The sequence below is a fragment of the Balaenoptera ricei genome, chromosome 3 (assembly GCF_028023285.1).
Source record: "Balaenoptera ricei isolate mBalRic1 chromosome 3, mBalRic1.hap2, whole genome shotgun sequence".
Taxonomy (NCBI): Eukaryota; Metazoa; Chordata; class Mammalia; order Artiodactyla; family Balaenopteridae; genus Balaenoptera; species Balaenoptera ricei.
Window position 1 is genome coordinate 102,307,190 of NC_082641.1, and position 144,179 is coordinate 102,451,368.

General features: G+C 41.3%; 1 protein-coding gene across 1 annotated transcript; it reads left to right on the forward strand.

Moving 5' to 3' along the window:
- The first annotated feature begins 1,092 nt into the window (after positions 1-1,092).
- PRDM6 (PR/SET domain 6) lies at positions 1,093-98,816 on the forward strand. The gene is made up of 7 exons (XM_059919437.1): positions 1,093-1,848; positions 10,823-11,130; positions 67,486-67,613; positions 71,159-71,283; positions 82,344-82,686; positions 91,205-91,381; positions 98,065-98,816. The coding sequence occupies exons 1-7, from the start codon at positions 1,245-1,247 to the stop codon at positions 98,177-98,179; spliced, it is 1,800 nt and encodes a 599-aa protein (XP_059775420.1). The 5' UTR covers positions 1,093-1,244; the 3' UTR covers positions 98,180-98,816.
- Positions 98,817-144,179: the final 45,363 nt, after the last annotated feature.

A 144,179-nucleotide genomic window follows, 5' to 3' on the forward strand; every position in this document is an offset into this window, starting at 1 on the left:
GCCGCGCGCGCCCGCCCGGATGCGGACACCCGAGCGCGTGCCGAGATGCGTTCCGGTTTCCGCGTTTCCACTGCTTTCAGGACCAGGGCGGTGAGCCGGCACCTAGAAAAGACATATCATGGGCAGAAAGAGACAACAGGCGAACGGGAGACGTCACGCCAACAAAAAAGTGGGGGGTGGGAGGGCGGAGGAGGTTTTTGTGCAGGAGAGGCGCACGAGCTGTGTGTGGATACAGCCGAGTTAGAACTTCCTTCTCCCCTCTCCCCTCCCCTCCGTTCTTCTGGCCTGCCTCCCGCCTCCCCCCACCCCCACCCCCACCCCCATCGCGCGCTCTCTCTCTCCCTCCCCCTCTCTCTCTCTCTCTCTCACACACACACACACACACACACACACACACACACTCTTGTATTTTGTGCTGTCGTAAAACCCACGTGTCCAGCGGGGAGCCTGCCAGAGCGTGGAGCGGAGGAGCCGGGACGCGGCAGCGGCCGAGCGCAGCAGCCCGCCGCGGCTCCGGCGCCCGGGTCCGCCCGCACTCCCGCGTTCAGCGTAACTGTTCTCACGCCCACCGCAGGCCTCCACATCCCTGACTTGCGGCCCCGGAGGGTCCCGGGCGGGCGGATCTCTAGGGCTCTGATCCCGCGCTGCCCAGGGGCATGTAGCGTACCCAGGGCGCACACTCTCCCGCACGCTCACCGAGACACGCACGCACGCACCCGCCGGCGGCTCCGAGTTTTCAGGTAAGCGAGGCTTGGCTGTGGCTGAGGGTCTTGGACCCGGGGAATAGGAGGCTGGAGGTCCTGCGCTGGGGGCGGGGGGCGAGACTGTCCCGCCTCCTGGCGCCGGAGGCCAGCGCGGCTCAGGCGCTGCGCCACTCCAGTTCGGGTCGGCTCCGGGCGGGGGCAGAGGGTGGGGGCTGCGTCCTGCCGCCGAGTTCTGCTGGGAAGCGCCCTCTCTCCGGGCTTCAACAGTGCCGGCTGGGCGCTGGGCGCCTCGGGCTGGGAGGCAAGGCAGGGTGCACACAGCTCCCCCCGCGCGGCGCTGCGGCTTCAGAGTAAACTTTGCGTCCCAGCCGAATTGGGAGGAGGAAGCCTCCGAACCGGGTTGCCGCCGGCGGAGCCAAGGACTCAAACTCGCTCCAGGGTCTTGGCGGCGGTCCTCCCCGCCCCTCTCGCACCAGGCCCTGAGTCCGGCTCACGCGCGCCCTCCTCTTTGCCCTCTGCCCCCAGCTTGAAGCGTCGGACATGCTGAAGCCCGGAGACCCCGGCGGCTCGGCATTCCTCAAAGTGGACCCAGCTTATCTGCAGCACTGGCAGCAACTCTTCCCGCACGGCGGCGGCGGCCCGCTCAAGGGCGGCGGTGCCGCGGGTCCCCTGGGCGCACCGCAGCCCCTCCAGCCGCCGCCCCCCCCGGAGCGCACTGAGCCCCAGCCGGACAGCCTGCGCCCGCGGCCCGCCTCGCTCTCCTCCGCCTCCTCCACTCCGGCTTCCTCCTCCACCTCGGCCTCCTCTGCCTCCTCCTGCGCCGCTGCCGCCGCGGCGGCCGCCGCCGCCGCGCTGGCCGGTCTCTCGACACTGCCCGTGGCGCAGCTGCCAGTGTTCGCGCCTCTGGCCGCCGCCGCCGTCGCCTCGGAGCCGCTGCCCCCCAAGGACCTGTGCCTCGGCGCCGCCTCGGGCCCGGGGCCCTCCAAGTGCGGAGGCGGAGGAGGCGGCGGCGGCGGCGGCGTCGGGGATGTTCGGGGCGCCCCGCGCTTCCGCTGCAGCGCGGAGGAGCTGGACTATTACCTGTACGGCCAGCAGCGCATGGAGATCATCCCGCTCAACCAGCACACCAGCGACCCCAACAACCGTACGTAGCAGCAGCCCGCGTGCTCTCTTTCGGGGCGCTGGCTCCGTCGAGCGCGGGCGCCGGTCCGGGAGGCAGGTCAGATGAGGGGGACACCGGCTTGTGGGCTTTCCAGGCCGCGGGCCCGCACCTCTCAGACCACTGTAGCCAAAGTTTTCTGGGTTAGAGAAGGAAGGAGAACGGTTGGGACGGCCGGGTGACACCTCTGGGTTACCTCTTCCCCCTCCGCTCATTCCCTGCTTCCCAGCCCCGAATCTTGAAGACCCGAGTTGCTCGCGGACCGGGGAGTACAGACCACAGCCCTCCCGCGGCATACTGCGCCTCGCGCGGGGCGGGTACTTGCGGCGCGCGATGGGAGTGTCCGGGGACCGGCCCGGCCTGGCCTTAGAGGGGACAGGGCAGGGACTGTTAGCGGTCCCGGGGAGCGTGGATTCCAGAGCTGATTTCTCCTTCTCGCTATCTTACTTCTGGGGTTAACTGCGTCAGCTCATTTTCGGACCGCGGGGTTGTCGGGGGACCGGCCGGGAGCTGCAGGCTGGCCCGGCCTCGCTGGAGTAGGAGTTTTGGATGACACTGGGTCAGTCTCTCCCTGCAGGCAGGCATTATTCTTAGGTTTACCATTTATTTTAGAGAAGAAGGAAAAGAAAAAGAATGCCAGTTGCTTAGTGAGAAAACATTTCCGGCTTCAGGGCAGGGTCGTTCCCTGCGGATCCCGCATTCTCCGTGCACCCTTGACCCTGCAAACGTTTACAGTCCGTAGCCACGCATGTCGGCTTACGTACTGTTTTTAATGAGGGTAACAGTAATTTAGTATAAGAAGCTTGCTCTTCTTTTCCCGAAATAAATGACAAAATGCCTAAATTAACATCAGTTTTCTTCTAGCTTCCGTTCCTGTATTCACAATTTCAAACTCTTGATCCCAAGTGTAGTTCCATTTTCAGGTTTTGAACCAAAACTCTAAATGAAGATCAAGGATGTGTTATTTATTTTTTATATCCAATTCTTTTTGGTAATTTCAGAAGTTATGCTATGTTTACACTTAATGTGTTGAAATAAATGCTAAGTATACTTCCAGAGACCCCAGGAGAGAGCATTAAAGCAGGTCAAGAGTTAGGTTGAAAGCAATACGGGATTTGAAACCGCGCTCCGCTTCTTTCTTCGTCTCATTCCTTCATCTAGCTTCTGTATGAGGAAAGTTAATTGTAAATGTATATGATCATTCTATTTTAAACAAGTCCCTTCTTGCAGAATGTCTACTAATCCGTGAGCTTCTTAATTCGTTGTAAAAGCAAAATAACTACAGGTTGTAGTTATTTAAAGGACTCCCAAATTTATTACTTTGATTAAAAACACTGAGCATGACCCTAGTGATTGAGGTGTATTAATCTTTTCATAATGGTTGGAGATAATTGTTCTAATGGAGATAATTATTATTAATAAAAAGAGTAGTTGTATTTACTTTTTTCCTTTCTAGAGTCTGAGGGTAAAGTATTTGGTTTAAAATGAGGGTTTCAACTCAGATTTGCTCTGCAGTTAAGAAAATTCCTATATTTCAGAGTTCCAGAAAATTTTATAAAACTATGTTGTCTTAATGGATTTCAAAAAATACTTATCTCCTACTGAATTTCTTGATTGTGTTGTTTTCAAAGCAGTTCTTTAAAAATGTAAACTAAAAAAATAAGATATGCTTTCATAAAAGGTATTTCTTACCCCTAAGTGAAATATAGTCACTGTGGACTGAGAGTGCTTCAGCAGACTTGCAGTCTTTCTTCTGAATTAAATTAGTGCTGGAAAAGACACCAGCAGTGCACCCAAAAGCCCTGGCTGTGCGCTGAGCTAAATGTGTTGTTTACAGTGCAATCTTGAGGTTCAATACATTTTCACCAGAGAAAAACCTAGACTAATCAGAGAAAGAATTGGGACAGATTCCTAATTAATATTTGGCTATTGAACTAGTTTATCGTCTAGGTACCCTTTTTCCGTGGCTGGAGGAAATGAATTATGATTTATTCAAATTCTTCCTATTGTGTTAACCTTCTGATATCTCCTTTTGAGTCGACTGGACTGCTTCAGTGTGCAAAGTGCAGGGGCAAGGACAGGAGAGAAGGGAAGTCAGATTGTCCCATTAGAGTTACGCTTCACATTGCTCTCTAATTAAAGGGCAGCTGAGAAAGAAAATAGAAAGCTGAGGTGGCTCTCCATGTAATGCTGGGAGACTAGGTCTGCCATGCTTCCAGGAACTTCTCTGGGCAAGAGTAGGCACTCATTTGAAACCATGAGATGTGTTTTACAAAGATGAAGTGAGAAGCGATTGAGTTTAATCTAACTAGGGGATCAGAACAACTCAGAAATGCAAACAGTGCGAAACTGTTTTTTCCCTTGGCAGGGAAAGTTGATATATCACTTGAAAGATGGTGAATAACAGCTTCTCCCCATTCCCAGGTTGTAATGTGGGCCGGGGGTGGGGTGAGAGGCGGGCAGAAGGGAAGCACCTATTAATTTATCAGTCACAGATCTTCCTAGTTTTCCTTTTAGTCTATTGCCCTTTCCCTCTAAAAGAATTCTGTGAAGTGACCACTCAGCAGCGCTTCGTTTTATTGCTTTGTATTTAAAAACGTATTGAGTCGTATTCTCTTTTTCTTACAAGGCAAAGAGAGGGGGGCCTCCGTACTTCTCCTTTTAGAAGAGTAACTTTTTGCCTGAGATCAGCAACCCAGTAACACCTGTAATCAGTATCACCTTCACCTTGAAACTTTATTGCCACCTATGGCAAATGCCATAAGTGAAGGGTGTTGTAGCTCTCTTTCACACATAAAAAGATTTAAAACCAGCAGAAACTATACAAGCTGGCCCGGGTGAGCTCTTCCAGTGTATATCTAACTAACTCTGTGTATGAAGTTATTCTATGATTGAAGTACGCTTTCCACTGAGGCTCTCAATGCTTAGTTGCCTCTTCCTTTATCTCTGAAGTCAGGTGGAGCTTGTGTAATGTAAATGGGGGATGGGGACCTTTCTTCCTCCTGTATTACTGCCCTCATTTGCTGCCGGTTTGCCTGAAGCCATTGATTCCGTCAGGCTCCGTTGCCGTGGCCTCTTCTCGGGTTCCGGGAGTTGGTGCGTTGTTTGAGACCCTGTCACTACTCTTGGAAGGTATTGAGCAGCGGCCAAGAGGGGCGCCGGACGTTTGTGTTTGTTCGGAGACAGCCGGCCGAGCCAGTTAGCTTTTCATACCTTTTTTTTTTTTTTTGGTTAAGACATTCCTCCCTCGTACCTGGGAGAGAGCAGGGGACTAATCCTGCCTTGGGGTCTCTCTGCGGAGAATTGAGTCGGGGCAGTCCGCAACTTCCCCAGCTGCAGGTCTCTATCTCCTCCATATTTCGGGGAGGCCTGCTGCGCAGGGAACAGCACCGGCGTGTGCGCAGGTGTTGGAGTTGGGCCCGAGGCTCCCCTGTTGGTAGCGCCATCCTTTCCAAGGGTTTGAGGAGAGATACTGGGGCGAGAAGGAAATCTGGGGTTTGTTTGGTTGAGAGGTCAGGGAAAGAGAGAAAAGGAGGGCGAGTGCTTTCTGACCCTCCCTAATCTCTTCCCACCCAGTTGGAAAACGCAGGTCCTGTTTGGGAAGCTCCCGAGCCCAGTAACCCACCAGTGGGATTCTCCTGACGCCAAGGCACACTCGCTGCGCTACTCCCCGCTGTCAATGGCCAGCAAGCGACTGAGATTTCAGACCTGGTCCCCGGTGGGAGGGAGGCTCGGCCTCACTGTGTGTGCTTTTGTGTTGTCCTCTTTTTCTTCTTCTCTTTGCTCTCTTTTTGTGTGCACGCCCAGCCTCATCCCGTAACACACATAATTTAGCTATTTTACATCATTCGTTATCTAGCGCCCTGAAACTGAACATAGAGCCATATATTAGATTGAGGTTAGAAGAGGTGGCGACTGTTTATTTAAGGTGATAAAACGGTTCATCAGCAGTAATCTCCATCGATATGTGCCACCAGAAGATGAAGGATGAGGGGACAAGCCACAATTAATTGCCCTATAGTTTTGTCGGAGAGAGTGGAGCCAGCCCAGACCCGCTTCGATCTCCTCTCGCGTCTCCTATTCATCATCTCCGCAATGTATATGGCGGCCTCGCAGGGGCAGGGGCCGGCGAGGTTTATCTCGGCGCAATATTCTCTCACCCTCACACACTGGCGCTGCCATTTAATTTATTAATACAGTCATCAGGAGACAAATAAAACCCACATTTCCTCCCTCTTTCTTTCCCTCCCCCTTTTGTCTCTCCCTCTTGATCCCAGGGCCAAGCCGGCAGCCAGACAGAGCAGGGAAAGCCCAGCGCGTAGGCAATTCGTAGGGAAGCCTTAAACTCGCCTAGAGAGAGGCTCCCAGAAGGTTCCTGGGAGCTGGGCCGCCCCGCGGGGGCGAGACCACAATCGCTTCCCCTAGCGGGCCTGCCTCGCCTCTGGATCTGCTCCTAGACCCGCTCCCGGGAGCCTAGAAGACCCCTCCCGCTGGCAGGAAAGGGGCAAGGCCTTCAACATACAGCTTAAGTGCTGGGGGGCCTGGCGCCCACCCCGTGCACGGTCCACCGCCATCCCAGCCAGCCAGTGGCTTGGCGCGGGGAGGGCTAAGCAGGGAGTGCGGGCTGGAGGGGGACGTGGAACTGTGGCGCGAGAGACTCCCAGCCACAGCGCTCCGCCTGCCCTCGGCCCCGTCGGCCGGCGCCCTCGGCGACCCCAAGGCCCAGTGCCCCCACCACGAAGCACGCGGAGCTGCCAGCAGGCGGCACTCCCGGGGCCGTGTCGCCGTCACCGGGCGGCGATCGATGGGAGCCGGCCCCCACCGGGCTCGGCCTGCGGGACAGAGGGCCGCGACCTCGGCGGCGGTCGCTGAGAATTTATAGCCGGGCGGTTACCGCCGCCCAGGCGGGGAGACAGGCTTTTCAGCTGCTCCTCGGTTCCCTTCCCGGAGGACACGTGAGGGCAGGCGAAAGCGGCGGAGAGGCTTTGGGGGAGCGAAGGCCCAGCGCGTCAGGCGCGTCCCGAGGGTCCCCGCTCCGCCTGCGCCCACGCGCTCCTGCCCACCTCTCGAGAAGGCGAAAGAGCCCTGAGACGTTTTATATTTCACCTTTCCTAGAACGAGAAATGAGATACCAGAGAACTCTGGCTTGCTTTGCCCCTTTTACCTTAAAATAGATCCATTTTCAATTACACAAGTCGCACGTGCCCTTGTAAAAACATTCAAACAATACAGAAGGATAAGGAGGGAAGAGTGAAAGTCTGGTCTTCACTCCACTTGGCCTGTCCTTCTGAAGCCAGTGGGTGAACAAGTCTATAACTTGATGATACCTCCTTCTCTTACTTAGAGACCCATAAACAAGAGTATTAACAGATCTATTCAAGAGAGAGAAGAGACCATGATCTCTTACATTCCCTAATGCTAAAATGGTATTTTGAAGTATCTTGCTTGGGAAATATAATATCTTTCACAGATACAGACAACATTTTATGAATAATAATTATGAAGTTGTGAAAAAACTTACCCTGATTTTGAGAGAAAATAGGAACATTTATTTGCCTATTCTTTATGAGTACAAATAGACGTACTATGTATTGTTTGGCCTGGAATGCTGTATCATATATATAATACATATATATTTTTTATGTGTAGTTTAGGCATCTAGCCCACTTTTTTCCTCAAATCGTTTCATGTAGGTGTTAGTGGCTTGCTGTCTAGAAAACACTCTGCTAGAATGTTTGTCCACTTGGGCCACATTTGTCAACCCCAGCTAATCAGTTACTTGTTTTAGTCATCCTCAAGCTCCTTTGGGACTCCAAGACATAAGTCAGAAGCCACATGTTTTCAGTGGCGGAAGTTTTGTGTATTAAGAAACAGTAACATTAGGATATAACATGTATTTTGCCGTAGCCTTTCAGGTAGAGTATTTTGAAATAGCATGAAATGGTTTATAAATGAAGAAAACTTATACTGGATGGACAAATGATGGTGGGTTGGCCTTGCCTACCCTGCAGGTATTCTTCTACATATTGGGAGAGCCTCAGCTTGTCACTCTGCAGAATGCTACTATTAAGTATTTCAGCACTTCATGGAGACAAATGAAATTTAATACGTTGAAGAAGTACTTTAGAGGACTTCTTAGAGAAAGGACTAGCCATACTCTATCATGCATAACAAATAACAGGAGTGTGCTTGTTGTCTGTGTGGGTGGTGGCCGGAGTTGGCACCTTTCCTCCTTATTTTATTGCTGATGTAGTGGGTGTGATGTTACAGGTTGTGGAGATCTTGTAAGTTGACGGCATCTCTGGTATGGACTGTTAGGGAGGAAATACCAAATACTCTTTCTTCTCACCCTTTGTTTCACTGAGCCAACCAGAAAGGGAAAGTCTGTTAACTCCCTGGGGTGATTTATTTTTATTTTTATGGGCATATTGCCTTTGCTTATTGTCATTTGTTTTAAGCTATTTTTGCTAAGGTGCTGAAAGCCCATTTCTGAAGTTAGGCACTAAAATTCAAAATTATGGACATTATCTACTTACTTTTCAAATCATCCTCTTACGTTAACCTCCCCAAACCCAAGAGTGTGGGAAAAAGAGAGAAATCTCTTTAATTCAATCATGCTACAACAGTTTTGCAGCCCCAAAATAGTGACTTCAGTGAAATATTTCAATTATATTGATTGAGTTATGAGTTTGGATATAAAATTCTCCTAGTTTTCATTAATCTTAGATCTCTAGGTTTGGAGGCTTTTGGAGTCAGGCAGACTTGATTGTGAATCCTTCTCAGCCACTTTCTAGTTTCTGGTCCTTGGTCAAGTTACATTGCTCATGAAGCCTCAGTTGCCTCATCTGCAAAATGGGAATTGTGGTATTTAGATAATATGGTGGTTGTTTGGTTGAAGGTAGGTGTCTGGCACATAGTAGGCACTTGGTAATTGTGAGTTTTTATTGTCTTTTCCTTCTATCCCCCCTTTATCTTAAAGTTTTTGTTTTCACAGTCAGAAGCTTGAGAGGGTGTGTGAAGTGTCTGCATTCTGGAGGCGTTGACTTAGGGTAAGGGTGAGACTACCTCCCTCCATCTAGCTCTAGGGTCAAAAGCAGAGCCTGGCACAGTTTTGACATTAGTTTGTGTTGCTGAAAGAGGGGTCCTTTGTGTGATGGAGGTCTAGGAGGCATGGCCACTTCACTACCTGCAGAAACAGGTTGCTACTTTTCACTTGAGAGGTCTGGGGACACCCTCAAGAAGCTGAGGTCAAAGGTCCGCTCATTCCCTGGGCTCTTTTGGGGGAAGTGGAGGAGTAGCTGCTGGAGGGGAAGGCGCCGTAGGCTGCAGCCCTTCTTCAATGAAATAGGATACTCACCTAGTCAACCTTCAGTTCGCCGTGAAGCGAATGGCAAAATGGGATCGCACACCATGCTGGGTTGCGATTAGGTGTTCCTCGAAGGTTCCTCAGTGACTCACTTGTCACAAGTTCTTTGGGCATTTCAATTGTTCAAGCACGGATAGGGCACACCCAGGGCGATGCACCAGGACTGGCTGTGACCAAGGCTGGGCGTAGGTGCCCAGAGGGCGACCCGCCGCCTAGCGCTGGCGCATCCGCTGGTGCCCAGCTCTTGCCATCTCCGCCAGTCGGGGCTCGCCCGATATCAGGCCCAGTGCCACAGGGCTCTGTTGCGCAGGGGCGCCGTAGCTCCCCAGGGAAGCTGGGCCAGGGAGGCCGGTTTCGCCGGCGGGCGCCGAGGCCGCCTTCCAGAGGCAGGTCCGCCAGGCCAGGGCGCAGACACGGCGGCTCCGCCAGGCCCATTAATAACCCGGAGGGCGCTGCGATCCGACAGCATGGTCGCCGCAGGCCTGCTTCCCGCGGCTGCTTGACCTGTTCCTGCCCAGTTTGAGTCGAGGGACACTGGAGGTCCACGGCCGGCCGCCCAAGAGGGTGGGGGTCCCCTCGCGCGCCGGCTGCTCTGAGGAACATAGGAGAGAGTAGGCTTTACTACAGCTCTCACTTAATTTATAACGCAAAATAATCGCATTTAGCCTCGGGCTCAACCGTCTGGGCAGGATTTGGGGCCCTCTCCATTGAACCTTTATCCTCATCATTAAAGACCCATTATCTTGATCGTTAAATTTGCTGTTGGTGTTTTGGGGGGCGGGCTTCCGGGAAGAGCTTGCACGCACGCACAGGGCACCCCAAACCCGACAGAACAGCCCCCCACTTTCCCTACCCGTCCCCACCTGGCTGGAGTGCCCGGAGCGGGCGCTGCCGGGGCGCTCGAGAGACCCTAGCGCCAGTGCGCCCTCTGTGGCCGGGGCCTAGAACTGGGGCTCCGCGAGGCCAAGGCTGGCTCCGCCCACTCGCGTGGACGTTCTCGCGGGAGGGGAGCGTGGGTCGAGGAGTGGGGGTGGCGTGCAGCGCCGGACCGGTCGCCCACCTGCTCTGGTGATTTTGAAAGTCTCTTCTATAACTGTACAGAAAGGAAAACCAGACATACCCTGGCGACCAAGGTAGAATCTCTCCGAGATATCAGATTGGTCGAGAGACCGCCTTTTCTCTTGGTACAACGATAAATACACTTTGAAACACCGCTGAGAGAGAGAACCCGAGGGAACAGGGGAGAGGGTCAGAGGGAGCCGGAGGCAGAAGGGAAGAGGGAGAGAAAGGGGCAGAGGCCGGGGAGGAAAGCCGAGAGCCATCGGTTCCTTGGAGACCACAAAGCCGTCCGCACCCAACTAGGGAGGCTTTTGGAGGCGCCCGGGGCCTCGACCCTGTGCCAGGTGGATTTGGGTGCGACGAATTCCAAGGGAGCGCGTCGGGTCACCTCTCCCCCTGCTCCCAGTGGCCTCGGCGCCCTCCGGCGTCACCTCCCTCGCAGGTGGCTCACCCGGGCGGGGATGCTGTTGGCGCGGGGTTTACCCGGGGTTAACCCTCTCCCTTTCCTCCCTCCCTCTCGCGTGTCTCTGGCAGGTTGCGACATGTGCGCGGACAACCGCAACGGCGAGTGCCCCATGCACGGGCCGCTGCACTCGCTGCGCCGGCTCGTGGGTACCAGCAGCGCCGCGGCCGCCGCGCCCCCTCCGGAGCTGCCCGAGTGGCTTCGGGACCTGCCACGGGAGGTGTGTCTGTGCACCAGCACCGTGCCCGGCCTGGCCTACGGTATCTGCGCGGCGCAGAGGATCCAGCAGGGCACCTGGATTGGGCCCTTCCAGGGCGTGCTCCTGCCCCCGGAGAAGGTGCAGGCCGGCGCCGTGAGGAGCACGCAGCATCTCTGGGAGGTAAGTCGGCCGCCACCGAGAACCTTGCCACCCAGCTGGAGGTTTGGCCGGCAGAGAGCCTCCCTTGTTCCCCAGAGGGTAGTGGAGGCTCGATTTCTCTGGTCACGCAGATGCCTGGTATTTGCAGCACCTGCAGTGAAGAGGTGCAGAGCCAGGCCCCGCACTACAGCAACCCAGCCAGGAAGACAGGGCTTACAGGTTTCTGAAGATGAAATCACCATAACAAGCTTCCATTCTAGCTGTGATAGATTTGACTGTTGTCTCCCTTGGTCTTGAGAAAAAGAGAAAACACCTGAGGAGATAGAACAGAGGAGACTGGGCATTGGGATGTGAGCTAGGTGAATTTTGTGCCCTATTTTAAGCTCTTCCAACATGTTGTTTTTGCCCACTGGGCAAGAAAGAACATAAGCATCAACAGGAGGAAGGAGAGCCAGGTTCATTTTCTCAGATAAAAACAATTTGGTAAACGCTGAATGTGAGAGACTGTAACATCTTTCACAACTTTCACAGTGCCCAAAGTAAAGCAAAATCATACTGTGAATCAGATACCACAAATTATGCTTTTTCTGACAAAGTACAGTTATTCAGTCTTCAACAAGGTACTGTAGGAAAACTCTGAGCAGTTTGGTGTAACCCAATTGATAGTACTTCAATGGTACAATCTTACCTGATGCTATTACTTAAAAGTCAGCAACGTATTTGAAAACTATTAACCTGAGATTTGTCTCAAAGCTTCATGGTTGATTATTGAGGTCCATTCTGGAAGAGACAGACCCTTAATGTAGGTTTTCCCCACACCAGTTTTAGATACTCCCACCATGGAGAGTTATTTATGAAAATAAGGTGCCAGAAGTCTTACTCTTAAGCAATATGTACATCTGACTGAGGCCAGGCAATATAATGGAGTGGGATTTGCCAGAAGACAAACTTTTTTAAATGCCAGGGGCCAAGTTGGCATGGACCTTAAGGCTCCATTAATGGCTCATTTCTGCAACAGCTTGCCCCCCACTCTTGGCTCAGTAGCCTGCAAGATGATCATTTTCCACTGCAAGTTGCCTTATAGTCACTAACTAAACTCATGCGATTCAATAATCCACTCAGATTTTTGCTGAGCACCCACTCTGGCCAGCACTATGACTTGGTCTCCAGAACGCTTGTATGACTATTGGCAGTGGGGTACTAAGGCCTGTGTCTGCAGAGCTGCCTTTGATTAAAGGGGAGGAACTAAATCTATGAGCTCATAGCCAAGCAGCCCAAGATGACCACATGGTGGCCAATGGGCTGTGTACCCTACAGTTATCCACTGGTGCACTGCACTGTGCCCAGGCGCCCAGGTTCCATTTCACACCCAAACTATTGTGAAATTATTACTGGAAAACAATTATACATTTTTAATCTTTCAGAATAGAATTCTTGAATGAGGGAAAAAAGAGGCATATTTATGTTGCCAAATAGTGCTTTTTTTTTTAAACAGAAATTTTATATAGGGAAATGGGCCAGGAGAAAATGGTCAATACATTGAGTCAAGTTAGACTTCAGAGCTTTTGGATAGGAAAAACTGACATGTGGGAAATAAAGCATCTGGTTTTGAAATATTTTCTAGTTGGTTTTTGTTTTTGACTAATTAGTTGTTACCTCCACTGTGGTTTCAAGTTTATAAAACAATTCCATTCACTTTTCGTGTTCCAGTGATATTAGGAACTCTATACCATACAGTTAAAGATCTGCCAATACTTTTCTGAGGAAATCGTAAAGCAATTGCTTAGTGGTACAGATTTGTTCTATCTGAAAATGTTAAAACTGAGCACTATTACATTGCCTTCTGATGCCTTGGGTTTAGTGCCTGTTTATTTTTAGAGTGCCAGGGGACAAAGCCATAAATATGAAAAAAATCCCATAGCTTATTGTAGTTGTTGGTTTTTGTTTTCCTAAAAGGCTTTGAATGATTGGGATGTTGGCAGGAGACCACTATACAGATAGAATATGATGCTGTATATCAATACTGAAAACTATGGAGCCTTTTTTCTGCACCTTTATTTGTACTTGATGAAGTTAAAATTCTGTTGTAGCAAAGAGACTGGGGAATTTAATTAGTTTGTTGTTGTTGATGATACTTTGGTGGATATAAAGGGAGTTTTACCTGCTGTTTAGGGTATGTGAGTTGAGTGTGTTGGGGGGTGGTACATAGACTTGGTTCTGTGTTACAAAAAAAGACTTGCTGAGTTTATGCTTGAATGATCTGCTTCTAAAAAGGACATAATCTATTTATTTTTATCATCTGTAAGAATAGTTACAATAACATGCATTTAGGGGATTGAAGGGATATTAAAACTGAGGCCATGTAATATGTTTCAGACTCCTGGGAGATCATATAAATGTGACCAACCAGGGTCAGGTAACTTAGTGCCAATGTCCATGTGTAAGATAAAATACTTATTTAATAGGTTTCAGAGTTTTACTAGTATAATTATTTTTAAGATGTGAAGTGTAAGTTTATTTTTAATTTTTAAGCATTATGATTTATTATTTTTATAAAATGTGACTATTTGAATTGTTACATTTATAACGGAAAATTCTAAATGTTGGATTGTTCCTCAGATTTTAGTCTTTCCTTTCAAATCTAAATTTTATTGTGAAAAATTTTTAATTATTATATTTTTTATATTAGAAAGAATCAGTAATTGGAATACACTGTAGGTCTATAGGAAACTTTTGGCAATAATTGTTTAATGACTCATGTAATAATTATCCATTTTGAAAACATACTTTTAAAGATATCTTCCAGACTATCAGATCGACATAAAGCAGATCTTGAAAAAATTAAAAGCAATCGATCATGACTATTTCATTTAAAAAGTCAACTGGAATTGTTTCTCTTTCTCACATTTTTTTTCAAGTCACTTGCAGGTGAAGAAATGTCTTTATATTTAGAGTTCAATACTCAGGTCCTGATGGATCTTACCAAGGTTACTTATCTTTATTTCAGTACAATAAATGGATTGCTAATCCCGTCACTGTTTCCAAGTAGATGATGGATTTTTGTTTCAGTTTACAGTTCATTGTTTTTAGTAAGGTTGTACTTTATTATACACATGAAGGCTTATTACAGAAACAATCAGATTCACTTTAGTTACTCCTTTTGTTGAATCATTAAAAGCTCTTTTTTTTTCTTGTAGAAAAATCATTTTTAAATATTTAACATATCATTTACGGAGAGCTTGTTTGATTGGTTTGTAAGTGTGCTATCATCTTTTAGTTAATATTTTCTTTATGTAAAATCCTGGTTCATAAAAATACAATTTAAAGAAAGTTAAATATCATTCCACTACCTTCATTATGTTTTGACTCTTTTGGGTATTTGTAGTTTAAGGAGGTTAACAAGCTAAAAGCCAAATTATTAGTCCTTTTTTGGGCCAATTTCTTTTAGAATCAGAATTCTAATGTGTTTTACAAAAAAATAATAAGTTCAGATACTTTAAAACAGAAATATTACAGGATGGATTAAGCAATCACTTGCCTTGCTTATATACCTGTATTCCAGCAAGACTTGAATGCATGATATATTTCTAGCTATTTGGCCATAACGGGAAAGATCTTTCTGAATGTTTTGCAAAGAAAACATAGTCTTTCTCAGCAATTAGGTCTTATTGATGAGAGTGAGATAATTTTGTCCTAATGTGTTTTCTAATAAAGAAGTGAAAAGGCACATTTGATTCCAACATTTATGAAAACATTATCTCAATTATTAATGTGCCCCTTTTCCCTTGAGATAAATTAATCTAGTCGTACATGGTTTCCCCTTTCTGCTTAACATCAGAATTTAATACGACTGGACCTGAGGAATGTACACGGTGTATACTTTAAATTCTACTGGAAGAAAATACGGAAATTTAAAATTAAGTTACAGTTTAAGATAGCCTAGAATTACTCAAACCTTTCAACTCAAAGTCTGATTTGACAAGAAATTTTACCAACATTGACAAAATAAATTGCACTTTTTTTCACCCTAGAAAAGTTTTTCTGTTAATTGAAATAATGCAGTAACTTGTTAGGATTACAGTCAAGGTACTAATTTTACAGAATTTCTCTTTGCCTGAGTAAAATTTGAGTGTCTCATTTTCAATTGCACTACGTAGAAAGCGTCATTATTTTTCTTCAGAAAATCAAGGGGTATAACATAATGTGGTCCTTTTTGTGGTTTGATTTTGTGCCATAATATTTTAGATTTAATAAGAGTTTTACTTTGAAGCAAATGGTCTATTTTTCATCATTACTATTTAGCTTAGGTCAAAAGACATTAATGAAAACCAATTTTAAAAATATATTACATGCTGCTAAATGTTTATATTTCAAAGCCATCACAGGTAATTGGTGCTAGAAGGAAATGAATTGATTTCGTATTTTAAGTGTATTCTATATGTTTCCATAAGCGACCCAACTCCATCTATAGTACTGTACCCATTTGTATATATTTAGATGTTGAAAAAAATCACTTGAAAATAATAATTTTAAATTCAATAAAAATCATTTTTAAATTCAATTAAAATCACTTAAAAATTGTTCCAGTGATAGTGCTGTAATTGTATACTCCATATTTTGCTTTATAGACCTGGGCTCATTTTGGCCTTGTTCACCAAAACACCAGGGGACAGAATTATGTGGCTGTCACAGCTACATTGAAGTAAAAATTGTGTTTCTTAGCAATTTATCATTTAATATAGCAGAGTGCTTGTCATTTTAGTTTTGAATATATCGACTCCATGAAATCCAAATAATGTCTCCTTCAAAATAAACCATAGTCATGTTACTATTATGTTTTTAATTATGCAGAGTAACAGCTGGTGCATCTCTTTGGCTTTGCCTCATTTGATTTGAAGATACCTTTTATAGTGGTGCCCACTTGATCGAGTGTGAGCATTTTGTAGTTTTACATAAACTGTAAAACCATCTGCCGCCTCTTGAAATGGTTTCCAGAATTGTGTTAAAAATCAAAACTTAGTACTTAAAGTTGGCTTTGAAAAGGTCCATTTAAAGTCCTGGTCCTCTTGGTTTATGTACCAAATGCCACCCTTGGTTTTCTAAGTCCAAAAATGACTCTGCTTTAAAAAAAATTATAACAGCCATTTGGAAATTCTCGTTAGTGAAGTTTAATCCAAATATGCATGTGACACTACAGTATTTTAGTTGCAAATACTTTATAAAGAATGATGTGTTCTGTATCTGCAGGACTATTTTTCTCATTGGTCAGTTCAGTTTATCTATTGTTTACAGATTGCTTCTTTTGATAGCATTTGGTCCATGTGAAGAAAGTAATTCACAAGTATTTCTTGGTCCATAACTGCATATTTTCTTACATTGTATAATTTTTTTTCCTTTTTCCACACTGCCTTAAAAATAGGGTATGGAAATTAAAATCAGAATCGCAGAGGTTACTGGACAGATGAAATCTGCTGTCCCCAGTCACTGCGTGGCAGCAAGTGATCTGATGAAAATGTGATTTTGGTAACACTGGGTCAGAGAAACCTGCAGGGGAGCCTTTTAATTTCACTGTGTCAATTAAGGCAGTTTTAATTATTCAAGGAAATCTACTGTGTTACCCAGAAACCACTTGTAGTTGTCGTATAATATTATGAGTTTTAAACATTTTTGGTTGAATATGGAAAACTGCCTATTACTCAGCTGAGGAATCATGTCCACAGTATCAAAATCCTCTTTTCTCAGAGGGTGGATGTGATACATTGGTGTTTGGCTTTTCTAAAAAGTGCTGTGCGTGGGACCACTATGAGACTGCCTTGCTCTCCTTTTTTCTTTTTCTTTTTTAGAATCATATATACTCCACAATTTCATGAGTTCAGACATTCCTTGTGTATTTACACAAGAAATACAGACTCCCGTATAACTACTTAGCATAAAAGCCAGAGCAGCCAGAACAGTGTATACTTTTCCTTGTAAGCATTTGCCACCTCGCTCAGATAAGTTACAGAATTCCATTATCCAAATTGTTACACATGTGTGACAGAGGTTGACCTTTCGTCATGTCAATCCTTTTTGTGTAGGCCCCAGGCTCCAGCCTAATGGCTCAAACCCTGATTTACTCACTGTAATAAGGGCAGGAGGTCGAGCAATTGTCAGGCTGCCTGTTCGTACTCTTCTTGGAGCCTGGTTGAAGGCTGTTAACACAAAGCTTTTCAAAGTGAATTTACAACCAGCACCACTGACAGAGGCCAATCAGTGCACCATAAATGTCAGGTTAGTGAGATTGAGCAGTAAGTAAAGTACTGACAGCACACTATTGGCTGGAATCAATTGGCCAAGGTTTAACTGAGAAGAGCAATCTCTGTGTGGTGGGCTTAGGGAAAGAGCTAAGTGTGCAGTCTGGGTTTCCAGGTGGAGTCTGTAAATTTACCTGTAAGGGTTGGGATGCCACCCATTAGCTGTGGTGCATCCAGCATCATTGTGTCGATATGCTTCACGATCTGGGAGTTCAGAGCGGCAGAGCCTGCTGATTCTGAGTTGGGTGGTAAAAAATGCCCCTAGCATTAGAAAGGAGAGAGAGAGAAAAAAGCTATTAAAATATGGGGCTGTCGGAACTGGGAGACACATCCAGTGCGTTACAGTTCGGTGAAAGGTAATTTGTTTAAATTGCAAAACTGTTACAGGGCTTTCTACCAAGGCAGAGAGACAGATAAGCCTGTTCTTTTGCTCTTCCTGGGGCTCAGCAGGGTGAAACTTTCATGGAAGTCACTAATGAGTGATTATGGGTTGAGGGTCTGAATATCCATGAAATGTGGTTTCCCCACCAGACAAATGTTTTTATCATTTTGTGTAATGACAGCCTGGACAACAATTCATTTAACTCTGAAGGCATCAGCATTAAAATGGAAGAATCCATTAAAATGCTGTATGCAAGGATTTATAAATTAGGCAATTTCCTTGATTATTGCAGTCATTTACAAAATTGATTGTTCCAGTGTGGTACAGGCAGATTTCAGCAACGATCATTGACAACAAGCACATTCTGATATCTGTAGCTACTGGTCACTAAACCAGGTCAGTATTCCTCACCCCGCTTCTGTTCTTGGTCTCAAGGTCAGGCAGACTGATTTCAAAGAAGCTTATAATTATGAAGTTTCATTTGTCTTCAGAGGAGACTCACCTAGGCTGTGAGGGTAGGTGTGGGTTGCTCTTAAAGGTTGTAGCATTCTATTTACAATAGCCAGGACATGGAAGCAACCTAAGTGTCCATCGACAGATGAATGGATAAAGAAGATGTGGCACATATATACAATGGAATATTACTCAGCCATAAAAAGAAACAAAATTGAGTTATTTGTAGTGAGGTGGATGGACCTAGAGTCTGTCATACAGAGTGAAGTAAGTCAGAAAGAGAAAAACAAATACCGTATGCAAACATATATATATGGAATCTAAAAAAAAATAAAATAAAAAGGTCATGAAGAACCTAGGGGCAAGACAGGAATAAAGACGCAGACCTACTAGAGAATGGACTTGAGGACACGGGGAGGGGGAAGGGTAAGTGGGGACAAAGAGAGAGTGGTAGTGTATATATGGACATATATACACTACCAAATGTAAAAGAGATAGCTAGTGGGAAGCAGCCGCATAACACAGGGAGATCAGCTCACTGCTTTGTGACTACCTAGAAGGGTGGGATAGGGAGGGTGGGAGGGAGGGAGATGCAAGAGGGAAGAGATATGGGGATATATGGATATGTATAACTGATTCACTTTATTATAAAGCAGAAACTAACACACCATTGTAAAGCAATTATACTCCAATAAAAATGTTAAGAAAAAAAAAAAAGGTTGGAGCACTGTTTTTATATTTTAATCATACTTTGTGGGGAGGGTATTGATGATCCCGATATGCTTCAGATCAGTAGCACAGATTTTGAGATGTTTCCAACTTAAAAGGAAATAATTTTTGCAAATTGCATCTGTAAATATTTGTTTGATTGAAGATCTAAAAGTCAATAATGTGTTTTATTTGTTGGTCCTTAGAGTTCTAATTACCCAATAGATATATCAGAGAGTCACTGGATTTTAGGTCAATTAATTCTGGAAAGCCTAATAAAGACATTGTTACAAGTGTGAAATGCTCAAAATGGTGCAGATTTTCCTATATAAGAATGCACACAAGTTCACTTGGTGTTTAATCATTAACCACAAACCACAAAGTTGTCTTTATTTCTGAAATATCAGAGATGGGCATGCCAAATGTGTCTGCAGAGCTCTATCCAATGAAAGCTGGCCATGCAGTTTATGCTTAGTACAGAATAACTAACTTTAGACATTTGTTTTCAATCATCATTTTGTTTTTAATCATAATTTTCCCCTTTTGGAACTCTAACACAAACTGGGGCTTGTAAAACAATAACACTTTAGAAAATTGTTTAACACTGTTGGGAAGGCAAAAAATTTTCAGTTTGTCCTGATTTGAATATGTAATAATTTGATCTCAAGGTAGTTCTTTGTTTTAAATTGAATATATATTTTTTGGGAAGTCCTGTGGCTTGGGGGCACTTTGCACTTATTTGGCTACTGTTATTTTAATACTGTAAGTCAGAAGTTCATTTTCATTTTTGATTAGTTGTAAAATTCACTACTTAAAAATTGAGTAAAAAAGGCAGTGTTTCAGTTCAGTGTCTTGATATGATCTCTTCATTTTTATTTAAATTTTTTTTTACACAGTATTCTGGTTTCTGTTAAGACTTAAAAGCCGTGTGACTAGATCTGTCTCGGGGGAACTCTGAACGAAGCACTCAGTTTTATAGGTGTTTTTGCCAGTCCCCTTGTAAATTTATTTAATAAACCAACACCTACAGCATGCAATTGTGAAATAATGATATGGGATTAAGCCCATTTTATTAAAATGAACAGTGTTTTTCACTCTCTGTGATCATTTTAAATTAAACCTGCCTCAGATAATGAAGTGTCTGTAGAAACATTCGGTGTAATCTAATTCAGTAGAAAGTTCTTAAGTGCTTTTTATAATTGGAATCAAATTAAATGTAATCAAGTCATGTTTTCAGTATCTTGTAAAAAACCAGGGCCTCAAGTGTTGTTAGCACACTTGGGAATATTAATGTTTATCGCAAAAGCAACAGTACTAAATTCCTAGATATCCTTGCAAACTCCAAAATGGTAGATAACCCGTAAATAAATTCTAGGTTAGAATATAATGTTTTTAGAACCTGTTGTGTTTGTCCCACACTAATATTAAAATTTATTTTTGATATACAAAATGCACAAATAGTTCCTGGGAGAGAGAGTCCTGAAAAATATTGGTCTACTGAGGAAAACACTTAATTTCAATTTATTGCAATTAATTACAATTTAAAATGTGACCTGGATAATCTACAAAGTAGAAAATCTAATTGCTAAACTTTAAAATGGTAGAAATGAACTTTTCTATTAAAAATAATTCTTAACATAAGAAGTTTAAACTATATGAAAGTATAAACCAGTGGTAACCATTATTGACAATTTTTACAATGGTCTTTTGAGAGATGACTATGTAATGTAATATACCTTTGTTTGTATATGCATTGTATATACATTGAATCACATTTTAAAAGCAGCAACTAATGACACTGTTTTCATAGGATCTCCTGCAGATGTTTAAATTTGGCTCACCCATGAATAGATTTTGATTTTGTGTCTAGTCCCACCCTCCGCTTTCTGTATCTTTCCTGGTGGGAAATTTCATTAACAGTCTGCAGACCCTACTGATACTATAGAAGCATTTCTACTGATATTTTCATGCTTTATAGCACATCTTTAATAAGACCAGAGCCTTTCTGAGATCTATAGGGAGATTTTCATAGTCCTCAGGGAGGAAGGAAAAAATTTTTGTGTTTCTTTTTAATACATCAAGGTATTAACAAAAAAGAATCAAATCTCTTTGAAATGCTTTTCTAAGTAAGAAGACTCCTTGATTTATGTAGCTGTGTGTGAGACTTGGGGGAAACTACTTAATTTCTTTGTACCTCTTATTTCTCCATATGTAAAAGAGAGCCGTATTGTACTATTACACAAATTAGAGTGACCATATTTATGATGCTTGTTTAACAAAAGAGATTTTCCCTTTTTCGATTGGGGTTTTAATAATAATTTTTAACTCTGTAGTGGACTTGCATATAGTAATAAAGAATCTCATTATTTGTCTGTGGAAACAAAAGATTGTACATGGTAGCCCATGATACACAGTTTGGATTTAATTACTTACTATAAAATCAGGCTTAATAGTTAAATGCAAATTTATTTAGCGCTGCTTACAAGTAAGAAAGGATTATGTATTAAGGGGATACCATACAACATGGATGTACAAAAAATCATCGCTGGCTTTAATTTTTAAAAGAACATTTCTAATGGAGGGCAACAGGGTGACTACAAATATTAGACACATAAAGAACATTTCCTAGAGGTACATGATTTCAGTAAGTGAAATGGTCACTCATAATCCTCACAACAGAGAACTGACTTGCAATATGAACATGCAAGGGGAAGGACTTAGTAAAATCACCAAGCAGCCCTAAACCTGAAGGTCTTTTGACCATGGACCTTGAATCAGGAGCAATTCATTAGGTAGGTTTGACCCTGGATATTGAATTCTGAATAGAAAAACATCTCAATGCCCAGCATATCGTGACTTGTCAATAAATATTAAATGACAACAAATCAACATAGTGGCACTTTTGCCACTGTCCATAAAACTGTGTGTGCAGCTATGTGTGTACCAGTGAATACCTACATAATAGTACATTATACAACTTATGAATGTGTGTCAGTGTTGATCACATGCAAAGCAAGAATTCCAAGTGACAGAAAATTTTAAATGAAAAAATAAACATAATTACCAAAACTTGTCATAGAGAACAAAAATGAAACTGAAATTAATATTTTTCTAATACATATTTATTGAATAGTAACCATATCTCTTATGTTATCTGGAGTTTTTACTTTGATGATAATCTAATCAGGGGTGATAGTCAAAATATTTGACAACCAATCCAGCTTAGACCCTGCCTCATAAACCTGGATGCCTACAGTTGTGTCTGTGCTCCATGGGCTACATATCAGCTCCAAAGCTAGGATAGTTAGCAGAGGTTTAGCAAAGCCATTAAACAGATAGTCTGTAATGGGTATAAGTTTCAGTTTTGCAAGATGAAAAAGTTCTGGAGGTTGATTGTACAATATTGTGGATATTCTTAACACTACTAAACTATATGGTAACTTTTATGTGTATTTTACCACAATAAGAAAAGAATAATAACTATATTTTCAGTGATTTTTCTTCTAGCTCAGTGATTCTTAAACTCTCACATCCTGGAGACAAGAATCTCCAGGTGCAGGGAGCCCAGCAAAATTCAGTCTGGAGACCTGCCCCCAAAAGATTCTGATTCAGTCAGTGGTCCTGCATTGCGACCCAGGAATCAAGTTTCTGAACCAATGTCCCACGTGGTGCTAGAACTGCACTTTGAGAAACGAAGTGCCAAGCTCCACCTTTCTCGGCCTTACTCCTGAGGTTGTCAGCTTCCCTTCGTGCTTCTTCCCTTGTCTTGGCTGATCTTGAGCAAACCTGGCATATCTCTTCGGTTTCCCTTCTATATCTGGTCTCATCTGTTCCTATGTTAATTCTAGTCTCACCCTTTGCTTTCATTCCTGCTACACCTTGCTAATCTCTGGGCATTTCCAATCTCCTCCCTTACCACCCACACCCCAAGATAAGTAAATAGACAGATAAAAATAGATATAAATATTAAAGAACTACTAACAGATAGCAAAATGGACTTCCCTGACTTTCATATTTTCTGTCTTTCTGAAGTCCATCTGGCCAGGTATAAGGAAGCAGCCAAAAAGGCAGAAAGCTTTCCACTGCGTGTCAGCTGCAGTGTGTAATTAGCCCCGTAGCAATCAAGGTGTGCTTCAGGAGGAGGTGGCCCTCTGGAAGGCATTTGGTGGCGTTCACAGGGCCTGAGTTCCAGCCCTCACTGGGTGTGAGCTGTGTGACTGCAAGCAGACACCTTCACTCCCTCGGCTCTTACCAGCACTACATCTGACGGCACTGTCCTTTCCATGTCTCCTGCCAGCCCCTTCTGTGCAACCCTGTATCGTAGAGAGGCCATATACTCCTTGCATGATATTTGTGATTTGCAGTCTGTAAATTTTCCATATGCTAACTTTATCTGCAAATGTGCTGGTTGTTTTCTGTCTTCCTCTTCGGGTTCCCATTTCTGCCCGTTGAGGGAGGATGCAGCCTGTATTCTGATCACAGCGTACCGTACCTGCTCTTACTGTTTCAGTTGTTCCCTGCGAGAGGTGGCTCTCAGACTCCATTTCCCACACTGGGTCTGAAGTCCTCTATCCTGGCTTGTCTGTGGGACATCTCCATTTAGGTATCCTGACATTGTTTCAAATGGAGTTCACTAATGGCGGCCACCTCACACCTCCTCAAATAGGAATCCACTTATCCTTAACTTACCGTTCTCTCATTCTCCTTTTTGGCCTGTGAGCCTAACATTTTTGGCGTTACTGTAATGGCTTTTTAAAATATTTGTATTTCTGGCAACTAGCAGAGTATCTAGCACACAAAAAGCACTTAATAAACGCTGTTGATCTTTTTTTTTTTTTTTTAGAGTTGGAGTTGTTATATGAACAAATTTGAAAAAAAATAAATCTGAGGATCACTCAAGTAAAAGTTAATAGTGCATATAAATTATTTTGTAAAAAAAAAAATTATCAAAGTCCAAATATGAATCCTAAATTACATCCTTGCTTCTGGCCAGAAGTATCCATTACTGAAAGGCAAATATCCTCTGTTGCTAATAAAAAATAAAAGAAGATTTCTTTTTATTCTTGAAATTTGAGAACTCATTTGACATTACTAAAGATGTCTAAAGAAATCTTATCTGTGACACTTTTATAAACAAGGTATTAAAAATTGCAGTGGGACATCTTAGACACAAGCTGCAGTTGGTGCTAAGAGCCACTTTCAGAGCCTACTTCTGTAACAAGTAAGGAGGTAATAATCTGACACTGGAAACGCTGTTGATCTGACAGCAGTAATAACAACTAATACATTTAAGCTGAGACTTTGTGCCAGGCGTTCTGCTGAGAGCTTTATAGGAGTTATCTTAATCCACCCTCAGAATAACCCAATAAGGTAAAGACTACCACAGTATTTTTCAGATGAAGCAAGTTTTTGGGTGAAGGCAGAGAGAACTTAAGTAACTTGCCCAAGGTAGTAGGTAGTAAAGGTAGGATTTCCACTGAGTTGTGTGAGCTGCAGAGTTTTTGCTCTGAACCCATCTGTTGCTGTGCTGCCTGCCCTTTGCACTCTCAGACCTGAACTCCCATCATATGACAGGACTCCAGTCTCTGCCACAGACTTCTCTGTGCATCCAACCTGGTCTCTGGACCTGGCTGGGAACACTCCCTCCTTGGTGGGCACTGCTTTCGTTTCTCAGACACAGCCCAGCGAGCTTCACAGAGACCCCATAGCTCAGGCCCTTGAGATTAGTCCACCTCGTGTTCCAGGATCATGGGCTCCACATTCATCATCCCAGAAAATGTAAAGTCCCCAGCATTCAGAGAAGCACATTTATGGAGAAACTACTGTGCATGAGGTGTTGTGCGTGTCACAGAGGTGGGCAAGACCAACTCTGCCCTCAAGTACTGTAGAGTAGTAGGATTGCAAGTAATTCCGGTTGAAAACAGTGTCCAGAAGGTGCTTTTTGAGGTGCACAGAGGGAAGAGGTTCCTGCTGAGATCAGGGAAGGAGGAGGAATTTGACCCCGGGACATAGATAGTTAATACTCAGAGAGTCAGGGATTGGGAGGAAAGATGCTTCTAGGGGAAGCTCAGCCATCCCCTCATAGTCCTTAGAAGCCCAGCTTTCTCCCTCTGCTCCTTCATTCTAAGTGAACTGCTTCCTGTTCTTTGTCAATGTCTTGCTAATTTCCACTGCTGTGCTTTTGCCTAAGCTATTACTTCACCTAGAAGGTTTTTGCTTCTTATTCTGGTCAACCTATATCTTTTACTTTTTTAGAGTCATATCTTCCAAGAATTCATTGGGGGTTAATCCCAGGTCTCCACCGCCCTTTCCACATTCTCTTTCCTTCAACCCTGTCCTTGACAGTTGTTAAAGTTTTGCTCTTTGGCCTGATATTGCTTGCAGCCTCGGTTTGGTAAGCTCATTTTGGGGACGTACTTTGACCAAAAAATTGCTTGTTGTTTGTCTGTGATTCAGCTTTGACTGAGTGTCCTGTATTTTTATGTGTGAAATGTGCAGTCCTATTAAGGTGACAGTTGAGGAGAGACCTGATGAAAAAAGGAATGAACTGTCAGGGAGGCCAGTGTGCTGGTAGCCCAGTGAATTCAGAGGAGCTTGGTGGGAGAGAAGGTCAGAGGTATCTGGGATCAGGTAAATTAGACCATGGGAAAGACTGCATTTTATCCTGAGCGAAGTAGATCTTGAGAGAGGAGTAGCACAGGCCAACTTATGTTTTTTGGTTTTTTTAAAATTAATTAATTTATTTTTGGCTGCATTGGGTCTTCATTGCTGTGTGCAGGCTTTCTCTAGTTACGGTGAGCGGGGTCTACTCTGTTGTGGTGTGCAGGCTTCTCGTGGCAGCTTCTCTTGTTGCGGAGCGTGGGCTCTAGGTGTGCGGGCTTCAGTAGTTGCAGCATGTGGGCTCAATAGTTGTGGCTCGTGGCTCTAGAGCGCAGGCTCAGTAGTTGCAGTGCATGGCCTCAGCTGCTCCGCGGCATGTGGGATCTTCCCGGACCAGGGCTCGAACCCTGGTATTGGCAGGCGGATTCTTAACCACTGCGCCACCAGGGAAGCCCCAACCTCTGTTTTAAAGGGATCACTCTGGGGTGCTGTGTGGAGAACAAGTCTGTGGTGGGACAAGGGTGGATGCTGGTAGGAGGAACTCAGAGGACAGGATGTGACTGGAGAAAGAAATAGGAGTTGTGAGCATTTGGCTGTTATTTAAATCCATAGGACTACTTGAGGTCAGCTGGGCAGTGTGGGTAGGCAGAGCTTTGACTAGAGGAGAGCTACGATGTCTCTAGTTCTAGAAACCTCTGTGAATTGGATCTGCAGGTTGAATGTGGATGAAGGACCATGTAGTTAGGTATAGCTGTGGATGCCTCACCTCATTTCCCTCCTGCGCCAGTAATGGGAACTGTCCTCACTCTTGCCTCTGTGGTTGAATGGCAGTGAGGCAGTAATACAGCGACTTAGAATGATGCTGCCGCTCTGAAATGTGTTGGCATCTGTGAACCATGAAGCCATTATATGTCCTAGATGCGGTCTATACCAGGATCCTTCCCCAAAGAGAGGCTGCTTGATCTGACTCACCTACACGTTCTGTGGAAAATCTCATGCATGTCCTCTATTCGTAGTGAGTCATCCCCATGTTCTCTTGCATTTTTCACCATACTTCTTGCAAGGTCTTTATTTTATTTTTTTTTTACGATTATAAGTGCTAAACATATTTATGAAAGGGAATTTGGAAAATGCAGAAAAATATTTTTAAAAGAAAAGAAAAATGAGCTATAATTAATTTGGTGTCATTCTTATTGCAGTTAGTTTTTTTCATTTACTATACAGACAGAAACATGCTGTTTGCCTTTTATCATAAAATCAATAAGCATTTTTCCCCATTCTGAAAATTCTTTGAGTATATAGCCAGTGATGTTGATTGGCTATATACTCTTAATATGGTTGAATCCGGTTGTTGAGTACTTGTGTTGGCCCTCCCTCCCTCCCTCCTTCCCTACCTCCTTTCCTCCCTTCCTTCCTTCCACCCTCTCTCCTTACTTTGAAAATATTACTAATCATTTGATATTCTGAGTGTATTGGATCATGCTTGCCAAAATACCTGCAGGAAAAAACACACACAGAAAAACTCTGTTTATACTAACAAAAATAACATTAAGAACAACAGGAGACATTTGTCCTGCACTTTCTAATTTATTTGAGATTTCACAACCGGCTCACTGATTTTTGTTGCTGCTGCAGCCTCTCAAATGCAGGGAGTGCTCTGTCCTGCCTGGTACGAGTGAGATGGGGAAGCTGGGTCCTGGGGGCTGCCTGCTCTGCGCTTCAGAAGGCCTGGCGGGTGGAGCTGGCTCTTTTGACCCGACTGCTCCAGGGGAGCTTTCCATCTGTCCAAATGTTAGCCTGGAACTAAACGCCTCCATACAGTGATGAAATCCCTAACAAATGTAGTGACAACACTGAACATAAGGGCTTCATTTTTTTCAAATTGCTTGCATTTACCGTTAATTCAATTTGAATTATAAGTCACCTCCACGTGAATGACTCACGCACTCATTATTATGAGCTTTGTTTTTGAAAATGTACAAAACAGGAGAAGTTGGTTTGCAAAGTCTGCATTGCCAAGGTAGTATTGAACTGGTTTCCAACTGAGAAAATTGTTCTACGTCTTTGCACATCTTGTATTCCAGGCCTGGAGTTCTACAAGAAAACAGAAATATCTTTTATTTTTTAATTTAATTTAATTTTTTTAAACATCTTTATTGGAGTATAATTGCTTTACAATGCTGTGTTAGTTTCTGCTGTATAACAAAGTGAATCAGCTATATGCATACATGTATCCCCACATCCCCTCCAGAAATATCTTTTAAAAGCACACTTGGATCACTGTCCACAGTGGCTCTTGGAGGGGATAAATATGCAAATCAAACTTAACTGTGTAGCAAAATGAAAATTCTTTATTTCAGGACATTTCGTTTCAGGCCAGTTGAAACCCTTTTCCAAGTCCGGACCTTCTGGGATCTAGAGGGGTGGATAGATTAGGCCTTATAGGTTGTGACGAAAAGTGGGGAAATGGTTTCAAAAGCAAATCGCTTTCACACTGTATAAAAGACTGGAGAGAAACAGTAAGGATATATTCAGAAAACAGCCATATAAATAGGTAATTGCTGAAATATTTGGATAATTTTGAGAATAAATGCAGGCTAACATTTTTGGACAGTGAAATCAGCTTTTCATAATAACTCTGTCTCCCAGCCAGTAATTTCCTTGTTCTCCCTAATTTACTTCACTTTTCTGTAGCCGACAAATTCCTGTGTTCTGTACCTCAAATAAACCGACTTTCCAGCTACCAAGTTCTGTTGTGAGACTCTTGTGTTACCTCCTGCTTTTATGCACAAACTGGTTCCCGCCACCCCGCCAGGGAGCTCTGGAGCCCTGAAAGCTCTGGGCTTTCTGATGACTTTCCCCATGGGGCTTCCAAGGATGCCCGATATCCCAACAGTTCATTTAATTTTGGACCCAGGTCCAGAGTAATTCTAGAGTTATGCAACTTTTAACAGTCTTAGGGCTCCTAATAAGGGGTGTGGGTACTGGGAGAGGGCAGTGAACACACCCAGCAGTCTCTGCTAGGGGGCTTATGGCTAAGTGGTCACAGCCAAGGTTGGACTGCCCTAGAAGGCAGTGGGTCATTTGAGGTACGTTGGGTTTTTGGCTTTTTTTTTTTTTCCTGGCCAAGGAAGAGGAACGGTAGTGACTTCTGAAAACTGTTTAGTAGCCTGGCATGATGGAAATTTTCACGCTCTTAAGTTTGGATCGCAGCAAGTTTGTGTCTGGAAAGTTTAAAATGGCTGTTTTAGGAACACATTCTAAAGGACTAGGTAACCAGTAGGAAATAAGGTGGGTTTCATTTTGGTGTCTTATCACCTCTCCTGTTTGGCTAGAGTCACCGGTGGGTTTTGCTCAGATTTACCCCACTGGCATAAGATGTCTAATGATGGAAGTTCTATTTAAATCTTGCTGAAGTTACCAGAGCAGAGAGCATCACTCAAAGCAACTGTGGAGAGTGTCACATAGGAATGAATGTAAAATCCAAGTAGCAGTTGCTTTGCATGCATGATGACTAGCACGCTGAAAACTGGAGCAGAAGTTGTGGAGATGTGTGAAGTGTTAACAGAGGCAGTCCCAGATCTGGAAGAGTTCACACTGTGACCGAGGAGAGCCGCTCAACCAGTCAGTCTATATACTGGGGCTGGCCAAAAATGTTCGTTCGTTTTTTTCCGTTAAGATGGCTCTAGTAGCACTTAGTTGTCATTAACTTCATTCAAAACAATCTTGTTAGGTTGTGTTGTGACAGCTGTCATATCAGCGTGGAAGTAAAAAAAAAAACTTAACAAAATCGGTGAATTTTTGTGTAGCCATTTTAATATTGAAGATGGAAGGAAAAAAGCAACATTTTCGGCATATTATGCTTTATTATTTCAAGAAAGGTAAAAATGCAACTGAAACACAAAAGAAGATTTGTGCAGTATATGGAGAAAGTGTTGTGACTGATTGAACGTGTCAAAAGTGGTTTGCGAAGTTTTGTGCTGGAGACTTCTCGTTGGGCAATGCTCCACGGTTGGGTGGACCAGTTGAAGTTGATAGCAACCAAATCGAGACATTAATTGAGAACAATCAGCATTATACCACCCGGGAGATAACCGACATACTCCAAATATCCAAATCAAGAGTTGAAAATCATTTGCACCAGCTTGGTTATGTTCATCACTCTGATGTTTGGGTTCTACACAAGTTAAGCGGAAAAAAAACCTTCTTGATCGTATTTCTGCATGTGATTCTCTACTTAAACGTAATGAAAATGTTCCGTTTTTAAAACAAATTGTGACGGGCGATGAAAAGTGGATGCTGTACAATAATGTGGAACGGAAGAGATTGTGGGGCAGGTGAAATGAACCACCACCAACCACACCAAAGGCCAGTCTTCATCCAAAGAAGGTGATGTTGTGTATGTGGTGCAATTGGAAGGGAGTCCTCTATTATGAGCTCCTTCTGGAAAGCCGAATGATTAATTCCAACAAGTACTGCTCCCAATTAGACCAACTGAAAGCAGCACTCGACGAAAAGCGTCCGGAATTAGTCAACAGAAAACACATAATCTTCCATTAGGATAACGGAAGAGCACATGTTTCTTCGATGACCAGGCAGAAACTGTTATAGCTTGGCTATAACTGCTCCTCTCCATTCCTGCTACAGTGACCGGCAGCTTCTGCCTGTGATGCCTAGCCCTGCCCCCTCTTGGAATTAGAGGAATGCATCTGTTTGTGGGCTGGAGATTAGAGTTTCGGGTGGGGGACTACAAGGAAAGCTGTCTTTTTGGGTGGCCTCACAAGACATGCTTCAGACCCGAAGCTGATACTTCTAAACTTCCTTCTCTGATAATCTATAATTTTCTGTTTTTAGAACTACATTGTCAGCGATGTCAGAGAGACCCTTCTCAGATGATTCATCCATTTAAGACTAGCAGTAATATCTCTTGTTTGGAAATTAAGCAACAGAAAGGACTTCAAGGGGGCAAGCTAAATAAAGACATTTTAAATTAAAATATGTCTCTGCTTATACTACCAAGTTAAGTCAGGTCAGTTTTATTCCAGAGCTTTAAACAAGGTTGAAAATTTATATTTTAATTTATATTTTTAAATTTCTTTAATCTGAACATTTTAAGTTAAAAATTATTTTTACAGGTTTTTCCTTCATCATGTCTTCTACAGTGCCCAGTATACATTAGCTATTTTGTAAAGAGTTATTGCTTAGTTTTTAACATCTTTCATTTTTTCAAGGTGTTTATTTATTCTCATTTTACCTTGTTCCAAAAAGATTTAAAATGCCTCTTAGAAAGTCTACATTTAGAGACTGATAAATATTTTAGGGATATGAAAATGGAAAATAGCAACAAATGTGCATAGCTTAAAAATATTCTAGGTATTGTTTTGGTGCTAGAATGTGTTATATCCAAATAGTGTTGTCTTGACATGGTTACCTGATTTACTCCCCCTCCAAGTGTTCTGTTGTTTATTTGCTTGTAGAATGGGTATGATGTTACCATCATCTGGAGGCAACAGAGCAACACATGCAGAGTTGGGCAGGCTGAAATCTGTCTGTGGGGTGTAGCTGACTGTAGCTGTGCAATGCTGTGTTTCTTTATTAAATTTTTTTTTTTTTTTTGCTTATAAAACAAGGAATTGATGTTTATTATCAAAAATTTAAAAAAAAATTAAATTCTCATAGCCCACCACCTGGCAACAAACTCTAAATTTTATTTTATTTTATTTTATTTTATTTTATTTTATTTTATTTTATTTTATTTTACAAACTCTAAATTTTAAATGTATTTTTAAAGAAAGATATATATATGTGTGTGTGTATTATGTTGAAAAAAATTTTACTTAAAATTATTGCCTAAGTGTGTTGGAGTATAATTAATATTCTTGTAATCACTTTATTTAATATATTGTCCAGCAAATGGATAAGTCAGAATTAGCTTAACTCTTTCCTTATTGTTAGATATTTAGCATCTGTGTTGTTTACAGGCTTTCATTATTTTTATGAACATATTTAGACATGTTACTTACCATGCTTTTGACCTCTGTATATTGGGAATTATTTCTCTCTTACAGGGTTATTGATAATAATGAATAAGGTAATATATGACAAATAGTAGGTTCTTATTAAATATGGGCCCCCATTTTCTTTACCTTTGGCCTGAATAGGGCTGTCTTAAGATCTGTGAGTTGATGTTTATAAACATTAACTTACTGATATTTTGAAAATGATAATTACAAAAATGTAAAATTCCTAACTTTATACAAGAGAGAGTTCTGAAAAGTTGCTTTAGGTTCAGTTTTGCAAACTGAATATTTTTAAATCACTAGGGCAGTGGTTCCCAAGCCACTGGGAAGCTTTTTCCCTAACTTTCTATAGAAATTTAAAATCTACCCAAGGGAAGGGAGAGCTAGTATAAGTCCTCTTGTACCCAGCATCTGTTTTGAATAATTTTTCTTTCCATTCTCTTCCTTCTGTTCTATCCTGGCTTTTTTTTTTTTTTTTTTTTTTTTTTTTGCTTGTTTTAATTTTGTTTTGTATTTTTTGTTATTGTTCGAATATTTTAAAGTAAATCCCAGGCACCATAGCATCTTACCTACAGATACTTTCTCTAAAAGATACAGATTTTAAAAACCCACATAACCATAATACCATTATCACACTCAGCAATATTAACAGTAATTTCTTAATATTATCTAATTTGCATATTCCATAATTTCCTCCCAAGTATTGTTTTTACAGTTGGTTTGTTTGAATAACGATTCAAACAAGATCGTCACATTGCACTTTGTTGAAATTTCTCTTAGGTCTCTTTTAATCTATAACTGTTGAATAGTTGTGGAGCTTTTTTTTTTTTTTTTTTTTTTTTTTTCTTTTATGAGAATTCTTGAGTCTTCCCCTCTAACCTACTGAATCAGAATCATCAGGGAGGTAGTCTGACGGTCTGCATTTTGTAGAAGCTGTAGCAGTGATTCTGATGGAGAAACAGCTTAGAGAATCTCTGTATCGAGGAGCATAGTTAAGACACCTTTGGAGTGAATTTGTTAGTAGACGAGTAAACTTTTTGAAATATTAAAATAATTACCCCCTAATTCCCCGCTTTATTTATTTTATAAATGTGAACCCTTTATTTATTGGATTTTCCCAAAATGAGAATTACTTCCTGTATGGGTGATGATTGAGGTGATTTATGTTTTCTTTTCACAATAACTTCTTTTTCTCTTGATGATTGTTCCTTCTGATAGGTGTTTTTACTGTTTCCTGTTAAGAAATCAGTACTAAAATTTCTCAGTCTATTTGCATCATATATGTAGTTGTCTATCTTTGCAAAAATTTTTTTAAATGAGAATATGTAGGGAAATAAGAAAATAAAAATTATCTATACTCTCTGTTTAGAGGTAATCACTGATAGTATTTTCACTGTATTTCATTCTAGTCTTTTCCTATGACAGTCAACTTTTTAAAAAACAAGGTTTTAAGTTCTATTATGAGCATTTTGGTAACTTTCTAACATGATATATTGTAAATGTTTTTTTCGGTGACTAAACATTCTTTACTATAAATTTAATGGCTGCTTAGTATTCCAGCATATGGGTGTGGTCTAATGTTGGGTATTTGTCTTGTTAATTTTTTTCCGTGGTATGGATAATACTCTAATAGAATCATTATAGATTTTTTTACGTATGTATGATTGTTTTCCTGGTTTAACTTTTTATATTTCTAAGCTAAAATGTTTTTACACTTTAAAGGCTTTTAATCTTGCCTTATTTGCCTTCGGAAGGGTTGTATCAGTTTACATTCTGAGTGGATGAGAAACTATTTGTTTCCCTGACCCCATATCTACATTGTGCTCTTCTTCTATTATAAACCACTTATTGGTCATTCCCTCTTTCATATTAGTGGTTTTTAATATAGGACCTCACTTACACTCAGTTATGCTTTCTGAAGCACATGATACCTGATGATTCAGTATTTGATCCTTTTGACTCTTGGAGTATTAGGAAACACACTTCGGGGGTCAGGGATTCCACCTGTGGTCAGTTCAAAACCCTCAGCTCTCATTACAGGGATAAAGGATGGTAGAATCATGTAGCTGCTATTGAGTTTTTTTTTGTGTAGTTTGATCATTTTAAATATTGCATTGTGGCATAGATAATGAAATATCCTTGTTCTAGAGGTAGCTGCATTTTGTGGATAAGCAAAATGAATCCAAAATAAATGAACTTTTTCAATTATCTCTAGTAACCTTAGAGACCAAATTTGCAGACAAAATATTTTACGATTGGTTGTATAGTTTCCATTTTTATTACCCTTCATTCCTTTTGACATTTATTCTGATGCCATAATAGGCATATGTTCTGTCTCTCCTCCCATGCAAACTCTGATACCACTCTGATACAGTTTGAAACTTTAGCCCTGGGTGACATAGACCCTTAATGTACCTGATTTCTTATCTAGCTTTTCTGGCTCCCCTTCAGTCCAGTCTCTTGTGTCAGATGGGAGCTCTAGGGGCTGTCATTACAGGGTGACTGAAAAAGGAATACCATGGAAAGACAGCTAAGGTTTGGATGGGGAAAGGGAGACCTGGGGTCTTTGAATATTTTTTAAAAACTGTTGAAAACCATGGTTTGGAGTAGATGACAGTCCTTAAACAAAGCTCATCAGAGTGGAATGAGCAAAGTCAGGGAAGACAGGATCCCTTGTAAATTTCAACTTGGCCCAGGGTGGGCCAACTTTGGAGCCTGACCAGACAGGCTGAGCTGCTGTTACTTTTGTGTTGAAGGCAAGTTGGTTGTGCATCTCTGTTGTGTGCGGCAACTGTCCTGAGCAACCACACCAAAATACTTTGCATTTGTGACTTTTTATGCAGCACAACAGGAAGAGTCAATCTGGTGATTTTCTGAATAATTATCTTAGTCTAGATGGCTAGCGGGATAACTTAGACTCCAATGGAAATGATTTTATCTTAAATTGTCTAGTGTAGCCACTCACATTGGTACAATGAATGTTGCCCAATTTTAGCTTACTTTTGTGCTGTTTATACACACTTCATATGGTGCTTTGTTTTAAAAGACCTCAGAGTATTTTTATGGAAGTATTTACAGGAACTTTGGTTCTCAAGGGCTAAGGCAAAAATATTATTACTTCATTGGTAAATGTTTTTATCCAAATCTGCTTTTTAAGACAATAGCCTAATAGAGCTGGCATTAAATGGAATGATTCTGGTCTTTCACAGATACAGTGTCTAATTCAGAAACTCTGCTGTTTTTGGCAATCACACTGCCTTGATTTAGGTGGGACAGGGATCAGGGAATAAAATGACTCCACCCAGGAGCAAAGTGGCCAAGTTTGACAGCAGTGAAAACTAAGACATTGCCACATCCGGAATATTTATGGTTAAGACCAGGGAAGTCTGGAAAGTTAGACAACTCTGTCATTTATTAATTTATTAGCCTTTGCATCATGCTTTACTTTAGAAGACTCATCTATGGCCTCTGAAAGGATATGTCTTCTACCTCTGTATTTTTTCTCTTCATATAAAATAAAGATACTCTACTTAGAGTTTTCTAAAAAACTAAAATAAAGGGAAAAACCATCCATGCTTTCGCATCCAGATCTGTGAAAAAACTGCTTTCTCTCTAGTCACATATTGTGTACCCCAAAGATTTGATGCTAGGACCTCATCATTACAGATATTTCCCTGGAGACGTATAGTGTGGGCAACTTATAAAACATTTTTTTTTGAACCTTGTGTTGCGTTTTCCTGAAAACTCTCCCAGTAGTACCCTGCTCAGTGCACATAAACACACATACACACACACACATACACACCCCCAGGGACTCTTCAGCTGTGGGTGCCTTTCGTGCTGCTAACCCAGCTAGACTTGTAGTACATTTTAAGTCTGGTGACTCACAGTCTATTTGGGTTTTTTTTTTTTTGCCTCATTTAAATTGCGGTGTCATAAATCACTCCATTTTTTAAAAATCATTTGAGTAGCAGACACCCCAAAGCATTAAAATTAAACAATGTTAATGGGGATTTACTTTGGCTGCTATTGTTTTAATATGACAAATGGCCATGCATCAAGCTGCGTAGCACAGTTTATTTATGCAGACATAATTGGGCCTTTGAAATGAAATATGCAGTGAGCCATTTGCCAGAAATTCAAAGTCGACTTGACATGGTCCCTCCTCCAATCTTACTCCTCCTGTGTGCTTGATAAGTTTACAGCAGAATGTAAGCTAGATGAATACTCTTGGGTGGGGGACATTGTAATTAGGCTTAGGAAAGAAACTACCTGATATTCAAAATGGAACACTTCCTCCTGCATTTCTTCGGTGTTTTTTGGTGACTTGTAGTGGGAGAGACTTGAAAGTTAGAAAAAAAAATATTTTTGGTTTCAGATGTCTGAAAAAGAGGCCATTTCCCAAAGTGTTCTCATTGAAGAGTTTCGTGGTCTGAAGGACACTGAGCCCTAACATGCAGGCTTTTGGAGAGAAACCATAGAATGTCCTTTCTCAGAGATCATGGAGAACAGTGTACACGCTCTCATTTCCAAGTTCTTGTCAAGCCCGTATAGGGTCCTGTCCTTCTCTCTCTACGTTCATTCTGTTGTGCTTATGTGAATGGAGGGAGGGATAGAGATATAGTCGTTCATTTATGGCTTTACAGATGTTACTTTAAGGTTGTAATTACTTACTTTTTAACAGTTAGGAAATAGGGACGAAGTTGGCACAGCAGACAAGTTCTGGGAATGAGGAACCAACCTGTCAGGAATTCTCCCCAGTTCATTTCAGCTTCTCACTCTTGTTCATGCCTAACTAGGCCCAATCCCTCATTAATCTGAGAGGGTATTGGGTCGTATCAATAAAGGCAAAGAGAAGGGAGTAGGAGTCCATGAGTTATGTCACATTCGTGACAATCACTATATCTCATGCTTGGAATGAAATGTCAAAGGACACCTCCTTTGTCCTTAGGTGACTGCTTTGAAGTCTGAAAGAAGGGATTGTTTTTTTTTGTTTTTTTTAACATCTTTATTGGAGTATAATTGCTTTACAACGGTGTGTTAGTTTCTGCTCTATAACAAAGCGAATCAGCCATACATATACGTATATCCTCATTTCTCCTCCCTCTTGCATCTCCCTCCCACCATCCCTATCCCACCCCTCTAGGTGGTCACAAAGCACCAGGTGATCTCCCTGTGCTATGCAGCTGCTTCCTACTAGCTATCTATTTTACATTTGGTAGTGTATATATGTCGGTGTTACTCTCTCCCTTCATCCCAGCTTACCCTTCCCCCTCCCCGTGTCCTCAAGTCCATTCTCTACCTCTGCGTCTTTATTCCTGTCCTGCCCCTAGGTTCTTCAGAACCTTTTTTTTTTAGATTCCATATATATGTGATAGCATACGGTATTTGTTTTCTCTTTCTGACTTACTTCACTCTGTGTGACAGACTCTAGGTCCAGCAGGGATTGTTGACTATAATTGATGATGATTTTCGTAGTGAAGTTTCGAATGTAGCTTCTCTGTAGTGGATCTCTGTAGATCTGAGACCCCTGGCAGTGACCAGTGAACTAGTTCTGTTTGGGAAGAGCATTTTCTCTGGACTTAGCTAATTAGTTATGGAAATGGTCTCATACCAGCCACCACCATACCTGGGTTCTGAAACATTCTCAGAACCGGTCCAGTTCTTTTTAAGACATTACTGATTTCTTAGATTCTGTTTTAACCAAGTTTTGTTTGTTTAAGCAAGATATATTTCCTAGACAACAGGTCATATATATTCCTACATTTTCTTAGAATGTAGGAAATAAGATTAATTTTAAGGAGACTATTCCTTGCCAATGACAGGAATATCCAAAGGTTTTACACAAAAGAAATCTTCCAGATACTCACCTGATCCTAGTCTCCAAAGATTTTTTTTTATCATAATCATAATTATTAATAAGACTTTTTGTCTTATAATGTGATACAAAGTGGTTTCTTCTGTTGGTGTAAGGAAAGTTGATAAATGTTTTTGTTGTTTTGGTACAAATGACTTAGCAGTAAATTTAACTGAAAAGCCAGACTCCCAAAACTTAGACAAAGACCGCACCCCACTCCCAACACTTACTTCCTTTTACTCCTATTAATCAGAAGCACTGGGAAAATCTGATAGTTGAGGTGGAAGGGGAAAAAAATCAAGAGGTTGGGAAAAAGTTCTCATTTCTAATCCTTAGAATTGTAAGTTTGAGGGTAAAAGATGTGGTCTCTGTATGCAGCACCACTGAGAGAAGTAAATGGAGAAGTGACTACATATTTGGGGTTGAAAAAAATGAAAACACTGTTAGTAATGAGTCTTAACCCTTTTCAAGGTTTGTTAACTTTTAAATCCATGCCTTGGCAAGATCTGTGGATGAAACTAAAGCAAAGGATTTTGAGCCTAAAACAGAACTTTTAGAGGAATGATATTCTAAGGGATTTCTGGGATAATATGTTAGTATTTTGAAGTCATTTAAGATTATATGGAATTCAGGACTTAGTATATGGATTATTATTAACAAACAACATCTCCAAAATCTAAGCATAGTAAGAAACTCCTGGGGTGTTCATTAAGCTTTAGTTCTACCCTGAATATACTGATTCAAAGTGTCTGAAAAACACTTTGCATTGTAAACAAGCACAACACCATTTGAGGACGTTAAGTAAAGGTTGTTGTGTGATCTTCCCAAGCATCTTCCTTCCTTCCAGTGCTGTATGAAGAATGAGCCTTTATGTGAAAGGAGCTACGTGGGGTGATGTAACGAATAAGGCCTTGGTAATCATGCAGGTTGTTCAAACCCTGACCCCACTTCATGTGATTTGGGACAAGTCACTTTTAACTTTTCTTAGCCTCAGGTTTCTCATTTGTCAAATGAGGAATACCAGTCTTATCTAACTTTGATAAGAATTAAATACAACTAAGTTATATAAATGAAGCATGCTGCTTGTGACATAGTCAGTTCTCAGTAAATGTTTCCTTCCCTTCGCTGCATTTTCAAAAAACATCTAGAGTATGAAGTTCTGCTCCATTTAACATCTAAGCCAGAGAGAATCAGCAAATCTACTATGTCAGACCTAAGCAATTCCTGTTTATAAAAATAGCGTCTGAAAGGGCTGGCACCCTTTCTTCCTCCCTCCCTCCCTCCCTCCTTCCCTCCCTCCTTCCCTCCCTCCTTCCCTCTTTCCTTCCTCCCTCCCTTTCTCCCTCCCTCCTTCCTTCCTTCCCTTCTCTCTTTATCTTTTTCTCAACAGCGGTTAGCCCTGAAACACATCTTGAAGAATCAGGAAATCTTCAACCGTGGGGAATAACTAATTTCTTAATACATGCAACAATGCACGTATATTTTTGGATTAGGATCAGACACAGAGGATCTCTTTTGTAATGACTTTATTTAAATACTCTCATTTATTTAGGGTTTTTTTTTTTTGCATGATAAAGTCCATGTGTTCCATTAAAGTGTTTCCAGTATTAAGGGATTAAAAATCGCATTTGAGCCAAATGATAGTCAATAAGCAGTTATGAATTCTCTCAAGAGATGGTCTGAGAAGTTAATACAGCTGCAATTCCACTTATATTCTTGACAGCGCACAGTATTCCAGGCTACTACATTCTGTTCATTATGTTAAAAGTTATCATTATTAATATTAACAGCGTTTACCATGTGCCAGGCATTGTTCTGTGCACTTTGCACACGTTATCCATCTTAATCCTTGAATCATCCCTCTGAGGGTGGTTTAATTATGCCCATTTTATACATCAAGAGCTGAGGTCTTGGGAAGCTATATCTATCATAACATCATGGTGCATTGTAGTCATAAAGTTTAATATCTGTATTTCTCAGTAGACTGAATAAAAGCAACTTGAAGTCAAAGGTCATGTCTGACTCAAGTGTCCAGCTGACTCTTGAACATCGCGGGGTGTTAGGGGTGCCAACCCTCTGCCCAGTTGAAAATCCACATATAACTTCCATTCGCTCCTCTGTATCTGTGGTTCCTCCCCATTGCGGTTCTGCACAGAGATTTCAACCAACCTCAGATCTGTGGTACTATAGTATTTACTATCGAACAAATTTGTGTATAATGGGGACCTGCTCAATTCAAACCGATGTTGTTCAAGGGTCGACTGTATATTTTCAGTTTTGATAAATATTTGGTGGATGAACAATGATGATAAGAGTTATCATTTTGAGTGCTTACTCTGTGCCAAGATGTTTTGCATCTAGAATGATCTAGGTTTGTGTCTCAGCTTAGCCCTCTAATAGGAGTGTGTCCTTGGGTAGGTTGCTTAGCCTTTCTGTGCCTTAGGTGCATCAGAGGCAAACTGGGCATAATAATAGTATCTTTTCTGTAATGCAGCTTGAGGAGTGAATGAGTTAACATATAAAGCTTTTAGTGCCTGGGACAGAGCAAGCAGCCTGTAAATATTAACTATCATTATTATTTCCAACCCGGGCATGTCTCATTCCAAAGTATGTGCTCTTTTTATAAAAACACCTATATTTCTTTTTAAAAAATTATTTACATATCTTTAAATAAAAATCGTGTATATGTAAGGTGACAGCTTGAGGATTTTGAGATATATATATATATATATATAATATAGATATAGTGAAATGATTACATAGTCAAGCTAATTAATAAATCATCTCCTCACATAGTTACTGTTTTTTGGTATGTGGTCGTGCACTTGAAATCTATATTTTAGCATATTTCTACTGTTCAGTATGGTGTTATTAAGTATAGTTATCATGCCTGTACATTAGCTTTCTTGCTGTTACACTTAGAAATGTTCATGTAGAGAGATCCAGACTTCCTTTGTCTATTACTCAAGCTAAATTCCTACATTGTGGTCTTTTCAGCACTGAGAAGCCCATCTGTTAACACACAGGATACATAAATGTGGAGAAACACCTCAGGCCTTTCAAAATTAGAATTATTGCTGGCTCAACCTTCACATAGCGGGATAAACACATTCCTCTGTCCAAGTAACAACGAGTTATGCGGGGTTTTTTGTTTCCTCTTCCTAACTTATCAAAGAGAAGTTTCCAAATCCTGGATGTTCTGTAAGTACTTTCTAATGGGTTTCCTTGTTTAGTTTTCCACAAGAGCAGGTATAACATCCCCATATCTCTGGTGGAGCACTCTTAAAGTGTGTTGACATTTCAGGAAGCTTTGAATGTTTCTAAATGCATCGGTGTTTTGGGCTGAGTGGTTGGCCCAGACCCAGAGAAATGTGCCTACACAGGATAGTTTCCAAGATGATTTCTAACATGGTAGAATTTTGGTTGTACACACATATGTATTATACAGGTTGATATCTCTTCCAGACCGCTGCCTTTCTCTTATCGTCGTTATTTTAGAGGTTTTAATTATTTATTAAACATTTACTCTCTCAGATGTGTTAGGTTTTGTTAATTTTTTTCTATTTTTTCCAGCATGTAGATACTATATCTTTACAATTGAACTTTGATAAACTCCTACATATTATCTTTGGCAAATAGTATCTAGAAGGCTATTTTCTGACGAACAGGACATATTGTCCATCCAATTCTCCAAGCCCTGGAAATGTACAGTATCTCCTAGTGAAGGGCCTTGTAAGGAGAAAGGACACATTGATATTGATAACACATTTTAAGTTTTGGAAAGAAGATACAAAGTCAGCGACACCTAGTGTGAGATGGCTATAAATATGGAAGTAAAAAGAGAAGAATGACTTGATTGCAGAAATGGTGTTAATTACCTTTGTTATAATCTCCTTTTCCATTTAAAACAAAGTATTCTTATTATCATAGGTTATGCATTTTTCCAAACTGAGGAGAGAGTAGGAATCTCATATAAATTCTTCCTGTTCAAACATGTATGTTCCTCCTGTAACTGAGAGAAATAACCACCTTTGATAGTACTGGTAGTTTTCTCCTTTTGAAGTGGAATCAGAGTCAAAGCTTCCATCATAGAAAAGGACAAAAAAAAAGAAAAATGTTCTGGTAGCTTATTACACCTTCTTAAAAAGAAAAAAAAAAAGACAAAAGAACAAAACACAACCAAAATATCTTTTTTCATTAAAAGTCATAATTAGCATTGCAGATACAAGCCAGAACTTCAGCGCTGTCACATAGGGTGAACCTTTTGATAAATTGAATCTTGATATTTACAGAATCTATTAAAACACAACCAATAGTATGTTTGTTTATATGTTGACAAGATGATATACACCCTGAAGGTCAAGGGTGATGTGAACTGTTATGGTGTTCTTGTCAAAGTAGCTAAGAAAGGGGGGCTATTTAAAGAGTTTTGATGGAATAATGGCTTCACCAGAAGTGTGACAGCAAATACAAGGATCATCTTGAAGAAGATCAATTGATTTGAAACAAAAATCTGTGATGTTTATCAATCAAAAAAATAAAATGGAAAGTTTCTCTTCCTTCTGTAGCATGTTAAAAAATTGGCAGCTCAAATGGAAAAACAAATAGTGAAATTAAACAGAAAAGCATTGATTTAACTTCTTGGGTGGTTTATCAAATGCCACACTGAACTTTTCATTCTGTCTTGTCATTTATTAATTACCCTCTTTTAATCAAACCAGTTAAGGATCACTTTATAAACTTTTGGGTTACTTCTGTATAAATAGTTCCAGCAACGGAGTCACTTTGTCTTTTTACAAAGAGCTTTCTCTAATTGTCAGCCAAGTTGTAGTTCTTTTTGCCTTGTAAAAAACTCAGAATGTATCTGAAAAATAAATGTGAGGTTTACATAATATTTTCCTAGCATGATTTTACCACTGCATTTGGGTTCCTTGTTTTCTTTTTCTTAACAGTTGTAATGGCTTTAATTATTGGAAACGTTAACTCTAAAATGTAACACCAAAAAGAATGCAGATGCATTCAAAATCAGTAAGTTTTTAAAGAGATCTTATTTTGGTACTTCAAATGAGCATCTAGAAGAAACATAGTAAAAAATGTACATGTTAATTTCAAAGTAATAGATTAAGCTTACTTTAATGAAGAGGGTTGGTACAGTCTGTTAACAAAATATGAATTGGTATAAGGAAATAGATTTAGATGTTCGATCCCCTCCATCTATTTAGAAAGCTTTTTAATTTTTATGTATTTTAAATTATTGTAGCACACAGAAAGCTAATTTATGGGCATAGTTTAATTCATTTTTGGAAGGACCTGAACTTGTTCATGTGTTTGTCATAAAATGGAGTCATTAAATGAAATTAAGACGGAATAACTGTAAACAGACATATAAAAATTATTAACCTCACATCTCCACCAATCATTTTTAGTTAAGATTTCTGCTAAACAGTCTATGTGGTTTAGCTTGCAGGAATTAGTTCTTTGAGTACATTTCAATAGACTGGTTCATCTCCAGTTACTGCTCAGCACGCAGAGATGTGTAATAGAACGTTAGAGAAGATGTCAGTGTTTTAAGAAACTGATCACATTGCAGTGCAGGAACGTTTAACCTGCAGTGGTTGACACATTCAGCCTCTGCAGGATATGAGGACACCCAGATCGTACCAAATAAATGCATAAAAAGAGGCAAAATATTCTTTAAGAAAAGCTCATGGATCCCTGTTCTCCTTAAGTAATTAGAAACTTTTGCTGAAAATCAATCTCTATGGCTGTCTTGATTTAAAAGATCATGGTCATCCCAGAATTAGCAATTATTGGATGGTTTACACAGGCTGGAAACTATAGTGAGGTAAAATGTATGAGAGTGTTTTGAGAACAATAAAGTTCTACACAAATGCACCGTGATGTCGGATAAACTTGGATGAAACTATAAGCATTGAAAACGTTTTACTCATCCTAACAGAGGGAGGGTTAGAAGTCAGCAGTTCAGATAAAAGTGTTCGTGGAACATCTTTAAGGCAATGTAGGATTGTGAAACTCACCACACTGAAAAAGCTAAGGCCATTCCCCCAAACAAAACACAACAAACCAGAACGCCATCCCTGGCTCCAAGAGTGAATGCAGGAGTTTCTCCACTGATGTGGCTCGACTCTGTGTTCATGTCTGGAGGCTGCATTTCAGCTTTGTATTAAAGACCTGTGGATTTAATAAAACTTGAGGGTGTGTCCTTGAATGGTCACTATAGATAAGATATTGGTAATGCAACATTACCCCAAATCACCCTCATCTTCCTAGCCCAGAGCCCCAGGAACTATATCTAAGCCACTAAACTATTACTAAAGCTGATTAATTACCCCTGACTGCTTTGAAATAAGACAAATGATTTAAGAATTAAAGTTTCTGTAGCCTATTATCAAACTCATTAAGTCATCTCAAACTGCTGGATTTTGGATGAATTTCTGAATTCCTTAGAATCTATTCATGCACCATCACCCCCCAACACATACACACACACACACACACACACACACACACACACACACACATATTTATCCATGTTACACAAATATTAAAATAACCAGACCAATCTATTTGGACAGCAGAGTACAACATAATTATTTAAGAATTTCATTAGTTTGTTTTGTTAACTGTCACATTGCCCTGGGATATTTTTTTCAATTTTTTATTACTTTTTCACTCTCACTAAGTGAAGGAAAGTATTAAAATTATATTTGCAGATGGCCTAAGATCTTACAATAAAAATGAAACTTTCTTGTTAGGCCAAGTCTCGCTGTTCTGCTGACATTCATGGGTTTTCAGAGGTCTCTGTGACTTGAGAGCGACCAGGTTTCTTATGAGAACTTTCGGGGAAGAGTTAAATTATAAGGCTGTATTTTAAGCCTCATCATACTACGAAGTCAGACCTTTATCTCCTTTTGGAAATCGTTCCATTTACCTTTTAGGGCTGTGATCATATGACTGCAACTCTGAATGTATTCTGTGGCATGTTGCATGGTGTAATGGTGAACTATGTAGGCCTAAGACGAGCCACACCACTTCTATTTTATTTCTGCTCTAATTGTTTTAATGTGTTTATAGGGTTCGTGTTGGCCAAGAATGGCAGTGAGATATATGACGTTATTCGCCCAATACAGTAGACTGTTTCACAAAGTAGATACCTAAGAGGCCAAAGTGTTTCCAATCGTTATTATTTTCTGCTCTTTTGTAGAAAGAATGAACATGTAAAAAGAAAAAAAAAACCTAATTACAAATTATTTAATTAGCCAGTAAATCTAAGAGACTGCAAGTACATTTTAGGCCACAATTTTTCTTTTTAATATGAATCCTTTTGCGGGGGAGGGGCAGGGAGTTGCTGGGTATGGATTATTGGGGTTTTTTACTTTTCAGTTGATTGTAGTGCTATTAAAAGGTTTAATATTACTGATGTCATTTAAGCTAAATTTAGTCTAAAGAATATATGTTGCAGTGTATATCTTTTCAGTTTCCTTTTCATTTTCCAGCTGTCATTCACTCTCCATATTACTTTTTGGTTCTCTCTCTGCCTCTCCTACTGCTCTCCTCACGTCCTCAGAGTTCTGTCAGCACAGTGTGCATGGGAACCTAAAAGTCCACACTGCCGGCAGGCTTCTGGGGCTCCAGTTCCCAGCTACATCACCTCCTACCTAACCCTATAATCTTGTGCAAGTTCCTTCTCTTCATGCCTCAGTTTCCTATCTGTGAAATAGGCTAAAGAATGGTTGTGAGGATTAAGTGAGATAATATATGGTGTATCCATGGCACCACCCCTGAAACAAGGTAAGCACTAGGTAGATGTTTGCTGTCGTTTCCCAATATGCTCATTTCCAAGCCACTTGCAAATTTGTGTGCAAGGTAAGATGAGGATGAAGGAGCACTAAATTGGGAGTCAAGAAACCCGAGGTCTGGATCTGGTTCTGCTCTGGCTTTCTGTGTGCGGTGATGGTGCAGATCATTCTAGGAGTCCTGGGATCATCACATTTTAGAATTTAGAAGAGACTTAAGGTTACCCTGACATTACTTATGGCCAAGCAAACCAGGAGATCCACAGAGCCTGTAATTACTCCCTGCGTGCCACATATAACTAGGGCAGAGCTGGCCTTGGAAGCCAATGCAGTGTTCTTATTTCTGAAGTCAGTGTTTGCCAAAGTGTGTATGTTGTTGTAGTTAAAATAATTTTAGGTAGTATACAGAAAAATGTTTTTCACTACTACCGTATTAGTGGTATTAAAGTAGTATTAAACTTACTACAGGATTAGTAGTATTAAAGTAGTAGCATTAGTAGTATACAGCAAACCCACAATTTTATAAATAGTGTTGATTACGTCAAGGCTAAGTTATGTGAACAAATTGAATTAAAGTCATTTAAAAAAGGGCATCAAGTAGGTAATGGTATAGATAGTGTAAAGATAAAGCAAAAATCATTAATGCCGACGCTGAGGTATGGGAAATCCTGCTATTCCAGTTTCACCCCTGTCCCTTCAGATACTGACAGAGGCCAGAACTATGTGACAGCCCACACAGTTTTCTATGATTTAAGATCTTTTTTCTATTCATGATTATATGCCCAAAGAGACTTCTTTGGCCCGAGGAGTATTTCCTGTTCTAGTAACTTAAAAAACGGATAAATGGATATTGGTTAACCGTATGACATCCTGTTCTAGAATCCTAAGTGCAAAGGGAAGCAGTAGTTGTTGGCACTGGCACCGAGCTGAGGGAAGTGTGAGATGCACTTTAGAGGGAAAAGGCAGATATGAAAACCCAAATGTCAGGAATGGTTCTGATAGTGGGTTATCTTATCACACACAGATGCATATTTACTCATTCACGTTCCACAAAGATTGTGAAGCGCCCATATCTTCCCTTCGCTGTAGCTGTATGTGCACACACAGGTAAACCCTCTTTCACACAGTAGCTATATTTTTGAAATGTTATAAATACTTTGAATTTGCTTTATTTGGGTTATCCCTTAGGGCTCTGCAGAAGTCGAATATTCTAAGGAAAACTAGTAAAGCTTTTTGTCAAACAAAATCACCCCTTTATCTCGTATAAATTTGGATATTTATATATCACATTTTTTTTTAAAGCAAAGCAGACATAATTAGAATGTTCAAGATTTGAGCATATTAGGTAACAAATACTTGGTTTTGTTTCAGTTATTTGTGCTGTTTGTTGATTGTTTTTGAAGACATGGAGGGAAACCCTTGGAAATGTCAGCTGGGTTCATGGAGGGGAGTGACAGGGCTCTCACCCACCCTTGTTTTTTTTTTTTTTAACTTTTTATTTGATATTGGAGTACAGTTGATTAACAATGTTGTGATAGTTCAGGTGATGTTATACATATATATCTATTCTTTTTCAAATTCTTTTCCCGTTGAGGTTGTTACAATATTGAGCAGAGTTCCCTGTGCTATACAGTAGGTCCTTGTTGGTTATCTATTTTAAATATAGCAGTGTGTCTGTGTCAATCCCAAACTCCCTAACTATCCCTCTCCCCCTGGTAACCATAAGTTCGTTCTCGAAGTCTGTGAGTCTGTTTGTGTTTTATAAATAAGTTCATTTGTATAATTTTTTTTTAAGATTCTGCATATAAGCCATCTCATACGATATTTCTTTCTCAGTCTGACTTACTTTACTCGGTATGACAATCTCTAGCTCCATCCATGTTGCTTCAACCACCCTTGTTAAGCACCATTTCTCTATCTCTCCCTCCAGGAAAGTGCACTAGGTCATTTTTTAAATGAATGAAATTCTAATATTAAATTGGCTGTTCTTTGACAAATAAGAAAAAGGAGAAGTTGCTTATTATCCCTCCAACTAGGGAGCTAGCCTGGCTCAAATCAACTTTAAAGTATAACTTGGAATCTTGGTAGATTCTGAAAGCCGGTTCTTTTTTAGGTGGTTTGTGAACTAATCTCCTCATATGGATGATTCAGAAGCACAGCTGGTCATTTACAGGTAATATTTAGTGAAAGTTAGGTCTTGCTGTTGTGTTAAAGTTAGCACCCATTTTTTGGGTAATTTCTTTTGTGTGTAGTTTGGGATAGTGCGCTTGAGAGAGAGGAGGATACAGGACAGTGTGGGCCACAGGGTCTTTGCCGTTCTTGAAGGGATCTTTGGAGAGTCATTTCCTTACTGGTATATGCTGAGCCCATCCTTGAGGTCACAGTCTTCCCTTTGTGTGTGCAGGCTGTGCTGGACCCTGGTGCCTTATTTCTGTAAAGTCACTGCACCTACTGTTTTGATTCCATTGACTGATCCAACCAATGCTTAAAATGTGGGAATTTGGGGACTTTGGGTTTATTACAGAGGTGGAGTTGAATTGAAAGAGGGCAGAACCTCTTGCTCATTGAGTTGAACTAAATAGGGGAGGGAGGAGTACGAAGGTTGGGCTGACTGACGGGGGAGGATGACCAGGAACAGGGAAGGATGGGTGGCAAAAAGGATGCTGCAGGAATGGCCTCTATTTGATGCAAATGTTTTTGTAATTTGTTTGTAAAAAGATGTTGACATAATTGTACAATTTATTTCAAACCGTAGTAAGCCCTGCATTTGATTTTTTTAAAAAAAAGAGCTGTGTATTTGATAGTCACATTTTGTATCAAACCATTCAAAAAATACTCTAAGCACAACTGCAAGGTCATAGATTTCCTAAGTGACATCATAATTTCAGATCATAATTATATCATAATTACCATGCTTATGAAAAAAATGGGTTAAGTTCTAAGATATAAGAACATCTTTAATCTGAAATTATCCGTGCTTGGCCAGATCAGCTTGCCTGTATTTTCGTTCACAAAACATTTGGTCTCAATTGTAGATTTCTTTCTTTAAAAAAAAAAAAGGTCAGAAAAAGTTCAAAATGACATGATGAAATATATATTTGTTTGGAAAAATGATCTGGTTATTGCCATGGCAGCTATATTAAATTTTTAGGGTTATGTGATATAGTTCTTATATTAATACCATCTTTGAAATTTATTTATATGATGTAACAGCTCCAATGGTCACATTACATCCTTGAAAGCAAAAATGTACAAACTAGTCAAGATTTATGCAGCTTCTTAGCAGGACAAAATTATTCAACTTAAAGGAAAAATGTATATTTGTTGGATTTTAATTATGCCATTTAGAATTTGACATGTACTTAATTTATGACAAAAGAAATGTAAAGACGGTTATAGGAAAAAAAATCAATTAAATAATGACTTGGTAAGACTATATAATTTAACATATCTTGGTAAGACTATATTATTTTGCTTTCTAATGAAAGCAGAGGTCTGAGAAATGGGTGTTATGAATGAGAGAATCTTTATATTCAGTCTTCCCTCTGGTGCGTGAAATTGTTATACATATTTACTCTTGTTGCTGGTTTGTAAATGGTTTACTGATCAAGAGAAGGTAAGTTGTTAATTCTTAAATAAATTATAGGTATTACTGTTTTTAACTTTTTTTATTGACCTATTATTTCATCAGTCATGTCCTCCCATTTAAACTGAACCTCAGGTTCTAAGGTAAAAAAATTTTTTAAATGAGGTCAGTTATTTTTTAGGGTTAATTATGGTAGTTGTTGCAAGGGTGATTATAGAAACTAAATATTTCTATTGAGATAGAGAAAAATACAATTTTTTAAAAAATTAATTTTTATTGGAGTATAGTTGTTTTACAATGTTGTATCAGTTTCTACCATACAACAAAGTGAATCAGCTATATGTACAAATATATCCCCTCTTTTTTGGATTTCCTTCCCATTTAGTTCACCACAGAAAAATATAAATTCTGTGAAGCTTCTTGTGATTATACCTCCTTGGTCTTATAACCCAGTTTTGAGTAATTATATCCCAAGCTCAGAATTGTTCTGTAAAATAAATATATCACATTCTAATTCTTTTGAGGACATAGAAGTAGTATTATTTTCCCCCTCTAAACTATTATTTTAACCTAAAAAGAAATACGATGTGTTACAATAAAATGAGATAAAACTGAAATGACGTGGAAATTTATTTTCAAGTTGGAATGTGCCTCAGTTAATATTTTAAACATTGAGTACCGTGGCATTTATGTTTTTAATTAAAAATAATTGTATAGAGTTTTTTTCAGAATTTGTTATTATTTGGCTCTCTTAGTATTTAAGATAATGGAGAAAAATACAGAAAAATTTTTAATTTTTCTAGTAATTCTTTTTTGTAGCTGTGTGTCCGCCACTATTCTCAGCCTTTGTTATGTGCCTTATTTTTCTCATTCCTAGCACAGCCTATTATTCTCTTTTTACACATGAAAAAATGAACTTGGAAATATTAAGCAATTTGCTCAAAGTTACCCACAACTCAAAGTCACACAGCTGAGATTTGATTCCTATTCTGCCCAATTCCATTGAACACACAACACCCAAGGGATGAAAATTCTCTGTCATTTTCTTCTGTACTTAGTTTTTCAGAAATATTGAATTAAAGGGAAATTTGTTTTGGAAAGGAAAACTCAAACCCACCAGTAAAAAGCAATGATAATTGGTGCTATTTATTGAGCACTTACTATGTGTCAGGCACTTATATGGATCATCTCATTTCATCCTAACCAAACCCTTTTGAAGTTGCACTAACATCTTCCTCATCTTACAAATGAGATAAGTGTTTTGCCCAAGATGACACAGCTCCTAATTGCTGAATCCAAGATTCAGACCCAGGCTGTCTGATTCTATTCCATGACTGTGTCTACTTTTCACTGAAATCTGAATGTATCCATTACATATTTGCATAATTGAATTCACTTTCAATTACATGGAATTTAAAAATATATAACTGTTGAAGAGTTTATTTTTGACTTAGATATACTCTACAGCTTGGAAGGTATGAATTATAATTAAATTGGCACAGATCTAATGAAAAAGTATGTGACTTAAGGTTGTTATTCTCCCCCCCCTTATTGGACATCAAAATATTTTTATATGTACTCGAAATGGTTGTTATAGCTTTTATCCTTCCGAGTTCCAGCAACCAAGTACTTATATTTAAGACATATTCACATAGTCATCAATTCATAGGATCATGGAAGTTGAGCTGGAGGATCCCAAGAATCATCTAATTTAACATCCATACTTCACATTGGAGGACTTGAAAAGTCAGGTTAAGTGACTTATCTACATCACAAAGTTAGTACTGGCCAGGTCAGAATTAGAACCCAGGATTCCTATTTTGTAGCTCATCTACCAATGAATTAATTAGGAAATATAAAGGCATAAGGCCGAAGAAGGTAAATAATGCCTTAATTTAGAAAAACTTTACAGTTTACAAAGCAAGCAGTTCTATTGGGTGGGCTGATTTAGTGTGACTATATACTTTCTTTTTAGTAGGAAAAAATGGTGGCATCAAAGGGTTTGATCAAAGTTGAAAGGGAATGCTTTGGAGTATTAATAACCATTGACTCACTAAATCCAGAATGCTTAACGTCCACCGAGCTGAAACACTGAGCCACCCAGTGTAATCTGGCCCACTCACATGATCTTTAAGCTAAAAATAAGTCTTATGAAATAAACCAACCAAAGGTTTACTATTCCAGTTTACTTTTCTAATGGTCATGAAAATGTGGTCAGAGTTTTAGACAAAACCAGTACAACAAAACACAATTGTAATCAAATACAAAATGATCCAGTAAAGGGATCACGGAAAGCTCAGAGTCCCTAGCTTCAGAGAAGAGGAAATGAGAATGAGATCAGATAATTCAGAGACCCAAAGAAGCTTATCAGTCCTTAAAGAGAACCTCACCAAAAGTACATAAAACACTTCAAGGATTCTAGCTCATCCACAGATGGTCTCATTTCCATTTCTTCATTCAGTACTTTCTCCTATCTGAATGTGTAGAATCTGGCAGTAGTTTCATGTGTGTGTGTGTGTGTGTGTGTGTGTGTGTGTGTGTGTAAACACACCCCCTTTGGGAATCCACTAAATCTACAGAACTTCTTCCCAGAAGATTACCCATATGCACATATGTCATTTTCTTGAGATTCAAGGTATTTGTAGCCTTGCCTGAAACCTCGCTATGGACCCTGGTGTGAGAGATCTCTTTCCATTCTTTCCTTTCAGCCCACAGATGCTTCCTGTGGAAAGAAAGGAATCCTAAGTCTTGTCTAAAAGTTAGGAAGCATGCATGTTCTAACAATGTGATAACTAGGTGTTGGTTTTCTTTGGGTGTTGACATTAGTCACACCTCCGCTAGCCAGAGATTTGCATACCTTGTGCCTCAGACGTTCAGGTTTACTACTTTTCTTGGTTGGATTTCTGGGGAATCATGCCTTGAGGACTTGACTGCGGATCCAGGAACACAGGACTGTCTCTCTGTGGGAAAATACCATGTCGGCTACACACTGGCCAGCCCTCTGGCCTGACTGTGTAAAAGGAGCTTTATTAACAAGCCCTAACCAGGGCTGTTTAGAGACCTGGGCAACTTCCAGTTTTTGAGGTCCTTGATATATGGAAAAATGAAAAAATGCCGAAACAGGGTTACAAAAACAGTGGTATACTTTAAATGTTTATCTTTAACAACTTAATGCTTTTAATACCAGAAACATATAATTGCGCTATTCATAAGTTAATTACAGGATTCATAAAAATGTTAATTTATGGTTTACTTCAGGCAGTGTGGTCTGGTCAAAGGACCCAAGTTCAGAGTTTGCAAAGGCTGCCTTCTTTTAATCCTGTCAGTCTGTCTCCTGATTGTAGGTATAACCTCATTTGGAAATGACTTCAAAGGTCTAAATTTGAGGCTCTTTATGTAAGTGAGGCTGAGTGGCACTGCCGGCACCCCCTGGAGAGGATCTGCAGAAAATGCTTCTGCAGGAGGAGCTGGGGTTGCCCAGAGTCCCTGACCTTCTCCTCCAGGCCCCCAGCACTTCCAAAGATACCTGTGTCCTTGACCTGGAGCTGTAGCAGTACAGTCAGTGGCCTCACCCTGCACCTCTACTGAGGACCAAAACGGACCATCTATCTGTGCAATAGAAGGGTCCCAGGGATGGTCATTTGTCCTCCCCAGGATGACTTCAGCCCTTATTATGGTACTTCAAATTCCTTTCAAAAGGCAGACCCCCTTTCAAGCCTCACTTGAAGATAAAGCTCTAAATGCAAAAATTCTTTCCAGGAGCAGCATGTTGACCTACACTCAAAACTAGGTGTAAGTCTCAGTTACTGGGAGCCTGATGAGGGCAAGCACTGGGCCCAGAAGAGAGGGCTGGAAGGATGATGGAAGGTAGAAAATGAGCCACCTAAAGAGAAGACTAGAGATAGTAACAGTGACCACAGCAGGGGGCAGATTTGGTGGGGGGGTGGGGGGATGAGAGGGGACAACTGCAGAGAGGCAGGTATGTGCCAGGCTCTGGCCTTGCCATTGACTGAAGTCTCCATCCAGCTGCTTTGCAGTGACCTCTGCTCTGCAGAGACAATTGAACATTTTTAAAGGAACTTAAATGTTCTTACCAAAAAAAAAAAAAAAAAAGATAAGTCTGTGAAGTGATGGATGTGTTAAGTAACTAGAAGGGGAGGAAATCCTTTTACCGTGTATATCAAATTATCACCATGTACACTTTAAATGTCTTACAATTTTATTTGTCAGTTATACTTCAGTAAAACTGAAATTTAAAAAAGAAACAAAGAACTAGGGGGAAAATAATAAAAGTACTGTTAATTTTAATTAGTAAGGAAAAGTACACTTTTTCGGCAATATTGCATTCCTTAAAATTTTCCCAGTTGGATATTCAATTCTGCCTTAGATGTGTTGGCCTGCCCAGAGGGCAGAGAGACATGGTCCAGCCTTTAGTGCTTGGGTACCTAGAAGGCACCTTATCCTATCACTTGTATCCTTCTGACTCTCCATTCATTCATCTATCTACCCAGCCACCCATCCACCCATCCACCCACCCTCCCATCCACCCACCCACCCATCCACCCTCCCACCCATCCACCCTCCCATCCACCCACTCATCCACCCATCCACCCATCCACCCATCCACCCATCCACCCATCCACCCTCCCATCCACCCATCCAGCCATCCACTCATCCACCCATCCACCCACTAAACCAACTAACCAACAGACATTTATTGAACACCAAGCACTACAGTATGCTGAGCTCTCTGTTAACCGTTAGGGAAACTATAGCAAACAAGACATTTTATCTTTGCCCTCATTGAGGTTATAGTCTGGCAGATTTTAATTAAATGTTTGTTTAATGCTGCCTTCACAGTCTACAATTTGTTTAGATAGTTAGCTTTAACTCTTTAAGTCCCGATGTCCTTTTTACAGAATTGTAATGGATTACCCTTCCTACACCTAGGAACCCCATTCTAGACAAATGTTCAAAGATTGGATGGGAAAATCTACAGATGGTCATGCCAGAATAAATGTCTTCTGATTTGTTTAAGTGTGTATCTCTCCTATTGAACTGTAAATTGCTTGAGGGTAGGGACCGGGTCTTAAGTTTTTAATGCCCTGCACTAAGCACGGTGGCTGGCATATAGTAGCTGCTTTCTAAATGTTTGTTGAAAGAATGCTGTCTGGGAAGTCAGAAGTCTCCATTCAAGGCTCACCATTACTGCCATGACCTTCTGTCTTTGCTGCCTCGTCTCCTGGATCTTGATGGGGAGGAGATCTATGGCAAACCAATGTGATCATTCAGTCCTCTGCACAACTGTGCAAACCTTCCTTCAAGAAGAATGGTTCTGAGAAGCCAAATTTCAACCCTCTCCCATGTTTCTTGCTCCAGGACAAACTTGGAATTTCACTTGGTTTTGCCTGTAAGCAGTTATCTTGGAGGACAGCAAGCTCAGGGGGCTCTCCCTTGAGACCACCTGGTTTAGGCCTGCTTTAGCCTCCACGCTCTCACTTTCTTGAGCACCCTGAATCTAGGATTTATTTTGTTTCTTCCATTCTCCTGTGATCCAAGGCATGATGGTGTAAATTGGGAATTGAGGGCATGCTTGGTACTGTCCCAACTTGATGTAAGGAATGTCTCCTAAATTATTTAAGATCTGAAAATATGTTTTCTACGCTCGACAGATGGTCACTTTCCCCTTAATAAAGCGTGTCTGACAATCACACTTTATTGGTGTGGTTAGGAAAAGAATGTCGTAGACTTGAGAAAACATAATAATTTAGAGAGTGACACATTGCAGTGAAGAAATAAAGCTGTAGACTACTTTGAAAAGAAGTAAAACCATAGGAAACCATGATTTCATTGGAACAAACGTTCTGTGTCTTCAGAAAGTTCTTACTAAAAAAAGGAGGGTGACTTCTAGGGCATGGTGTGTGTGTGTCTACACATACATGGAAGTAGCCTCGCTCTGATTTTTTAGGGACATTCTCTTTGCAAACATTCCCCACTTAGTACCTTGTAAGTTTTTTAATATTATCACTAACATAGCAGTTTGCACCTAGGCTTTGGTCCAAGCTGCTTCTTGGAAATTATAGCTACCATGCTGAAGTATAAAATCACTAATCATTTTCATCAAGGTCTAAAGGTCTGTATAGTATCATACCCCGTGGAATTTATAAACCAGTAATTTCTACTACAGTAAGGGTTAAATAGTACCCCATGAGATACAGTGCATGAACCATATGGAGAATTCAAGTGCTTACCACAATGCACTCACTTTACTGTGTTCTTTCGTAGCTTTCAAGTGTGGAACTATTTGGTACACTATCATAGATAATGTGCAAATCCCAGCAGTTCACACTGGTAATATTTCTAGGATTATTTTAACAAAATAAGGGTCCCCTTTCCTATTTGGTAGAAAACTAAGGCTTTGTTTTTCCAACTGTAGGAGTATGTTCATTCAAATTTCCCTGTGGTTTAATTTTCCAAAATTGATGCTTTCTCACAAGGAGCACGTTGTTGTTTAATTTTTTCAAAACCCACCTCTCACTGATTTGAGAAAGGATGGAGCGTAGCTGTGCGTGTTCACTAGTCAGAGTCTGAGATCAGTCATAAGGCGGGATTCTCTGATGCTCAGTGCTGAGATCTGGTTCCACAGATCCCTTTCCACCTCAGCCAAAGTGAAAATGAGAGAAGATCAAGAAGGGCCAGAATGGGAGGGTGGCTGGAAGCTGTGGTATTTCGCTCGTTCATCTCAGTAGATAGAGGAAAACGTGGTAATACTGTGAGCTGCCCTTTGTTTATAATACATACAGTTCGTGGCAGCAGTCTTTATAAGCCCCAGTGGCATTTAACAAATATGAGAAGATACAGGCTTTCTTGATTACTTAGATCTGAATGTTTATTCAAGCTTTCATGAGAGTTTTTCTTCATTTACACAGAGCTCTCTCCACTGAACAAATGTCCATTTTTAAGTGTGGACCCAGTACATATGATACAAGTTTTCACAGGATTCAAATTCATTTCATTTGGTCAGGACTTCTTGCTGGTTACTTTAATTAAAACTGGATTTTTAAAAAAAAGAGTAAAAGCAGTCTTTGAATGGGTGGCTTACATCAAAGATTTTACAGTTTGTGAAAGACATTAGTGCTGATACAAAAAAAAAAAAGGAAAGAAATGAAAGATAAATTGCTGCATGAAAATATTTCCAAGGCTGTTCTTAGCAATATAGGATTAGTGGTATTTTCCTTTTCAGTGTAGATGTTGTATGGATACTGGAGACAGTTGTGCACTGTGGGTATTACTGCTGTGACAGAGGAGAGGGGAAAAGATAAGTTTGCAACCGAGCCTGCAGATGGCACCAAGCCAGTGCCCTGAAAAATGGCAAATGTGTCACAGCTCACAGCTGGATGCAGAAATATTTCTCTTTAATTTGGATGGATAAAACTTTTTTCACAGCAGGGCACTCTCAAAAGAGGACAACATCAAAGAGGGTGGGTCTCCCCAGTCAGGCATCAGCGGGCTCCAGGATGGAGCAAAATGAATGAACTGTCAGGACTTTTTCAGCATATATGCTTCTGCCAAGTGAAAAGTTAAAGGTTCAGTGGCTTGTTCGGATCACAGACAAAGTCCTGATAATGCAGGCCTGATCCCCAAAGTCTTCCCTCTGATCAACAGACAGAGGATGTCTGAAGAAGAATCTGGATTGATGGATGGCAGGCTTTGTATGGATGACCACCGCCATCCTCGGAGATAAAGGGATTCACCAAATGCTCAGAGGCTCTCGAGAGCTCCCGATCTCCATGCTGGAATCCTCAGTCACCCACTCTCCTCTGCCAGCCTGCAGCCTCACAGCTGCTACCCCACAGTGTGACCAAAACACCCATCTCATCTCTTCCCACGCCTGGCTCTCTGAGGCAGGCTTCACGGATACCACCACCGGTGTTTTACGGTTTATTGACACTTTTCAACTGTTTTTCTGATTACCATATTTCAGTCTTGACTTATGTGTTAGTATTATCTGCAAAGTCAACATAAACCTCTAATGATTTTCTAATATTTCTGGAACTTGATGAATGTGAATTGACAAAGTACAGTATATAGCTTTATATCAGCATTACTGAAAATACGGCAACGGTGTATATAACCATTACTCATTTCTTGACCTTTGAAGCCTCAACTCAAAACCTTGGCATTCCAGATATTCCAAAATACTCCAAACCAAAATGAGAGGGAAGAGTTTTCTTATGAAAAATAACAACAAAATAAGTTAATTCTAATGGAGGGAGAAATTTTTGAAATGAAAAAACATGTATAGTATTATATATTTGAGAAAAAAGTGGAAAAACTGAACACAAATAAATCTGGCCACACTAACGAGTATTTGCTTTAATGAAGGAACTTTCATTTTAGAATATGCATCTTCATCCACAGACTTATGCTTTGGCTGTTCTTTTGGTGGTCCTGGTCATTATGACACATTGCCAGTGGAAGGAGAGTGGGTTTTACAGAGTGGGGGAGTGGTGTCTTTGTCCATTGCATGGTTGCTTTGTGTAAATTTGACTAAGAGGTTAAGTAATTCTCACTAAATTGACATTTGCTCTGAAAATAGGAATTTGATAATGACATTATTAATCATTATGGACATTTTCATGGCCCTCAGTCCTTCCTTTGAAGAGTTTCAGGTGCTTTTAATGAAAAAGCTCGGCTAGTTCTCTCTGATAAGACAAATGGGATGTGATTAAAAACAACAGTCACATGGTGGCCCATGATTCAGGAGGGTTTCATCCTTGTCACACTCACAGACCCACTATATGACTGTGGGCAAGTCATTTCACCTTTCTCAGCCCAAAGTTTCTGATCTGTAAAATGGAATAAATGTTCCAGCCTACCTTCTAGGTCAGTTGTAAGGATCAATTAAGCTTGGGAAAGTATTTTATAAACTAAAATCCCGCTCAGATGTGTATGACCTGGTTATTAGCTCCTGTTCTTTCTTTGTGTTAAGGTGGAGGCAGATGCTTCACTCATTTTTTTTTTTTTTTTTTTTTGGTGGAGCCACACAGCTTGCAGGATCTTAGTTCCCTGACCAGGGATCAGACCCGTACCCTCGGCAGTGAAAACACAGAGTCCTAACCACCGGACCGCCAGGGAGTTCCTGCTTAACTCATTTCTCAAGTATTGTTTTGTGGTCTCTCTTCTCAAGGTTTGACTTAGCTTGAGTTGAAAGTCTACAAGAAAAGCTTTTAGGAGACCACAGTGGTGTGGTTCTTGCTGTCTTCCTCTCTAGATTGGGAAGCAGTGCTCCCTGTCGACCTGATGCTCAAGGCTGCCGTCCACACATGTCCCCTGCTCCTCACCCAGGTGCATTTGACTGCACAGACAGCTCACCTACCTTGACCATGTTCAGTGCTCATGTAGACATGAGGCACTGTGAGTTGGAGCCTCCTCTGGCCAGAAATGTCAGTGTCTTCAGAGGTCAAGCAGTCCTACATGGTAGGGGATGTTCAGTAAGAGGGCTGAAGCCACAGTTAATTAAAATGCTTGTAACAACCTGTTAGTTACAGAGATACTCCAGGAATGCTCTTTAAAGGTGTGGTGGGTGCCTGTGTCTTTTGGGTTACATGTTTGTAACACTGTGTTAACTTTAAGAAATGGAAAATGTAGAACTGAAGAAATGCTTCCTTACTGTTTTCTAGATAGTATTCACATTCATCCAGCATTTTTTATATTTTGTTTTCTTTTTGGATAGACTCATTGGGGGTGCAAAAACATAAACTAGAACGACTGGTTTATTCCTATACCCCCTTTATGTTATTCCCAATTTTTCCTTCTCTCTCTTTGAACAAAAGTTGATTTCCTGGTATGTACAAAGCTTTGTGTAAGGTACCGATGGTTAAAATCTTAAAATATTTAAAATGCATTCCTGCCCTCAATGAGCTTGTAATGTTCCGGACTTGTAATCTTAGCAGTAATGAGTTTGCAAATGCCACATGTATTATCTTGTGGTCAGTGTCCACGAGCAGGTTAGTAGATGAAGTCCAGGCTGACATTTCCCATCTAATTATAGTGATGGCCTAAGGATAGCTAATGCTTTTTGGACTCTTACCGTGTGCCCAGCGCTGATGTAAGTCCTTTACATATACTAGCTCGTTTGATTTTCATATCAGCCCTTTGACTGGGACTGTCATTAACACCCTTTTTTTCAAAGAAGGTCTCAGCTTCCTCAGGAGGTTAAGTAACTGCCCAAAGTCACTTGGCCATCCGAGGCGAAGCTATGATTGTAACTCACACACGTTGGAGCTGACACCCACACGCGTGCTCTTAACCTCTGCCCTCTACCCTCTCCAGTTCCTCCTGACTGGGGTGGCTCCTATTGCATGTTTTCATTGGTAATACTTTAGAAATTCTCCTCTAACAACCATACGATTAAAAGTAAAATATTTTATTGAGCAACAAAGGCATTGTGTTTTTTAACTTTTCAGTCCAAACAGTCAAGAATTATTCTTTTGTGTAACCAGTTGTATAACAAAATATTGCACCTCTATCTTCTGATACAAAGGAATCTCACAGTAAAACATTTTTATCCATCTTGCCAAACAGTATAGTTTTCAATTCAGTTTCTCAAATGACTAATACACTTGATTATTGAAGCCCTTGTTTTCTGAATTTTACAGAAAGATGGGGTTGTCTAAAGGTAGTGTGTAGAGAATAGGTGGAGGAGATCTGAGAAACCCTCTTTGTATCTGTTCTTCCCTGGATCTTCCATGTGCTGTGAAGGGACTTAAAACAGTGCTGGGTTCTCAGGTCTAAACTGGAAAACTCCCCAAGACCTCTTCTTGACCCATTTCTGTGGTAATTGTTTATTACATTTTAATCATCATATGAAAACCACCTTTGCATTTCATAGAATTGAAAGAAGTTAGGTTCAAAAAGGATGCAATATTTTCTTTAAAAAGCCCTGGTTGTTAGCGCTTAGAATGAAGTTTTAATTGCATTTAGTGGCGATTTCTTCTCAAGCTTTGAATAAAATCTGAGATCTTTAAGAAGCTATAGAATTATTGTGAGGATTCATTTCAGTTCACTTCAGCATGTTTTGAGTTCCGCCAACGTGTTAGGCCTTGTGTTAGATGTTTGGACATAAAATATGCACCCTCACCTCAAATTTTGGGGGAAAACTGAAGGAGACTGGTGTTTCAGCACATGACCAAATGCTGCTGCTTGGGCCTAGGCACGGGGACATGGCACGGTGTGGAATCGTAGGAGAGGGGGCCTGAGATGTCTCCCTGCTCTCTGAAAATTGGCTAATACTATCAAATAAAACCTTTGGACGTTTTCTATTTCCTTTTTTCCATGCCAAAATTCAGAGACCCCAGTTCTGGGAGGAGCAGATTAATGTTTAAGTTATAATTCAAGTTCCTTTTGTTTAAGGTCCGTGGCTCTCTTTAGAGTATCTGTAGGATTAAATGAGGTGTGAGGAGGCCTCATTCTGCCATTGACTAGAGTCTCAGTTTGTCTAAGTCACTCACTTTTGGAGACCCCTTTTCCTTATGTATATAGTCGTCCCTTGGTATCTGTAGGGGATCAGTTCCAGGACCCACCACGGATACCCCATTCTGTGGATGCTCAAGTCCCCTATATCGGGGGTCCCCAACCCCTGGGCCACAGACCGGTACTGGTCTGTGGCCTGTTAGGAACCGGGCCGCGCAGCAGGAAGTGAGTGGTGGGTGAGCGAGCGAGCGAGCTTCATCCGTATTTACAGCTGCACCCCATCGCTCGCATTACCGCCTGAGCTCCGCCTCCTGTCAGATCAGTGGTGGCGTTAGATTCTCAGAGGAGCACGAACCCTACTGTGAACTGCGCATGCGAGGGATCTAGGTTGCACGCTCCTTAAGAGAATCTAATGCCTGATGATCTGAGGTAGAGCTGAGGCTGGGCGCTGGGGAGCAGCTGCAAATACAGATTATCATTAGCAGAGAGGTTTGACTGCACAGAGACCATAATAAATCAATTGCTTGCAGACTCATATCAAAACTCTATCAGTGAGTGGCAAGTGAAAACAAACTCAGGGCTCCCACTGATTCTGCATGTGAGTGAGTAGTTATGGTGAGTTGTATAATTATTTCATTATATATTACAGTGTAATAATAATAGAAACAAAGTGCACAATTCATGTAATGCGCTTGAATCATCCCGAAACCATTCCCACCCCCTATCCCGGTCCGTGGAAAAATTGTCTTCTATGAAACTGGTCACGGTGCCAAAAAGGTTGGGGACCGCTGCCCTGTATAAGCCAGCATGGTGCATTCGGCCCTCTGCCCTTGTGTCTGTGTGCCCTCCGCGATTGGCTGAATACGCGGATGCGGAACTTGCACGAGAACCAAGGGCTGACTGCAAACTGATCAGGTTAGAACAGGCCATCTCTGAGATTTCTTCCAAATCTCATTTCCCTGGCCTCTAAACTTAGCCAAGGTACTCAGCTGTCTAGCAGAGTTGGTGACTGAAGCCTATCTAGTGGAGGAAGTGCTCTGCCTGTGATTTTTCAAACAGGGTCCCCGCTTCACTGTGGGCCCTTGGTGATGTCCCAGTGACTGCGGCAGACAGCAAAGGTGAGGTTCGCTGAGCTGGTGGGGTGCTTCCTGGTGGACTTGCTTTTTATCTGTTCTTATAGTAGACCACAGCAACTTTTATCTGTTTTTATAGTGTAATTACATTTATGACCTCTTTGACTTAAAACGGACCCCTTGCTTAAAAAGATTATTGAAAGCCTCTTCTGGTAAAAATAAAAGAAATGAACTCTCTTCTCTGCACTCCCACTCCCTGGAAAACTACAGCACAGATGCTTGGATCTTGGTCAGATGATGACTTCTGGGCAGCACCCAAGGGATCAATGTTTGCAGTGTTTCCAGGCTATCAGTTCAAACAGGTTTTCTTGAAAGTGCCCGCAGTGGTAGCAGACTGATTTTCACGGGGTAGCAATAATTCCTTTACAGCTGGAATTACCAACTTAAATGCTTTATGAGGCCAAGCAGCTAAGTAAATGAGTGAAGTAAGGAACACTTAAGGATAGGGAGTAGTAGGGAGTATGGAGAAGGAGAAAAGCCCATGGCTAATCTAAAGGGGCCACTTTGAAGGGGCCTCAGTTTCTGTGGATTAGTGCCAGAGATTGGGGACTCATCTTCTGATTTTTTTTTCTCAAGAAAAATTAGAAATTAGATAAAATTTCCAAAATTTTAAAACACCGGAGAGAAAACAAAATTGGTCAATTACGTGAATTCAGCCGGAGGGCCACCAGTTTGCAAATGTTGCTTTAGAGAAACAGATTGCTCAGAGCCACCAATATACACAAATTCTTATCATTCAGAAGGTGGTTTTCTTGCTATTATGTTAAAATGGGCCCAAGTCAGTCACTGGCTTACATTGTTTCTATGATGATTATTATTGTTAATGTTAGTTGGCAGCATTCATAAATGACAAAGCTGTGGACAAGCCACTCACGACCAGTGTTTTTAGGACACAACACTGGTGCAGTTTTTACTCATGTTGTTCTCATTTAAAATAGATTCTTGTTCTAGGAAAATAAGATCATAGGAGAGAATGCAGTTTCCTGATCTTCAGGATTGCATGAAATGCCTTTCACATGGTGGTTTTCAGTTAATCTATGCGTGGTTTATAATGAGCGACAATTTGTGTGATCATTATCTCAACCACATGTGTGGCATTTCAGTAAATATTATTGGGCTGAAAACTATAAAAATTTCCTTAAAAAGGTAAGAACGAGCTCTCCCCCTTACTTATCTTTCTACTCCCGCTGATACAGGATAAAAGAAAAAGTACAGACCAAAACCAGTGGTTTTAAAATAGCAACAAAACAATCAGGAAGGAAATCAGTGGCTGATAATGTAGTGATACATATTACCAAGAGTTTCTCAGGAGAATAACACAGATACAGTTTTTAACCTTGGGTAAGATAGTAGGCTTCTGTATTTTAACAACACATGCAAAAATTGAAGTACAGAGAAATAAATGGCTAGGCTTTCTTTTCATTTATTTTTCTCTCTTTGATTTAAAAAAAAATCAGAAAAGTCCAAAGTATAATATATAAATGCCATATACAAGCCACCAAAAAAGTGAGTGTTAATGCTTTGCCATATTTGCTTCAGAATCTTTTTTTTTTTTTTTTTTTAAATGAAGCATTTCAGATACATGTGAGTTCCCTTTGTTTTCCTTCCATCCCTTTCTTTCCAAAGCCAGGACTCTGATGAAGTTATCATGAATCCTTCCTATGTGTCTGTTCAGAATTGTACTATATGTATAGATACATATAGATAGGCATATTGCTATATGTATATTACAATATACACTCTTATAAAAGATACTATTAGGGTGTTATTTTGTATATTTTGAAATGTTGACAAATGATATCATATACTTTAATCTGCAACCTGATTTTCTCAATCAACATTATGTTTTTGATGTTTATATCAACTAGATCTTAATGCAAACAGGTCTAGTTCATTCATTTTAAGTGTTTTGTACTTTTTTGTTGAATAAATAAACCACACTGAATTTATTCTTCTGATGATGGATATTTCTCTTATTTCTAATTATTTACTGTTATAAGCTGTGCTACAGTGAATGCCCTTGAACTCATCTCCTTAGGCACATGTATCAGAGTTTCACTGGAGTAATTTCCTAGAAGTGAAATTGCTGAGTCACAGGAAATATGCATTGTCAACTTTATTTCAATATTGCCAAAATGTTCTCCAATGTGACTGTGCCATTTTATATTCCTTTTCAGCAATGCTAGGATTAGCTTTGTAAAACGAATATACTTTCTACAGCTTTGAGGGGTTACCATTACAAAATTTAACCCTTTTCCTACCAAGTGTCCTGTGTGTTTCTTTACATGTGTTTCCCCTACCTCCAGAGGGTCATTTGTTCAGCTTCCTTAGAAAAAACAGAGCAAATATTAAAACTTTGGTGGTTCATATTCATTCAGAATAAAGTGCACAGTTTCCAGCAAAACTGTGCTTGATTCAAGGGTTCTTTCAAGGAATTTTTTTCCTAATCTAAATTTAACTCTTACCTTCATTCTAACCATCTGAATGAATACAATTTCTGACCTTTTTGACATTTTCATCAGTCCTGAGGAGATTGTCTAAACACTTTATGCATGATTTTTGATATTTTTCTGCTTATTTTAAATCTTTTGAAAGGTAATGAAAACAAAATAACTCTTGGTCTTGGCATTAATACATCTCCTTAGATTCCTTAAAATTTTTAGACCTATTAGGTATCTAGCTTAAAATTACATTTTAGCGTCACACAAATGTAGATGTTAATGCGGCTTCCAAGAACAACTTCCCGACCTTGAAATTGTTGCAACTGCTCTAGACTGAAATCTGCTGAAACATTTCCCCACTCGTGGTTCCTCCTCTCCTAGAAGGACTAATGTCAGCCCATCTGGATACAGGGACAGTGTTCTTGTATAGTTCGGATACATGCAGAATTTTATCGCCATCTTTAAAAAAAATTTTTTTTAACTAAGCTCTTAAATGGAAGCAAACTTGAGCTAATGATGGAGAGTAATAATAAGACTCAAATTAGGACCCAGAGCTTTTCTGAGAAGTCGTCTTTAGTTCCTCTTTAGCGTGCACATGTGGGTATCTTGGTTTTCCCAATTTTATTCTACTTCTATTAGGAAAATGAACAGAAATAGGCATCACTGCCTTCTGGCCCATTGTTTCTCTTTCAAGAAACACAGTTTAAATGTTAACTCCTAACAGCAGAAGCCAGAAAGTGCTCCAGGATGGTCTTGAGCCAACTGCAAAGGCACGTGTTTTCGACCCACCTCCCTAAATAACTTAGGTTGGAGGTGCTGCCCGTATTAGCGTGATGGGCACCCTTGAGGAAATTTCACATGCTGTGAATATATGTTGTTATGACTTGACATTTTATGACATTTATGAAGCTTTTATTTTGGGGCGGGGGTTGAAAAACATATCATCAGATTCGTGTTTTGAAAGATCACTCTGGCTATACTTTAGAGACTAGGTTGGAAGGGCCTGAAGAAGCTGCAGGAAGATCAGTTAAGGGACCTTTGTAGTCCTTCAGGCTGAGGAGAGGAAACTGGTTTGGGCAGGATGGTGACAGTGGAGAGGGAGAGATGTTTAGGAGGCAGATTCAGCTGGATCTGGTGATAGCTGGGCTCTGGGGGGTTGAGGGAAAGAACAGTGTCAAGGTTGAATGAGTTTCCTCAACTCTGGCTGGATGCACACTTGTGCGATCCAACTAGGTACATGGGATTTTCATCAGTTTCATGTGAAATCGTGTGATATCGGTATCAGGCTGAAGCCAGGGAAGCTCAACCTCGTGCTATGCGCTCATTGTGTGATATTTGGGGAAAGCCTGACAAATAGCCATGTACTTTCCTCAAGGCGAGAGGAGTTTCACCAGGTAGGCAAAAATTGTAGAATTCCTGTGATCACAATATACTTAGTTTAAGGAGACTCTTGTTGAAACAGTGTGGGAGGAAACACTGGTTTTTTTTTTTAACATCTTTATTGGAGTATAATTGTTTACAATGATGTGTTAGTTTCTGCTTTATAACAAAGTGAATCAGCTATACATATACATGAATGGATAAAGAAGGAAACACTTTTTTATACTCATTTTCAAGACTGACTGGCTAGTGTCTGGTGTTCAAATGAGCTAACGCTCAAGACAGCACCCACGACTACATACAGACGTTAGAGAGTTTTACTTGCTGTTGAGGACATTAGCTACAAGCACAAAGGAGAACTGGGCTTCTCCAAATGTGTCATTATTTTCACTAGCAGCTGTCATGGGTGGTTAGTTCATGGGGAAGGACAGGGCAGGGGGCTGGATCATCAACATTTTGGGCTCCATTATAGATAAACAGTGGCATTCAAAGAACTGATGGCTTTGTTCAGTGTCGCATGGGTGGTCAACAGCAGACTCAGGGTTGAGACTTTGAGCCTTTGAACCAGTTTCCTAAAATGAAAACAAAGGCAACAACAACAAAATAAGTACAGTGTAATAACCTAACCTAAATATGAAATTTGTCATTAGGTTGCTCGCAGAGCAGATGTATCCACTGCATGAAATGTTTCCATTCTCTGCCATCATCCCCGAACTAGGAATTTAAAGTCATTAATCTTAAATATAATATGATCCAGGAATCTCTTCATTCTTCTCAGGCTACATTGATTATCAGCTGTGATCACTCTGGCCTGCTACCCAGTTATAACTTCTCCAACAATTGTATTGGTTAGATTGGTGTCTCTCTTCTGTTTCTGGGGGTTAGTGGAAAGATTGGGGGTGAAGACAAATGAGTTCAAGAAAAGCCAAAAAAAGAAAAAAATCAGCTATTTTAAAATGACTGGTGATGATAAAAAGAACTGTCATCACTAAGCCCTTTGGCCTCCAGAATAGAAATACTGAGCTAAATTAATATGAATGACCCTACTAATTTTAGGGCCGAAATGTAACCAGTGAGGCTCTCTGTGAGACTTCTCTCTGTGTCTACTTGGAAAGGAAAAGTGGAAAGGCTGATTAGCAAAGGTAAAACATATTTTCTCAGGATGCTCTGGGGAACAGAATCTTACTGCTGATTTTATTTGAAAAGGTCCAATTTTGCCATGGTCCTTCTGAGAACTGCACCCCTTGCTTCCTGGCTGCCCCTAGGGCTGAGGACGACCTTTGAGAATTGCCGTACATATATAACCCCGGATCTCCCACTCCTCTAGATACCACAGCCTTCAAGGTACCCAGGGCCGACCTGGTTTCTGGAAGTGAGAGCCGATTGTCTCTGCTGTCAGCACTGACTCCGCATGTCCTAGGCTGGCTAGTTGTTTCGCAGAAGACTTTTTGTCCCACACTTATTGCCTGGTTTGAAGCAGATTTCATTTCCTTGAATGTGATCTTGAAAGAAAATCTGCTTGAGGTGACCTAAGGCAATAATTATTAGACCAACCTTAGTTAAGACATTAAAAATCCATAGGAAACAGTTATTATTATTTTTTCTTTCCCTTTGTGAGGGTCTCTCTTTTTTCATGACTCCTCTCCTAATAGTTTCAGGTCCTGACAGCTGAAGTCCTACATCTTCTGCGAGGTGAGAGTCCGTTTATTTCATCTGAATCAGAGTCTGTTTTATCAGTGTGATACAGCTCCATAACGCTCCAACCTCTGCTAGGTGTCACCCAGCTTGTTAAGCAGACGGTCCCTGCCTCCCGAATGCCTTCGAACAGTTATGCGTTTGAGAGCAGGGCCTCTCATGTGGATGTTCCAGCCATGTCAGCGTGGCCTCGCCTCTCAGCTTGCTTTGTTTACCCAGCAGCTCATTACTTAAGAGTAGCCTGTCAAAAGAGGTTAAATATTCTTTGGGAAACATGGTCACTCACATCCTTGAGATGCCACAAATATATTTAATAAAGGGAAGATTGGCTTGATAAGAAAAACGTGATTAACTTGCATCACCAGAAAATGTTTTTCTTCTGTTATTCCAGTTGAGTTTCCACAAGCATTCATAAGCACTAGCAAACCTACGGGCAATAAATTGCTGCAGCCGACACATAAAGACACCAAGGGAAGCAGGGAAAATGATTGCTGATGATTCGTTCTAACTACTTGACCTTCTGACCTCTTCTCTAGATATATGACCAAGATGGGACACTACAGCACTTTATTGATGGTGGGGAACCTAGTAAGTCGAGCTGGATGAGGTATATCCGATGTGCAAGGCACTGCGGAGAACAGAATCTAACAGTAGTTCAGTACAGGTAAAGTATACCTTGATTTACCGCTTACAAAGCCGAAGCCCTTTGCCTTGCATATATAAATTCAGGCTTGCTGCTAGTTTTGAAAAAATCCTGCAGAGTCCTGAAGAACTACTGCAAGGACTGGCAGGAATTTTTTTGCTAGGTTTGTGATATCTCCTTAGTTCTCGTAACAGTAATTTCTTGAGAATTCAGGAAGAAAGATGCTAGGAGAAGGCCTTTTTCACTCACTGCATGTGATAAAGTTACTTCCGCATCATCACCTGAACTTTCATAATGGCCTGAGTGAGCCCAGCGAACTCACTGACTCGGAGGGATTTCCCCCCCAGCAGACGTGTCCACACGTAAACGGGAGTTTAGAGATTCAGCCCCAGGTCGCTTGCCTTCAGTCCCCTTCAGTCTGGCTGTCTCCTAGAGAGAACAGTTTGATTTGTACAAAGGCATGGGAAATCAGGAACTCTCAACCCTCCCGAAGCTGCTTTTCTAAAACCGTTATGCTCGGCAGCCTTGGCTGAGTCAGAGCAACCTCTTCTGATCCCTTGAAAGGTGCCAAAGCGTTTGGCTTTGGTCCTGAGACAATTCAGAGTACGTTTCAGGGGATGAGGTGGTTCCAGAGCATAGAGAAGGCTCTGGTCTCCTGAGATATTTGGGCAAAGCCCAAAGGGTAACAAAGATGAGGTGGAGCCACCCCCATTGCCCAGAGTCTCATAGGGAGGCCTGGGGTGGGGTAGGGGCATAGAAGCAAGGTGGATTCCCAGATCCTAAGCCACACCTGCCCAGTGCACCTGTTGGTCAGGCATTTCCATTTACTGCTAAAAGCTGGAGTGGAGACAAAAAGGCAAAGACAGATCCCATAGGAAAAAAGCCCTGCCACTAAGCCTTCTTTTCTCAAAATCCCTCGAAAACATGTGCCATGTAAATATATGACCTCAGTTATAAACAGCCGTGTTCCCTTTCGAATCAGAAGCAACTGTTTAGCTTTACCAGGCACCACAGACACATCAAAGCAGAAGGGCCCTTGCTCGGCAACTTGGAGTCCTGCCTATGACGATTTATTTTCATTTTCATTTTTTTTTTTTTTAAGTGAAGACTTAAAAAAAAAAAAAAAGCTTCATTCCCCTTATAGGTTAAAGGCTGCACAAATCTGGCTTGCTCTCCAAAGGCCTCCAAGTTCAAAAGGAACATATTTGGGCAGCATGTGACTCACTGCCTTGGTTTCCTAGGCAGTTATCTTTCATTACATAAGGGTTTAAACGAAGTTGTGCACGACAGGATCTGGTTACAGTCTGTATATGGGCTTCACCCACCTTCCCTGCAGCTGCATCTCTGTCATGAAGTTTTTATAAACCTCGGAGCTAGAAAATTAGTAAAGGTTCTGCTTGTCCATTTGGCAAGAGAGAGATTGGCTGGTTCTGTCATGGGCACCCAGGGAGCTCTTGAGGCAAATTCTGACTTTGGGAAAATAAGAAACCCCTACGAGGAAGGTGGGTATGAGCAAGTCGTTACCTTTCTGTCAATATTAAGTGGGTTTTATTGCTCCCTTTCCTGATGGCACTTACACATCAAGTTCTCTCTGCCGATCTGTTTTCGATTACTTCAGATCTTTATAAAATGAACTACAAAAACACAATTTAAAAACTGGCATCCATCACCGGTGACCACGTCCAAGAGTAAGAAAATAGAAAAGTTGGACCCCGAAGAGCCAGCCTAATTTTTATTGTACATGAATGTCCTCTTCACAAAAAGTCAGCTGGTTTAGATTCATTCTGTTATGATTTGTAATATCTAAATGGAATTTTCTTCAAAGCGCCCTTGATTGATTGACCCTTAGCTGAACGTTTTGTTTTTATTTTGAGGCTGACAATAATGTTTGTTGGCGTGTGTTCTGCTTCAGCTGCGTTGGGACGCCATGAAGCTATCTTTATGAGTCATCCAACCACAATACTAAATACATGTCAGCAAAGGAAATATTATCTGAAAAGGGAAAAATCCCTTTGATGTGCTTCAACATGCAGAGATTTCTGCGAGTTTTGGAAGCTCTGCCCGCTTGTAAGGAACGGTGTACGCTTACACATTTTTTTCCCCCTTTCGGCCTACTCTGTGCCTCAAAAGACCACCCATTGCTCGAAAACAGTTCTGCTCTTTCAGCGGCAAAGTGTGTCATTTGGTTTTAGCACATTCATTTGCCGGGCGCTGTGTTTATATTAAGGGAAGCCAAACCGAGAGATGAAATGTTACAAGGGTGAAGTACAAAGTCGACTCAATTTTTCTCAAGTTAGGAGATGCCAGTGATTTATAGCCCGGCTCCAATTTTGATTTTTTTATGTAGCAGTGGAAAGAATTAATAAAATGCACAGCTCTTGGAGGTGCGGAGGGAGGAAGGGGAGAGAGGTCCGGACAGCTGGCTGGAGTTTTTGTCAGATATTCATAGAATGTTGGGAAAAAACATTCTGCTTAGCTAGCAGTGCCCTCGTGAGACAGAATGGCAGCAAGTAAGGAAAATAACAAGATAAATGAAATTTTTGCAGCTGCAAGTAAAATATTGAGAATCTGCACTTTTTTTATTGATCTTTATGAGACTATTGCCAAGAGCCACTTTGTGGTGACAAAATATGTTGACAAGTGCATATCTCACTGCCATGAAAAATGTGGTGAAGGCTTCGCCTTATGTCTGCAGTGTTATACAAGGAACAAATTGCCCTGCTATGGCCAATTCCTTACAGAAAGGCTAAATTTAAGGTCCACCAACCCTAAACACTTTTATCTTGAACTTGAGGCTAATATTTGTAGCAATTCTTCATTGAGAAAACCGGTGGCAGGCTCCTCTTTCTTTTAATCTGTAGATTTTTCTTTACAGTGCCACAGCTGTTATAAAAAAATGGTTATTTCTTGGTACCTTCACTCCATCATTTCAGAGTGTAATCTTTCAGCCAGAGTAAAGTGCTCCTCTTGTATTTACTGAATTTCCATCCATTTCACATAAGAGGGTTTTTCTCTTCTCCTGTATCAAACTTTAGAAAAAAGGCAATGGGGAAGATTTTTATTTCTTTCAGTCCTTATATCACAAAGCTGCTTAATTTTATTACAAATTTGAGAACTCCCAATGCCAAGTTGTAAGAATATACGCAATGCTTTCCCTTCAAATAAGAAATCAATAGTATTAATTTATATGTGCGGTTAAGGCACCGGAGTCTGCAATTTGCCAATAGAGAGAATTTTCTCATTAGTATGAGATGGAATTTTTTTTTTTTTTTTTTTTTTTTTTTTAATGAACTCTTCCTTTCTGCTGTCTCCCGGGCCAAATATCTGTCTCTTCAGCCAAGAGGTTCTGTGGAGGGACACTGTGGAAATAAACTGTGAGCTATTTATCATACCAGGTTACAGGCTCTAATTGGTTGTTGGGAACGATAAGGTGGGTGCAGATTTTATTACAAACAGAAACTGTTTAGGTGGAAAGCCGGGCAGAACTTTTTTGGGGCAATAAAAGTGTGGATGGGGCACATGAGTCCTACCGATTACTAAGCTGGGTTTTCTTTTGTTTTGAATAGGTCGAATATATTCTACCGAGCCTGTATAGATATTCCCAGGGGTACCGAGCTTCTGGTGTGGTACAATGACAGCTATACGTCTTTCTTTGGGATCCCTTTACAATGCATTGCCCAGGATGAAAACTGTAAGAATTTATTTTAGCTCTGAATTCACATTTCCAAATACCTGTTTCAAAGCTAACTTTTTAAGAGTGTTGTTTGAAACTCCTGAAATGCGGTTCACTCTGCTGTGTAACACAAATGTGCACAAGTCTGTTCCATCATTTTCTTTTCCTTGTATGTCCTTTGCTTTTTCACAGGGAGTCTTGACTTGTACAGGCCAATTTTTCTTCGCCTGCTTATGATTTTAAAACCTTTGTCCTGGTTTTAAATCATTGCCAGCAGAAATGTTAAGGCAGTTGGTATTTACTGAGCACCTACTATGTGCTTGTTTACAAGAGCAGCATAAGATACAACTTCTCCTCTGAAGGGATGCACAGTCTTGCTGGAGTCGCATTATTTGCAAAGATGAAATAATGAGAAAACACTGCTGTTTAATCAGGAGTAACACCCCTCCAGTCGATTGGCTTTGCTTCCTCTTAAGTAGTCATTGGAATGAGAAATGGTAGGAAAAATCATAGATGTATGATTGAGGAATTTGTCTCTCTCTAAACAACTTAGTCTAAAAGTGAACCATGTAATTTTCTCTATCTTTCTTACCATGGCAATCATTATGTTTAAAAAATAATCTAATGTCTAGGCAGATGCAAACTTTTGCAGCAATTTTCACCTAAACTTTATATATTTGTTTTTATCAGTTCTTTGGGAAAATGTTATAAAGTGATTTCCAGTATTTGGAACAGAATTAAGTGATTCTGATGTGCTTCAGTGAGAAACACTGGTTTTAATGACACTGTTTTTTCTTGTCATCAAATTGACTAATCTGTGAACTGATAATTTGGGATTATACAGTAGAAAAAGAAGCAGAGAGAACAGATCTATTTAAGAAACTTCATTTTGGAAAAAAAATGTGTTATTTTAATTTTTCCTTCTCTACTTACTTTCTCTCACACACATATAAACTCCAAAAAAATGTTTATAATACTACTGATCGAAATGCTCATCAGATATTTCTTTTCCATGTTATCCTTATTTTCTTTGTAAAAAATAGAATCCTCAAAAAGCATATTACTCTCAACTTTCCTTTTCTACTTTACCCTAACCCCAAACCAATCTCAAGTCAAAAAATGAATCTTTGGACATGTAAGTACATTCTTCTTACTTCCCAAGTTTCCATTGGAAAGTTTCTTTTCTGCAGTCATACTCCTGTTTGAGGGAGTGTCTGTTTCATAGGAGAAAATCTCAGTGTTGGACATGAGTGTGTGGTTGGTATTACAGGCAGAAATGGCCATGGCGGCCAGTGTGCTTTGTCTTCCCACAACGGCTCCATGCCCAGCTCCCCTAAAACTAGATGTAGATCCAGACACGGAAAAGCACCAGTATCAACTCCCCTGATCTGCTGACATGGACCTGTCTATACATTAGAACCTTGGTGTAACTTCACCTTCTAAAGGATGGAATCTGATCCAAGAAGATTCCAGAAATCTTACAAGGCCTTCTGTTTCCTCCTTTAGTACAGCCTGCTCCAGACTCTGAAAATATTGCGGTATGTGTATCAAGGAATGTCTGGGAGTAAACATATCAAAGTCTAGAGTTGTAAAGTACACAGCACACAGTCCAAAAATAAATTCATTCATTCATTCATTCATTAATATTTGTTGAATACTTACTAAGGACCAGCATCATTGCTGGGTGCTACAAATACAGCAGTGAACAAAACAGACAAGAATTCCTGCCCTCCTAGAGCACAGAGTCTAGTAGAGGGAGATGGATTATCAACCTGTATATGAGTAAATAAATAGTTTGTCAGGTGATGATAAGTGTCATAGCGTTAACAAAGCAGAGAAGGGGTGAGGAGTGCCAGGAGTTGGGAGTTGCAATTTTAGAGATGATCGGGGTGGGCCCTACTAGGAAGATGGCCGTTGGGCAAAGACTTAAGGAGATGAAGGAACAGGCCATGTGTTCTTTGGGAACAGAGTGTTGCAGGCAGCTGGACTCCAAGTGTAAAGACCCAAGATGGAAATGCTACTGGACTGTCGGAAGAGCATCACAAAGATTGACATAGGTGTGTTGGTTGGAGTGTATTGGTTGAAGTGGGGAGGAGTTACCTTAGATTTGGGGGCAGGAATCTTGTAGGGCCCAGGAGGTCACTGTCAGGACCCTGGCTTTTACTCTGTGTGCATTGGACAAAGGGGGTATTGCAGAGTTTTGAGCAGAAGAGTGATATGATCTGAGTGAAGTTGTAACAGGATTACTCTGGCTACTGAGTGGGGACCTGACAGTGAGGGTGAGGATGGAGCAGGATCCAGTTAGAGGCTCTTGCTGGAATTCGGTGGGGGGAGGTAATCGTGGTTTGGACCAGTGTAAAAGTGGTGGAGGTGGTGAGAAGTGGTTGGATTCTGGATATATTTTGAAAGTAAAGTCAACAGCATTTGCTGACACATTGGATGCTGAGTGAGAGAAAGGAGTCAAAGATAACTCCAGGGCTTTGGTCTGAGGAGCTGGATGGATGGAATAGCCATTTACTGAGTTATGAGTCAGACATGGGAACTGTGGAACGACTGCTCAGGGAATGTGTATCTCTGGGGTGGAGGTCTCACATCTACGACATTGCTTCCACCTCATGATGCTATTACATGGACGAGAGGGATTTAGGGGCTGGGCTGGAGGATTGGGGGTTGTATGTGCCATTCACAGCCACCTGACGATGGTGTCTAAGAGTGTACCAGCTGGTCTCCAGTTTCAGTGTGATAGTGCCATCAAAAATGTACTTTCTGGCAACACCAGGTGCTTTGCTTCTGAGGCCTTCTTTCTCCCATTGTCCAACCTGTGTGAAGCATTCTTGAGGTTGCTGATTAGAGTATTGAATAAACTCTCCTGGGGCACATGTTATGTATCATTTAGCACCTGAAATCCTTGGAAGAAAATTCACAAAGCTAACGCACCTCGAAGTATTATGGATTCAGTAGGTAAACTATGCAGCTCTTTTGGGTTGAGTTCAGAACTCTAAGTAAGGGTGGAGGGAAGTTTAAAGGGAATTAAGTCATTGACTAAAGTGCTCAGCAGTGACCATCCCCCTCCCCCCTAAGGGTATTACAGGAATTTTATTTCAGTTCTTGTCTCAAAGTCATATATCTGTCATGTGATTGGCCACCCAGGAAACCAGCGGAAAGCTTCATCAGATGGTGTGGGGGGAGATATATGACTTTGACTCTAACTCGAAGATGGATTGTCATTCCATATGATTCACGGAGAGACCTAGGGATGCTTTATAATGAGGGATCCTTATTCTGTACTGAGAAAATACTCTGTGTGATTTAAAAGCACAAATGTGTGAAAGGGCATGGACAGATAATTTAACAGATAGCCTTCTGCAACCCTGAGTAATTGAAATCATCTCAATGGGATTAGCAGTTTGAAGGCAATTTTTATCCTACCGAGTTAGCCACAAAATAAATTAGGTACCCTAAAAAGAAGCTTCTTGAGATCAAAGACTTATTTGACAGAATGCTTCCACAGAGCCTCCTTATAGTGCTATGCACACAGTAAACAATTAATACGTGCTCACTGGATACATATTGAGAATTTTGTTGCCATTACTAGAAGGGGTACATAGTTCAGCTAGATTTTTTTCTTGGTTAATGAAATTGATACATGGTCCAAGACATTCAAGGAAAATATGATTTTACTTAGTGAATAATACTTATTAAGCACTTTCATTTATAAAAATATCATTTTCTTCTCATGGTTCTTTCAACGTCGAAAGTACACATTTCCTATTGAGCATGTGGGCGGGTTCAGGCTTCAGTCACTGGGCCCTCTGGCAGCGGCCACGAAGCAGTGGGGCACACTCACTGCCTGGAGGAGCCATTGAAAGCAGCCTTGCCTCAAAGAGAAGGCAGCGTTTCACACAGGCATTTGGGTTCTGGAAGCAATTCCTATGTTATTTTCTTAAAAAAAAAAACAAAAAAACCCCATAGTTATAAGTGTAATAGAGCTCCAAAGAGAGCACAGCTCTGTCCACTATGGGCCTTTCAGAAGAGCCTGAAGGAACGCCTGTGTCGACAGATTGTATCCGCAAGAAGGAATGAGGTTCCCCAAAGCTTCCAGTGGGGGATTAGCTCCTGCAGAGTGTAAAGACCATAGTGTATTCATATTCATTTCAGAGGAAATTGAAAAAAGAAACCTGGGAATAAATGTTAAACACGTCTTCCTGCTGCTTTTTCTGTCTTGGCATGTGAAGCTGAGGTAGCAGAATGTGACACTTGATGGCAGCGCAGAGGTTTGCTGCACTGGAGTAAACTCTGCCCGCAAGAGGCCTGCCTTTTTCCTTTGATTTTAATGAGCAGAAAATAAAAATGGGCACCTCTGCACGGCGCCCTGACCCCACCATCCCACCAACAATAAGGAACTAGGCCCCGGATAGAAAGGCCCTGCTCAAGCCTTCTACTTATGAACATTGAGGCGATTACAGTATAGTTCAGTCCAATGAGAACATCTGTGTGCAAGGCCCTGTGGGAAGCATTGTGATGGGGTACAAAACCTCAGACCCTGTCCTCAAGGAACTCCGTGTAGGAGAAGGCACGTAAGCAAAAACTACAACACCAAACCTAACGCAGGTGCCATGTGAGATGTCCGTAGCAGTGAGCCTGGGCTAGGTGGGTGTTAGGCCCAGTCTTACTGCAGTTGGGAGGGGCCCGGTTCTAGGCTCCTTGTACACAGTGAGCAGCTGGGACTGGATCCTCACATAAATCCAAGAACCAGAAGTCACTGTTTTGTCCCTTAATGGGACTAGAAATGTGCTACCCTCAAGCCAATAGGCCATTGGTGAAAAAAACTGTATGTCATGCTCCAAAAAACCAGCCCCAGCTATGGGAGGGTACAGGGTTGGATTTTGCATTACCTGCCAGCTGTGGAAACCCTGGGCCAAGAAGTAATATAAAACTTGGCTCAGAACTGGAGGAACCTGTAGGGTCCTAGAGCAAACAGAGGAGAAGTCACCCCAGAGGGATGTCTTGGTATCTGCACAGGAGTCAAAGCAACAGCCACTGAAAACACCTTGACAGAAGGAAGTGGCGAAAGACACAAGGAAACCTGTTGTCATGAGAGATTTGACCTCTTGGGCTCCTTGATCCCAGCCTTGCTTTAGGATTCAGGCCCTCATTCCCCCATTTCTGGGGGTGTAGAGGGCTGAAAGGTGCTCCCGGATTTATACTGCCAACCCAGACCTCTCACCGGAGCCCAGGCTCTTGTCCACCTGTCGAATTCCCACCTGAACTTGCCTGTCTCACAGGCGTCTCAAACTAAACATGGTAAAGTGAAACCATCCTACTCTGTCCTGCAAGCTGCCTCTCCCCCAGTTCAGTACCTCTCACTCCCATTCATCCAATTGTTCTTTCTAGAAACCTTGATGCCTTGTTCTTTCTTACCCCTTCTATCCAGTCATTCATAAATCCCTGTTGATTGTGTATTCTTAAATGAGTTTCTTTTCATTTCTGCTGCCACCTCCCGATCAGCCTCACCATCAGCTTTGGCCTGGACCCCTGCGGTAGCCACCTGCATGTCACATTTTCCCTTTTAGTATCACAGCAGCCAAAGTGAAAATTCACTGATTTGTTGATTTTATTGTTTCAGCTTATTCACTTGTTTTGTTAATAGGTAGCTCGGTTCCATAGATCAAAATCCAGAAAGTAATATGGGCATATAATTCTTCTTCCAAAAGGCAATCAGTTGAAACATTCTTAGGTGTCCTTCCAGATGTATTTTTTGCCCATTCTCTCATTTGGGCATATTCTCCCTCTCTTTCTCTGGCTCTCACTCTACCCCTCCCCTTGTATGCAAATAGCAGCATACTATATATTCTTTGTTCTGCACCTCGCTTTTTCATTTAATGATACAGAGTGATGATGCATTTAAAGCATAAATCTAATAACCTTATACCCTAGCTTAAAACCCTTTTTTGGCTAGCCATTACTCTTATAATCAATCCCTGGTTCTTTAATATGATAGCCCATGGGCTACATATAGTTTCCAGAAATGTTTTTTTATGGCTCACATAGTGTTTTGCAAAATTCGAATTCAAACATCTTTACGCTGGCCATGCCCTATTTAGTTTGCTGAAGACCCCACCATCCTCTGTTGTGTTAACCTGCCTCCCAGCACTTATTTCTGCTATGTGCCCTGCCGCCATGGGCACTGGAAATTGTGCTGCCTTCTTCTCCAGCCTCAGCTACAGCCCGTCTCTGCCTCGTTCTCTGGCCACATGAGTCTGCTTTCCATTCCTTCCATGCCCTGAGCTCCTCACCTCAGCATGTCATGCAGACCCAGTGGCACAGCTGCCAACGTGTCATCTCCTCTCATCACCTTTTTCCTCCCTTTGCACCTGTCTGATGCTGTGTACCCTTCAGGACTCACATTCAAGGTCACTGCCTCAGGGAAGCCGTCATTCCCACCTTAAGTTTAGCCATCCCTGTTAGACATTTTCTTGGCCTCCTTTCTTCTCTGTCATAGCACTTATTACACTTGTAGCAACTGTATATCGTCAATTCTAAAATTCATATATTTTTCACATTTTAATCTTTCTGAACCTGGTAAGTGTGTTATAATGATCAGTGACTTACAATTAACGGTGTGGCTTGCAATCAATGGAATTTTAGATTTGATGAAACCGAGTAAATATTCACCTGTAAGGACATTTGTATAATATCTGTCTCTGTCACTACAGTTTATGTGGCCTGAGAGCCGGGGCTGTGGCTCTCTTGTTCCCCTGTATCCTCAGTGCCAGCCATGTCAGGCTTGTCACTGATGCTCTGTAAGCACTTGTGGACTGAATGAATGGATGAGGGTGTAAAGTAGGACTTTGTTGTATAGATCCTGCATTGCGTCCTCTCAGGGGTTTAATTTTGCAGGATTTGATGCGTTCATGTTCTTTCCTGACTAAATCCTTTAGGGCTTTGAAAGTTTGCCCTCTTTCCCTTAACCTTTGTCTTATAGACTGAAGAGATTTTACTTGCTCACTATGTCTTCGTGTAGAAACCCCTTCATCCTTTTGGGGAATTGCCTTAGTCGTTTCTGGGCCTTTTGCAGTGGTCTGGACTGTCATGGCTTGGGATAACATAGTGTTTTCCATTCATTTCTTTTCATCTTATAATTCCCTGTGTTTTGTTAATACTTTTGTTTGTTGGGCCAGTCAGACTGGTATTAGGAAGAATGATCCTCTGTGTCCTTTTAAGTCCTGCTTAAAAAAGTGTACTTTGTATCTAGACCTCTAGGGTCCTGTGGAAGTGTGCAGGAGCTCTGCAGGACAGCTTTGAGAGCAAATATGGCTCCTTTCATGAAACTTATCCATTCCTAGCCTTACTTTTTTTATTTCCTCTCTAAATTATATGCTCATTTCATTCAGCGGGATTGAATTTATTCACAAGTACAAGAAAAGATCATGCCAAAAGCAGAATATAGAGTGCAGGTGTTGCTTCTATATCTTGAAAACATAGTATGTTTGTTTTGAGGTGTCCCATAGGATGAAATAAGACAGAGAGTAACCATCCCAACTCTTATTACCTAAATGCTATTATTATCATTAACTCAGATCCCGTTTATCCCAAATCATTACACAAACTGGTATAAACTTTTCTTTATTACTATTTTGACATTGATTATTAAACTTAGAAAAATCCATTGGCCCACACATTCTTTTGTTTAATAGAAAGGTGGTGCGACCTTAACAATTTTTCAAAATGAATTTATTGGGTTACTTTCTAGGAGCTTAAGCGAGAAGTCAGCATTTATAATCTATACTTAGAGTATTATTTGTATGATTTCCCCCAGAGGCATCATATTCCTCTTTCCAGCAGTGAGCTTCTGGCTGCTTTTCCTGCTCTCTTGCATGTTGATGACATCTTCATTCCACAGTCTCCGCACCCCGCCTTCCTTCCTGCTAGTCTGGCCTTCCCAGTCCGCAAGAGCTTAGTGTTGCCTGAAGACTTGCGGGTTTCCCTGTGCTTTGTCTCTTCTGGATTAGTTATAAACAGGCTAAATAAGATGAATTTTACCCTAATCTCTGACAATGCTGCTGTTTTTTTTTTTTTTTAATTAAGAAAGAGCCAAAACATAAAACATTTCTCCTTTTCTTTCAGTATGTATTTTAAAAGTCACAGTCTGTGTACAAAGATTTTTTGAGAGTCTGAAATGTGTGCACACATTTCATATTGGTTATACACTTTTGTCCCAGAAGTTGAAATTATACATAAATTTTATATGTGAAATATATACATAAATATGTCTATGCATGTGTATATAGGTACATATATAACATATGTTTATGCTTGGGTATATATATACACACACACACAGAGCTCTGTACTAGCTGTAAAATGTCCTTTTTTTTTGCAACACAGCTATTGAGCAGACACAGAATAGGAGTGTGGTCAGAAAAAAGTGCCTTGGAAATCAGAAAGCTAAAGCTTCCAACTTAGCGGTATCCTTAACCGAATGTATGACCATGGGCAAATTATTAGACCTGCTTGGTCTGTAGCATTTTTTTCCTTCTTTCTTTTTTTGGTAATAAGAGAGGGTAGGATTAGATCAGTGGTTCTCATCTCTGATTGTGTATTAGAAGTACTTGGGGAATTTTTAAAAAATTCAGACGCCTAGGCCCTACCAAGAGATTCTGGTATCTAAAAAAAAATCTCCCCTGTGAGTCTAATATGCATTCAGGGTAAAGAACTGCCAACTAGACAAACTCTAGGCTCTCCCCTGGTCTGTGAGTCTCTTGTTTTATTTCTCCTTCCTAAGACAGGATGGGCCAGGCCAACAGAACCCTGTAGGATGAGCTATTCCTTTTGCTGGATTCATCAAATACATGTGATTATGTAGAACACTCAGAGATGAAGAGTCCTTAGTGGCGACCCATTAACCTCCACACGTGGTGTCTACCTGTCCACTCAAGCGTGGAGCCTCCTGGCGGTCATGGTCCCCTACCACTCTCTTTTTATAGTTGAGGACGCCTGAGTCTTTGTGCTTCGTAGGACTCTCAGAGATGGTCCGTGTCGGACGAATGAGAGCTCCCAGTTCATGTATTTCCTCCACGTGGCCTTGAACTAGTGGCCAACAGCCATAGTTTACTTCCCATCACTAACCTTTTTGCCAGTCATCCTTTTTAAACTTCTTGGTCTCTAATTTCCTTCTCTTGACCACCCTGTAACCTTTCATCTCTGTGATCTCTGAAATACCAAGAAAGACATTTTATTGACAGAGTGGTTACTTAAAAAAAGAATAACAGTTTTTAAGCATATTAGGTTCTAATTACCTCTGAACCTGTGGGTTGACCAGTGAATACATGATATATATTATTAACACAATGACAACTTAAAAAAAAGAAAGAAAGAAAAATTTCAAGTATATTAGGGTTCCCTCCTCAAAAATGTTTCTTTTAATTCTTTCCCCACTCCCACTGCCACCACCCGTGCTTGAATCCATCTCCCTTCATTCCAGACTCTTCTTCTAGAATAAGAACGGTGGCTGTTGTTGATGGTAGGCCCTGTGATGAGTACTTTCAGTATCTCATTTAAACCTCATAAAAGGGGGTTTAAAGATAAGGAAGCCAGGACTCCTAGAGCTCAACATCTACCGAGTGGCAACCATAGCATTTACAAGCAGCTGTCTATGCATTATCGCACCCAATCCTTCCAGTAACCACTTTACATTTTACCAAGGACTAAATTGTGGATTCAGATGTTCTATATTTGCCCACAGTCACAAAGGTATTACAGTCAGCCTTCTGTATGCAAGGGTCTGCATCCGCAGATTCAACCAACCACAGATGGAAAATATTTGGGAAAAAAATTCCAGAAAGTGCCACAAAGCAAAACTTGAATTTGCTGCATGCTGGCAACTATTTACATAGCATTTACGTGGTATTAGGTATTATAACTGATCTAGAGATGATTTAAAGTATCCGGCAAGATATGAGTAGATTATATGCAAATACCGTGCCATTTTATATAGGGGACTTGAGCATCTACAGATTTTGGTATCTGCGAGGGTCCTGGAACCAACCCCCATTGGATACCAAGGGACAGCTGTGAATAGTGGAGTTTAAATTTAGGCCATCTCGACCGCTAAGCCATGCTGCTATTACTGTTAAGATGATTACTTCCATTGTCCTCATTTTACAGATGAGGAAACAAAGGCACAGGGAGATTGCATAACTTGCCTAAGGTCACCAAGCTGATAAAAGGCAGAGTCAGGATTTGAACATAGATCTTTCTGATTCCAAAGCCCGAGTGTCAAGCACCACGCTCCAAGATTGCACACTCTGTCGCCTCCCACTCTTACCTTACACACTGCACCCTGTCTGTGCATCGTGCCTCACTCGGGCCCTTCCTGAACACTGATTCTTTTCTTGCTGTTCCTCTGGTCAGAAACGGTCAGTGTCTATTTCTTAGGCCTGAAGTCTTCTGTTTATTTATTTGGACATTAAAGGCCCTCTGAGATCTGCTCCCCGAAAGCCCATGCTGTGCTCGGTCAGCTCGATTCCCGTGCCATCCCACCAGCGTGCCAGACTTCTGTCTCCAGGCGTCTTTCATAGGGTTGCCTTCATCTCTTCAGCCAGTTTTTCTTGAAAACCTGTTTTGTGCTGACAGGGTTGGATGGAAGGCCTGAAATCCTGAAGGCCTGAATCTACCTTCTCTGCTCAAGGCCACCCTCTCTGGGGAGCCCCACCTTTCTCTCCCTGTCTCTTGCTGTACCTCCCGTCTGAGAACCCCCAAATCTAGGCTGCAGCGTGGAGCCTCGTTATGGAGTCATTTTATCTCAAGTCATAAGTGAGCTCTGTGAGGGCAAAGACCATGTATGAAAAATCTCAAGCAGAAAATAGGTACTTAATAAATATAGGCATTGAATGAGTTCATTTGTGGTAATTGTGCTTGCCCCCTTAAATCAAATTGTCTGCTCTATGTCCATTCTGAGTCCAGAAAAACCAATTTTTAAACTGTTGACTTATAGGAATTTTTTAGAAGTGTGTGTTATCATGCTTATTTGAAGGGCTAATAAAACTGATCTTCTCAACTCCTTGCTGTTCTCCCAGTAAATGTCCCCTCGACGGTCATGGAAGCCATGTGCAGACAGGACCCCCTGCAGCCCTTCAACAAGAGCAGCAAACTCTCCCCTGCCGCCCAGCAGCGCTCCGTCGTCTTCCCACAGACTCCGTGCGGCAGGAACTTCTCCCTCCTGGATAAGTCTGGGCCCATGGAATCAGGATTTAATCAAATCAACGTGAAAAACCAGCGAGTCCTTGCAAGCCCGACCTCCACCAGCCAGCTGCACTCGGAGTTCAGTGACTGGCATCTTTGGAAGTGCGGGCAGTGCTTTAAGACTTTCACACAGAGGATCCTGTTACAGATGCACGTGTGCACACAGAACCCCGACAGGTAACCCCACCTCTCGTTGCTCGCCGGCTGTGTTTGCTTCTGAGACTCACTGCTTGCCTTCCTGTCGCCTCCTCCAGTCACACCTCGGGGAAAACTCTGTGATCAGAGGTCTGCATTCTGGAAGGTCAGAGAGTAATGTTGGGCCCCTCTTTGGCTTTATTGTGTAGAAGGGCTGCATGAACAGTGGCTGCAGAAAGGGATCTGCTGTCGCTTTCCAAACAGCTCTGCCCGGGTCTGACGGGAGGCAAAATAGAAGGCACATTGATGAATATCATAGATGGAAAAATGAGGTCAGGATAATTAGAATCCTCTCTGTCTTCCAAAGATAATATAGCTGGCCGCTCTGCTGCTGTTCAGTCGTCTCAGGGTTCACCTCCAGTGTGCCGTGGGTATGAACTTAATTAAGTACTAAGAGGTAATGAATTGGAATTTTTTGCTTAGTACTATTTTTCTTCAGAGCATGCAAACCCATAAATCCTGCAAAGCTGTCAAAAGGAAATACCTACTCTGCTAGTGATGTGGAGGAAAACAGATGCCACTTATTCAATAAACTAATATCCACACAGAAGAAAAATGTTGACTAGATACCTCAGAGTCAAAGTTGCTTTGAAAGTTTGTCAATAAAGAATTTTATGGCCATGAACTGAGGATGAAATTTAGCTGAACAAGTGAATTAAAATTTCAGGTACTCTGACAAGTGGCACAGTAGATATAATGGAACTATTATTTATGAATCAAAACTGGTTTATTCGACAGTCTTGATAGCTGGGAGTGCAAAAGACAAAAATCAAATTAATTCAGTAAGAAAGGACAGTGTTTTATCTCCCCTTCACATCCTATGAAAATTTGATTAAACCCCAAATATCTAAGAATATTTTGAATATAAAAGCAGAAAGTAAATTTTGGAAGTAGGATAGGAGACTCGAAAGCAGGACTCCGGAATTATTTTCTTAATTTGGCCACCGATGATTAACCTTAAGCCACTCAGCTCTCCTTGCCTTATGATACACACCCAACTCTCCCCTCCCAGCTCTGCAGGATACGACAGTGTACCCGAACCCAAGCAGGCAGGGAGGATAGAAGTGTGATGGAGAGGGGGTGAATCTTTTCAGAAATAATAATGATCCATTTTAGGGTACATGTGCACATTTACATGTGTATATATTTTTATTTGTGCCATTCTAGAAACCACTTGCTTGGCATCAAGCATTGCTGTGACTGACTGATGTTGAAGCATTTGTATTACAGCTGTTAAGGCAGCTGTGTCTTTATAATCTTTTACCTTCAATAGGAGAGCCCCCTGGTGAAAATGTCCACAGACTTCTGCATATCTTAGTACTACTGGCTTTAGAGGGGACACAAAAGTTTTGAAAATGTTTTCCTTACTCCAACAGGGTTTTTTTTTTAAAGTCTGCCTTCCTTGCAAGTATACAGATAGCCTCAAGATACATCTATTCAGAGTTTGCAAAGCATTTTATTTTTATATTTTATTTTTAAATATAAAAATGCATTAAAATCTTGTTATTATAAACTTGCTTTTTGAATTGAATGAGTTTAGGTGTATGGATCTGTTATATGCACAGGTTCATTGTGGTCGTAATAACTGAATATACAAGGTAAGATGAAACGATAGTTGAAAGTTTCTGGATACAGGAACTGAAAGCTTAGCTTTGGGTATGATACAGTTTTCATGCTGAATGTCATATAAAACAGTGAAAATATGTCTTGGTAAATAGAAAGTTAGCAAAACAGACTGTTTTGTCTGACGCCAGTTACGCTTTGAAAACCCTATGTGGATTATGGTTTAAGTCCCTGTGAAGTCTGTTCTGTCAAATAATAGTGTCAGAATTTGTAAAGCATCTATGTAATCTGTCAGAAAAGTGCCATACAAATTAGAAAACTTACATGCACAAAATAGACTTCCACGAGAGACTGTTAGGTCATCGCTGATTCCAAGCTAATCTAGAGTTACTGGCAAAAATCCAAGTGGCTTGAGGCTCCCATCCAGTGCGAGACCCTGGTGGGCTTATTTGATGCAGATGCCCAGGTGTCGTTTGGCCAGGTTCCCAGATGAGGTGAAGTAATGTGCTTGATATTCAGGTAGATCACCAGGGTGGAAATCAAATTATTAAAGCAGTGGGTTCCTACTTCTCTCTTCCCTGTGCTTTGTTGGTGAAGACTTGAGAGGTGGTATGATTCACCATCATTCATGAATAAGTTAAAACTAAGAATTATGAGTTCAAAGAATTAGTCCCTTTATAGGCAAAGTAAGAAAGTACAATGTTTCTTACTAGTAATGGGGAGATGCTTGAATTACTCCATCACATCTGAGATGATTATTGGAGATAAGGGAAATAGAGATGCCCAGTCTCTTTGACCCACTAGTTTCATTGAGATACATAATTTCATTGAGATACATAATTTGCTTTCAGCATATAGGTTCTGTATGGTGTTCTAGAACCTAGCATGCTCTCCTGGTACCGGCAAGTTTTGAAGTAGAAGATACTCTCCCTAATTCTTAACCACACAGGTGAATTGCTAAAGAGGAGAAATATGCAGAACTAAAATGGAACATCAATTTGTGCACGGTTGTGAAATTCGGAGTCTTTCCTCTTATTTTCCATGTGGAGAGTTACAGCTGCTGAATATACATATTTTCTTTAGTGATTGACTCCATAAATTAGGTGGCTTTTAGTCTTTGGCAGTTTGTGCCCATTCAGCCATATACAGTGAAAAAGCTTAGAACCTGCCAGTGAGAAACCATTTCCCTTCTATTTGAAAAACTCAAACGTTTTATTTTGATAGGAAAATCTTGCTAGAACTAGAGGCAAGAAAGGGAGACACAGAAGACAAAGTCAGAAAGTAAACAGGTTAGAGTTTCAAACACGTCCAAATTTGAAACAGGCCCCCAAATCTTAGGTCCAAAAGATTTTTCACTCAACACACTGAATATTTGGCCATGAAACCCAAGACATTTGAACCTTCATGAAAGAGACTGTGTGTGTCTTTATTTGTGAGCTTTTGCATGTGAGGGACCATCAGTGAGTCTATGCCTCGATATAAAGGAAGGAGGTCCGAGGGTACCCGGGGTTGTCAGCATTACCATTTTGCACTACCGTGTTACTTACATTGAACGCAGAAGAAAATTCCGTTTGACCTTTCATAGTAGGAATTAGCATTCAAGATAAAAATACACCCGTATGAGGGCCCAGCAGCCACAGAATTGTTATTTCTTTATTTTATTCTGTTAATATTAAACATACAAAACCAAAAGTCTCTTCTTCTTTTTTCTCAATACTGACTTTTTCTTTCCTGAGTGAATTCAAAGGGAAGAAGCTGTAGGAATCTAGATCTAGACTAAGGACGAGGGACTTAGGGACCTCATAAACATTTGAGGTTTGGCATAAGCTTATTACCTGGGCCAGGGCAGCTTGGCTGACTTGTGCCTGAAACAGGAATTAGAAATCCCTTTTCTCTTCTGTTTTTCCACTACAGAAAGTTTCAGCAGTCCCATTTGGGGGCAGGGGGAGTCCAGAAAGGGGTAAGCAATGCCTTCAATCATAGTGGATTATTTTCTGATTAATGTGTTCTCCTTTATTTTCTGCAGAATGTCTTTTTTAGTGCTTATCTTTATTTTGCATCCTTTTCCTTACTTTCTGATTGTGCTACCTGGGGAAAGTTTGCCTTTAGGCCTCCTGGGCATACTGTCAGCCGTTCACATTTATGTTTTGAGTATCCTTGTTTATAATTGGGTGTGGTGGTACCAGAGGGGAAGATAACTCTAGAAGGAGCTGTTTGGTGGGAGGAGCCTGGAGATAATCCATCACCATAATAGTTTCTTTGGAATGTGTCAGTGTTCTCGTGTTCCATTGTTTCCCCCTCCCCCAAGTGTGAAGGTTACCTTCTTTCCATGTTCTCCCAGGGTTTCGGCTCCATAGTTAAGCCACTTTCCTGAAATCTTTTTCTCCTTACATAGAGCTTAGTTCTTTTCTCACTCCACACAGCTAGCAGTGACCTAAGTAGCGCCCCGTATGAAGTCTCGGGCGATGTGCACTTGGGCTTGACTGATGGGGAGCAAGGAGACATTCCTTGCTTGTTGTTCAGTTGTGGGCCCAACTGAACAACTTTTGTCCTGGAGGCTTTCATGCCATGAAAGAAAAATCAAAGAAGGATTAATAATATTCTAAACCAAACCACACTTAATTTTGTTAAATGTTTCATCCTTTTCCTATGTGTGCAACAAACCAATTACAGACTCAAAGTAAATGAATTGCACATTTTACTGGAGTCATCTTTAGCAGAGGAGCCGCCAGTTGCAGAGAATGCCAGGGGACATACAAAATTGTCTTGCTGCTTTCTTTTTGCTTAAAAATCTACCGGCATTGATATACGCTAACTAAATCGACCCAGGCTTTGTCTGTTTTTTAAATATTTCATTGTTGAGGACAGAGCACATTCTAGTTTTTCATGAAGCTTGATATTTCTGTGTTGGAACAAGCCACACAAGGCTATTTAAATTTAAATTAATCAAAGTTAAGTAAAATAATACTTCAGTTTCTCAGTCACCCTAGCCGCATTTCCAGTGCTCAGTAGCTGCTTGTGGCTAGTGGTTCCCGTATTGGAGAGCGTAGATATAGAACACTTCCGTCATTGACAGCACTGCTGGATGTCTCAAGTAGTGTTAAAAAAAACAAAAAACAAAAAAAAACCGCCAAAAGCTTTTACTGGTTACGAAATGTTATCTCTTTGTGAAGAATGCTCATTGCATTTGTTTTGAGAATAATAAAATGCTGTGTGTGTATGATGACTTGGAAAGAATCAAAGTGCTTTAGAAAGGAGAGTCCCATTTAGCTGCTGAATGACATGAGATCCTACAAAGAGTGAAGCTGAACACAGCACTTGACTATGCCAGTCCTCCTGGGCTGCTTCTGGTATGACACATCAAAGGGAGCAGAACTTGGGATTTGAAACTGATTGTATCCAAAAGTTTAATAAATTAAGGCTTACTTTTTAATTTTTTTTGGTCGATGATGATATTTTCTTTTCTTTTCTTTTTTTCACTTTTTTATCCCTTTAGTATTTGTAGAACTTTTCAAACCCCACCCTTTATTCTATGAGTCTTTTTTTTAATATCCAATTTTTAAAGGTTACACTCCATTTACAGTTATTACAAAATATTGGCTCTGTTCCCCGTGTTGTACAATGCATCCTGGAGCCTATCTCACACCCAGTAGTTTGTACCTGCCACTCCCCCACCACGGTATTGCCCCTTTGACCAGACCTTTAAAAGTTAATGGGAATGTTAGTCATCACAGTAAAAAGCTGAGTAATGGCAACTGATTCTGTGCCCCCAAAGCCCTTTAGCTGTAATCTGAGAGGTGAGGAGTCAGGGTGTGCTACTAAAAGCATCCATACAGAGTCTTAAATCCTGTGGTCAGTTGTCCCAAAAGAAGTTGTGATGTCTGAGATTCTATGGTGATGATGATGATTTCTAAGTAAGCCCTGCTCTTGGGCTTGAAGATTTCATTCTGTCTTGAATATATTCCTATGCCCTTAGATGAACTCTAGGATACAATTAATGTTAAAATTACTTTTTGATCATTTCCTTTTATTCATTTTTAGGAAATATTGAAAATCTAGGGAAAGCAGTATCTTGTCTGTATTTTCTGAGGGCTAACTTTCCATATATTTCTAGGCTGAGAGAGAGAATCTGTTAACACAGTGGCAAATAGAGTACACATTTTAGTTCTAAATTCTACATGAAATCAGTTTCTGCAATGGTGAATATGACCATATGCTCTAAAATCTTACTCTTTAAGGTACCAGACTTAAAGGGATATCACTTTGTTTTTTGAGATCAACTAAAGTTGGGTCCTATATTTTGGTACTAGATTTTCTTCTTGCTCTGAATTCTCAACTGTTTACCAAGTAAGTTTAAACGGTCTATATTCTAGTTAGCATGACTAGACACACAAAACCGTGGAAAGCTCTCCCTGCAGGGCACTGGCTGGTACACACGATGGAGGAGGGAGGTCGCATCGTCAATGCTGTCTACTGTGAGGCCATGTCTTGGACAGATCCTTAGGTGGCACGTGCTTGTTGATTATCTGAAAGCAGGAGCAGAACATGATGGGATGCGAGAGGGCATCTAGTTCAGTCCATCCTGCTTACCAGAGAGATGAGGAGATGGAGAGTCAGGGACGCTGGGCGACTTGTCAAGTCCCACAGCTGATTGGGGTCAGAGGCTGAAGCAGAACTCACCTCTCCCATCTCACCCATTCGAGGCTGTTCCATTCAGTCAGCTGAATTCTGCAAAGTTTTAAAAGCTGTGCCGTAGGTCATGGGATACCTAGCGAATACCGCTCAGGCTGGTACTGGCCAAGGTGATTTTTTATAATCTGATTTGCCTTTCATTGGTGTTACCTTGATATAAGAATTCAGCATAAGCCTCTCTGTGGTCATCTCTTCTGTGTGTAAATCTTTGCCACCTTGACTATTAGCATAAAAAGGATGGAATGACTTCTGACTATAGGAAATAAATCACCCCAACTTTTGACAGCAGAGTTAGAAAAAAAAAGATTAATTGGTTTTATTTAGTGGCTTATTGTTTATTGTGATAGCTATTAAAAATAGATAACCAGAGGCTAATAAATGTTAATGGTCCTTCACTATTAGAAAAATCAATTGTCAGTGGATATAGCATATATTAATATATTATTTTGTTTATAATCTTCAATACATTTAAAAAATTCACCCCTGAGAGAATGATTTCTTGAGGACCCCTTTAAGGTTAATGGTTACAACAAAGAATAAATTTGGCAAAAGGATATTTTCATCTACATATGATTTTAATGGCTTCAAAGCTTTATTTCATGATTGTAATAGAATGCATGTGCAATTTGTCAAGTTTGATAAAGTCCTTACCAAGGACTCTTATATATTTCTTTGAAACTTGTTTGAGAGCAGTTAGATAGATTTCTAAATGTAAGTAATTAAAATTGTATAGTATTGAGTTATTGACCAATCCCAGACTATTAATCAAGCTAAAAAATTCTACAATCAGTGCTCAGTGTGCTGAAGCCTGGTAAAATAATCGTATTTGTGTTCAGTGAGGCAAGTAGCCACAATTAAGCACTTCACTTGACAAATGAGAGGGTACACTTTATTTTGCACGTAATTGAATTGTTGTACATGCTCGGTCACCATTGTTTCCTAGCCCTTCATTTTGGTTTCTGGTCATTGGAGCTTATGCATTTGCTAAAGGTAGAGCAATTAAGTCTGCTTTTGTCATTGGCTTTCTAAACGCAGCCAGAAATGTCTGAGCCACAAACCAAGGCTTCCTGAGCTCTGTTGATATCGCTCATGACAGATTATTAATTTTCTCAAGAAAAATTTTGATAAACAAATTAGAGCCCTGTCAAGGAATGATATGAAATAGCCTCGAATAGGGAAAACTCCCCAGGTTTTATATCACTCACCAGATTCTGCTTAAGTAAGCAGAAGAACTTCTGTAGAGAGGACAGAATTTTAATTTATTTTATGAAAACCAAAAATTGATTTCCTTCTCATGAGCTGAAAAGAATGCGCTCTGATAATCTTGCTAATTATCAGGTATTTGTCACAACTTCCTTCCATTTGCTTTTGCATCCCAGTACTCCTCCTGCAAACATAGTGACATCCTGTCATTTCTGTGCTGCTATAAATCATTGCTTGCTACCAGATTAAACTGGGGAGCCGAAGTTCACGAAAAAAGACCCAGTGGATAAATATGAGTTTAGGTTGGGGTGGGGAGAGAGTAAGTAGAAGTCAGGATTTCTTTTACAAAGAAACAAATCTGTGTGCACGCCTGTGTTGGTCTGTGCACTATCAGACAACCCCAAGTTGGGGATGTGCTGCAGACAGACCCCAGGACAGTCTAGTATCTATTGAAACACACATGCAGCTTGCTGACTTGCCTGCATCTTTACCTGGGACTTAGAATAAGGTCCAGTCACCCTAGAGTGACCTTGGCATCAAGAGCTTATTTCCTTGGAGGACAGTTTATCCTCACTTTTCTGAACTGACAAAGATCATAACATCTGCTTTCCCTGAGAGGATTATTGTAAAGATTAAACTAGATAATTGATGTTAAAGCCCTTTGAAAAGTTAAAGGGCCACAGAATTACGAGAGACAATTACATATCTTCTCTTGTACTATTCTGCTTCATCAAGCCTGTACTCTCAACGCTCCAGTATTTGCCCGGGGGTGGCTCAAAACAAGAAATAGGAGTTCTTGAAATGGTATGGCTAATACCGGAAAGGAATATTCTTTGGGGAATATGAACAGGTCTCATCAGCTCTGTTAAGTTTGTTCGTGTGGCAACACGTATAGTAATGAGAACCTAGCAGCCCCAGCGCTATGCTTTGTTCCAGAAACTGAGAGAACGTCACCAAAACGTTTTGGCCCTTGCCTCATGATGCTGACGTCTACTGACTGACATGGAACGTAATGACCAGGCAGTGTCTTCGTTTGTTTCAGACCATACCAATGCGGCCACTGCTCCCAGTCCTTTTCCCAGCCTTCAGAACTGAGGAACCACGTGGTCACTCACTCCAGTGACCGGCCTTTCAAATGTGGCTACTGTGGTCGTGCCTTTGCCGGGGCCACCACGCTCAACAACCACATCCGAACCCACACTGGAGAAAAGCCCTTCAAGTAAGTAGCGGCTCGCACTGTACCCCTTCTTTCTCTGAGCCTTTCCCGAGAGCCGGTAGACAAGGTGGCCCCAGCACTGCCTGGCTCAGCCCGCTGGTGGAGAAAGCTGTTTAGAAAGTCAGCGTCCAGGCTGCAGAAGGGCCCCGCTTGTTTAGTGGTCGATGCTGGGAAAATGAAGTCAGGAAATGTATACACTGATCCTGGGTTGAGCTGTGCAACCTTGGACGTGAGACGTTCTTCGTGGTCTGTTTTCTCACCAGTAAAATCAGGAAGTAGGAGTAAGTAATTAAGATTCTTTCTGGTTTCTGCGGGTCTGTGCTCCTAGAATTTGAGCTAGGAGGCATGCAGAATGCCTTCTCTGGCCATCAGCAAGCAAGTTCCCTGACCATCAGCAAGGTGGCCACAGTCGAGGACAGCTGAATGAATCGTCTCTTGGGAAATGTGAACCCTTTAGGATTCTGATGAACGATTTCCTCCTCTTTTATATTTGTTAAGGGGGGGGGTTGAATCTATTATAGCAGCCAATTGGTAGCTTTTCAGCGTGCCCTTCGGATCTCAGACTTATCATGTTAATGAAAAAAAGAAAAACCAAACCAAACATAGGGCATGTCTGAGTCCTTGAGGATTCAGGGAATGTGGAAAGAGAACGGAATTCCAAGGGCTTTGGCAAGGTAAGGGCACCTGAGCGAGAGACTATGTTTTCTAGATATAGCACAGTCATGAAAACGGTGGACATCTGAATCCTGCAAGATGGTCTGTTCATTCACTCGCTCACTCATTCATTCATTCATGTATATATGTGTTCATTCATTCAGCAAATATTTATTGAACATCTTCTTTTGTACTAGGCACCCTGCTAGACACAAGAGATATAAAGGTGAATGAAACTCAGCCCCCTAGTCTTTGAAGACCTCATAGTTTATGGGGAAGCCCAATTAATAAGCAAGTATTACCACATAGGGTGAAGGGTGCAAAAGTGAAAAACAATAAGGCATGTATGTACAGTGTTTCGGGGTAGCATGGAAGTGGAGTAATCAATGCTATCTGGAGAAGATGATGTTTAAGATGTGTTTTGAAAGATGAGTAGGAGTTTTCCAGACATACAAAGGAAAGGAGGCTTTCTGGTAGCCCATGTGGGACATGGAAAGGCTTGGGAGGGTGAGCCAGCTTGTGTGAGTGGTTGGTCATCTCAGAGCAGATTTTACTATCTGTGTGATAGACTCTTTTTTGTTCAACCCTCTTATATCTCTCTTTCTTCATTTGCCATAATGACTTTCCTTGATTAAGGAGGAACAAGAAAAGGGCATGGACAACAGCCTATTTACCTTCTGTAGGACAAGATCAAGCAAGAAAGGAAATGATTCAGGCAGTAGGAGATGAATCCCCTTTCTTGGTCTCAGCCAAGGAGTCTTCCCAGAGTCTCATTACCCATGCTTTTCCCTCTGGACCTGCTGGCGTAGCATGCAGTTGCCATGGTGCTCGGCCTGAGGCTGGGCTCAGCTTGGGGTGGCAGAGTCCTGCTGGTCTGGGTCCTGCCTGCCTCGGTGTCTGCCAGGCGAGGGAGAGGCTCACAAAAGGCTGTCGTCTTTACCCACCTCCCCCATGAATTAGTTACCTTTATTCATTATTCTTAACTGTTTTCCATTGTGGTTTAATTTATGATATTAACTAATAATGAAAAGTTTTAATTTTTGTCTGTGTACACAGGTGGGGCTTATTTACTGCATAAAGGCATCTGGCTGAGGGCACTGTATGGGGTCTAAAAATCCAGCCTGCACTACGCCAACCAAGCTGTGCCCTCTGGGGCTGCCATAGCCCCAAGGGGCCCTTTTTCTAAATCCACCCTTAAGGGCCGGGTAGGTTAGCACAGTCCTCGAGTTCCCTATGGCAGGTGTCTGTGTCTGCACAGTGAGCTTTGTCATTTCCCCCAGGCCCTTGGGGGTTCACAGATTCTGGTTTCACCACTGTTCTAGATGTAGAAGATGGCAATGGCACATTCCCTGTGCCTTTGAGCAAGAGAGCTCTTCAAAATCAGAGATGCAGGAGGACTGACAATCCTCCTGGCCCCTTATATTAGAGAGGGTAGCCAGATGGATACAGTGCCAGGAATCAGATTGATTTTTATCTTGTTGCTGTGTAAATAGATTTTAGTAATTAATTGAAGAGGTTTCAGGGTCAGAATGGGAAATAGATTTCTATTAATGTTAAGGTGTTACTTAAGTATAACCTCGTTGACTCCAGTCAGTTTTTTTTCTTTAACATCCTGTTTTTGTCCTGTTTCCAATAGAGGTGCCATTTTAACTAAATTTTAATTCATCAGATTAATATTTGAAGGGCTTTGGTACTTGTATGTTTTTCCTTTCTCAAAGTATTTTTGGGGACCATAACCTAATTTCATCTGGAAAAACAAAAAAGGAAACACCAGAGTTGGTTGGATTGGATTCACTGCGCCTGTTTTAGTTCCTCCTGCTTCTTCTCATATTAAGATAGCCATATGCTGTAGGGTTTGTTTTTTTAATTTATCAAATGTTAAACATATTGCCAGGGGAGAACTGAGTGTACGCTTATTTTATAAGTGCAAGATTTAAACGTCTTCTAGGAAATGGAAAGCTAAATCCTTCAGTGTATACAACCAGATCATTCAGGATTGAACTACCCCAAGGGAATTTTGGGAATCTTCCAACCATAGCTCATGGATATCCATCCCATGGACATTTGTAAATATTATGAGGATATCCTTTTACAAGCCTATAAAACAAACATTCAAAAAAAGTTTGTTGCAGATTAGTCAATAAAAATGGATTTTGCCACAATGGTTAATTTTACTACTTCAACTAATGGGTATTGGCTGAAACAATGTTGCAAAGAAAGAAAAGAATCTTGTAAAGATACACAACCCATGCCCCAACTGGCTCAGTCCCCACATTGTCCTACCCACCCAGGGCCTGGGATGCCTTCGCAAGATTCTTAGGGCCCAGGCCACAACAGGGGAAAGCCTTTTCTAGCTTCTAAAATCTTCTGCTGAAAAGTGATTTTTCAAGACAGATCAAGATTATTGCTATACAAGGAAGCCTGGAGAAGATTTGGCAGTAAGAGATGAGAGTTTCACTCCAGGCTTTGTCTCACAATCTGGTTGGCTGAAATGCCACTGAAAGACTCCATCCCCCATACTCTAGGTAGATCATGGGTTTGTCAGCAGCTAACCTAGGCTGTGGATGCAGAATTTATAAAGTGAAGGAGATCATAGGAAAAGCACATATGAAAGGATCATATTGAAGTTTGTACTTTCCGTTTGTACTGTGAGACTGGAAGTTGTGGAGAACAAGGAACAAAATCAAGACATCATTTCATCTCACAGCAAATGCCAAGCACTTTATCGAAAAGAGGAAAGAAGGAAGGAGGGAAGGAAGGAAGTTGTCAGTCTCAAACTTACTCTTTACAGTGAGAACCCCTCCTCCTTCTCTGTTACTAAACATAATCTCTCAAGATCTCAGAGAGGCCGCTCTGCCCGGGGTCCATGTGAGCTGCTTGATGCCTGGGCCCTGCGCCTGGGAAGACCAGGACTTTCCATAGGAGAGTTTCTTTTCTCCCTCTTCATTAGAAGCAGGGGAAATACCACTAAGTTTTTGCCTTAAGTGAAGACAGTTTGGCTTAGTATAAAAAATAATCAAAGGATATTCCAAAGAGCATCTGATATTTTAACAAGATCTAGGCAAAATCAAAGCAAACCAAAAAAACACATCAGTAAAATGCATTAAGCACATCATACGTACGAAGCAATTTGGTTTAATTCAGGAAATATTTGGTGACAGGCTATAGAGGACCAGAAAGAAAACTTCCTGTAGGTTTTCTGTGAACAGAACTTGACATCATTTTGCACATCTGTCAGTTTCAGATGACAATTGTTAAGCTCCCTCTGTACCTATAAGCCAGTCAACTATCACATTAAGTAAAGAATGATCTCAAATCTAAAAGGAACTCAAGTCTAATTAAGGTGCCCACACTGGCAGAAAGTTGGGGAATTTCTCTTTGCTGCGGTATTTGGATGGCTTTCCACTTCACTGTTCCTGCAATGTTTCCTTAAAGGCTGTGACGTCAGCACTGAGAGGAAGACCCTGGGTGCCAGAGCAGTTTTAGTCTCCTGGATCATTACCCGCATCTTTCTTTCTTTCTTTCTTATTCTGCTAAACCACATGAAATCCAGGCTTGGAGGTGCCCATGGCCAGTCACTTGGCTGGGGTTGTAGTTCAGGGTTAATTCAGTGCCAACACAGCTGAAGTCCAACTCTGACCTGCCAGAACCTAAGTATTTGCATTGAGTCTGTCCTTCTGATGTGTTCCATTAAGCCATGTAAATGATTTGTGAAGGGATTTTTGTTCTAAAATTAAAGATGATGAACATAAAACTGAGGCTCTCCCCTTATTTAAAAATATTTTTATGTCAAGTTCTCTTTACATCCTTAATTATACAAATTACATTCTTATAATTACCAACACACATAGGTGTTATTTCTAGTAGCCCACTTTCCTCAAGAAGGGGAAATTCCTAGGAACAGGATCCAAGTTAAGGTAATTTTCTACACATCTGCATGTGTTTTTACTCACAGTTGGTGAGCAGATGGCCCTAGAGATGATTTTTCAGTGATGATCTCAGGAGAGCCCTATAGACTTAGTACATTTCCTGACTATGACAACACATGGTTCCATGAGTGTAAATATCTGTGAGGCAGTTAGGCAAACACAGGAGAAAAATGTTAACTCCCCTCTTACTGTCTCTGCCCAATCTGGGTGTTTAATATTACATATAGACATACACATTTGCCTTATACGAAGCACTACACTTCCCACTTCTGAATTCTTTATATTCTGATACGCAAGATCAAAGGTGCAAAAACATGACCTAGGTAACTAGTCATAACTTATAATTTTTGAAACTATTCTGCTGTCTTTGAAATTGATTCTAGAGCTTCAAAATTTTAGAAAAGGAATATAATAATTTGAAAGTTTGTCAAGCAGTGAAAGGTAGTATATTTTGACACACTAATCTAGGAACTAATCAGTTTTCTAGTAAACAATCAGCAATTCACTAGCATGTCATCAGCACTTCAGGAGCTCTGGAGAGGGGATGAGCTGCCCATGGATGTTAATGAATACACCAAAAATCATTAGCTGATCAATAGTTCTGAGTTATTTTCATTGAGCTGATAGGTCTGATACATTAAAGCTGACATTATACATTTGTCAAGATCACAGTGCAGTTTTTAACAGTGGAACAGGCTGCTAAAAATATCCCCTGAAAGACAATGAGAGAAACACAACTGCCTCATGCTGACACATTCAGCTGGTGCAGGAGCCCTGAAAAATCCAAGCGTGATAGTCAAGCTCCAGCCTCCCAACGGTAAAACATATGCAAGACTCCCTAGTTGGGATAGATGTGTTTTATTTTTATAGGTAATTATTTCCCTGGCAAGGCACTTTGTATAATTTACTCAAAAGGAAAAAGACAAGGCTGCCTACCGGGTGGTGGGGCACGTGGCATCTGATTGGGCGTGTGCGGATTTTCTTCTGATGGCTTTACCACCGCCCTACTAGTGCAGGGACCTGAGGCCGAAGGTTGCACTATTTAAAAGAAGAACAACTGTCTGCAGCTCTCCTGAATATCTTTTCCTTTTAAGGTTTCAGGAGAGGACATTAGGGGGAGCGCTGAGGTGGTTGCTGTGCCCTGATGGGTACTTGGCCAGTGCTCCAGGCGGCCCAGACAAGTGGAATAGTGACAGGGAAGCCACTGTCCGTGCCCAGCCTGCTGCAGCAATGTGCGTGTGTGCGTGTGTGTGTGTTTTGAAGGTTGTGTAGCCATCAAGCTAGTCGGTGTGTGTTACAGGGAAGATGGCTTAGGCCCAGGGTCTCTAGGTTAGCTTTTTTTTTTTAAGTTAAGGAGAGGAGGAGATATTCCTGAAGTGCGATGCCCGTTTTCTCCTTATCAGACACACCAACCCTTAATTACGGCCCACGTGTACATTCTTATTGCTGTACCTTGTAGAGGTGAATTTGAAGCACACAAAACATTGGTTGATTTCGGGTTTTTCTGAGTCCCCTATCCCAGTGCAAACATTTTTTAACCCTAACTTTGTTGGAGCTGTGATACTCTAGCTTTTGCCCCAAAGCGGTCACCCACACCCACCCGCCACAGTCACTGAAAACGAATGCACTGCTTCTTCCAGTTTCCGAATTCAAAGACGATGGCTCTCTGGCTGCTGTGCTGAGGGGAGTAGAATTCCCGATTTTAAATTAGCAGCAGGTGAAATTCTATTTGTCATCAATTTCTCTTTGGGGTTACGGAGCAAAAAACTGCAGACAAGCTGCTGCTTTGATGGCTCACTCCTAAAAATCTCTTTTTGTTCTTCATCTATTTGAACTGACAGTGATCAGAGCTGCAGCAGGACAGGGCTCTCTGGAGAAATCACCTTCCCTCTGCCTATTGACAGATCCCTCTGTTCTGCGTCAGCCGGGCTTTGTCCCATCACAGGCATCCAGGCCTTGGAAGGAGCCACCAATTAAACCTCTTGAGCCGGTAAAATCTGAAGCCACTTTGGAGTGTCTGTTCTGATTAGGCAGGATGAGAGGAAGTCCATCAACCTGTAGGCCCCGCTCCCTGGTCTCAATTTTCTGTCTTGCCTCCACCAGGTGCGAGAGGTGTGAGAGGAGCTTCACGCAGGCCACCCAGCTGAGCCGACACCAGCGGATGCCCAATGAGTGCAAGCCAATAACCGAGAGCCCAGAATCAATCGAAGTGGATTAACTGATTGACTGGTTGGAATTAAACTTCAAGGAAAGTCATGATTAAATGTCACGGACACTTAAGCAAAACCAAAGATTTCCTCTGAGCAACTTTCAATCAGTCCCGGAAAACCAAAAGCAGTAATAAAATAAGTAAGATGTTAAGAGATATTGATCCTGGCGTGGAAGTCAGACCAGGAGAGAGATTATTTATTTATGACTAGGGATGAGACTCATTTCAGTGGACAACTCACCTGGGATGGCTCACATTTCCAGTCCCACCGTGTATTTGCTTTGTTTCTAAAAAGCTTTTTTAAACTGTTATTTAATACCAAAGGGGGGAATCAGATGGGTTCTTCTGCCCACAGTTGTGACTCAGAATGCACAGGGACTTGTTTCTCGTTGCACCTTTTTTAGTAGCATGATTCAAGGGGACCCATTGTACAGCCCTCTTCCTGCTGTTTCAGTTTGGCCTGGCCTGCCTCAGGCTGCCCAGCAGGGACCACAGATTCGGGAGCCAGAGCCTTCGCTGAGCCCAGGCCATCTTCAGCCCCACGGGGGCTCCATTTCTGTGTTTTCCACACTTACTATTTCTCATGCACTTTTCTCACGGCTCCTTCCGTCCAGCAGCCTGGTCTTGATGCAGAAGAGCCTGGAAGTGGAAGAAGATGGTTTAAAATTCAAAATTCAAGGGGGAAAAAAAAAATGGGGACTTACTGTGTCCTGTCAAGATTTCAAAAACATTTAAAATGTACGGAGCTTCATAATACAGTATATTGTTCTGAAGCAGCTAGTGAGAAAAGTTTGTTTTCAATAACATTTTAGCTTAAAAAAAAAAACAAACACGAAAATAAAGTTCTTCAGTATGAGGCTGAATATAAGGTATTAGACTTCCAGTAATTTTTTGTTGTGTCTATGAAAGTGTTGAATATGTGAGCAAAAACAGTGCCAAGCCCCACTGTCAAGACCATTCTAGGCACTTTCATCTTCCTTCCTCGTACCTCCAGGGGAAGCCTGGGAGGCCCTCCTGAGTGTGGGGCATTTCTGCAAAAATAGGTGAAAATAGCCCAGACAAGGAAACCTTGAGAGGAAGGGCCACGGAGAGGTTGTGGTTAGAAAAGACCGCCCTGAACAGCTAATTTTATCAAGAGGAGTTACCTTCTCATCCCCTCTGGCCCTTGATAATATTCTTCTTTCAACACCGATCCACTGAAAGAGAAAGGAGTATGTACACAGTTTCACTGATCTTTGATTGAGTGCCAGGAAAATGGGTGTCACTTCAGCTACCCTTTGGGCAATTCAGCAATGGTGCTCAATCAAATTGTGTCGCATTCCACACAATAATCCCACATCAGGAAGAACTGACGGCTCTTGCATATTAGCCGGTCACTCCCAGTAGCATCACGAAGACCGAGTCTACCTTGATGGCCGGTGTAAATCTGAACAGTTTAGAGCACTTACCAGCAGCCATCTCTTGTTTGTAGATTTCTTGGTCACCTGATAGCAGGACACAGCCCTTTAAGGAACTCCTTGTCTTTTTAGCCTTGCCATTGTCTTCTCTTAGCAAAAATGTGAGACACGTAACTGAACTGGCCGCTGAAAGGCAAGGATAGCTGTGGTTTGGTCTAATCTACCGTCATGTATTTTGTTCTCAGAAATCTTCCTCTTCTTTTCATTTCACTTCCTCATCCCTTAGCACCCATCTGCCACATTTAAAATGGAGTGAAACGGGGCCTCACTAACTGTGTTTGTAACTTATTTATATATGTCTCAAAATAATGTCTCACAGAGGAATCTGGCTAATTCTGACCTCCGTTGCCCAATCTGAAGTCGTTCGGATTTTCCCCCATTTCTTGCTGTCTCCTTGTCATGGAAGTAGTAAGCAATCTGTGCTGCTGTGTAACTGTTTCTGATGGAAAATATTTTCTTTGGTAGATTGGAATGTGTTGTGCTTTTATAGTTTCTTGCCCTAAGTGATAGAGACGTTTGACAAAAGTGTGAGCCATTGGGAAGGGTGGAAAGAATATGTAGCTGCAAAATTCTGCCCAAGAAGGGTGGAAAGCATATGTAGCTGCCCAAATCTGCACGAAAGTGACAGACTGGCTATACAGATGAGCAAGCTGCTGCATTTATTCAAGTTGAAACATTTGGTTGTACTTTTTCAAAATGATAAGGGACTCATCTGTATGTTTCTAATACTGTTTTCAGTGAGAAAAACCAGTTCTGCCTTTTGCCTCATTTCACAGTTTTACGCCGCGCATCCCACCCTGTGCTCGTGAGCTCCCACGCGAGTATGAGAAGCCTTCACTCCTCCCTTGATACCCTGCGTGGGCAGAGTCTCCAGAACAATGGTCTCTACCACTCTAGTGGCTTTGCCAACTGATCACAAAGTCCCACTTAATATGGCGGTAACCTCTATACTGAAAGATTCTTCTAGTCTTCTGCTCATTTAAGTCCCTTTTTCTCCTTTATTTGTAAGGGAAACTTTTAGCATGTCTTTTCTACCAAATTTGGTCTGAAAATATTTGCTACTGAACAAATAGAAAATTGGGGACATTCAAAATTTTCACATTGCTGAGCCATTGCTGACTTATAGCAGACCGGCCTTGGCCATCAGTCTACTGGTAAGATAGGCCTATACCTGCCAATTGACTTGGAGCCCTGAAGCGGGTACCGCCATCGCTTGGGTCCCAAATGCTCTTAATTGAAGCTGGAGGCGGGGGGCGGTTCTCCTTAAAACCTCCCAACAATTGCTTTAGCCTTTTCTATTTAAAATTGACAGATATTTCCTAGGGACACTGCAAATGGGTGGTAAACACTGCAGTCATCAAGATCTGTCAGTTTTCTTTATTAGCAACTTCCTAATTAATCATGGTATAAAAAGAAAAAAAGAAAAACTCTGAGTCATTGAGGAGAGGGGAGGATATCTAAGATGAGAAAGGGAGACTCTAAGAGCTGAATCAGTGTTTGGCTTTTGGAGCAATCCTTTTTTGCCCCTTTCTATCAGTGGGGACTGAATTTTTTTTTTTTTTTCCCCCAGAATAAGACATGCCATCCTAGCACATGCCAGTTTGTCTAGCTAAGAGCCTAAGCTAATGGGGGTGATTCCAGGTGGGTGTGCAGACATCATATTTCTAGAAAAATCTCAGTAACTTTAGGTAAAGCTGAATATTTTCCCCAGGAAATGTGCATAAATATTTTTAAGATAAGCTTTGCGTTTTGGTTGTCTTTATCTTTTAAAATGACTTTTTTTTTGGAAGAGATATGCTTTTATAGAGTTGTGTGGATAGTTAAAACTATAAAACTAAATCTTGTGTAATTTATATAATTTGATTCAATTAGTAAATATTTATTGAACGTCCATTCAAGTGTAGCCTTATGGGGGAAAACTGTGTATAATAGAGAAGGCTTATGGTACACTAGTGTCCTCACAGGGCTTACAATTTATCGGATCGTACTTTGGGAAACGTTCATTCTAGTCGAGATAAACAAAGATTTACTAACATTTACCAACTCATCAAATTTTTTTTGTCAGTTGATTGGTTCATTGTTTCATTCATTTATTCATCAAGCATTTATTGAACTCTTATTTTGTATAAAGACCCCATTTTAGGTGTTCACGGTAAGGAGTTTTACTTAATTGAATATTGGTGAGAAAATAATATTCTCCTCCTAAGCGTCTGGCTAATAGCATGGGCCTTTTAGGCTTTTAGACCATTGTCTCAGTGAAGTTACAGAGATTGCTACAACTGGGAGAATCAGAGAGATGTAAACTCAGCTGGGGACCAGAAGGTAGCAAATTTCTAAACAAATTAAGATACACAACTTGGATGTCTTTGGCTGATCAACCCGGCTGTTGGTTCTTAGCAACAATCTCAAGATACCAGGATTAGGGTCTGGGTCTTAAGATTTTTATGACCCTATTCCAGTGATAAGGTAACAAATGCGGACAGGGCTGGAGTTACTCAGGGCAGGAGCTCTGCAGACCCTGTGTGGGTCTGAGTGGCCTTGTGAGTGTCAAGCCTTGGCAATGCAGCCCTTGTCCCCAGTGTGTGGGCTGTGGCACTCTGAGAGGTTTCAGAGAGCACCATCAGGGTGGATATTCACTGCTGGTTGAAAGGTAGCAGTTGCTTGGTCAAGTTTGTTTTCGAACCTCACTGTCAAGCTCTTTATGCGCTAAAGCTGGAGGATCTTCCTCTTCAGTGGCACCGCCTCCAAGGCCCCAGGTACCTGGCACATCATTGCAGAACTAATTGCTAATAATTGGCTCTGAGTTGTGCATTTAAGAAACTGATGTTTCATTGCTTTTCATAGTAGAAGTAGCATCATTACTGTTATTTGTTTTGCACTGATTTTAAAAATCAAATGCAAGTGTCTGTTGAGTCGTTTAAAATGGGAAACGTGGCACATCTCACAAAGCAGGGCATTTCCAGAACAGCATGGGGTCATGGGTCCTCCGAGCAGGCCCAGGAGCCTGTGTTGAGAAGCAAATCCATCATTCTCATATTAAGGCTACATATGTCTACAGAAACCAGGCCAGGAACAACAAATAAACTAAATAAACACATTTTCAAAAAAGTTGGTTTCAATTTTCCTTCCTTGACGTGAATTTAATTTTATTTCCCATAGCCTTTACCAATTCCTGACACCAAATCCTGAAAGATACTAAGAGATATGCTTCTTTAAATGATAACAATAGGTTTCAGAAATGTCACTCATTTGTCAAGTTCCTTTCAAGGTGAAGAGGTTTGGGGACATTTTATGAAGTGACAAGATGTTTAGGTCCTTATCCACCCAAGAGTTTGAGGCTTTCCCCATCACTAGCACTTATCTGAACTACCACAAAATAACAACAGAGTCCCAGGAAAAGCCACATATTTCAAGCCTTCTCAAGATTAAATTCTACAAACCCAGCAATCACCTGTCACATACAACTGGCCAAAGAGAGCCAAACTGAAAAGAATATTGCTTTATCTATGAAAGCCTTGCCACAGATGTTTAGCCTGTAATCCACGGTTGTGTTTAACATTTAACATATTTATTTGATTTATTCTTTTAAGTAATGTATGTCAGATGTTTCATCAAATCAATATGAAAAATGATAAAAAAACAAAAATATGCCATAAAACAGGGCAAAGACATAAAACCATTGAATCGTCTGCCCTGTATACTGAGATGCTACCATTGTACTTAGGATTACGAAAGAATCTGCTGTGTATATTTTAATGGAAAAATAAAATCTGAGCTTATTCCCTCAGATGTCGACGGGAATAATAATAATTATAGCAATTTATATTGTGCAATCACTGTCAGGCACTGTTCTAACTGCTCAACATGGATTATCTGATTTAATCCTTGTAACGTAGATACTATCATTATCCTTTTCTCCTATATACTTAATCTTATCTTAGCAGCTTTACATTTTCACCCTCCAAAACCACACGACAGTAATTTTTTAAAAGGGAAAATATCTCTTAATTCAAACCCTTTTTAAGCATATGAGCTTTTTAAAATAAACAAACACAAGTATAGTTTATTTATCAAATGCATTTGTGGAAACAATGCTAAAATATTCTCAAAATATGCATTATTATAGTTGCTGATTTTGTATCTCTAAATCTGTGCCTCTGGACAGCAGAATTTCAAATATCCCGCTGCTGGCAGGTATTGTTTTATTTTCCTAAACATGCAACTAAAATTCCACAGTAAAAGAAAAAAAATCCTCTCAAGTGTGTGATACACATTAGGACAAATGGCAACGGGCAGGAAGGCAGGTTGTGTTGGACACTGGCCAAAAAAGAACTAGGCTTGAACGCTATTGACAAGTGAAAGCACATCCTGAACGGGGCTAAGTGAAATCTAGTTTTCTTTCTTTGTTCTGACTAAATGCTAAGTGAGTTACTTTTCAGGCGTCAATGGAGTAATTATGCACTTGTGTCCATTAAGAATATGAGCTTCTGTGGTTAGGCTGTTGATTTAAAGCACTGAGGTAGAAAGACTGGAGTCATTACAGGTTTGGTTTGTCAAAGGCACAGATAATGTAGTTCTATGCGTGAGGTACTCAAGGAACCAGTTCAAGTTCTTAGAAACAATCTAGATGAGACTATTTGTGAGAGGTATTCAAGAAGGAAGTTTACAAAACTTCTTCATAAACTGACTTAATTACAGGGCAGTTCTTTACCATGGTCCTGAAATTACAATCTATGTTACTTTTTTCCAAATATGGATTCTAACAGGCGCAATGGTTGTCAAAACGATGAACGTGTTTTCCCCGTCAGTCAAACACAGTGGGCTCCAGTTGGTATTTCCTGTTTCCTGCCTTGCAAAACATCCCTGTTGCTGCTTTTCTCCCAAAGCTTGGCACCTCACTCCTGACTGAAAACAATCTTGATATAGACTTCAACAACTTGGAGATATTTTTCTATAGCACGACTCATTCATGTTTTTAAAAGCTCCTATCACCACAGATGATAGGTGATCCCCGCATGTTGGGGAGAGCGGCCGTTTCAGACCAAGTGTCCACCAGCGTACCGTCCCTGTTGATCCCCATTCAAGCGTTGTCTAGCGCTAAAAATCAACCCTGGTAGACTCACTTTCTCTGAATAATTTAGTACACATACTCAAGCTTCTCCCAACTTGGAGAGAATAAAATAGCAAAGAACAGGCAAAATTTCTCTCCTGGGAAGTTCTAAGTACTCTATGAAAGAGGTTTCCCCTGGTACGAATGCAAATGCCAAGTTGGTGACTCAGATATCGAGGAAAACTTTGGCTAGATCAGCTAAATTAGTTTGGAAACCTGATGTCCCCTTAATTTATTTTGTTATATCAAGGGGAGGGCATCCAGCTTTGTAATATGCTAATAGAAATGTGATATTTAGATGCTATCAAGGCACTGTATAAATTTCCCTCATATGCTAATTTAAAATTTACTGTAAATGTTCCCCATTGAAATAGAAATATGTCTCTCTTCAACTTCCCTGCAAAGAAAATGGCTAGAGTTAGGGCTCAGTTTCTGTTCTTGATTTTTGAGGTTTGGAAAGTTTAAATAAGTCAGTCAAGAGAATGAGGAGAATCTCACCGTGGGTAGTGAGGATCCCTTGCTGTAAAGACCACTGATGTGACAAGAACAAGTATTCTGCAATTAGAATGGTAAACAACTTGCTTAAGTTTTTTTAACTTATTAAACTCACATCTTAAAAAACCACAAAGAACCAATGCAATGATGCATGCAGCTGTACTCTTATGATAGAATCTACCAGGATTCGATTGTGTTTAAATGAAAAACAGGCACACATTTAGAGATAATTGGCCAAGAAGTGTAAATATATTTGATTAATAAAACATCCCTATGATGACTTGATCCGCCCTTGGTTTCTTTCTAGTCCCACATTGGTCCTTTTCCCAAGTGCAAACCGTTCAATTCTAGCATGCAGCTTAGGGACCTAGCAGGCAGTCAACAAACTCTTTGGGGGAAAGTATTAGCTAGAAAATGGAATGAGAAAGCTTGTAGAACTTGCTAGCAGGAAGGTTGTTAAAGTTCATTCCTGTGGTTTATTAGATATATTCAAGATTGCTCTTTTCTTCACTCCTGTGCTCTCATGCCCGTTTGCTAAACCAAGTTGGGTTCCCTCTCAACGAAACTCATACACAGAGGCCCAGCCACAATTCTGTGGCAGGATGGATTTGATATTTGATCTCTGGCCTTCATAAAACTTCAGGAAGTTTACTTGCTCTGTTAGTAACCTGGATCTGTGACTCTTCTCAATGTCCAAGGCCGTGAGGCTCTCAGTCAGAAAGCTAAAGTCAGCTGTTTGATTTATCTCTTATTCTGTTAGGAAATAAAATTCCACTTGTATCTGAGAAAGAAATATATGAGCGTCAAGGATTAACAAGGACACTGAGGCTGGAGTGGGTGGAAAGAGCCAGAGATTGTAGGAGGTGAGGTTGGAGAGGTATGGAAAGGTCCAAGGAAATGGTCCAAGGTCCATTATGTGGGGTGGACCATTTAGAGCCTGGGTGGCCATTGTGAGAACTTGGCTGTTTCCTCTGAGTGAGGTGGGGAAAAACTGGCTCTGAGCAGAGATGGGGCATGGGCTGACTGAAAAGGCTGATTCTGGCTGATTTGTTGAGAATAGACTGTAGGGGAATGTGGGCTGAAGATGGGAGATGGTTAGGAGGGTATCTCAATACAGATGGAGATGATCATGTCTTCTGCTAGGGTGGAAGTGGTCAAGGTGGCCCGAAGTGGTTAACTTCTGGGCATAGTTTGAAGATTGTCAGGATTTGCTAATGGGTCGGATGCGGGCTGTTAGATAAAGAGAGGAGTCGAGGATGACTCCAAGGTATTTTGGTCTAAGCAACTGGAAGATGCACTGTTTCTGTTTGGGAGTTGACACTCCATTTTTCGGTTGCTTGTCCTTTCCATAAGCACCAGGATGATTCCAGTGTAATAAATGTGAAAACGATCCTGCCAACAGGCAGCTGCCTGACAAGGTTGTTGACTCTCCTGAGTGGCCAAGCTCAGCAGCGAACCCCAACCTGGAAACAAGGAGTTTTCAGGTTGCTTCTTCTGTCATACCAAATGGATATCCCATTGTCCAGGAACAACATGCAAAAATTTCTCAAGTAAAAGATTACATCAGAAGTGAGGGAAAAAAAAAAAAAAAAAAAGAAGTGAGGATCTACTTTCAAAATAGTAGTACTCAGCAGCCACCAGGCACCTGCGTTTCATTCTGGAGATTCTTTAAGGAAAGGGTGCTCTGGGAATACACATGAGACTGTTTTCCTGTGTAGCTTGTTTCTCTGGTCAGGCTCCATGCTTGGGTGGAGGGAAGGCAGGGCCAGCCAGAAGGGTATTTGTGGTTTTCAGCCTCCTGGTTGGTACAGTTCTAAGCAGGTTTAATGAGACTTCTAGTCCTTAGACAACTCGTGTTTGTCATTCATCCATTCATTCATACATCCACTTAACAAATATTTTTTAAAATCTATGTGCTAAGATTCCATTTTGCTTAATACAAAAATCACTAGGACATGGTGGGTGATGAAATTTGGAAGCAAGAGAAAGACATGTAATCAAGTAAAATACAGAGGTTGTAGGAGACTGTACAAGAAGCAGTGGGGCAGATTTGAGAGAATAGTCAGTTCTCCCTGCAGGCAGAGTTCAGGAAAGTCCACAGAGTTGCCTTCTGAGATGTGAGTCGAAATGAACAGAGACAAGTGTTTGTATTCCCTATTAAATAGATACCACAGTGAACTGTCCATGTGGGCTCTTTTGGAAGAATTTGCCACCTATGTTGAAGGCTACCCAGTATGCCCTTCCCTAGGAAATTTGTATTATATTTGAATCAAAGTTTTTTTGTTTTATTGAAATTTTATCATTGCTGTCATCCCCATGTGGATAATAAGTTTGCACATGGAAACTAAAGAACTTGCCAAAGGTCAATAACCAACTGATGGTTCATAGCATTGAGTCAACCTGTGGATATTCTTACCTTTTGGGGGTGATGGACTTCTTTGAGAATGTGACTGCTCCACAGAAAAATTTACAAGCGCACCCAACTTTACATTGAACTTCAGGGAGGGATCCTGGATTTCAACTTAAGAACCCCTGATTCAAGAGTCATGTACCACAATGTTCATTGCAGCTCTATTTACAATAGCCAGGACATGGAAGCAACCTAAGTGTCCATTGACAGATGAATGGATAAAGAAGGTGTGGCACATATATACAATGGACTATTACTCAGCCATAAAAAGAAATGAAATTGAGTTATTTGTAGTGAGGTGGATGGACCTAGAGTGTGTCATACAGAGTGAAATAAGTCAGAAAGAGAAAAACAAATACCGTATGCTAACACATATATATGGAATCTAAAAAAACAAAAAAAAAACAAAAAAACATGGTTCTGAAGAACCTAGGAGCAGGACAGGAATAAAGACGCAGACCTACTAGAGAATGGACTCGAGGACCCAGGGAGCGGGAAGGATAAGCTGGGACGAAGTGAGAGAGTGGCATTGACATATATACACTACCAAATGTAAAATAGATAGCTAGTGGGAAGCAGCTGCATAGCACAGGGAGATCAGAGCGGTACTTTGTGACCACCTAGAGGGGTGGGATAGGGAGGGTGGGAGGGAGGCGCAAGAGGGAGGGGATATGGGGATATATGTATACGTATAGCTGATTCACTTTGTTATACAGCAGAAACTAACACACCATTGTAAAGCAATTTTACTCCAATAAAGATGTTCAAAAAAAAAAAAAAAAAGAACCCTGACTCTCTAAGGTCTTGCATTTCGAATGGTGCCCTTCAGTTGTCAGTTAGAGCTTCAAAAGTTTGAATGGAAATGAAAATAATAGGTAATAGTAGATATAGTAGTTAATCAAAAGATGTGCATTTCTTCATTCTCTACGTGAAGATTCTAAGTAATGAGGAAGAACAAGCAGGGTGGATTGGTTCCCTCTTCTAGCAAGAGTGACAAGAGGCCTGGGTGCCTGCTTCTGAGACCAAGAACTTCTCTCCCTGTTTATGATGTAGTATGAGGCCCACACAGACCCAGAAAGGAAGCCAGGCCAAATCAACAAGTCAGAGAGGTCATTTTCTTATTCATGAAAAGGGGAACTCACAGCCAGGCAGAGATTTTTCCCACCTGTTATCCCGGATTATTCCCCTTTCTGATCCCCAAATTGAAAGCAAATCTGGGTGTACAGAAATTATGCATGACATGCATACAATTGTGAGGGAATACTAATTATTTAGAATCCCAGTCACAACCAAAATCAATTCTTTAGTACCTATCAGAGCAGGTAAAATTGAACTTTTAGTCCCAAACTCACCATATAATAAAATGGGGAGTGATCTTACAGGGCCTTTCTGTCAATTTTCCCTGCTTCCAGGTAACTAGTACACACACATACATACACACACATTTTATAAGAGATAACAATCCATTTTATCTTGAACATCCTTAACAAGACTTTCAAGCTTCCATTTGTATTCTCTTCTGAGTTTTACCATCCTCTTTCCTATTTGTAGCAGGTTGAATGGTACACCCCCCCCAACACACACACAAAGATATGTCTACCCAGAACATATCTTTCTGGGTAGACACATCCACCCAGATATGCAAGAATATTTTGCATATCTAGGTAGATATGCCTTATTTTGCGAAACGGTCATTGCAGATATAATTAAGCTAAGGATCTTGAGATGATCCTGGATTATCCAGGTGGGTCCTAAATCCAGTGATGCGTCTTTATAAGAGACAAAAGAAGAGAAGACACACACAGGAGAAGGCCATGTGAAGATGGAGACAGAGATTGGAGTGCTGCAGCCACAAGCCAAGGAATGCCTGGAGCCATCAGAAATGGAAAGAGGAAAAGACTTTCCCCTAGAGCCGTTGGAGGGAACATGGCCCTGCTGACGCCATGATTTCAGACCCCTAGAGACTCCAGATTTGAGAGAGAATAAACTTCTGTTGTTTTAAGCCTCCAAGTTTGTGGTAATTTGTTATAGCAGCTATAGGAAACTAATGCACCGTTGTAGTTCATAACCCAACATCTTGCAACTAGTGAGTGGCAGTCAAATTCACTTTTGGGAAATTTTCTCCATTAAGGTGATTTCATTTGCTCTTTTCCTCGTTGGTCAATGAGGCTTACCATGTCACTTTTGCAATGCAGAATGACAACATTCTCTAATGATAAGTATTCTTGAATCTAACTCCAAGTGCCTGGATCTATACAGAATCTATTCTGCTGATTCTCAGGGTTGGCAAGCTCTTTTTTATGATTTGCTGACCATTGTTTGTTTTTCAAACTTTTATCGTCTACAGAACATATAATGGCAAAGAACATATATGTAGTCCACCAATTTTAGGTATAAAGAGTTGTCATAAGTTTTTAAATAATAAAACATTTAAAAATAAATCATAATTTTTTTCATGTAAACAGTAGGAATGATAGCGTCCGTTATCTTTCCCCAAATTGTCTTCCTGAAAGGTAATCTGGTCTGGTTCCATGAGGGACAGCTTGAGCCATAGGTCTGTTTCCATGGCTTGGCAGTTTCTTTTCTTTTTCTTTATTTCTTTTAATTTAGAAACACAATTCCCAATTATATTATTGGCAATGGCAGCAGGTATTTGATGGTCCATTCAGAGTGGTCAACATTCAGGTTAGCCACAAGCCCAGGAATTAAGGAGAATTTTATCACTGAAAATTACTTTCAGCTGTGTGTCAGAGTCTACCCTGAAGAACATACACTGTTTCAAAGCTGGAAATTTGAAATTTCAACCTGAGAGTTAAAGGCAAATGGTTTCCTAAACCACTCTGATTGCATATGGCTGTGGAAAGTATTTCTTCCAGTTCTGTTGTAGTATTTGTTTATGGTTTTAAAAAGTGTCCAAAATCACTGATTTCTTTCCAACAAATAATAAAAATAATCAAGTATCAAAAAGCCCTTAGCAGTTAGACATTTGTATTCCAGTTTGGTCTTATAAGAAAGTACAATTTTAACTTAAAATCCTGATATCTTAGGGCTGATTGTAGAATCAGCGTGCTCTCAAACTGTAGAGCACATTGTCAGCAGTTCATAGACACACAGCCCACCGATTTTAGGTAAAATTTAAAGATACATCCACTGAAAAATAAATCTTGAGGGGAGAACATTTTGAATCATCGAAATGGTCTTTCCCTTTGCTTCTGTGGATTCATTCCCTTTGCCAAGTTGAGCTTGTAGTCTTGGTTACCGAAGAGGTGGAGTCTATTTCCCCACACCTCAAACAGGGGCTGGCTTTTAGCTTGTTGGTCAGTAGTGTGTGTAGAAGTGACTGTGGCTAGCTCTGAGCCTAGCCGGCAAGAGGTTTTGTGTGTTTCTGCTTGCGCTCTTGTATTTCTTCGTTACCAAGAGAACATGTCTGGGGTCGTCTGCTGGAGGATGCCAGGCCCTTGGAACTGAGCCTCGTTGCCTCAGTAGCCCCAAGCTGAGAGCCAGCCAACCCCTGGATGTGTGTGAGCCCCACCAAATTCAACAGCACTGCCAAGCGAATTCCCAAATGATTCTGACGACATGAGCAGTACCGTTGCATGCCACAAAGATCTGGTGATTCTTAGTTACATGGAGTAACTGTGGCAATAGATAATCAATACAATAACCAACATAGCTCAGTGTAAAGGATCTGAGAGCTCGTGTTCCCGCTGCTTTTTCATACAGCACATCAAAAAGACGATCAGTGGCTGTGAGTCCATTATATTTACAATTTTCAGTATTTCCTTCAACATCTAATTAAGATTTGGAGGCAGATTTTTGGCCACCCACTGTTCTTTGTGAATAAAGCTGGCTATGGATTGACACTTATTTAATAATTGACAATTAGTTTATTCTTTTATTCTTAGTACATACATATTAAGTACCCCATCAATACTCAAACTGACTCACCTTTTCTATTATAGCTCACAAAATAATTATTAAGGTAACCCCAAAAGTCTCTTCTTCTGTAGTATTAGATTTCAGTGTTAATTAGAACAAGAGTCATCACACGTTTCTCCCTCATATTCACGTATGCTGAATGTGTACACTGTACATCAGTGGTTTTGTCCAGCTCCAGGGTGGAATGTCTGTTAGCACATGTTTTATTTACTTGTTTGACAAACATTTATATAGCAGGTACTCTGTGCCAGGCACTGTCCTAAGTGCTTTACATTATTGATTTACTTCATCCTCCTAGCAGCTCTGAGGCGGTACTATTGTTGTCCTATTTTATACACAAGGACATTGAGGCTCGGGGCAGGGGGTAGGGAACTTGTCCAAGGTCACACTGTTAACAAGTGGCAGAGTAGCTATGTGGATTGAGGTATTCTGGCTCTGGAGTCCATGTTCTTAATCACTACACATGATGGAAATTGCTCCTCTTTATGTCATTGTCATGAAGTGGCACCCACAGTGCCATCTGAAAAGGGAGCTTCTCCAATAGCTTGTTCTGCTTTCTTGCCAACCATGATATCAATCAGTAAATATTTAGCTGGCTTTTCAAGCTTATGGGCAATAGTGTGGCTTGTTTTGCTGTAGAGAATGTCACTTTAAATGATGCCTCTGTACTTTTGGTTTCTTGTATGCCTTAGCAGCATAATTTGTAAATTTCTTGCTGAAAAGTATTATTTTGAGCTTGTTCTAGAAAAACTGTTGGTTTATCAGGAAGGTTGTTGTGCTGTGTTTAAAAATAAGGGGAAGACTCGAGTTGCTTTATGACACTACAGGACAAAGTTTTTTTACCAGAAAACATACTAGAGACCAGGGGTAAATGGAGAGGGGATCTTATAAAATCTATTTTTCAGATATCATATACTAGGATTCACTCATCCCAGCCTATGTAGATACGTATTTTATATATTTGCATTTGAGTTCTGATGATCATTTACATTTATGACGTCATCCTGAGATGTATATTTTTAGTACTATTTTTATGACTTCTTTTGCATTTCAGTGTATCACTTTGGAATTCGTGTGTGTGTGTGTGTGTGTGTGAATTGGGAATAAAATGATCGATAATTGAGAGGCAGCAGAGGGTCAAAGTTTATTAACTCAAGCTAGATTGCCTGGGGTCATGTTTCAAATCCAACACTTAAAAATTATGTGACCATGAGCTAGGTACTTAATGTCTCTGTGACTCAGTTCTCTCATCTATAAAATGGGGATAGTAATAATAATAACTACCATATGGGATCATTCTGAAGATTAAATGTGTTCACTTGAAACAGTATCTGGCACAGATAAGTGGTTTGTATATATCTTCCATCTAGCAAATAAAAACGTATGGATAACAAGAATGAAAAATACAAATTTAACTGTTGTTGATAATAACATGCAAATATAATGAAGAACTGTAGCCTGTTAATTGAAAGTTAGCCATGAAAAACTGACTCCATGTAATCCTAATAGTGCATGTATCACTTAAGAATATAATGGTTACTGAGAACAGAATGGGATTTTTGTAAAAACCCTACTCAGCCATACATTGCAAATGTGTTACATGTGTGGAAATAAACTTGCCTCCTCACCGTTCCCACTGAAACCACTAAAACTACCAAGGGACACATTCAGACTACCACTGCTGCATAACTAGTTACCCCAAAATTTAGTGACTTAAAACAGCCTTTTTATTTTGCTCACAGTTTTGTGGTTAAGGAATCCAGGAAGGGCTCAGCTGGGTGATTCTTGTTTAGAAACTCTCAAGCCAGCAGTTGGATGGGGCTGGATCATCTGTGAAAAGCTCTACTGGGCTGCAACCCAAGATGGCTCTCTGGTGTGGCTGGCAGTTGATGCTGGCTGTCAGCTGGGAGCTCAGCTGGGGCGGTTGACAAGAGTGCCTGGACATGGCCTCCCTAGCATGGCAGTCTTAGGGGAGTTTAACGTGTTACATGGTGGCTGGCTTCCCCCAGAGTGAACATCCCAAGAGGACCAGGCTTGGAAGTCACATAGCATCACTTCTATCATGTTCCATTGGGTGAAGCTGTTACAAACCTGCCCAGATTCAAAAGAGGAGACATTGACCCCCACTTCTCTACGCAAGGAATACCAAAGGATTTGAGGACCATGATTTTTTCTTTTTTATAAATAAATAGATTAATTAATTAATTTATCTTTGGCTGTGTTGGGTCTTCGTTGCTGCGTGCGGGCTTTCTCTAGTTGTGTCGAGCGTGGGCTACTCTTTGTTGCAGTGTGTGGGCTTCTCATTGCAGTGGCTTCTCTTGTTGCGGAGCATGGGGTCTAGGCACTCGGGCTTCAGTAGTTGTGGCACATGGGCTCGGTAGTTGTGGCTCGTGGGCTCTAGAGCGCAGGCTCAGTAGTTGCAGCACATGGGCTTAGTTGCTCTGCGGCATGTGAGATCTTCCCGGACCAGGGCTCGAACCCGTGTCCCCTGCACTGGCAGGCAGATTCTTAACCACTGCACCACCAGGGAAGTTCTGGGCCATGATTTTAAACTGCTAAAGACCACTTAACAGAATTCTAGTAGCTATCAAAGATCTGCAGAACCATTCGTCTGCAGTGTGTATATCTAGATTATTCAATACCAGTTTATTTTTTCTTAAAGGTCTAATGTTTTCATCTTTGAGCCATTCACAGAGATTGATTCTGGGACTTTCATAACAGAAATAGCCCAGGACCAGGACAAAGAGAACTTGGAAATCAGCTAAAACTTTGAAAGAGTGAGGAGAATCCTGTGAAGTTCCTTGAAGGTCATTCATAGCAGTGCTCATCTCTCTCAGAGCCTGGAGATCTCACTATTCTGCAACCAACGGGCATTTAAATAGCTCTCTTTATGGGCCAAGTCACACTGACTCAGCAGTGTCTAAAAGTCACTTTTCCTGAGGCTTGGGAAGTGAATCACTATTTCCTGGCCCTGCTGCTTCTCCAAGCAAATTTTGGACATGACTCTGGAAAAAAAAAAAAAATCCCTTCCTCACACTACGCTCCATTTGTCCCCCTTCACACACTGCCCACTCCTCCATGCATCTCCTACGTGAAGAGTTTCCCTGGCTCTGAGTCTTAAAAAAGCCTCTTGACTAGGCCCTCCTCTTTAGGAGCAGGAAGGGACCTGATCCACTGAGTCCCAAATATGAGGGCAGCACCCGCGTAAAACAGACCCAAAAGTAACTGCTCTAGGAGAAATTATTCTTAGGTGAATCCTTAATGGAAATAGGCCAAAAGCCACAGCTGGATGAATTCTGTTTTCAGGTTTAGAAATAGTTTGCTTTCTAAAAGTTGACATTGTCCATGGGACAAATATATTTAGTATGTCCCATTGCTACTCACTGGGGGCAACTTTGATACATTTACTTTAGGCCAGATAACAAAAGGCCACAGTCCCTCTGATGAGGCAAATACACTGGATTCAGTGTGGACGTTCCTTGAGTCTCACAAGGTGAGGTTTGAAGAATCACTGATAGGTTTGGCTCATTTTCTTTTAAAAGACCATTTCCCACAGTTAAGAGCTTCCTGCCAGCACCCTGGTCTTTCTCCTCCTTTCCAGCCTTTTTTCAGTTTAAGATGGCTTTCCTAGATTGAGTTGTTTTCATGTGCTTTCTGAGCGTTAGCCTGGCGGGTTAGCCTTCTGTCAGCTGTGCCTACATGAGCCAGGCAACCAAGAGGCAAGACCTGGGTCCTGGCCTCCTGTCCTCCCCCTGCTTAAGGAGCTAGGGTCCATCCCCAGCTCATTCTTCAGGTACCCAGCCTACTGCAACTATCATTCTGCAAGATTTCCTTCCAACCGTTTCCCTTTGAGCCAAGTTTTGGAAGTGCTCAAACTCCAAAGGCCACAGCTTTGGATATGAATTTGAGTCTTACTGGTTTTATGATCTTCTGGCCAATCACAGAGCCTCTTTCATTAAAAACAAAGGAGATAAGAAGAGGCTAAGGTTTTCTTGCACATCAACAAGCTCTTCAAAGCAACATTTCAAGAAGTGCTAATGACTCAGACCAAATGGAATCCATTTCCCTGAAAAAGACAAGAATATCTAAAGAAGCAGGAAGTGAAGCTTGGGACGATCAGTGTTTTTTGGATTTTCCAAACTCCAGCCTCTTTCCAAATACCATCGAGCTGCATCCTGCCTTCTCTTCTCACCTGTCTACTTGAATTGACACTGCCCTTCAGCCTTTCAAAGGAAACCGACTTAACCCATAAGGAGAAAAACCTCAGACTTCAAACCTTGGGTAGGATTCTCAGATTCCTTTCGTTACCAAAATGCTTTTAGTTCACAGTAAATGTTTTATTTTTTAAATTGTGGTAAAAAATACATAACATAGTATTCTACCATTTTAACCATTTTTAACTGTACAGTTCAGAGGCATTAGGTACATTCACATTGTTGTGCGTCCATCACTACCATCCATCACGAGAACTTTTTTCATCTTCCCAAACTGGAACTCTATACCCCTTAAACAATAAAACTGGAACCCTATACCCCTTAAACAATAACTCCCCATATTCCTCTCCCCCTGGACCCTGGCAAAGACTCTTCCACTTTCTATCTCTATGAAGTTGACTGTTCTCGGTACCCACATGAATAGAATCATACAGTATTTGTCTTTTTGTGACTGGCTTATTTCACTTAGCTTAGTGTCTTCAAGTTTCATTCATGTTGTATCATGTCAGAATTTCCTTCCTTTTTAAGACTAATAATATTCACTGTATGTACATACTATGTTCTCTTTATCCATTCATCCACCAGTGGACATTTGGGTTGCTTCCACCTTTTGGCTATTGTGAATAATGCTGATATGAACATGGGTGTACAAATATCTCTTCAAGATCCTGCTTTGAATTCTTTTGGGCATATTCCTAGAGTTGGAATTGCTGGATCATATGGCAGTTCTAGTTTGAACTTTTTGAGAAACTGTCATACTGTTTTCCATAGTGGCTGTACCATTTTACACTCCTACCAACAATACACAAGCTTTCCAATTTTTCACATCCTCATCAACAGTTGTTATATTCTGTTTTTTGTTTGTTTGTTTGTTTAATAATGGCCATCTTAGTGGTGTGAAGTAGTACCTCATGGTTCTGATTTGCATTTATTTCCCTAATGATTAGTGATGTTGAGTATCTTTTCATGTGCTTATTGGCCATTTGTTATACCTTCTTTGAAGAAATGTCTGTTCAAGTCTTTGCCCATTTTAAAATCAGGTTAGTTTTTGTTGTTGTTACTGAGTTGTAGGGTTTAATATATTCTGGATATTAACCCTTTAGCCAGGAATTATATGATTTGCAAATATTTTTTCCCATTCCTTGAGTTGCCTTTTCACTCTGTTGATAGTGTGTATTGATGCACAAAATTTTTAAATTTTCATTGAAGTCCAATTTATCTATTTTTTCCCTTTGTTGCCTGTGCCTTTGGTGTCATATCCAAGAAATGATTGCCAAATCTAATGTCATGAAGCTTTCCCTGTATTTTCTCCTAAGAGTTTTATAGTTTTAGCTCTTACATTTTGGTCTTTGATCCATTTTGAGTTAATTTTGATATAGGGTATAAGGTGAGGGTCCAACTTCACACTTTCACATGGGGATATTCAGTTTTCTCAACACCATCTGTTGAAAAGACAGTCCTTTCCCCACTGAATGGTCTTGGTACCCTTGCTGAAAATTATTTGACCATCTATGGGAGGATTTATTTCTGGATTCTCAAAGTAATTCTTGACTCATTGGATTCTGTTAATGATCACAGAATTGCTGCCAGGTCCTTCAGACCAGATGCTAGACACTGAGGCCCCCTGGATGTCCTAGAAAGTTGATTCACCTCATAATTAGTTCATTCATCCATGAGCCACTTTGGGGGGGGCATATCAGTTCTTTGTGTGTAAAAGATTTATAGTGCATTTTCCAAGTGAATGAGTTTAACACAGCCCTGAAAATGCTAGTAGGCTGAGGTAGTAGGGAGTGTAATGAACAAGCCACTATATATGTGATGAGAGTAGAAAATGGGAAACATGGGGTGCCTTTGTATTGTGTAGCAGCTTGGAGTTCGGGAAAGCTTCCTTGACCAAGTGAAGTTCAGTCTTAAAAGTGAAGGACAGTGGGAGATTGGGATTGACATATATATATACTAATATGTATAAAATAGATAACTAATAAGAACCTGCTGTATAAAAAATAAATAAATAAATAAAATTTTTTAAAAAGTGAAGGACAATAGGAGTTACTTCGGTGAAGAGTTGGAGAAAGATGTCTCGGGCAAGGGAACAGTATGCTATCAGGTCTTTTCTGGTCTTCTGAATATGCTTTGACAAGACCAAGAGCCACAGAGAATTAAAATGATGTTTCCTTATGTGTCTCCTTCCCTAGACTTGAAGTTCCTTGAGGGAGGACTGTGTGATACTCACCTTTGTATCTTCAGTATGTATTGTTGAAGCACCTGCCCACAGTGGGAGTTCAGTACGTGCTTATTTCATCAGACCCATGAACACTGAGCGTGTATCTGTGGTTTCTGACAGCTTCTAAGCCAGATCTCACCACCAAATGAAACATTTTCCTGTGTGGAGCCTCTGATTTTGTCCTCATAGCTACCTTGTGAGATAGCCGTTGTTATCGGGTTTAGAGAAGAAAACCAGGGCTCATAGAAAGTAATTTGTCCAAGGTCACATGGCTAGTGAGTAAAGAAATCAAGATGTGAACCCAGATATGACTTGTAATTACTTCGTGCTGCTTCATTTTGCCCCGGTAATTCAGAATTGTGGGTAGGGAAACCAGCTTTCATTGAGGGCCTAGATATCATGCGAGGAGCTTGACTGTCTTCTGATAATAGCTAACTTTCACTGAGCACTTACTATATACCAGCCTATTACTAAACACATTGCCTGTCTTTTCTCACTGAATTCTCACAACAGCCGTATAAGGTAGACACTATAATTATCACCATTTTACAGATGAGAAAAATCTAGGCACAAAGAGCCAGAATCTGACCTGGGCACACTGACTGGGAGACCAAGCATCACCCTTGAGTCCTCTCAGTGTCACTGGGAAGCAGTTACTATTATCTTTAGTATCAAGAGGAGGGAACTCAGTCAGAGGGGTTGATATTTGTTGTCTTTGCTCTTGGTTTTAAATCATTTTTATTATTTGGAATGATCTCTTCTTTCTCCCTTGTCCATCCCTCATCTGCCTCCAAATAATCAGAAAACACACTTACGATGAGGTCGAATCGCTAAGAAATTCTTTCTCTCAGCAGAGGCTGAGTCACTTAAACCACCAATCCTTCTCCAAGGTCTTAGTTGTTTGATGTTCTTTCTGCCTTTGGAGGGTTGATTAAGAGCCCAGCAAAAAGAGGAGCTTTAGAGCTTCTACGTTCTGAAAGGGTCCGGTGACCCCAGGCACCCCAGCAGCTGGGTCAGACATGGTGATCATGATTTATAGACCAATAAACAAAGCCTCTCCAAACCATGTTTCTCCTCCTTTAAGGGAGCAAGCAATGAACGTTTTGAGTATAAAGCCTAGTTTTCGTAAAATATTTTTGTTTGTTATTGAGAAAAGCCTTAGTATTGGGGGTGGGGTAGGGGATTAGTGGGAGCGAGAGTGAGGGATACGTGAAGAAATTAGACAAAACAGAGACTCCAAATCCTCACAGGCACAAACACCACACATTCTGACTTAGGTGGTTATATCCAAACGGCTCTTCGTTTTGTTCCCCTACAAACCATGTTTGCAGACAGTGACTGTTGGCTCATGTGTTCCCCTGAGTAGAAAATTACACATGTGGGAAATGAGCTTCTCCTCCCCTCTGCCTTCCTCCCTGCCCCCCACTCAATGCTATCCCCTTCCCACCCTCCCCTCCCCAACCAAGAAAAAAAAAAAAAACACAACCCACCACACTTTTTTGAGCTACATGATGCAATGTAATTTTTTTTTTTTCTGAACAGTGAAGCAGCGGTTGTTTCTCTCTCAACTAATTTTTATTCCAAGACCTCACAAGGCGTGAGGAGAATAACTTCCTGAGTGAAGAAAGCATTCGAGTGCCTGCATCTAAAGATACACAAATCCGAGAACTTAATGGGAGGAGGGTGGAGACTAGAGGGAATGAAAACAGAAGTAAGTCATTCCTGCTGCAGGGAAATTAGAAACCAAGACCTTTGTTTTGTTTTGTTTTCTTTCCTTTCTTCCTTTCTTTCTCTTTCTTTCTTTCACTATCCCCTCCATCTATAAATAACCCTATGGACTTAAGTTCAGCTTTCTTCAGCTGGAAAAAAAAAAATTCTAAGGCATGCCTTTCTTTTCTCTTTCTTTTAAAGATCTAGGTCACTGATTGTGGAAGTTGGGATATGGAAGATTCTTAGGAGATGTTGTTCCAATAAATTCTAGTCTGACTTATTGGGTTGTTAAATTATAAATTCTATTAAGGCATATTTTCTTCCACTTTCAACTCCAGCAAGTTTTCCCAGTATAAAATCCTCAGATTACACACAAGTGAGCACTAAAGTGGAGACTGCGGGAGGAGGGTAGATAAGGGTTAGGCGTCACATCCAGAAAATTCCTATAGCCATGAACCTTAGGGGCGCACAATTAGCAGGCTTCCCGGGAAGGTTATACATCATGTCCAGGACTTTACATTAAAATGACTTTTTACTTGAGTCATTTGTTAGTCCATTACCAGTTCTCATATCAGATTGCATTTCATCTTGTATTAAATCAAGGTAATCTGGCATGTAAAAATAGCCTCCTTCATGTCACTTCCAGCTCTGGACAAGACTTGGAGATTCCGTGGCATTTTGCCTCACCCTCCTCCATGAGACATGCAGAAAGAAGCACAGCCTTTTGCCGAAAGCATTCATTGTTGATTGAATCCCAGATTCTCCCACAAAGACGTGCAATGCGCAAATGAAGGCCGAACCGTGTGTGCTAAATGCTGATTTTTCTCTTTAGGGTTCAACTCACTCTCCTCCACCTACAGTCCTAAAAGGACCTGAAATTGAGTGACTCCTGTTGCTAATCCTGCAATCATTACAGACCCAAAAGACAGAGGAGAGACCCAGAACTAATTACAAAGGAGCAGAGGAAACCTGCATGAAAAAGCCACGACCTTATATTTTGAGGCCAACTGGATCTTCCTTGTATGATGACTAGCTCCATTTCCAAGCAGCGTGTCCTTTTATGGGGACGCAGGGGAGGGCTGGTTAATTACCAAGACATCACTGGTAGGGAAACCGAGCGTCCACATAATTCACTCTACTTATTGCATGAAGGTACTGTTAGGTTTTTGTGCCACCCGGGACAGGAATGGCTACAGTGTTGGAGTGAAATCCTGCCCTCCGCAGGCCAGGACCACATGTGTCCCATCAGTTACATTCCTAGTGCTCTTCCCCGGTACCCCTGCGTTTCCAAACGCTTAATGCACCTATGAGTAAATGATTTCTTTCCACTACTTCTTAAAGTGCCAGAGGCAAGAGAAATTTAAACAGACCTAAGATCAACATTGTGCGTTTACTTGGCCTCCCCATCTAGCAACACTGCCATAAATTTCCTCGGCTTCTTAGCTGGGAATTTAAAGGGCCTAGAGTCTTGGCAAGGTTTACATGACAATGTTTCTTCTATGTGGATTATAAACTTGCAAAATCCCAAGCAGTGGTAGGGTATCATATTTGGTCAGTGGGTCAACCTGAGAAGCCAACAGAAAAACTCAATACCATGTCCAGCCAAACCCTTTCTTCTGGGTTTGGCCTGGTGGGTGGAAACAGCTTCGTTGGCTCCATCACTGACAGGGTCAGAAGCTGGGTCTTGGGGGCATTTTTGTTGTTGTTTGAGGCTTTGCTATTCTAGAGGCCTGTCTTCTGTGGCCCTTGCAGAGCCAGGGGCCCTAAGCAATGCTCTAGCTGGCAGAGCCCCAGAAGAATGTTCCAGAGGGAAGTTATAAGCTCCAGCTTCGTGAAGCTGTCTCAGACAACCATTCCTCAGAGCGCAGGAATGCACAGAGAGCGGGAATCAGTGCTGGTCTGTGCTGAGGGTTACCCTGGGAGGCCTGGGGTTCATCAGCCAGTCAAGTGTGCTTGATTCTATCAAAGGAGGCTTTGTGATAAGGAGATGCCCCTCCTTCTCTGCCCGACTACATTTTCCTCTTCAGAAAATGGGTCTTCAGAATGACCTGCTGTGGAGTTATATATGCCTCTTTGCCCAGGTGTGTGGTGGTTGGCATGGAACCTTCTCACACAGGGCTGGTGGGGGATCTTGTAAATGACTTGGCAAATGTCCCTCACTAAAGCCGAAGAGCATTTCCTTGATGAGAACAGGTCTCCTCCAAACGAAGCTCTTCCCTCAAAACAAGCATGAAATTTTTGCCTCTTATGGGGTCACTCAGTAGAACAATAAGTCTCTCTGCATTGAACATGAGTCCTCATATGCAAAGAGCTATGTGTTAGGAGCTGAAGGCCAAAAGTGGTGTAAAAATTGGCCAGCAATTGATGAGCTCCAGTAACCACGTGTCAGAGTGATGTATGCATGCATGGAAAACCTTTATCTTTTCCTGCTGCCAGGGAAAGTGCAAAACTGTGGGACTTTACTCTGACTTTGGAAGGACACTTTGGTTTCACTCTTAGTTAGAAAAACTGTGAAGATTGTTCTCAAATCTCGAAATGGGCTGACAAAGAAGTTTGCAACCGGCAAGACTGACCAGCGAGAAGAGGAGGGAAGGCTAAGAAATTCTTGGGTTGGAGAGCAGTAGGAGGCTGACTTTGCATTTTACCAAGATTTATTAGAAGGAAACTAAAATATAAAGTTATGGAAATGATGCAGAAAACCAATCAGAAGTCACTGGTATATAGTATTTGGACAGAATGAGGCATATCAGGGGAAAAATGACAGACGTTGAAATAATGCATGGTCACACAGGTGTTTCTGGTTTGTTCTCTCATAATTCAAGGCCCAGACAGTATTCAATTAAAATTAAGTCAAAAGGCTTCCATTGAAAATTGATTCAAGGATATACTCTTTACATCTATGCATCATCAACCTATGAAAGTCATCACCTGGGGGTATCATTTCTGTCCAAGTGAAGTAGAAAAGATTACTAGTTGGAAACGCAGTTTAGGTCAGTAATTTTTAAGCTTTTTTTTTTTTTTTAAAACAGTGGAACTTTAAAAAAATGAAATCTTAAACAAACTCCCAAAATATAAAACAGTGGAGATGTTTTGGGTGGAGGAGGACCCACTGGCCTCTTCTTTGTCCCTTGAAATACTCATGGCTCCATAGAAAAGAGTGTGAAATTTTGCGTTTTAGGTGATTATTTTTAAAACCTAACCAGTGGGCAAGCATTGACCCAGGTATCCTCAACAAACCAGTTCCCTAGCGGCAATGGCTGGCAAAGCTTATAGCCCCAGTATTTCTGGAGCTGAAGCTTCTAGGCTTAGTTTTGCCATGAATGATGCTGTTAGGGACAGAATTAATGCTGCTTGCTGCCATTATTTTCCACTTGCCTCCCTTGGATATGAAAAACATAGGGTATCCATCCTCTTGCGTCTTTCCTGGGCTGGCAATACCTGTTACAGTCACTCTCTACTTCTGGAATTTGCTGGTGTTTAGAAGTAACCAGTCTGAAAGGCATCAGAAAAACAGATTTTATCACAACTTTGCCTATTGAAAAGGTCAGTAATAATTTCCTATCATTGTACTTGCAGAAATATTCTCACCAAAAATTCATGTAGATCTCCAGAGACTGTTAACAAAAGCAAAAGAAGACACTGAAGATTGTTTTCTGACTTCCTGCCTGTACTATCCCTTTCTGAGGATTGCATGTCCATCTCCTTAATTTGGGATGTGATTAAAATGGATTGGTTTTCAAATCAGATATCTCTGCCCTACCTCAAGCCTTGGTTGTGCAGGTGATGCCTTACTCACCCTACCTTCTGTTCCACTTGTGAAGCCAGTGCTTCTGGGAGCCAAATTCCTGAGGATTTTGAAAATACATTGTCAGCCCTGGAATTGGGTTAGCTAGGAGTGAAATAAACAGGTTAGCAGAGGAGGTGCAAATCTTATCTAGAGGTCTGTAAATCTAGTAAGGATATTCACTTCCAAATAAATATGGAATCAATTTGTTTCTCCAAAGGTAGGTAAATATGGATAAGATGACTCTGCCTTAGAGAGTTGCATGATTCTTTTGTGTTTAAAATTTTGTCAGCTTAGCAAGAATTGACTGCTAAGCTATGTAAAGAAGTTCCATTTTATATGGAGATTTGACTCCAAAGTCGGTATTATTTAAGGCAAGAAATGTGCGTAGTCCAGTCATCCTTGAAAACCCCTTATAATGCACGTAAAGTACAGAAATGTATATGTATAAAAGTTTCATTATATAGTAAAGCAATATATAATAAATATTACTTGTGCAAGAAATAATTTTATACTATTTTTAATTGCACAAAAAGACAGACCCGCCTGAGTACGTGTGGGCGCGCTATTGTAAGTTAACCTGGTGTGTGTATGGCCTTTCGCGGGCATCCGTGGGTGGGGGCCACACAGGCACTGGGGCCATCGCTGAATAATTCCTCTGTATTCACCGACCGCCACTCCCTGACTTTGTTTATCCATCACCCAGTCCTGTTTTTTATGGTCCCATTCCTTTGCAGTATCTCGTAGCTTCTTGGCATCTGATTTACTTTCCTTGAGATGAAGCATGAGAGGATTGATGTTTCTTATTCATATTAGTTGTTAACTTTATAATACATTCTTCCGATATGAAGAACTAGTCTGATAGGGGGAGTCAGAAATCAGCCTTGTAAAAGAAGGAGGAATACATGTTTGGACCAAATCAATTTCAAGGGCTTTCCCCCTGCATGTTGGATGAAGGTCAGGTAGGGAGATGTAATGCTTTCCACACTTACCTGATTGAGATGTGATTAAAATCATAGTGTTGGGGCTTCCCTGGTGGCACAGTGGTTGAGAATCTGCCTGCCAATGCAGGGGACACGGGTTCGAGCCCTGGTCTGGGAAGATCCCACATGCCGCGGAGCAACTAGGCCCGTGAGCCACAACTACTGAGCCTGCGTGTCTGGAGCCTGTGCTCCGCAACAAGAGAGGCCATGACAGTGAGAGGCCCGCGCACCGCGATGAAGAGTAGCCCCCACTTGCTGCAACTGGAGAAAGCCCTCACACAGAAACGAAGACCCAACACAGCCATAAATAAATAAATAAATAAATAAAGAATACAGTAGTCCCCTCTCATCAACAGGGGATGTCTGAAACTGCAGATAGTACCAAGCCCTACATACACTCTATTAAAAAAAAAAAAAAAAAAAATCATAGTGTTGAAAAATAGTCAGACTACCAATCATTCTCCTAATATACCAGTTAAGAAGAATTATTTAAAATCTCAAGTAAGCTTTTGCTTCTTAGATCTTGAGGGCAGACCATTTGAATGACCTACATACACGCAGCCGAATGCTCTTGTTGCCTCTTGGAACTGATCTCCCCGTGTTTCTGTTCCTCAGAAAGAAATAGTTGAGATACCTTACATTTACGCAGTGTTTTGTAGCCTAAGAGGCACATACTTTCTTATTTGACCTTCACCATGACCCTGTGCAAGTCACTGTGAGATACAGCAGTGTTATCCCCACTTTACAGATGAGAGTACAGAGTCTGGGAAAGACCAGATGACTCACTGAAGCTTACACGGCTAGTGAGTGGCAGGGCTGAGACTGGAACTCCAGTCTTCTGGTGACGTTCCACTCACCAGGGAAACTTTCATTTATGATCTTACTAAGTCAAAGTTTACTTGGCCTCTCTGTTTTCTGCGCAGTACGTTGTTGCTGTTCGTGCAGGCGATAAGGAGAATATTTGTTTCACACTACACTTGTGGAAGATAGAGTTCTCAGGCCACAAACTTATAAGAATTGTGGCTCCATTCCTTACATTTCATTTCTGCCTTCATCTGACAGCCAGAATACAATCTAGTCCATTCTAACCTTTGATCTGTAATTTTAAGGGCAGATTCAGTCACTTAAAGGTTTCCTTTTTCTTTCCTTGTCCTGTGAGGGATTATGGGTTCAGAAGGTCTTCCTTAGCAACGAATCATCTCAGTTGATTTGAGAGAGTCTTCCTTAGCGATAGGGTGTCTGGGGTGAGTTTAGGGGGGTGCATGAGATTGTGAGGGTGAAAAGTGCTCAGGCTTCTTCATATCTGTGCAAAAGATCTGGCTTCTGCTAAGAGATGCCATGTACTTTGAGTCTTAGCTGGTCTTCACCTCTCCATGCTGGCATCTGCTACAGTGAATGATGCTTCATCAGAGCCCTGCTGGAAGCCCCAGGCCGTATCTCCTTTTGCAGGGGCTGCTTACCCTGGCCTCAGGACCTCCTGAACACTGCCTTTCTCTTCCCTGTGTTCCCACTGCTGCACGCCATTAGCTTGCTTTCCAGGGGCACGGTGACAAAGGAATTCTAAGGGGCTTGGCCACCTCTCAGTACCCACAATGGAAAACATGCTCAATTCTCTATATCTAATTACTCACCCCCCAACCTGGGCAAAGTGTCCACCCCATCTTATGGCCAATCACAAATCCTCTCAGCTCTGTTTTGCTCACCAGCTCTCAGGATCGCTATTTTGGGTGAGGGTGAGTTGTAGAACCCCACAGAGATTAATTAGGTCTCATCGCTTCCTCTGTCAGACTCAAGGATAAGCAGCTTTTGAATTTAAAACTCATGATTTACCCCTTTGTTCACCTATCCCCTCTGAAATTGCCCTCCAGTGGAGGCCATATGGCTAATGGCCCTAATGGGAGATGCTCACGGGGTCACAGTGCTAAAAAAATGCAAACAAAAAAAGTCTCACGTGGTTAATATATCAAATTATTATCCCACCACACTAAAAAGTATGTAGGGATTTGATACATGGCTATTAAATAGAAAACATACATGAACACATAACTTTAGTTCTCTTCTCCAAAAGGCAAAGACAAATGGTCCATCAAAAGGTCTCTAAAGTTACAGCTGAAACAGTCTTGCAAATCATATGTGCCCAAGGAACCATTAAAACATGCATCATTTTAAAGGGCAATGTAAAAGCGGAACCCTCAGAAGTGAATTTCACATTTGGTGAAACCTCAGTATTATAAGTCGAAAAGTGGGTAACTGCAAATGTTCAAGCTTCACTGGTAATCGTTTTTGCAGTAGCAGTGTTTAACAATTGTTAGGAGCTTGTCAAACATTACAGTGGATTTTTAACATTCTCTTGCCCCACACTTAGAGGTAAAATTTATAATATAATATACATATCATTAAATAAAAAATGCAGAATGTCATCTTTGAGGCATACTGATTGATGCAAAATTGAATCAAATAAATGTAGCTTATGGCTATCTTCCAGCAAGTGCTTTCCATGCTAAAGAGTTCCATACAATAGATTTCCATTATAAAAATCACATCAATTTTTACTTAGAACATTTCTGAAAACAAGTACAGCCACTTCCAATCAGCTGCCTGGTGATAATTTAAGATTCTCTTTCCATTAAGTTGTAAAAGTTTGACCAACACACAGCAGAATCTCACTCCTTTGGTGTCTTGATCTGGAAATCACTGTTTCCAGGGCTGCCAAGGATTGTGCTGTCAGTTGCTGTGGGATGAAAACAAACAAACAAACAAACAAACAAAAAACACCCAGAACTTTTCCTGGAGATGGAAGCCACATCATTTGGAAAAGAGAGATAGGTCTTAGGCCAAGCTCACTTCCATGACTGCATGTTTGGAACAGAAAGCTTCTCTGTGCTGGAGAATTGATTGATTGCTTGATATTTGTTGAGGACCCGTGGTGGGTTTAGTTCTCGATATATATGAACACGTCAATAGTTTTCTTTCTCAACCAGAAACATGATGCCTCTAGACGCTGCGTCCAGTACTTTCCAAGACAACGCTACCTGGAGTCATTCCTATATCCTTTCAGGATGGATATAAACAAAAAAGTAAGTAAACATAGTTTTATCAGAAGTTTCTTGTCCTTCTTATACAGACCCCCAGTACTTCCCAGTAATGAGTCCAAACTCCGAGTAGAATTAGAATGGCTTTTCATCATCAGTAAGGCCTGTGGGAGTCAGTCCCTCATGGACCTCCATGGTAACCAATGGTGTATTTCAGAGCAAAGATCATCTGGAATTAAGAGGAATCCTACCATTTCTATCACCGGCAGGAATAAAAACCCCAGGCTTGGCAAACCGAGTGGATGGTCTGTGCTTCCAAAATGACTGCCCAAGAGGATTGCTCTCCTCTGGCTTGGACGATTTCATTAATTGATGTCTAACTCATAAGTCTGAGTTATTTATTGTAAAACCCAGTAGGGACCATGTGACTTTGAAGATCTGATCAGACCCAGGCTGTGTGGGCCAGACACTGAGCAGATCAAGCCTCCCAGCATTAATCTGTCACAGTCCATTTTTCACTTGCTAAATCAGCTTTATGCAAATATTCATTCCCCTAGCGGAGCTCACCTATTCAGAAACTCCTCTTCCTCATCTCCAGCATCTGTGGATGTTTTGGAGCTATGGGCACATAACCTTAAGTTTTTAGATGTACACCTCGAATTTTAGAATGGGAAGAAGTATTAGCCACCATCTTATTTAAGCCCCAATTTAACATATGGTGAAGTTGAGGTGAAATGACTTGTCCAAGATCACAGAGCCAAAGTGACACCAACAGGAAAAAATTGTTATTACATAGGTTCTGCATCAGCAGTGCTAGAAAGAACCCAATGTTTTATCTAGCCCTTGGAAGACATCCTTCTATTCCCAGAAGCTTGCCACACACACCCCCCAACCCACATTATTTAATAGGTTATAAAAGCAAAACGTAATGTAAACAAACAAACCAGCAAGCAGAAAGTAATATATTTTGGAAAATTCCCTCTCCTCTACTCAGAAATAACTATGGTTAACATTTTGATGCATATACTTCCACTCTCTGTTTTTAACCTGGGCATAGAAGGCATATGACTTTTTACAAAACTTTGATCCCATTAAAATTGGTGAAAGTGATAGAATTAGTCTATTCTTTTGAGACTTCTTTACTTCATTCAGCAAACAGATTAAGACTTTGCTCTGGTTATTTAGGGAACCACAGGGCTGTTTAGGCACAGCCCTGCCTCTTGCATGCATTAACATAGAGATCTTATTTGGGTCCTGATTCTTGCATGGGAAACTCAGGTCTCTAGATTTAGGAATAGTATCTTTCTGTCACAAATCTTGTTCTGTGGATATTTACTCCCTTGCTGCAAAGACTTCTGACACCAACTCCCCAGAGTTAGATTTCGCAGGTTGAGGGCACAGTTAGTCCTCCACAAGACCACCTTCACTTCAAACACCAGCCACAAACGCAGGGCCCCCAGGCCACCTGCACTTCTGACCAACTGGTTACAAATTTGAGGGTTCCCACTATCCCCTCAGGTGTGATAATTTACTAGGATGACTCACAGAACTGAGAAAGCTGCTTTACTTATGATTACAGTTTCATAGGGTGAAAGGATACAAACCAGAATCAGAAAGAAAAGACACACAGGAGGAGGTCTGGGAGGTTCCCAGACACAAAGCTTCTGAGCTCTCAGTGAGCATCACCTTCCTGGCACATCGATGTAGGACAACCAGGGAAGTTCACCCCAGCGCCAATGTTCAGAGTTGTTATTGGGGTTTGGTTATGCAGGTATGAATGAGTGAATCTTTGTCCACAGTCCCCGTCCTCATAGATGGTGCTGACATCACATGGCTCAAAGCCCCAGCCCTTGAATCACATGGTTGGTCTTTCTGACAGCAGCAGCCCCATCCTGAGTCATCCCATTGGCATAAACAGGGTTGTGATGGGAAAGGGGGGCACCGTGAATAACAAAGATACCACTGTCACTCCAGAAAGTCTAAGGGATTAGAGGCTTCCTCCCAGGAACCAGGAACAAAAGTTAGCCAAATTCCTTATTATATTGGACCTGCATGAGTACCATTTTTTTCCTATCACCATGCCTGTACCTCCAAAGTGAACTTTTAACACTGGGTAAAGAAATGCATTTAACTGACACCACGTCTTTTGATTTCATGAGAAGCCGGAGATCTCGTACTTTGTGTCCATCAGCCTTGTTCCCCATATCTGGGCGGGGGGGGGGGGGGGGGAGGGGGAGTCTTCCCATCCAGGGTTCTCGTTCAAGACCACCTCCAGTGTATTGACTGTGACTAGTGGTTGGGTAGCCGAGTCCCCAGTTTTCTAGGTTGCCTGGAATGCTTAAAGACTCAGTGTTGGTCTCATCTAATATCTGTACTTCTCTCCCTCACTGGTGACCTTGATCTTTTAATTTTCTAAATTGGTTACTAGGCAAGCCCTCACGTTGAACGTACGGTAGGGGGAAAACTCTGTTGTAGTTTCATTCCTGAGCTGCTGCTATTTTTTTTCCTTTGCAGTTCAGGCAATTTGTCTCTCCCACCTTCTAAAATACTAAGAAGGAAAAAATGTATGTTTTACGAAAGAGAGGTACAGAGTAGATGCTGGAGTGGAGTGGGGTGTTGGGAGCACCAAGAAACACAAACTCCTATCTCTGGAATCAGAGGCACCAGCAGGTCCTGGAGTTGTCCATTCTTTTTGCCTAGCACTCCCTCTAGTGACACCAGAATTCTCTGAGGTTACAATTGGACATAGAAAATGACAAGCATCTTTAAAGAGGCATAAGGTGCTACAAGGTTACAGAGAGGAGTGATTACTTCCATTTGGAACTAACATTTGATCTGGGACTTGAAGGATGACTACAGTTTGGAAATGTTGAAAGTGCAAAGAGAAAGGATCACATTAGCTAAGACCTGGAAGGAAAGAGAATCAGGCAAACAAAGAGTTACCCAATGTGACTGAAATTTTGAGTGCCTAGAAAAGAATTATGGACGGTAAGTCCAAAAATTTTCCAAATGTCAATCAAGGTCCATGGAAGGCTAGGCCAAGGACAATGGAGAGTCCATAACCTGTGTTCTATTCTGAGAAGTGTTTTCACTTCTGATGATCATGGGCCAGACCCTGTTTATTCCCCATCCATTGAGCAGGAACATATGCAAACTGTCCTGGGCAAATGGGTGTTTATCCGGTTATCTCAAAACTCTTTCAGAAAGAAACTACCATTTGATCATGGGCTGCTTTTGAATCCATGCTTTGAGTCTGGGTCTAGGCCTCCTTCATCTATGTATGGGAAAAAGTTGTATAAAGAAAGGGCACTGATAACATTTGGCCATGCCCGAAGGCTGACTTGAACATGAAAAACAAGGTTTCACAGACTTAACTCAAAATACCTCTCGTGTCTGTGCAAAGAAAAAGTGGCCAACTTAATTCTGTTTTGATTTTCCCTGATGTGTGACTTGATCTGTGGGCTGGATTTGCAGAGCCACGGTCGTGCCAAACTCCATTTGTGTTTAAGGCATACTCATGACCAAATATGGGTCGCTCATGTTTTGTGTGGACCATGTGTCTCGGTCCAACTACCCAATCCAGGACAGAGCCCTGGCCAGGGCTTGAACAGACACAACATAGACCAGCATTATGCGATGCATAAACAATTTTGCCTGAAATGACAGCATGTGAATAGCTCAGCTGGTAGATTTTCAGCAGGAAGTATGATGTAGCCTGTGAATGGCTGCTGCTAAAATCGCATTCTGATTGTTCCCTGCCAGCTTTAATCTCAGCCTCCAAAGCAAGGACAAGGACAAGCTTCTAAATTCCAGTGTCTTCTAGAGAGAGACTGGTAAAGAATAGTGTGATAGAAAAGAGAAGAGACTAAAAAAGAAGATATAGAAAAGAAATAAGGAAGGAGGGAAGGAAGAGGGGAAGAGAGGGAGGGAGAAGGGGGAAGGAAGAAAAGAGAAAAAGAGACTCAGAAAGAAGGAAATAGAATGGTAGCGGGGGTGGGGGTGGGGAGGAGGAGACTGGAGCAGAACAAGAAAGGACACAGATAGGAGCAGGATGGAGGAAAACCCCTGCAGACAAGGGCTGACACTTAGGAGAGTCAAACAAGGCCTGGTGTATGTGGAATCCATCCCCTAGTGTCTGTTTCAGGGGAACTTTGGAGAGCTCAAACATTCCATGGCATTGAGAAAGCCTGGCTAGCTGGATTGTCTTCTGACCCACTCCCTGGTATGGTTATGCTTAAATTATTCCAATCCAATGAAACATCTGCCAATGTTGATTTAAGAGGATCAACACCCAACACCATGCTAAGTCTGGGTGTTTGTATTGGGTTTAAATGCAGGGCTTCTTGAACAGTAATCTGCATATCTACTTCACGACGCTGCTGGCCTGGGTATAGCTCAGCTCCACAACCTCCAAGGAAATTAGTCAGGGATAATCAATATCTATGTAGCGTCAGGGTGAGTGTGTGTGTGTGTGTGTATTTGGATTATTTCTTTTTTCCCTAAGCCATCCCCCGCCCCACAAACTGTCTCATATATAGTAGCTGCCTGATAAATAATTGTTGTATGAGTGAAGCTTTTGTCTCAGGAAGAATTTTATATGTGCCCACTAAGGTCCACATTCATGTATTCATTTTAACAAACATTATTGGGCACTTACTTTGTGCCAGGCAGTGTTCAGGAGAAAAAAAATCTCTGCTTTCACAGAATTCCACTCTAGCTAGCTTGGTCCCAAGGTATCTACTTGGTGACTTCTTTCTGCTGCCATTATTTATTTATATAGACTCTTTTACTACATAGGGAACCTCCCCAAATAATTCTATTTTGTGTTTAAAATCTCTTAAAATTATTCCAAGTCCCACCATGCCATGGATCATTGTGAGGATTAAGTGTGGTAGGGTGAGTAAAGCACCTTACACAAAGTTTGTGCTTAGTAAATATTTGTTCTCTTCCCCTTTCAGGGGAAAAAGTCATTATAGTATATTAACTACCAGTTCAGATCGCTCAGTGATTAGGGCTGATGATGGGCTCCGCTTACTAACTGTGAAACCTTAACCTCTCTAAAACTTGCTTTTCTCATCTCTAAAATGGGCAGGAGGAAAAGATTAAAGGAAGTAAGCACATAAAGTCCTTAGTACAATGACTCATCATAGTATGAATCCTAAGACACTGTTCCTCCCACGGGGCTGATTCCATCCCAGTATGGGATAGTCCCAGATGGGATAGTCATCTGGATGATTGAAGAAAAATGTGGACAGGCTAGAACACTGGGTTGAAATTATCAAGAAGAAATTAAACAGGATGGATTCTAAAATCTGCCCTTAGATTAAAAGTAATTATTTAAGTTCCACCTGGGGCAGGGGCTTAGCAGTGGTGAGAAGGTCTAGGAGTGTTGGTTGATTAAAGTCAGTGGTCCTAGGATGAGGCTTGGCCACTAACATAACTAGAGGGCTCCTGGGCTTCATTCATAGATGATGATTCCAGAAGAGAGAAGTAATTTAAGTCACATCCCCCTAAATTATTACGTAAATTATTGTGCTCAGTTCTGAAAAAAGGTGGACAAACTCAGAACATCCAGGGATTGTGAGCCAGGGGGTACAGGATCTAGAAGTCTGCTCTCCTGGGAAACAGCATAGCACATTGATTAAAAGCATGGGCTTTGGGACCAGACAGACTGACGTTCTAGCATTGGATGTCCTTCTTACTAAATGAGTCATCCTGAACACGTCATTTAACTTCTCTAATTTCTTCATCTATAAAATGGATATTAAGTGAGATAATGCATTGTATTTATTAAGGTAAGACCTACTGCTGGAACAGAAAAAACTCTGACTTCTCAGTGACCCAATGTAATTACAGTTTATGTCTTGCCCATATCACAGTCCAATGGGGTTCATCTCATCAGATGGCCTTCCATGAAGTCATTCAGGGACCCAAGATCCTTCTGTCTCATGGTTGTACCTGCAGAGGAGGTGAGAGACTACTTTCTTCTTAACCTCATCAGCAGGGAAGTGACAAATCATTTCCACTCACATTCCATTGTCAAGAATTCAATCCTGTGGCCATACCTAAGTGCAAGGGTTTCTGGGAAGTATACTAAATGCAAGTGCCCAAGAAGAAAGGAAATGAGTTTTGGTGAACACACAGCAGTCTCTGCCACAGTCCAGCATTCTGGTCACCAGTTACCCACTTCCTTCTTCCTCTACACTTACCTCTTTCCCAAAGGAGACAGCTCTGAAACCCATCCAGTTACTGCATCTGGCTCAGAGTCCAGGATCTCTGAAATATATAACCCTTTCTATCAGGTCTAGAAGAGGCTCCTCATGGTCCTACTCTCTACGAGAAACCCTCTGCCCATTGCCCTCCACCTGAGGATCTGGCTCCACCCTCTGAAAATTCCTCCATTATCCCCGTAAGTACACCTAAGCTGGATATTGAGGAGTGTCCCTTTCAGTCTGTTCAGCTTTCTGATGCTGTAAGTTCAGGGACCTGAAGGATGTTTATCATTTAAACAGTCAAAAGAGTGTTTGTTTTTGTGTTTTGGTTCAGGCTCAGGGTTTCTCTGGCAAGAGAATATTCTCAGAAGCTTGGAAGCCTTCTGATCTATTTGCTTCTGTGAATTCCTTGTGCTAGTAACCATACACAAAGTTCTTTGTCAGATATTATTCTCCAGCATTCATATTTCTTTGCTTTCTTGTCTCCATCTCTCTCAATTAAATGACAGCTTCTTTGAGGTCGTTATATGTAGGGTAATATACCTTTAATCTGGTTTTTGCTCCAGGACTGAGTCACTTTGTTCAACTGAGAAGTCTTACTAGGCCATTATCCCCAAAGCATTCTTCAATTTCATCTCTTAACCTTTGGAGTCCAGAAGTGATTGATCTTTCCAACCTTGTAAGATCCTTGATCCCTAGACTTTCTCTGTTCATTCCAATCTTGCTTGAAAATTGGCCAATTCTTTCCCAAGCTCATCTCTTTCTTGTGATACCTTGCTAAAGCCAGCTAGTAGCCAACCTGCACCAGCACTCTGACCCTTTCTACGATTTCTAGAACTTCTGGAACTAGCCGCTAAGCCATTGCCACACATTTTAGGTTTTTGTTATGGCATCTGACTTCCCCTACAAATCTCTGTATTAGTTAAGGTTACACTGGTTGCTGTAACAGAGAAACTTCATATTCTCAATGGCTTAATGCAGGAAAATTTATTTTGTATTCACATCACAGTCTAATGCAAGTATCATGGTGGAGTGGCTGTCCGCGAACAGGCACCCAGGCTCCCATGCTCTTTTTTGCCTCCACCCACCCCTTGGGCTTCAGAATCCTCTCCATTCAGCAGGCAGAAGACAAAGACATCCTGCTACAGCAGGGAAGACATTCCTGCCCCTTACCACATTCTCAACACACAATAAATATTAGTTGCTGTTTCTGTTACTACACGTCCGTTGAAAAGAACAGAGGAAGGAAATGATGTATAGTTTTAGCCTGGAGTAAAGAAAACTTAGAGGAAACATGATAACAGCTTTCAAATGTCATGTAAAAGAGGAATTGGACTTAAGCGTAGCTCCAGAGGGCAAAACTGGGAGCAGCAGGAGAATGAGGCAGTTTTCCATGTAAGGTAAGGAGAACTTTCTTATAATTAGGAATGAATCCCAAATGTGGTCTTGCTTGAAAGATTGCAAGTGCTGGGGCACTGGGAGTGCAGAAGCAGAGACTGCTGTCAAAATCCTTCGAGAGAAGATTCCTGCTTTAGGGAACACTTCCAGCCAGAGGACTCCTGAGTCCTCTTTCAGCATTAATATTTCATTTTCTGTATTTGAGACAGTGGACAGAAAGGATTTTGATTGGTGATATCTCCAGCAATGTGTTGACCTCTGAGATTATTTCTCCTTAGCTAATAACTGCATCTTCTGCCTTTGGGAGAATTTACTACGTCTTTGTTCATACGCTATTGGTAAAATGTTACGTCCTCCCTATCTCATTGCTGCATCTGACCCAATAAAATCTCCAAAAGACCTTCTTCAGCCCCACTGCACAGTTAGTCACTGAAGGAAATGGACTCATATATTATTCTACCGCCCACCTAATTGTTCAGGCCTGAAACCTGGGAGTTATCCTTGACTCCCCCATCTCACTCACTGCCACATCTGACCCATCACCAAGTACTTGCTCTTCCATTTCCTAAATATTTTGCAAATCTATCCACTTCTTTTCATTCCCACATTTTTCTCTCCAGGACAGGCCGCTATTATCTTTCACCTGCCTCCTTCCGATCCATTTTTCACACAGGAGCCAGACTGAGCCTTTTGCCTTTCGATATGCATAAATGGTATGAATCGTGGCCCACAACGTCAGCTGTGTAAGAAATATCACGGGACTTTATTTTTCATGGATCACCCTTCTCTTAATTTTGAAGGCCAATCCTTCCAGGCCGATAGAAATGTTATCCCCAGGCATTCTTGAGATTTCTCTGGCTCCCTGGAATTGTGTCAGTCTTCCAGGTTCCTGTATGATCAAGGTTTAGGGGCAGCCAACAGATGTCCTCTGGGATGACCATCGCCCACATCTCTGTTTCTTTTTTAGGAGCTCCCTGGTGTCTCACTGCTGCTGAGAGGTTGTCTCCATACACCCACCATTCCAGAACTCACTAATCACTCTCTTCTTCCCCAAGTGCAAAGGAATCGATTTTTCTAACCTGCAAGGAAGCCCCTATCTCCATCCTCCTTCACCCTACAATGCCTTCCTACTTCCTTTGCAGATCTCCAAGTTCCCTAAGTGCTTAGGCTTTAAAAATTAAAGCAGAAATTCTTGCATGGTGTATTTTCTTACTACCCTGCAAGTAGCACACCTCCCCCAAATACTGGAAAGCACAGTCAGATATTTGTTTAAAAATGAAAAAGATAAAGAAGAAAATGGTGGACAGAAGAAAAAAAGCCTAAACTACTATTTCAAAATACTCTCTGGCCCCATGTACAAATCTGCTTGTGTTGCATCCCCACTTAATTGCTCCTTACTGCCCTTGGCATCAAGTTCAAATGGATCTCACAGTCTTGGGGGCTTTTGCATGATAGCATCCCTGCCCCCGCCCCCTGCAACTTCTCTAATCCCCCTCTTCCTTTTTCTCAGACACTCTGGACAGTCCTCTCTACCTGCAGTAAACCAGGCGTGGAGTCTCCAAATACATGGGTCCTGGGCTTGGAATGTTGTTTGCTTGCCCCTCTCCCCACCTGGCTCTCTGCTTAGCAAGCTCCAGATCTGGGCTAAAACACATGTTCCTCAGGGAGGCTGCCCTGCCCTGACAAGGTTTGATCCATTGTTCTGGGATCTCACAGCAGCACCTGTACGGCTCCTTCCCTGGCTGGGCTGTGTGCTTGTTCAGTGTCTGGAAGGCCCACAAGGGTGCTGATGGTGTCTGCCATATTGACTGCTCTATTCCCAGTGCTGAGCAAGGGGCCTGGCTACTTGAGAAGCACTTTCTCAGTGCTTCGGAGAAGGCCCTAGAATGCCATCTTACTACTAGTTAACTTGATGCACTGCAGAACTGGAGCGAGTATGTTTGTGATTTTCTGTTCTGGCTTATCTGTGCCCTCCTTTTCCCCCTGTGGAGCTATGAGTAAGGATTTGAATTTAAACCAAGCTCATCTATGAAACATTTTACAGACACTTATATTCATCCTTACTAGAGATTTGCTTTTCATTCAGAAGATTCTCATACTTTTTCTTGGACTTCCTCCTACAAATGTCTGCACAGCCTGGTTTCTGTGGGAGCAAAGGGGAAGAGGGGAGGATAAGAGAGGGAAGGGAGGGAGACTGCATTTTTGTTCACAGAAGCAATGGACCCTAGAATAGCAGGGCTCTGGGAGCGAGGACATTGAAGCTCAATTATTTTTAGGGAATGTATGTTTGTTTTTAACACATTGGGAGCTTGTTTCAGAGATCTCCACGCTATGCAAAAAAGAAAAAAAAAAGAGAAACAGGAAATGAAAAAGTCAGCAGAAAGAAGGTCAGACAAAGTTCCCAAAGCCTCCAACATCAATAATTTTTTTAAAGGGGGGGAAAAAAGCCAATTTTTTTTTAATGAAAAGAAAACCCTGTTTTATTAACTGATGATAGCTTTATGACAGTTGTGTGATCTGGTCTATAATTTCTAAGTCATTCTTGAACTTGGCCCTCTGGAATCTCTCTTCCAGTTGCTCAGGAACTAAATCTCAACAGCATGATTTCTGTGCTGCAAACTGACATCCCGGCCTCCTGGCACAGTGATATTCACATGGCTAAGCAGATGTGAATTGTGTGCATGGGGACATTCCCATACCCTGGTGTCACACCCTTCCAGGGACTATATAACATAATGGTGCAAAAACAAAAGAAAATTAGTCTGGTCCTGCCACATAAATAAGACTTTAATATTGCCAAAAGAAGTTGTCTCTTTTTTTTCCTTCCAATCTTTAATGAGTTCCCTTCTCTATACTAAGCACTGAATCAAGCCCTAGATATTTGCAAAACGGAGCTTTGAAATCCTGACTTTGAAAAAAAAACAGTGCGATCATATCAAGATATGATTTTCCTAAAAACAGGGACATTTTGAAAAGGGAATCCTCTGAAATTATGAAATTATTTATTGCAAACTTGAGATCACTTCTCTTATGGCAGACAAGTGAGTGCTCCCTAGGGCAGGGGAAAAAATTCTACTTAACTAAAATAATTGTAGACCTCAAACAGTCTTATAAATAAAGATGAAAAACATACTGGTATTGTACTTTCGCTTCTGAAAATTTATCCAGTGAAAATTAATCCTAATGATGGAGAAAGCTTCATGCACAAAGATGCCCAATGTAATTTTATTTAAAAGAGGAAAACAATCTAATGCCTTTAAATTAATTATTTGCTTAATGCAATATTATGCAGCCTTTTAAAATAAGGTGTACAAAGAATTAATAAATGCTTAGAAAGTTGTCATGTTGTCATGTTAACTTATAATGTAAAATTTTAAATACAGTGTGACCACAAACATTCAACTCAATAGCCATGAATAGAGAAAAGAACGGACATAATTTACCAACACTTGTGATTTGTTGCTCTTTGGGTGTTTGGATTATGGGTGGTTTTTCCTTTTACTTTCCTGTATAAGTATGTAAAGTATGTAATGTTTACAGTGAAGGAAAAAAAACCATTATTTTTCCAACAAAGAATTATCTTAGCCTAAGCTTTTCTTCCACTCAAACAATGTATGTACTTGACTCTTTTTCTTTCTTTTAATTAATTAATTTATTTTTTAATTTTTTAATCTTTTAAAAAATTTTTTTTATTTTTGGCTGCGCTGGGTCTTCGTTGCTGCACGCAGGCTTTCTCTAGTTGTGGTGAGCGGGGGCTACTCTTCGTTGCGGTGCACGGGCTTCTCATTGCGGTGGCTTCTCTTGTTGCAGAGCACAGGCTCTAGGCGCGCAGGCTTCAGTAGTTGTGGTGCGCGGGCTCAGTAGTCGTGGCTCGTGGGCTCTAGAGCGCATGCTCAGTCGTTGTGGCACACGGGCTTAGTTGCTCCGCGGCATGTGGGATCTTCCCGGACCAGGGCTCGAACCGGTGTCCCCTGCATTGGCAGGTGGATTCTTAACCACCGCGCCACCAGGGAAACCCCATACTTAACTCTTAAAGCAAATTGGATGAATGATTTTGACTACTCATCTGCCATATATTGTTATTTAGTTATAGTTAGAGAGTACCACATTAATTATATAAAAATGATGAAAGACCAACTTCTCTTCCTGCTGCCCTGGATGAAATAGTACATACCCATTTATTTTTCAGAAGAAGAAAAATCTTATTGGTAGTTTAAACCTAGGGTAATGAATCTGAATTGCACATTCACTGGCGGAGAATTTCCTGTCTGGGTTGCTTTATCTAGTGTCTAGTTTATAAATTGAAGAAACAAATTCAGCCAAAATAATTATAATAAAATCATAACCAAAAAAAAGAAACAAACCCCCAAATGCTAGTTGCTATTAACCAGATGATCCCCAAGCAATTTCTGTACAACTCCTCACTTAATGTCACAGATCTTTAGAACTGGTCCCATTTGTAGGTGGAAAGATGAAATCACAGTGTACAAGTTATCAGCTTCCAGAGGAATTTCATTTGTAATGACGCTATCCAGTTTTTTCTCAATAACATGCATGAGTGTAATCCAAACACACACTGTTACTACATGATAGAAGCAGAACATATTTGGTTTTAATAAGTGACCACATTAAAAAAGAATTATGAGTCGATTGATGAAGATATAGGGGTACATGGGAAAACTGCAAGCTTCCAGCAAAATCAGAGAGAATCTCGAGTAATTCATCCACATGAAGGATGAATCCTTTCTCATGTCAGGAGAAGTTTGTGTAGGAGTCTCAGTTTGTGTAGCTGAAATGTGCTTTTTCAAACTTGGCTGGTTTTCTATATGAGGATGTGAAATGACTAAGGCATCATTTTCCTTCTTCTTTTGAAAACAAAGGGCAATAATAACTTTCTTTTGGTATCCATGATTGTATGCTTTCATTTGCGATCACTAAAGGCAGAGGAAATTGTAGGATATAACTGAACAGGAATTTGATGCAAAGCAGAAACCTCCTGTCCTGAGAAGATGACCCTTGGTTAAGGACCATCTTTTTCCTTGCGAACTGTGGCATTGTGGGGTGGAAGGACAGGCAGGTGCCTCTTGAATGTGTGACCCCAAATCAATGAGAAGAGTAGAGTGGGTAGCCTGGGTAGGAGGACGTTCAAGAGAGGGAAGCATCCAGTATCAGGCTGGACACATCAATTTCTAAGCCTCATCTCCTCAAGAAACTCTCTGAGTTAGAAACAACCATTTCATTTCCAACTCTGCCTTATGACTTGCGTGTTCCCCAGACTAAAGGCAGCGGGCTGAGCTATGTACTGTGGAGCTCCCTTTGCCTCTAAGGCTATAAGGCTGGCACTGGCTTCTCTCCCTGTCAGAGCCACTCCCAAACACCTGGCAGACAAAATGCTTTTGTTGACTCCCGGGATGGGAGAAAACGATCACACATGTCCAGCAGTGTATGAGAGTGCCTTGTCTTCAGTCCTCTGACTGTGACCTAGAATGGCAGGGATGGCTGGATGCGTCTGTATTTCTGGACGATCCCCAAAGTCTTCCTTCATCTGGCATTGCTGCAGTTTGGGTCGTGGCTGTTCTTCCACTTGTCATTCTTGTGCTCCTGGGGTGGAGTGTCTCTAGCTGAAACAGGGGGATGGGTGGTAGCAGGAGGAAGAAGGGGAACAGGGGTGACTCCTAGCTCCATACGTCCCAATCCTGCTTCCAACCTATAGACCCAAGGATTTTTTAAAGTAAGTGAAATACGCCTTACGTGGGAGAGAATTATTTGACAGCCAGACCATAAATCCATCATTTCCCCCAACTCTTCCAGGACCCATCCAAAGTTTGCAATGCCTGCCCCCCTGGTCTTTGCCCATCAGAATCTCACCTGATTTCAAGATGTAATTCAAATGCCCTCTTCTCCAGAATCCTTCTCTGATGCCCACAAGTCAGAAGGATCAGTTTTCTCTTCCGTGTGATTATCTGCATTTTCTGTGTTGTGTATTAGGACATGTGTAGTGGGAGCTGTATCATGCCTGCTGGCCTCTGCCATAATCCAGGGTTACTGGGGGTGCCTCACACCTCTGGATCAGCAACAGGCTGGACGGAGGAGAGAGCATGGCATTCACCTTGTAACCCACGTGGGGCTTGGTGGGTCTTGTGGAAGGGAAGTGACCGGGCTTGAGGAGGTTCTGGTACAAGGGCTGACTTAGTACAGGCATTTGCAGTGAATTCTCCTAATAATGAAACTTTTAAGTGAGCTGAGGCTTAGCTGCCTCTAAATGATAGCCTAGAGCCTGGGGAGCCAGATGGAGTGAACCGCTGGCTGGGAGAAAACCAGGCCCTGTGATGTGAATGAATGCTTTAGTGCTGCGCCTCACCAGTGCGCCTCCAGGCTCTGAGAAATTTCCTGTTGGATACTGTAAGCTCCCAAAGGGTGTGGACTACGACGGTCCTACTTACTTGTGTAGCCCGGTGCCCCATGCATAGGACTATTTAATAAATACTGTTCAATGCTGACCACTCTCATAGCACGAGGCGAGGGTGCTCTCCCTGTGCCCCAGGGAGCAGGGGGCTGGCGGTGGCCCACCAGATACAGCGTATGGACTGCTTGTAGTTAATGATGTTTGCTGAATGCTGGGGAAGTAGTGCGATCCTGCCCAGCTTTTGTGGGAAGTAACAGGAAAACTGAACTTGTGTTCCTCTCCCTGAAACCTGCTTATGGTCTGATATAAAGCTTAGTCCCAGAATTTGCAGAAAATAAGGCCAGAGCTGAAGAAGTAGGTCGAGGCAGGAAGGATTTTAATAAAGATTGCAAAACTCCACCTGATTATTCACTATGAGTCTTCAAGCCTTCTGTGATTGCTGCCTCATTATGACGTAGGAAAAGTGGCTTTTTCTGTGAACTCAATTCTTTCGCCAAAAAAAAAAAAAAAAAAGAGCAATTACAGGTGTTTTCATGTTTCTGCTTAAGGTAGCTCCATAAAAATCTTGTAAGTTACGTTTTAAAAATTAAACTCCCAGGAATAAGAAGGTTTGCTTCTTGTGCTGAAAAAGGCCATAGTGTCGTATCCGCCTGGGAACAGAGGGAAACAGGTTTTCTCTCTGTTGGCTCATCACGGGTGAGTCCCCTTCAAAACGAAGCCAAACACAGGATTTTCTGTCTTCTTCCCTAATCTTCCATTCGTTCAATGTTGTTCAAGGTCCTTCATATTTTATGTGTGAATTTAGAATTCAGAATCTCTGGAAACATTTGTTAACTTGGCTAATAGGAACACAAGAACTTTCTAACACATCTACCCCATTTCCTGGTCAGAATATGCTCTGTTTTTCTTCCACAAATGCTCGTGTGACCCCTGTTTTCTGCCATTAAACCTCCCCGCTGGGCTCTGAAACTCTGTTACGTGCTATGCTGAGCGTTTCATATTCATGAGCTCATTTTATCCTCACAGTAATCTTTCAGACAGGTGTAGTGGACATTCTTCGTGGCCAACCAGCATCTGAACTCCCTTTCTCTTGGAGGATTTCCCAGCCTGAGGTCTAAGTGGAGTCAGAGACTCCCTTCCTCCCTTTATGGAAGCTGAAAACGTACTTTCTCAGCCTCCCGTGTAGCTGGGATGGGGACAGGTCCCTGAGGCTCCATCAGTCAGATGGACCTGTTCTGGACCTCCACCAGAGAACTAATGACACAAAGGAGCAGGGATTGGCTGGGGCATGTCCTGGTCAGGAGAGCCATAACCAGGTTCCAACAGCAAAAGTTTCCAGCATCAGCAGCCAGTGAGCACTGCTGTCACAGTGGCATCTCCATGGGACCACTTTGAGGCATGACTTTGGACATGGCTCCTGGCTTTGCAGCCTGGGCCGTCTCCAACTCCTCAATACCCTTAACATGATCCCTTTCTGCTTACATTAGCCACAGTGGCATCTGTTGCTGAAGCTAAGACTCTCGACAGAGACGTGGATACTATTATTAACCCTGCTTACAGACACTAATACTGAGGCCAGAGATGTTGAGTACCCTGCCTAAGGTCTACCAGCTAACAAGAGGTAGACCTTGGACTCAAACACAAGTGTGCTTGACTTCGGAGCCCGTGCCCTTCACGTCCACCTCAGAGTACCCTGGGTGCTACATTGCATCACAGAACTCCTCACACCTCATAGTGTTGAAAGAGGGGGCAGGGCTCTAGGACAGGTGCCCTCAACGCACTCTGAACCTTATAGTTTAGAGCACACGAACTCCCATTTTCTAGGCCTTTAACGTACTGGGTTGGCCAAAAAGTTCATTCGGGCTCTTCTGGAACGTCTTATGGGGAAACCCGAACGAACTTTTTGGCCAGCCCAATACTTGGTCTCTTTAAACTCCTATTAGTATTATTGCTGTTTCACAGCTGAGGAAACCAAAACTAAGTAACTGAGGTTGTTTCTTGCCCAAGGCCACATGCTCAATTCCAGGTGATTCCAAGACTGAGCATTTTCCTCTCTGCTGTCTGTTCACAAATCCTACATCTATACTTGTCTATAAATTATGGCCTTTTTATCTATCTGCTTAATCTCATATTATGTGGGAAATAAGGGTGTGATCACTGAAGGTTTTAGGCTAGAGATCGTTTCTTTTGCCTTGATTTAATATTCCTGACTGATAATTTAAGCCATTTGGTAAGATTGTCCCATTTTCCAAGTGGAAAGATTTTCTACTAACAAAAATTTTTCTACTAACAAAAATTTTTTCTACTAACAAAAATTCATTTTCTGTGTATGGCATGAGACAAGATTCCAATTACATGTGTTTTCCCAATGTGAAAAGCCAGTTGTCCAGCACCATTGAATGAATAGCCTATTATTCATTCATTTCAAGAAGTGTGGGAATGCCACACTTCTTGAAATGAAATGCCACTTCTGTCGTACACTGTTTCCATATAAGTTACACACCTGTCTCTGTATAGTTAAAGCGACACATTTTGTCCCCAGATTTTGATATCTACATTTGCATGTTGTTCAGTTCTAAATATTTCATAATTTCCATTTGATTTTGCCCATGAATTATTTAGAAGTAAGTTTTAA

Bases quoted from the DNA above. Each gene is read 5' to 3' on its own strand.
- PRDM6 (XM_059919437.1), top strand. From the start codon at position 1,245: ATGCTGAAGCCCGGAGACCCCGGCGGCTCGGCATTCCTCAAAGTGGAC. The intron at 11,131-67,485 runs GTAAGTCGGCCG...CCTCTTCTCTAG, and splicing joins GCACGCAGCATCTCTGGGAG to ATATATGACCAAGATGGGAC. The intron at 91,382-98,064 runs GTAAGTAGCGGC...TGCCTCCACCAG, and splicing joins ACTGGAGAAAAGCCCTTCAA to GTGCGAGAGGTGTGAGAGGA.